A 115666-nucleotide genomic window follows, 5' to 3' on the forward strand; every position below is an offset into this window, starting at 1 on the left:
TGCAGGTTGCTGCGAGAGGGACACGCCCTCAAAGGAACATTCGGCCTCAGTCCTCTCTTGAGCTTCAAGAGGGTTTGGCAGGTGCTTTGGGCTCTTTAGGGAGCCACACGATTGCTTTTGGGAATGTGAGTCAGGATGGGTGATCCTGCAGCTTCCTGTAGGAACTTCTTGGGCGACACAGATAAACAACTACTGCAGAGGCACCCAGAGGGCCATACTAGACATTGGCTCCACATCTGTGCCCCGAAGCCCATACTGTCAGTCAATCCAGGGAGCCTGACCCATAAGGCAGGGGGTTAAGGGGCTTGAACTCTTTCCCCAATGAAGATTGCATCCCCACGCCAGCCATTGGCACAGGAAAGGCAACAGTACTATTTCTTCCAATGGGAGCCTCTTCCCCTATGCAGATTGTCAGTGTGGAGCCCCTGATCCCAACTGCACCATAGCAGAGGGGGCTTCATCTGGATGAGGCAGCACAACCCTGCACTGAGGGCACATATTGAGCTTACGTGTCACCTAGTTTGGCTCTTAAGTATCCAGCACTCACTCAGCTGAAGGAATCCCAATGCTGCAGGGCATAGATGGGGCCTGTGTGGGCCTCCACAAGTTGCCGGGCTCCTGGCCATTAGCCGTGCTGGCTGGCGCTGAGAGAAGCAGAGTCCAACCACATCTGGAAGGCACCCAATTAGAGGGAGCTAGTTTAACCCAACCATATGGCCTGTGTGGTCTGAAACAACACTGCTGGGTTCAGATCAACCCCTTCCAAGGAGGCTGGAAAGCCCAGTGGTCTCCTCCTCAGGCCACAGTTCAACCTGAGGCCCTCCAGATGTTTGGGACGGCAATTCCCATTAGGCCCAGCTGGCCGGCACACCTATATGATGCTGAGGCTGACGCGAGTTGCAGTGCAGCGCATCTGGAGGGCACCAGGGTGCTAAAGTGGGGCCATAGTGCCTCCTTAGTGCTTATGGTGGACTGTGTGGAATGCCAGCTGGGACCTCCCAGGAGCCATGGAAAGCCAATGGTTGGGAGGGCAGCGATTGCCTTTCTCAAAGCTCTGCAACGCTGAATGCCACAGCTGTGCCCAGACAAGTGCCTGTGATGCCCAGGAAGGTCTTTGCCCCAGGTGCTTGGTCCCCAGAAACCTTGGCTCATTAGTGCATCAAGGCTGATAGATGGCAACAACAGGCAAGACTGCCAGGCATGGCGTGGTGTGGCGTGGGCTCTCAGTGCAGGCAGAAACAATGGTTTGCCTCTGGCTCCATCCCAAAATAGGGGGACGAGGGCAGGGTTGCCTTGACAAGCAGCAACATAAATCAAGGCCAGGGAGTGTTCCCATTTCCTAAGCAATAGCGAGGTTGGGCGGGGGGGGAAGGGCTCTGCACACCTCAGCACTCTCGGAGGTGGGGGCAGGGGGCATTCCCAGGTGCAGCTCAAATTGCAGCTGTGTGTGTGACGAAGGTGAATGTTGCACGAGAGACCAGAGTGAAGCAAGCGCCTCATATCCTCCCCCCTTGCAAGGGCGCTTTGAAAGCCAGGGCAAACAGGACCATGTTGTTTCATCTGTCCATCCATCAGGACACCTCCCACCCCCTCCAACTTCAATGCCAATGTCTGCCACTGCACTGGCAAGGTGGCAACCTGGGCAGCTGCTGCTGTCAAGAGTTCCTCATTTCAGGGAGTTCATACAAGGTCAGGGAAGTATAGAAAAGCTTCACCCCAGACTGGTTTCTCCCTGGGTCTTTTGCACAACTGGGACTTTGCCCCATTCGGACGGTGGGAAGCCCCTGATGTTGAGCCAGTCCTCTAAGCTGCAAAATGCCCTTCTCACTCCGGACCTGAGCTCAGAGTCCGTGCTGGTGCCCTTAGGCTCACACCAGCAGGGACAACTCCAGGCCTGTGTCAGTGGAGGGCCGCCTGTGGCCCTCCAGGTGCTGCTGGACTGCGACTCCCACCATCCCTGACCACTGCGCATTCCGAAGCTGAAGTCCAACAACATCTGGAGAGCTGTTCTAAATGGAGTTGGCTGGTGCATACTCTGGACTCCCTCTGCCCAGCTCCGTCTTCAAAGGCTGTGCCCAGCACCACCCAGCCACCAGCTCCAAGTAGGAAGGGCACAGAGAGGGAGCACGAAACTTTCTTGGGAGGAGCCCTCCCACCTGCTGCATCAGCAGACTCCCCTCCTCCCTCCCCCTGGAGAGCTGCCAAAATATGAGCCTGCCAGTATGGCTGGTTAGGGCTGGCTTTTGATTGCTGGTGTTAAATGAGGGCTGGAGAGTTTTAATTCCTTCAAGTCAACAGCGCTTCATATTTTAATAACTGTTTCCCCCCTAGGATTTATCAGGTTGTTGTTCAAGGGCTGTTGCTCTCCCCAGGTTCTTAGCAGGGGGTCGTGAGGTTGAGAAATCAAATGTAAAAACTTTATTCAACTGACCGTATATAGATTTTTGTCTGTCTAATTTCCAGATATTCGCAACAGGCAATGCATGGGACAAACAGTCTGTTCTAATGCAAAGTAGGCACACAATTGGGGTTCTCCCCTCTGATAATTTTTTTTTTTTACAAAACATGATCTGCATCTGCTGGTGGCTGCAGTTTGGGGGCGGGGAGAGAAGGAGCCAGTTAACATTTTATTTGCCAGCCTTCTAGTCAAACCTAAACCTCTGGCAGCAAGACTGGATACAGCCAAAAGAGCTGGAAGATTCAGATGACCTTTCCAGTGCTGCATTTCAGTCTGGACAAAATGCTGTTATGGGGATCCCTTGTCAAGATGTCAGTGTGTATTGCTTCACTTACTTGAAAATATGGCAAGTCTGCCCAACTGCATTTGGGGCTGCCCTACTCACTCTGCCAAGTGGGGCCACCAACGTCTGCCCCAAAAGCCAGCCCCCCAACAGCACCTCTGGCTATCAACCACCATGGAACAGGACATTGTCAGAGAAACAGACAGAGGAGGATGAGGCGCCAACTGCAGGCCACTTGGCATCCCCTCAGATTGGTGAAGCTCATTTGACATCAGCGAGAAGCCGAGCCTTCAGTGTCAACAGCTGTGGGATGCTCTTCAGCAGGGGCCTTCGGGATTGTATGTGTTTATTTATTTAATATCCTGCCCTTCCTCCCAAGGGAGCCCAGGGCAGCAAACAGCAAGCAGGAATACAATAACGGCCTCTTAAAAACAGTTCCAATACAGATACAGACTGGGAAAGATTACTGCTTAAAAGGCTTGTTCTATTTCAACCTTTAAACATTGGCTGAAAACTTTTCTATGCAGACAGGCTTGTGCAGACAATTAAGAAAGCATCTTCTGTAACAATTAAGGTAATGATCTATAATTTTAAAATTTTACGTGGTTTTTATTATGTATGTATATAATGGTTGTAAACCACTGGGGTTTTTTATGACAGTGCAGTATGCAAGTACTTTTATAAATAAACAATAAATAGCTAACAGCCCTTGTGGCTATGTTCTTTCTTTCTTTCTGGCTGTCTTCCGGGCCCAAAGAGGTCCGGTGTGTCAGCTTCTCAAAGAACTGGGCTTTCCTCATAATGCTGCTCAAGGCTCCTCTGGAGGATATAAACCGAATAAATAAAATAAATGCCATCACTGCTGTGGCAGTGCCCCCTCATGCTGCTGAGTGGGGCCCAGACCTCTAGCCCAAATTCTTCCCTGGATGTATCACTGGATGTGGAGCATTGGGGTGGCCTTGGAAACCCTCTCATGACCCAAGAAGAAGCCAATGTGCTGCTGTTGTTTTTTCCTGGTAAGGGAGGCTTGAGAAGGCGCAGAGCAAGTTCTACCAGCTGCTGATGTCAAGGGTGATTTCCTGATTAGTTGATGCTCTCCTCCACCCTGGCAATTGCATTAACTGGGTCAAACCGCTGTGGCTGCTTGACTTGACCGCTTGCTCACAATGATGGGTGTGCCTTCCCGTGGCTGGCAGAAGCATCATCCTCACAGCACCATTGTCTTCCTCTTCTGATTCATCCTGATGACGCTGAGTGCAGTTGAGGTGGCTCATCTTTCAAGTCTGGCCATCCTGGAGGTGTCACCTGGGGCAGCCAACGTGGGCCAAATACATATCTCTCTGCGTGTGTATGAGAGAGAGAGAGAGAGAGAGATTTGGACATAGGTTCTGGGGCTTCCCCAGGTAGGGCTCTGAGTGTGCCTGCCCCATTTGGGGGAATCATCCAGAAGAAATCAAGGAAGAAATGTGGGTGACTCAAGAGAGAGGGATGCTTAGTTCAGCCAAAGCCGAGGAAGAAGTTGCAATGACACCAGGAGGGAGAGGTAAAAATTACAGCCAACTCCTGGTGCGTTTTTTCCCTTTTTTTGTAATGACACACAGAAATGACAGTTGGAGGCATTGGAATCTGCTGCCCAAAGAGCTTGCTTTGCGTTCAGTGCTATGAGCCACTCACGTCCCTCCTGGTGGTAAAACCAGCCAGCCACACTGCTGCTCAAAGGTGTGCACAGAACTGAAATGAGAGGTTTAAGTCTTCTCTTTGGAAGACTTTGTACTTCAAACGCTCTTGGGATTTGAAGCTCTTGGAAGCATCTCTCCCATTGGACACCTGAGACGTATGCTTTCAGGACTCACCCTATTCCTATGACTGTAATTTGTTTTAAACTGTTTTTAATATTGCATTTTAAATTATTTTAAGGTGCCCTAGGACCTGCTGGTGAAGTGCAGGCAAGAAATCAAATGATACTGATACTAATAATCTCTCCCACCACAATAATGTTTGAAAACAGCCTCACATTCAAACAAGTGGGAGATTTTTGTCACGCCTGTCACATTGGCAAGAGATATTTTTGTGGGGTTAACCCTCTCCTCCCCATGTGCTGTCACACACACACACACACACACACACACACACACACGACTCCCCAATTAGGCAATTAGACTTAGAAAAACAATCTCCAATGGCTTCAATGGGAGGCTGTTTTCAAGCCCAATTGCTAATATGTGACTTGCACAAAGGACCGCTTCCATCTGCCAAATACTGAGGGAAATGCCTGCCTTCCATGGGAAGTTACACTGGCTATCCTTGACAATGAGGCCCAGCTGAAATGGAGGTGGGGACAGAGAGCTGTCAAGCCCCTGCCTTCAGGTGTCCAGGAGAATGAAATGGGAGGTGTCCCATAAAAGTGTCCAGAGGACGGCAAGGGGCTTGTCGACGAAGGTCACTTCCAGACTGTCACTCTTTTGCCAGAGGGATTAAGGATATCAGAAGAGCCCAGTGGGCCACCTAGTCCAGTCTCCTGTTCTCACAGAGAGATGCACCAGTGGGAAGCCCCAAAGCAAGCAGGACCTGAGGGCAACAGCAGCACTCCCCCCGCCCAGCAAATCCAGAAGCATCATTCGTCTCTGACAGGGGAGGCAGAATATGGCCACCAGAGCTAGGAGCCATTCAGCCACATATTGGAAATTCAGGTTCTTGTCATTACAGTGGACTGAAATAAGGATGAAATCTGGACAAACACTTATTGTCCTATCACCACCCAGCAAACACATCAGAATGGATGTGAAATAAAGAGCAGCCCCTGTGCATATAAAAACATTTACAGCAATTCCAGGAAGTGGCAGCGGGTTAGAAAATACCTTGGGTGAGAGATGTCACAAGACATTCGTCCAATGAAACGTTAAGGGAGTCAGCATGGCAGTTAGGCCCGGGGACAGGTGGGCGTGGATGGGACCTGGACTAGCTAACCCTTGGTCCATTTCAGCAAAACGTTCCTTGAGATCCTAAGAAAGAGGGCAAGCTCAGGATTCCTCTGTGTGTGTGTGTGTGTGTGTGTGTGTGTGTGTGTGTGTGTGTGTGTGTGTGTGTGTGTGTGTGTGTGTGAGTGAGAGAGAGAGAGAGAGAACCATTTTAAAAGTCAGCACCACACAACCTTGGTTCAGAGAACAACCACTGCACCGATGAGGGGCAGGCCAGTCACCCTAGAGACAGGACAGTGGCTGCCACCTTCCGCCAGCACCCACATTCTGCTCCTTTGGTGGAGTCCATCTCACCCCCTCCCTCCTGTGCTGGGGGGCACTGAAATGTTGTCGTTGCCTGTAGGGTGGGCGACACTTCCCCAGCCAAGGTCTTGGCCTTGACGCATGTTCCGTTCCTCTAGTAATTGCAGAGGTTGGGTGGAATCGCTCACATTAATAATAATAATAATAAAATTTTATTTCTGAGTCGCCTATCTGGCCAAAGAACGGCGCTCTAGGCGACGTACAATCCATTAATAAAATGCAATATAACAATAATTAAACACAATAATTAATAGGTTAAAACCAAGAACTATAATTAACAGCAGCAGCAAAACTAACTCGCCACAGAAATCCCATAGGCCTGCCTGAAGAGCCAGGTCTTTAAGGCCCGGCGGAAAACATTCAGGGAAGGGGCATGATGAAGATCGAACGGGAGGGAGTTCCAGAGAGTGGGGGCCGCCACCGAAAATGCCCTCTCTCTAGTCCTCACCAGCCGAGCTGATTTAGCTGATGGAACTGAGAGAAGGCCCTGTGTGGCTGATCTTGTTTGGCGGCATAATTGGTGATACTGGAGGCGCTCCTTCAGATAAGCTGGGCCGAGACCGTATAGGGATTTAAAGATCATCACCAACACCTTGAATTGGGCCCAGTAAGCAACTGGCAGCCAGTGTAGATCTACCAACACTGGGGTGATGTGATCATAGCGATGGCTGTTCTTAATTAAACGTTCCGTCGCATTGTGCATTAGTTGCAGTTTCTGGACCGTTTTCAAGGGTAACCCCACATAGAGCGCATTACAGTAATCCAAGCGAGAGGAGACCAAGGCATGTACCACCGGCGGGAGCAGATGAACAGGAAGGTAAGGTCGCAGCCTTCGTATAAGATGTAATTGATACCAAGCTGCCCGGCTCACCACAGAAATTTGAGCCTCCATGGACAGCTGGGAGTCAAGAATGACCCCAAGGCTGTGAACCTGGTCTTTTAGGGGCAATCTTACCCCATTGAATACCAGGTCTATATCACCTAACCTTGCCTTGTCTCCCACCAGTAGCACCTCAGTCTTGTCAGGGTTTAGCTTCAGTCTGTTTCTTCCCATTCCAGGCAATTGGACATGGTCTTCGCAGCCAACTCTGGTAAGGACTTGAACGAGAGATAGAGCTGAGTGTCATCTGCATATTGGTGACACTGCAGCCCAAATCTCCTGATGATAGCCCCCAGCTGCTTTACATAGATATTGAATAGCATGGGGGAGAGGATAGAGCCCTGTGGCACTCCACAAGTGAGAGGCCAAGGGTCAGAGACCTCATCCCCCAATGCTACCCGTTGGTGTCTATTGGAGAGAAAGGAGCGGAACCACGGTAAAACGGTGCCCTTTATACTGAATCCCTCCAGACGATCCAACAGGATACCATGGTCAACGGTATTAAAGCCGCCGAGAGGTCCAGGAGGACAAGGAAGGTGTATTCACCCCTATCTAATGCCCTCATATCATCCACCAGAGCGACCAAGGCTGTTTCAGTTCCATGTCCAGTCCTGAAGCCCGATTGGAATGGATCTAAATAATCTGCTTCATCCAAGTGTGTCTGTAGCTGATTGGCCACCACTCGTTCAATCACCTTGCCCAGAAATGGTAAATTTGAGATTGGGCGAAAGTTGTTCAGCTCTTGGGGGTCCAAGGAGGACTTTTTTAAGATGGGTTTTATTATTGCCTCCTTGAGGGCTAATGGCATTACACCCTCTTCCAAGGATGCATTTACCACTGCCTTGACTCCCTCGCTCAACCTCTCTTTGCAGCTCGTAATGAGCCACGATGGGCAAGGATCAAGTAAACAAGTGATCGGCTTCACAGTTAAGAGCACCTTGTCCACATCCTCAGAAGGAAGAGGCTGAAATCGAACCCACAAGACTGGATTGCAATTGGCCAACTCTGGACCACTTACTGCATCCACGGTGTATGGGATTAAGCTCCTTAAATGCTCAATTTTATTGGCAAAGTGCTTTGCAAATATGTCACAGGAGGTTTTTGAATATTCCATGGGCTCCTGAGTAACTGGACCGACCAGACTTCGGACCACTTGGAATAACCTCCTGGGACAGCACTCTGCGGACGCAATAGAGGCAGCAAAGAAATCCCTCTTTGTTGCCTTTGTTGCCACATGGTAGGCTGCTATTGCTGCTCTGACCTGTGTCTGATAATCTTTGGAGCGAGATTTCCGCCACCGGCACTCTAGTCGTCTCACCTCCTGTCTCAATTTTCGCAGTCCTGGAGTGTACCACGGCGCCAATTGAGTTCTATTCATGGGGAGAGGACGTTTCGGAGCCACCCGGTCTAATGCCCCAGCGAGTTCTCTATTCCACTCCATCACCAGGGTTTCGACATTACCTGCGTCCGACTGGCCTCTGATCTCCACGCAGGGAGAAGAGAAAGACAGACCTTGCCTGTGGCAGGATTCTTCTCCTGTCAGAAGCGAAAGGCACTATGGATCCTCTGGTGACACAGGTGGCCTCCTTACACCTCGGGCAGGAGAGGGCATTCCACCTGCTGAACGTCCCGCCCCCCTCCTGCCCCCAGAGAGACCCCACCATCCCTTGCTGGACAGACGCTGCCTCTACACATCTGGACTCTCCGGATGGTCTATTGAGGTCTGCCCCAGAGTGGGGAAACCTTGGTCTCCCAGGTTCTGCTCCAACACTCTGACCTCTGCACCACGCTGTAGAGGTGACCAGGCGAATGAGCAGGAAGACAGAAGCGATCAGGGCAGGAACACAGGAAGTCAGACCATTGGGATCCAGTACTCCCTACTCTGACTGGCAGCGGCTCTCCAGGATTTCAAACAGGGAGCCTTTCCTAGCCCTACCCAGTGACACCACTGGGGCTGAACCTACGACCTTCCACATGCAAAGCAGGTGCTCCACCATTGGGCCATGCCCCTTTCCAGGCCGTGTGCTTTCAGCAGGAACGAACAGAAGGCCCAGTGGTGTTAGCAACCCTAATGACTGGGAAGCAGCCCACAGTGCAATTATCGCTTAGCATCCTATGCATTCTATTTTGATTCTTTATTGTCAGGAGAAGTTTAGTGGAGGCTGCAAGCTGCTTTGGGGAGGAAGCTCCAAAAAAGTGGGACATGCAGTTTTAAATTAATTTAAAAAATTAAGACATGGGAAGAACGGGGGGGGGGAATCCCAGGTTTGCTGTGTCGTGCATCTCTCCCTCTCTAGGCAGCCTCTCCAGCTGACCCCCCAATGTCCCCTTCTTTTATCACCTCCTTCACATGGGTGCCTGCCCGCACCCCAGCCCAACCACCCCCTTCCTTCCCAGACCCCTCTCCACCCACCCTGCAGCATCTAGCTGGGGCTCCAGCAGCCCCTGCGAGAGCCAGTGGGTGCACTGAAGAGGCGAGGGTGCGGAGGGCAGCCCACAGGTGCTTTGGAACATGCCCCCCCCCCCCCGGTAAAAGCATTTGAGTCAGGCCATATCAGGGACATTCGGGGGTGGAGCTGAACATCCATCTCATGGCCCAGTTTCACTAAGGGAAGCAATGCTTTGGCTACAAGCACAGCTGAAGGACTAACTGTTTGTCCCCAAACAATTGTGTTCATTGAAGTTTTTAAACTGGTGTTGTGGAAACATCCCCATATCGTTCTTTGCCTTTATGAAAGCATTTGTTTATCAAATTTACTGATAGCATTTTTAAAAAGGTTTTTCACCAGCTGGGCTTTTTTTTGCCATATGGGAGCAAAATTATTTATTGAAGGTAGTTACATCCCGTGAACCCACAGCCAGCTACCTGACCCAGCATAAAGCCTTCAGACAAGGCCTCAAGTATTTGACTGCATGGATAAATAAGGAAGACACTTTTGGATCCATGTTTGGATCCTCTAGGAGGAAGAGTTTGGTAGGGGAGAAGCAGCAGCAGAAGGTTGGCCCAACACAAGGAATTGTTTTCTGGAAAGAATAGCAGACTAGGGGGGGCTCCAGGTGGCAAGGAAGGAATTGCACCAGAGAGTTATCTTAAGGAAGCCTCCTGGGGCTGAAAAAGTCAAATCCGGAAAGGTGCTGGCATCCGTCTCGTCATCCTCCACCTGCCTGCTGGTCACAAGGGAGAGACAAGGAGGTCTTCAAGAAGCACACACCCTGCGGCCGGTGGGACAGGACCAAAGAGCCCCCCAGGATTCTTTGGGGGGAGGAACTGTTAGAAGTGGCATAGAACTAATATAACTTAACATGGTCTTTCTCCTGATTCTTACAGGCTGAGAAAGAAATTCACGGGAATTAGCTGACGCAAACAGCTCTAACGATCATCATGACACATTTTTAATACTAAGTTTCATGACAATGTGTGTGGGTTTAAAAACAAACAAACACCTAGGGCTACTGTTGTCTCACACTAGATCCCCAAAAGCACCAACACTGACAGAAGCAGATAATTTGTAGTAGCACTGGGGAAACATTGCAGAACAAAAGATTTTTTGTTTTAATACATTTTAAATCTGTTTTTATGATGTTTTAGAGTGTTTTTAGTGTTTTCGTTTGCCGCCCTGGGCTCCTACTGGGAGGAAGGGCGGGATATAAATCTAATAAATAAATAAACAAATCAATAGAATAAATCCACCACTATTGCACTATGATTATGTTAAGAACATGCTGTAGAATACACCCACAATACAACACCCGCACTCTGGAGGGCCCAAAATAGCTTGGCAGAAAGAGGAGCCCAAGGAAAAGCGTTTGGGTCGGTGGCCCAGAATGACTAACGAACAGCCTGCGGGCTGGGCAGAGACGCCATGACTTAAACTGCCCCTTGGAAAGGACGTGCCGCACCAGCACAGCTGCTTCCTCTGCCATGTCCAAACTTGCTCAAGTGGAGCCATCGGGAGGTGTCAGAAAGGGAGGAGCTGCAATTTCGGGGAGAGGAAATGGCAGCCCAGCAGAGGACAAGTGCAGAGGTGAGGCTTCCTTGTGATGCATCCAGGGCCAAGGTGGCTGCGGCAGAAGCAGGCCAGGTCAGAGGGACTGTGGATGGGGGTGGGAGGACGACAGGCATCTGGCAAGTCTCCTCCCGGAGTTGCTCATCCATTCAGCAGCATGGCCTGGCCTCTGGGAGGAGAAGCACGCAGCGACAGCAGAAGCAAAGTGGATCTGGGCCCCATCACCCCCTGGTGTGTAAGACCCTCTGAGGATGCAAGTATTATCCATCAACATTTGCTTACCTGGCTCCTTCTCTGAAATGGAGGGCTGGTTGTGTAGTCAAACATTGGCTCACAACTTTTCTACATTTCTGTGACTTTCTGAAGCTGAAACAAATCCAGCCGTCACTCCTGGAGCAGCAGACCCAGAGATGACACATTCAGAGCAGCGAGGCTGCTGTTGAAAATGTTCAGGCCTTTCCCTCCTCAAGGGGAGTCCCGATTGACTCCCCCCCCCCGTCATTTCACCAAGAACAGAAGAACAAGCAGAGAAATACAGGAAAGGTCCATGTAAGACCGACAACTTGCCTGAAACATGGAGGTGGCAGAGAGGACTGGCAGGGTTGCCAGTCGTCAGTTCACTGGTTTGTACACCTGTCATTTCACTTTATTCATTTGTTTTTACAAAACGTTGTCCTTCCCCCAGGGAGCTCAGGCCGATGTAACTGGTTCTCTCCCCCTCCCCTTTTCCCTCACAACAATCCTGTGAGGTTGACTAGGCTGAGAGAGAGAAAAGGAGATCACTTAAGAGCTGAGTTGGGATTTGAACCTGGGCCTCCCTGGGCCTAGTCCTACCATTAGGCCATACTGGCACCGGCTGCTCAGCTGGGAAGAATCTGAGCTCATCCCAAGGCCGAGGGTCCCGCAGCGAGGAGGCTTCTCCTTCCCTTGGTGTTTTCGCCCTTGCCTCAAGTGAGGCCTGACTGGAATGGCAAAAGAAGCCTGCGATTTCTCACGTGGCTCCCCGGAGAGGCAATTTTCCTTCAGCGTGAGAGGCAAAGGCCTGGCAGGTGAATATTTACACGTTATACTTTATTGAAAGCATGTTTATCCTCTTGGGCTGAAAACAGCTCCCAAGCTTCCAAAGCGTAATACCGGAAGAGGGAGAGGGGCTGGTTGGGGGGCTGCGCAAAGCTTGTTCTCTGGGGCAGCCTCTGCACATGGGGGGAGGGGCTCCTCGTTTGCTCCCATCTGTTTGTGATATGAAGGACAGGAGGGCTCCCTCGTCCAAAAGAAAGGGCTGTGGTAGCTCAAGGGTAGAGCCTCTGCCATGCACATGCGAAGGCCCAGGGTCAGCCCAACCATCTCCAGGTAAGGCTGGGAAAGCCTCCTTAAAAAAACAAAAACTGGAGAGCTTCTGCCAGTCAGTGCTGGTAATATTGGGTTTGGTACAGCAAGCGGCTGACTCAGTATAGCGCAGCTTCCTACAGTCCCTAGTCATTTCCCTGGAATTTCTCACTGCTAACTTAGAAAGCACCTGATGACTCTGTTAGGTCTGCCCTTCGCCCCAATTTCCTAATAGCGAAACCTTCCTTCACGCTGCTTTCCCGCCCTTTACTGTGCACGGCTCTGGTTGCCGCCTCGATATTGTAGGGGTGGAAAAGGGTTCAGAAAAGGGCAACCAGAATGATCAAGGGGATGGAGCAACTCCCCTGCGAGGAAAGGTTGCAGCATTTGGGTGTTTTTAGTTCAGAGGAAAGGTGAGTAAGAGGAGACATGATGGAGGTCTACAAAATGATGCATGGCCTGGAGAAAATGGACAGAGAAACATTTTTCTCCCTTTCTCATAGCACTAGAGCTGGTGGACATCCTGTGAAGCTGAATGCTGGAAGATTCAGACAGACAAAAGAAGGTACTTCTTCCCACAGCACATGCATAGTTAAACTCGGGAATTTGCTCCCACAAAAGGCAGTGGTGGCCACCAACTGGGAGGGCTTTGAAAGAGGGTTAGATAAATGCATGGAGGATAATCAGGCTGTCAAGGGCTCCTAGTCATTGTGGCTGCACTCTCCTCCCACTGTCCACTGGATTCCAGTTGCTGGGATTCACAAATGTGGATAGAGCTGGTGTTGCTCCTGGACCCCACTTGCGGGCTTCCTGTTGGGGCATCTGGTTGGCCACTGAGAAAAAGGTGCTAGGCTAATCTAAGCTAATGTAAGTTGATTTGGGTCACCTTGGTGAGAAAAGCGACCAACAAAGATCATACGTGCATACCTAACAGGCAAGATGGGCCTTTGGCCTGATTTATTTATTTATTTATTAAACTTATTTATTTATTAAATAAGAAGCCAGCTTCTTCTCCTGTGCTTGTTGCATATAAAGCAACTTGCATCCATTTTTGTGGGAAGGGAAGGAAGAGTATTTCTTCTTACAATGTGGAGTAAATGAAGCGGAAGGTGTGGCCCACTATTTACTGGAATGTCATCTGTATTCCAATAGGAGAGAACATTATTTATCCCCATTTCTTGACTGCATGAGAAACTGGGAGGTTGAGGACAAGATTAAGTGGCGCTAAGCAGTCTGTGACTCAGAGGTTCCCCTTTGTAGTTAAGGCAGCCAGTTTAAGGGGAAAATATCTGTTCCACTAGCCATGTAACTGCATGTAAGTCATGTGGGGCATTTATAATGTTCTTAATATTTTAATTTTTAGATTTTAGTTATCTGTTGCATAGATTCACCGATTGTTTTTTAAATATGCATTTTGTGTGTGTGTGTATTTGATATGGTCCGAAGACTTATTCAATACAATTTGATTGATTGATTGATTGATTGATTGATAAAATGTGGTCCCTAGGAAAATTATAAACCCATTTTCCACAGTTGAATACCCAGGAGAAATCCAAAGCAAAGAACCTCTGGAATTCCTGAAGAGAGTCACCGTTTCGCAGGCAGGTGCTTGCCGGTTATTCATGTCTTGAAAGAAAGACCAGCCTGGCAAAGCGGCCCTTTTGCTGCTGCTGCTGCTGCTGGTGCCGCCACACAACTCATGTGTTTACACAGCTCAGGATTTCCTGTGCCAAATCAGTGCCCTGGGCATTGTCTGTGTGAATTTTGCTTTCTCGCAGATTGTCCTCATAAAATGATGTAACTATTCTTCGAGAATCCCATTGAGAAAATTGTGGTTGCCACTGCTCTGCATAAGTCATATGCTGCAAAAGGGCCCCGTGATGTCAGTTTCGGCAGTTGCACAAGGGCCAGAACCAAACGAAGTGGCAAAGCTGGCGGAGAAATTTCAGGCTCAGAGCTGAGAAACTGTCTTGGAAGCTTTTCTGGAGGGCAGCATAAAAGTCTTCAAAATAATAATAATAATAAAAAGAAGGCAGGCAGAGAGGCAGCCCCAATGCTTGCTAACTCCAGGTGCCTCCCCTGCAGGGCCAGCAGCTGCCCTCGGGTGGGGTGTGTTGCCGTGCACCAGCAAGAAGTCTGGCAGGCACCGATCCTCCCCCTGCTCTGCCTTCCTCCTCCGGAAAGCACCCTCACAGAAGGGGCGCCGGCGGCCTTGCAGTGACTAGCGGTCCTTTCAGAGACGGTCATAGGGCTCATCGAAAAGAGGGCCTCTGCGCATGTCCAGAGTGCCCTTTCTCCTCGGCCTGCCCGTTCTTCCTTCATAACAGCATCCCGATAGGCAGAAATATGGCTGAGGCCGCGTCGCGTGTGTCAGGAAAAGCTTCACCTGCTGCATTCCCGCCTGTCGGGCGGCTGTTATAAAGGGGCAGGGGAAAAGTGGCAACCTTAGAATGGGGGCGGGCGAGCATTTGGCAAGTGGAGGGGGAGGACCGAGGGGACGCTGCGAGCTGGACTAAGTGGGGGGGAGGGGGGGAGGGGAGGGGAGGGAGGAGTCCGGCGAAGGGGCGGGAGCGCCAGGAGGAGCCGCCGCTGCGCCCGTCGGGGAAGAGGCAGCCGGAGCGCCCGGGCAGCGCGGAGCAGGGAAGCCGGCAGGCAGGTGAGAGGGCTGGGCGCGGGGAGGCGACCCGGCGGCGGGACGGGCTGCTGACGGGAAGGTCCCCTTGGAGCCGGGAGGCGTCGGTGGCGTCGAAGCACCCCTACTGCCTCTTCCATCGCCCCCCATCGGGGCGGGAGGGCAGGGTGGCCCGGATCCTGCCTGGGGGGTCGAGGGAATGAGGGACCCCGAAGAGAGAAGGAAGGGAGCCGCCCCCGACGGGCGTTTATTGCTCGGCAGCCCCGGCCGAGACGCCGAAAAGCGACCCCCCGCCCCGCTGTGGCGATTATTCCCGCGTGACGCCGCCTGGTGCCCTTGGACCCTGGGACGGCGCCCCTGGGCTGAGCTTCCTTGGCGGGGCCGGCGGGGCACGCGGCCTCCCCGGCAGAGCCCTCCACCCGCCTGGGCACTGCTGCTGCTGCACACGCCAGTCCTCGGGGGCTCTCCTGTGGCTGCCGCCGCCCGCCTTCGGGGCACCCAGGGCAGGGCGCCCCAGGATTAGGCGAAGTCACGGGGGAGGTAGCATAAGGCTACCGATGCCTCTCGCCACGGTGGCTGCTTTCTGCCTCCCAGTTGCTGGGAGTCGCAGAGCGGCTGTTGCGCTCAGGTCAGGGCCTGCTCGCGGGCTCTCCAGGAGAAGTATCCGGCTGGCCACTGACAGGACAGCAGGTTGCACCAGATGGGCCACTGGCCTGATCCGGCTACAAGGCTCTTCTTATGGATAGCAGAACCTCCATGCCCAGGGGCAGTCTACCGTTGAATACCAGATTGTGGGGAACAACCCCTGCTGTTGTGTTCTGCTGGGGGGGGTGTCTTCCCATAATGGGCATCTGGTTGGCCACTGAGACAACTGGAGGTTGTACTAGATGGGCCCCCTGTGGCTTGATCCAGCACTGCAGGGCCCTTCTGATGCTCTGTTGATTGCAATTTGTTTTAATTGATTTTAATATTCTTTTTTTAATTGTAATCCATCCGGGTACCTCATGGTAAAAGGTGGGGGGTTAAGGAATAGAATCATAGAGTTGGAAGGGGCCTTTAAGGTCATCGAGTCCAATCCCCTGCTCAACACAGGAATCCAAATTAAATGTGATGTGATGTTAAATGGGTTAAATCCAAATTAAATGCGAATGTGATGATGCATGATGGTGAAAAAATTAAATGGGCTGCCTTCAAGTCGATCCTGACTTATGGCGACCCTGTGAATGGTGTTTTCATGGTAAGCGGTATTCAGAGGGGGTTTTCCATTGCCTCCTCTGAGGCTGAGAAGCAGTGACTGGCAGTGACACAGTGAGCTTCATGGCTGAGGGGGGGTTCGAACCCGGGTCCAGCACTCTAACCACTACACCACACTCCTCTGCTATCTGTACTGCTGAGGGAGGGTGCGGGGGAGGGGGCCTTGCCCAGGACCCCTCAAATATGGCCCTGAGAGGGTGGGCTGGAGCACACGTGGGATGGAAGGCTTTAGCCCACCTCAGCCACCCTCCCCCAGGGGGCATTATTCCCCCCCAACTACCCAGAGGAAGATAACATGAGAAGGTCACCATCATGTCTGAGGTGGGCCAAAGCTTCCCATCCCGCGTGGGCTCCAGCCCACCCTCTCAGGGCCATATTTGAGGGGTCCTGGGCAAGGCCCCCTCCCCCGCACCCTCCCTCAGCAGTACAGATAGCAGAGGCAGCGCCCCCCTCCCTGTGAAAACCAGAGGGGTACATGAACCTCCAGCATGAGGGCCACCATCGCTCCTGCGGGGTTAGTTCATTTTCTTTCTATTGTTGTTGTTATTATTTCAATGTATGTCCTGCCCTTTCTCCCAAAGAGAAGCCCCCAGGCAAATGCAGCCATCGTTACCTCAGAATTACCACACTGGGGCCCAGAGGCTGCTTTGCCGTGAGGGCCGGGCAAAGGAGGGAAAACACGGAGAGCGATGAAGGTGTCGGCACCCGGTGCCCACCCGGCCGGCATCTGGGCCCGGGCCCTCCTTCTGCCGCCCTGACCGTGCAATGGGCTTGGCAGCTCTGCCCCAATAAAGGACGCTGAGGCCTGGGAGGCTTTGGCTGCAGGTCCACTGGCCGCTCTGGGCACGTGGCAGCCCCTCGCGTGGCACTGTCCCCCTGACGTGGTCTGGGGAGGGGGGAAATGAGGCACTGAAAAGAGGGTGCCGGCCAATTTCTCACCAAAGAACGAGAAGAACAGTGGTCATACACCTCCCCTCAGACCTCAGGTTCAAAAGATGGGAATCTGGGGATTATGGTGCATCAGGTGGTGGTGGTGGTGGTGGGGAGCAGCTGCCCCCCTTGCCCTTCCCCTGCAGGTGCCCATGTCCCCTGACCCTCTTGAACCTGACAGCTCCCCCCCATAAAGCGCACTGTTGCCACAGAGGACTAGGTCTCATTGCCACGCAGTGAGCTTGTGGCCAGTGGCTTCCTTCCTTCCTCGGGGAGGTTTCCTTAGGCCCTGAACACAGCTGGCCATGTCACTAGAGCATTTCTGCACACGGGAGAGACCAGGCTGGATGGAGGAGCCCTCGCAGACCCCTTTGCATGCTGCATGCCCGCAAGCCTGCTGCAAGTACCAGCTCCCTAGTAGATGCAGTTCATATACATGGTGGAACACATGCATTTGGCATGTGCACATGTTAGGGTGTTACGTGAGCACCTGCAACATATGCAATGACCTCTGGAGGACTGCTGGTTCTGGCTGTGTGGAGGGGGGTACAACAGCACAGAGACCACAATCCTGCATGTGATCATCAGAGGCCACCATGTACTCACTGAGGAGACCCACCGTTCCCAATTTTCAACTAAAGACCAAATCCAGAACCTGATCTTTTTGGTTCAGGAAATACTCAGTTGAATATTGATTTAAGCCAGCCAGCCAGCCTTTCTTCCACCTGCTGCCTCCAGATGTTTGGGGCTACACCTCCCATCAGCCCCAGCACCCTGCAGCCAGGCACCAGGTTGGGGAAGGCTGACTTAAGCCCAGGTAAGAGCATGAGGCAGGTATCCACCCATTTGAAAAACAGAGGTTGCTGGCACCACTCACCTAATTTTCTCTCCCCTACTTTGCTCCAGTAAGCCCCTAAGCGGAAGGGCTGAAACCATTCTTAACCAGCCTGTCAGAAATCTTTGCTTGTTTAAATGGCAGCCATTCTAGTTTCCAAGGCAGGAATCAAAGTTCAAGAAGCTCAGTGAGTGATCTCAAGTGCCTCAAACTATTTGTTCTTCCCAAATTGAAGGCTTTGGGCTCTGAACTGCGAGCAGCCTGGGTGATGGAGAAGGGACCTTGCGCTGCCTGTGTTTCAGGAGTGTTGTGCACCCAAAGTCCAGTTCCTGCCTTTTTTAAGTGAACTCCTTTGCTGGGCTAACAAAAGCCTTTCTCTTCTGCCTCATGGCTCAACCTCCCTATAAAAGGCCAGCCTTTGCAATCACAGACACTGCGTGGTGGAAAAGGCATCCAGAAAACAATGCCAAGGGGTGTTTTTCCACAGGTTGGTGTGGCAAAATGTGTCCTGTTTGCCAGGCTAGCTAGAAAGCCTCCTTAGTGCTCTGCCAGTCGAAATGTGACCCGCTGAGCTTGGTGAGTGGGCACAACCTCCAGGCTGCTGTGCAGGGAGGGGTTTCAAGGGTCAGAGATGCAGATCCCATGCTCCTGCCTGACACTTGCAAGCCACACCTTAGTTTCCACAGCACAGGTGGAACAGCCCGCTGAAGGGCTCCCCGCCTAGTCAAGCACGTTTCCCGTCTCGGTCTCAGTCACACAGCAAGGCGGCTTTCACAGCTGTGGACCAGCCTTGCCCCCTTGCATGCTGGACTTCTTCCCTCGTTCTCCTCCTCTTCCTTTCTTGTTTCCCTGCCCTCTGCTCCTTTCTCATCTTGCAGCTCTGCTGAGCCACCAGCCCATGCCCTCTGCAGCGTCAGGGAGTCAAAGCAGTGAGGACTTCTGGGGGCATCCCGTAGATTCAAGGGCCAGAGGTGACTGGCAGGCCCAGGAGACTATTGGGCCACAGAACCTGCTTTCATCGCGCCCTCTTAGATGCATCTTAATCTGTACTGAGACAGACTGAGAGGGGAACCATTTTCTCCCTATAAATGCCAAACTGTTGAAACCTGTGTCCATCCCTTCAGATGCCGAGATCTTCACATTTCAGTGTTGAAATCTGATTCTGAGGGATGAGTTTTAAGCTGCTCTACTTTCAAGGCAACAAGGTCTCCCGTCTCTCTCTGTAATGCAAGGTAAAAGCACAGAAAACTCCTAAACAATATATTTTCTGCCTGAAAAGTGATGTGGCACCTTAAAGACTAACAAATCTATTGCGACATGAGCTTTTGTGGACTGCAGTCCACTTCATCGGATGCCTGAAGCGTTATCCTGAGTTGTATATTTTCACATGGAGTTTTTTTGGGGGGGAGGGGATTGTATACAGTGAGATCAGGAAATGCAGAAAAGCAAAGGCAGTTGTAGTTATGTTTTCAGTAGCGGCCATTTATAATTTGCCTCTCTCCATTGCAGGAGACATCGATCCCGTGTCCAGGGTTTGTGGTCCGGTAGCTGTGGCTGGCTGCTCTCTTGAGGGGACTCTCTCTGTTGCACACGGGTGTGACCCAAGACTTGTTCCGTTCCTGAGAGACACCCATTGGGTGCAACATCTGAGGAGTTCTGCCCCAGAAGGGGCTGTTGGCTGGAGCCCCCCTTGCTCTGCCTGGGACTCGAGGGGGTCTTGGAATGCACTTGACTTCCCTTGGTGAATGGAGGACCACTCCCCCTGCCCTTCGCTGTCCCTGTGGCATCTTTTGAGCTGAAGCTGTTCTAGATGACTATGGATCCTCAAGCTCTTACTGGAGAGGCTGGGAGTGTGCCAGGTAAGTCAAGATGTTTGGCAGCTGATATCTGCCAAGGACACCCCCCCAAAAAAAAGGCTTTTCATGGTCATGCAAAAGGAGCCATCAGGGCTGGGATGGTCTTCCAGTGTTGGTGTAGACCCAACAGGGTGGGCCGCCTCCTACGTCCTCCTCACCTCGTTTTTCATGTTGGGGAGACGTGTGAGGCAGAACTTGATCCTCCAGAATTTTTCCACAACTGGCTTCTAATGTGAGCCTCTGGGTAAATCTTCCCAGGGTGGATGGGAGCTGCAAGTGTGCGCACGCACGCACGCACACACACACACACAGAGCAGTTGGCAGAAATTAAAAAGTAGAAAGATTTGTCAATGGGGGACTGAACCCTGCAGGTGGGCAGCTCCAAGTCAGAGTTAGCCAATCACATGCAATTATTCCTGGCTCTGTTTGTACTCCCAATGAAGCAAAACCACAGCTGATCATATTACAGATCCTGTGTGCGTTCAGCAAATGTTTCCCGGCCTGGTCGCAGCGCATCACTTCTCACTACCATTGCTCTTTCCCTGCTGCGCAGTTGACCTGCACGGTTTGTGACGAGTGGCAACCACCTCCCTGTAGACAGTCTGTGCTCTGTCTGCAAATACATGCTCCAGTCACTTCGCCAGCACTGGTGGGGCTTTGGTCCCGCCCTCTGCAAACCCGTCGTGGGCTTCAGCAAGCCGCAGGCCAACCAAGGCTATCATTGGCCAGCCAGAACTTCTTGCCACCGCCTCCTCCTCGACCTGGACCTCAGGCTCAGCATCCTCCCTGCACATTTTCTCCTGCAGCTGTAGCAGGTGAGGACTGCAGGAAGGGAAGGGAATGAGGAGGAGAGAGCAGGCCCAGGCAGCCGGGCAGGAGAAGCCCAGAAGGCCTGGGGCTGCCACTGCGTCAGTGCTGGGCTGTGGCTCCGTGACAGAGCACCTGCTTTGAATGCAGAAGCCCAAGCCAATCCCCAGGGGCATCTCCAGACAGGGCTGGGAAAGACTCCCTGCCTGGGACCCTTGGAGAGCTGCTGCCAGCCAGTGTAGACAACACTGAGCTCAATGGGCCAGGTATAAGGCAGCCTTCTAGGTTCCTGTTGCTATTTGGGCCTTTATAGTTGAGGCAAGGGGGGCAGGGGAGTTCTTCTGGGATGGTCCAGGGCCCTCCAGCTCCAGGCCTTTTTGTGCATGCCCTCTTCCGCCTTTTAGAAAGACTTCTCTTTTTTCACTTTGCTCAGAGGACTGCTGAGCAAGGCACAGGTGAGCCCTCACCTCCCCCACCAGGCACCTGCCTTGATATAGTCAGAGAGTTACATTTGTGGCTACACACACATAAATCAGTATATGCAAAAGCATGTCGTGGGCCTGGAGTCTTTGAAGAACCCGGCAAGGCCCCTGGAAAGGGAGACTGATAGAGGCTAAAGTGTGTGGAGAGAAATGTCGGTGCAGCCCCTGTGAAATTGTCTGAGGAGCACGGGGGAAAGGAAGGCAGCACAGCCGGGCAGGAGAGGACCCACAAGCGGTGGGCTGGCCATGAGCTTAGCTGGCGGAGGCAGGAGCAGAGAGACCACAGAGAAATCCGTGGAGGAGGGAGGAGTAGAGGCAGGTGCAGCAGCCAAGCGGAAGGGCTGCGTCCAGAAGCACCAGGCCTCCAGTTGCTGTGGCAAAAGGCTGCCGTTGCCCCGAGAGCCTGCGCAGGAGCTTCCTGAAGACAACTGGCTGCCTGGCTGCAGTTTAAATGCGGGACAAGATGGCCTTTGGCCCCATCAAGAAGGACAGTCCCTGTGGTGATGGCGTGGCTATTCTTGCTTTGCGCTTCACAAGCAAGCTTGTATTTTCTTTATGTGTTTAGGACTTGAGCAACACTGTTATCAAGTTTGCTCTCTCTCTCTCTCTCTCTCTCTGTGTGTGTGTGTGTGTGTGTAAAAATCAAAAACGCCAAGGAAGTCAACTGGCACTTTGCCAGGGGCAGCGTGGGCTCCTCACCACCGTCAACGCTCTCGTTTGCGAGTCAGTAGCAAAACAAACACCCACGTCCAGAGCACCCAGCGGGGCTGGATTTGCCTAGCAAAGCTTAAGTGTGCTTGCTTCAGTCTAAGCCCCTTCTTCCAATGGACTTCTTGTGTCAGAAAAACCCACGACTCCAGGGTGGTGGGGATGGGGGAGAAATCTCCATCTGGATCTGTGAAGCAGCAATGGGGGGGGGGGAGAGACCAAGCTCTACCGGCAGTTTGCAGAAGACAAAGAAAGGGATTCCAGCTCCCGACTGTTTAGCAGCGAAGATAGTCAGGGGCGTGGAAAGCAAGACCTATGGGGAAAAGGTAAAGAAACTGGGTATGTTCAGTCAGGAGGAAACAAGACTTTTGGGGGCAGGGGCAGTGGCAGGAACATGATAGCCCTCTTCAAAGCCCAGAAGAGGGAAAAGGCTTATTTGCTGCTGCTCCACAACAAGATTAAATAGGCTTGCACGAGGGTAGAATTCAGCCAAATATTAGGAGAAATTTCTTAACAGTCAGAGCAATTGGGCAATGAAACCAATTACCTAGAGGGGTAGGTGAGCTTTCCCCCTCCCTGGAGGTCTTCAAGCAGAGGCTGGGTTGGCAACCACGTGCTGGGGATGTTCTAGCTCTGGATTTCATGCACTGATCAGGGGGCTGGAATAGACAGCAAAGGAGGCCCTGCCAACTGCAGGATTCTAACAAGAGCAACGACCCTGGTTTGCAATCGTTCCAGTGCAAATTTGTCCTTCTGTGTCCAGGTTGTCCCGGCTTGTGCCTCATGGAGCAGAATAGGCAATGAGCCACCATTTTGGATCAGGCTCCACCCATCCAGCCACTATTTTGCACCTGGCTCTGGATGGTGGCTGTTGGGGTTCCAGCAAAGACGGAGCAGATACTGGAAGACAGAAGTCTGCACACAGCTGCTGTTGGCAGGGCAATAGCCATGGAGGGGACTGGGAGGCTCTGGGGTCTTTTAGACCCCTTCCCTGAATTTTCCACCATAAAAAAAAAGAGCAGGACCCTGACTTTTCGCTTGTGGTGAGATCTGTTATAAGGGGAAATGTGCAGGTAGCATTCTAGCCAATCTGTATGCAGAACGGTAGCATCTCCAGCTAGGGCTGGGAAGGATCCCTGCCTGACACCAGGGAGAGCCTCTGCCCGCTGATGTAAACAGTACTGGGCTAGATGGACCCCAGTGGTCTGATTCTGTATATAAGGCAGCTTCCTTTATTGAAGCAAGCGGTACCCTCCTTCTACTGTTCTGGCGAAAGGGTGCAGCGGAACTGAGACAACTGACAAGCATGAGGAGGCGCTTATGTTTGGAGCAGTGACATTCAATGTGATTGGGGAATGTTCTTGGGCATCTGGGTTGCTTTGTGCTGACTCCTGGCCTCCTCCCGCCGTGCCCCTCTCAGCCCCACCCCCACAGGAGTCCCAGCGGTGGTTTTCTCGAGGCTTGGTCTGTGGGGCAAGTTTGTCTTGCAAAGCCCTTTAGCTGGGCAAGCGTAACGTCCAAAGTGCTGGAAGGAAGCCAGCTTTTGAAAGGCACAGGACTTTTCTTCAGACCTTTTCATGCCAAGAGAAAAAATGAAATTATGATGCCACTGGAGATAGGAACGTGGAAAGCTGCCCCTAATGCAGAGTTAGACCCTTGGTCCATCTAGCCCAGCATTGTATACACGGACTGGCAGCCGCTCTCCTGGCTTTCAGCAGGCAGGGGCTTCTCCCCGCCCCCCCTGGAGACGATGGTGGGGATTGAACTTGGGACTGCTGAGCTGTGGCTTCTTACGCCTCATGAGCCGTTGTGGGGAACCTTTGGCCCTCCAGCGGTTGCTGAACTACAGCTCCCATCAGCCCCCGCAAGCGTGCCCAATGGCCAGGGATAACAATGGGAGTTGTAGTGCAGCAACATCTGGAGGGCCAAAGGCTCCCCACGCTTGGACTCAAAAGACCTGCTGGGTTTGTCTTTTCTTTCTGTCGTTTTGAAATTCCACCTCAAGATAGAAAGATTCTGAAACACACATCTTTGCTTTGCTAGTGAAGTACAAGGTGTACCTTTTTGGACTTGTGAGGCCAATGCAAACTATGCCACAACCCTCCATCGCCAGAACAAAATGTACCGATGGTATCTTAAAGACAAAAGCATTTGAAAAACATAACCTCTGGTCCTGCCCCTGCCATGCGGCTCCTGCCTCTGTGGGATCTTCCCCCTTCAGCCTGCAGGGGTGGGGGAGGGCAGGGGGCTCCTTCCCCTGGGCAGGAGGGAGAGTTGCTTGACCTGTCTCAAGAGACAATAAAGCCACATCCCTGACAAACCGCTTGAGGCCACCTGCAGAGAATTCTTGGGAAGGGCCCCCAAAGTTGCGCAGAGCCACTTTTATGCTCACACAGCTTCTGCTGTGGCCGGTCGCCAAACACGGGTGCAAGTCAGTCTGGGAGTGCACAGGCATCTGCTCAGTCTGCTCTTCCTTTTGTTCCAGTCCATCATTGCCCCGCTTCTGAGGTCGCTTCCAGACAACCTGTTTTACTGAGCGTGCATCCTGATTTGTTTGCACAAGGTTTCTGGGGAGGCAGCAGTCTGCTTCAGCAGGTGCACGGAATGGTGGAAAGAGTCTGCACCTGTCTGCATGGGTTGACGGAGATGGAACGAGGCATGCCAATGTCTCTCAGTTGCCAAAGAGCAAAACAGAAACCACCTCTGCAAAATCATAGTTTAGGGCTGATCCCAAACATTTGGTGCCTTGCGTGGAAAATCCAAATAGCACCTTCCCCTCCCACCAATGAATCCACCAGGGCCACAATCCACTGGGCTTGGTGCTTTTACCCAGCCTCCCATTCATTTCAACGAGGCTTGCAGAGAATAAATTCCTGGTAGATTTTGTACCCCACCCCCATTCTCAAACCCACCACGCTCTTTGTCAGCAGCCACTCATTTCTTTAGACAATTTAAACTTCAAAGCAGTCTAAGTGGTTTATATCACAAAATCAACACAAAAAGTACAAATTAAAATTCCACATTGTAAAGCTGCACAAAACAATTAGATAAGACCCACACACACACACACACACATCAATATAAACAAAAACAGCTAACCTGTTGGGACCACAGTAACAACTAGGAGACTAAATCGATCCTTTGCCCTAAAGCGGGAACCCTGAACAGTCTCTGTGGTGCCAGGTGGAAGGTGGCAGCTTTTCGCAGAGAGGCAGCCACGGATTGCTTATTCTGAGCCCTGGGAAATGGTGTAAGGCTTCTCCCTCCGGCTGACGTTCCTGTTTTCCCCAGACTCTCAGATGACCCTGAAGAAGTACTTTGTGAAGGCTCTCCATCGACTCCAGAAAGGTCCCGGCTACACGTACCGGGAGCTGCTCGTCTGGTACTGCGACAACACGAACACCCACGGGCCAAAGCGCATCATCCGGGAGGGACCCAAGAAGAAAGTCATCTGGTTCTTCCTGACTCTGCTCTTTGCCTCCCTGGTCTTTTGGCAGTGGGGGATACTCATCAACACATACCTGAACTACAAGGTCACGGCCTCCCTCGCCATTGGCTTCAAGACCATGACCTTTCCTGCTGTCACCATCTGCAATGCAAGCCCGCTCAGGTGAGCCTCTTGAAGAGGGGTTCAGGCCAACAGTCTTTGCGGCCACTGCAAGGTGGGCATCCCAATATCACAATCCAGCACCAGAAGGGCCTCCGGTGCTCACGGGACAACCTAGGTCAGGGTGGGGACATCTCTACCCTGCAGATGCCGTGGGACTCCCAGCTCCCATCCAACATGACCAGTGGTTGGGGCGGAGGAGGGGAGTTGTAACCCAGCACCGTCCTGGGGGGGGGATCTGCTTCCCTGCCCCCGAGCTGGACGCTTGCAGCTTGCCTGGCGATCCTGGCCTGAAGCGCCTGCTAACTGGCCTGGTGTCCTCCCTGAGACTAGCCTGGCCATACTGGGACTCACCAGGGCTGATGCTAGATCCTTTCCCCCTTCTTATTTTAAAATAATATTTTGTAGTCAGGGCCAGGCAGCTGAGCAGGTGTACAGGTTTGTAGAGGCTCATTTATATATTTTTTTTTACTTTGAACATATGTTAACATTTTCTGCAATAAAATTGTTCCCACATCAATGTGTTTAGCAACAGTGCAGTAAAAGCAAGCTCTCTTTTAATCCTGTAGTTCAGCTAAGCGGGGGTGGGGGTGAGGGAATCCCCAGAAGATGATGGGGATGTCTAAAAGCACCTCATGGCAAGGGAGGGGGCAGCAGCAGCGTGCAAGGCAGACAGATCCAGGCCAGCAGGGTGTCCTGTGGGAGACTCCTCGGAGGGAACAGGAGCCGATCAGAACGGCCCGTTGGGTTGCAGTCCGTATGGATTATTTGGGTGCCTGTCTGTGTGGGCTCAGAGTTGTTCCATTTGGACATTCCACCTCTAGCACCAAAATCTCCCGCCAAGCCCCAAGCGCCCCCTTGTTAACAGCTGCTGTGTCTCTTCCCAGATATTCCAAAGTGAAGCCCATCTTGAAGGACCTGGATAACCTCATTGGTGCAGCCCTGGACCGCATCCTGCAGCAGCCAGGCCAAGGGGGCGGCAATGTGTCTGCCTCTGAGAACTCCAGCAAGGAGCTGAATATGACGCTGTGGAACCAGATCCCCTTGGTGCTGATAGATGAGAGCGATGAGGCTCACCCGGTGATCCGCGACATTCTGGAGAACAGCCCGGCCGGCTTGCAGGAGCTCCACAACTCCTCTTTCACCACCCCAGATGGAAGGAGATGCAAGCTGGCCGTGAAGCTGGTAAGTGGCTACTGGTGGTCCCCACAGAGGGGCCTTGCAAGAACGTGCGTGGGGCACCGGTGGGAGGGAAGGGCATAGGCACCATGGAGTCACACTGCTGTGCCCCAGGTAGAGACAGAAGTGCTGCTGTGTGAGTACGTCCCCAATGTGGTAGCTGAATCCTGGAGAGAGAAGCAGCAGCAGCCACCTTTGGCCTTTTCTGCAGCTGTGTTTGGTCTTCCCTGATGGAAGGGTTTTGCTGGATGACCTTGCGAGGCTCCTGAGCAGAGCTTGGAAAAGTTACTTTTTTTGAACCACAGCTCCCATCAGCCCCAGCCAGCATGGCCACTGGATGGGAGTTGTAGTTCAAAAAAGTAACTTTTCCAAGCTGTGCTCCTGAGCAAGCAAGAGATTTGTCCAGGGCTGGTCCTAAGTAAGGGCCGAGCAGACAGAGTCCGCAGCAAAGAGTCAGGCAAGAGGCAAGCTGAGAGCAGTGGGGCAGGTTTGGCGTCAGCAGGAGACCAGCTGACGGGACAAGTCCAGCAGCCCTTCTGGGCTAGCACTGGGTTTTTGAGCTGGAGCTGCTGGAACCATGCCCCCAACCCCAGCTGACTCCTGTCAACCACCTTCAGCCACCTTCAACTGGCATTAAGAGGCAAGTTGCCTCCGAGAGCGGAGGGAGAGCATAGCCATCATGGCCGGTAGCCGTTCATAGCCATCCCTCCATTCATTTGTCTAAAACCCCATTGGAAGCAGCCTTGCACGGAGTCAGGTCGCGGCTGAATGGCAATGGCTTCCCAGGGCGCCAGCAGGGCTGTCTCCCAACCCTGCATGGAGGTGACAGGACTGGAACTGGGACCTTCTACATGCAAAGCCGGTGCTCTGCCCCTGAGCTGTGGTGTTTCCCAGGTGATTTGTCTCCAGTCGCCCCTCATAGAAACATAGAATAGTAGAGTTGGAAGGGGCCTATAAGGCCATCCAGTCCAACCCCCTGCTCAATGCAGGAATCCAAATCTAAGCATTCCTGACAGATGGCTGTCCAGCTGCCTCTTGAATGCCTCCAGTGTCTTGAGAGCCCACTACCTCTCGAGGTAATTGATTCCATTGTCGTATGGCTCTAAGACTTAGGAAGTTTTTCCTGATGTCCAGTCGAAATCTGGCTTCCTGCAACTTGAGCCCATTATTCCGTGTCCTGCACTCTGGGACGATTGAGAAGAGATCCCGGCCCTCCTCTGTGTGGCAACCTTTCAAGTACTTGAACAGCACTATCATATCTCCCCTCAGTCTTCTCTTCTCCAGGCTAAACATACCCTGAACATGAGGTTCCATTTTGGTTAGCCGGGCTAGACCTCTTCTCCAGGAAAGTGCCCTCTCCGGCTAACGCTCCTCACCACTCTCTAATTGTACCCTCAGTGCACTGATAACGGCTCCAATTGCACCTACCGGAACTTCACCAGCGCAGCCCAGGCGGTGACCGAGTGGTATGTCTTGCAGTCCACTAGCATCTTGTCTCAAGTACCGGTGAGCAAAAGGATCCAGATGGGCTACAAGGCAAAGGACATGATCCTGGCTTGCCTGTATGGGGCAGAACCTTGCAACCACAAGTACGTAAAAAGGTTTAGCTCTTTCTTTAACGGAAAGAGTATGGCAACGTAACATGGGTGAACAGGGTAAACTAGGGAGGATGCAGGACTGTAGTGCAGGAAGGGAGAACCTTTGGCCCTCCTGATGTTGCTGAACTACAACTCCCTTCAGTCCTAGCAATGGCCAGGCAGCAACTTTTGGAGGTCCAAAGGTTCCCACATCTGCTCTAATGCATGAGGTTGCAGCAGGAATGGCTGCTGGGTCAGGCCAACGGGGGCCTATCCGGTCCACCCTCCTGTTCTCACAGCGGCCAATGAGATGCCCATTTGGGGAAGCCCCCAGCCTGGACCTGAGCGCAGCAGCGACTCTGCTCCCTTGTGATCCCCATCAGCTGGTGCTCAGAGGCATACTTGCCTCCATCACGGGGGGCAGTATATAGCCATTGTGGCTAATAGCCATTGATAGCCTTATCCTCAGTGAATTTGTCTAGCTGGATCTGCAAAAAAATTCAGCTGAATCTGCAAAATATATGATGACAAGTTCAAGCTATGATGTGTGCAAGATCTGCAGGACGACTGTATTCTCTCCATGCATCCCTTGGCTCAAACTTTGCTCCAAATCCGGGGGTAAGACAGTGACTGTGCAGTAAATCTGTGGAAGCCTTTGGCAACCCAGCGCTCTACCGCACAGGCTGATGGGAGTTGTAGTCCAAAGCTACAGCCATTCCCTAGTTGAGAGAAGATGGATGGGGGATGGGCTGTTTAAGGAGCTGTGCCAGCCTGCTGCCTCCCCCGCCTGCCCGCCTGAGCACTTTCTTACTGGTACTGATAGCTTGATTTGATTTAATTAAATTTCTAGCCCAGCCCAGCCTCAAGGTTTGGGGTGGATTATAGTCTGAAAAATAACACCCAGTGTCCTGGAATGGGATTTTAATTGACTGAAATCCCAGATCCTCAGAAGCTTAAAGCTCGGAACAAATAAGTCGGGTTTGCAGTATCCCTGAAAGGAATCTGAGCTTTGGTCAGCTTCCAGGGCACGGAGCATCTGCTGCCATCTTGCCTAGCAGGGGACACAAATTCTGCCCCACATTTCAACTGCTGTGTCTGCCCCTCCCAGCAGGAAAGGCAAAATCTCTCTCCGTCAGATCGGCTAACAGACAAAACGCTCAATGTGGGGCCTTTCAGATTGTACAGACGATGTCTTCAGACACAGATGGTCAATTTATGTTATTTGTTTATTCAACAAAATTTATACACTGCTTGATTATAAATAGAACCTCTACGCGGCTTACAGTTGTTTTTAAAAATTATAATAGGAACATAGGGATCTGCCTCGTTGGTCCATCTAGCTCAGTATTGCCCACTCTGACTGGCAACAGCTCTCCCAGGTTTCAAGCAGGGAGTCTTTTTCCCAGCCCTACCTGGAGATGCCGTTGGGGGTTGAACCTGCGACCTTCTGCATGCATGGCAGGGGCTCTCACGCTGAGCTGTGGCCCTTCCCCAAACATCAATATTAATAAAAGACAAAGTTAAAAACAGGAACTAAAAAAAAGTAAAAAGTAGTTAAAATCTGTAATAAGCCAAACACAGATTAAAACACACGCTGACTTCCACATGTCTGAATAGGCTTGCCTGAACAACAATCTTTCTAGCAGGCACCAATATTTTATTTTATTCAGTGCAAGCAAAACAATAATAAAATTAAAGGGTGGTGTTACACATTCAGGCTGATGTCAACCTGGTAAAGCTGACAAATGAGAGGATGCAAGATTTGACAGGAATTGTGCTTTGTTATATGTGCTAAGTATTCTAAACTGTCTGGCCTTGCTTTGGCCACTGAGCTGTCGGTGCCTGAAGGAGAGCTCTGTGGGGCGACAGCGTTTGCTGCCTGCATTTGGAAGGTTGTGTGGCCCAGTCAAGGCATTGCTTGTTTTCTTCTGTGGAGCAAAACACAGCAGCCAAGAGTTTTCTTTCTCTGCTGCTGACTCACTCTCGTCCGGTACATTGCAGCTAATTATCAGACAACAAACACAGGGGTTATTTAATTAAACTGGGAACAGATTGGTTATCACAGCTCTAGGCTAAGCAGGCTGACCTGGGCTTGCTGCAGGCAAGTTCTCCTGGCTACTAGCCAAATTTCTGGAGCCCACAGAAGCCCTGCGCTCTTTTCCTCTCTCTGTGCGCCCAAATGCGAAATGCCCCATGCTGCCCCACTGCAGGTTTGATGGCTGTTGCTGTGGCCTTCCCAGGTTGGCTGTGCCTGCAGCAACAGCAGCTCCTGCCACATACAGAGTAATGCAGGGAGGATCAGGGCCATCTCAGCCATTGGCCTCGTCACCAAGATTAGACTATGCCCAGTCTTAATATTGAGCATCTGTTCCAATTTGTTTATGGATTGGTTATAAGACATGGAGCATTCATCCTGATTGGCTTGCAGGGTGTTTATGCATCTTCCCATTAATCATTCATTCATCCCATGTCACCCTGGGGGTGACAGAGTGCTTTGATCCCTTTAATTGCAGAAACCTAAAGTTTTGGAATGTCCTTGAATCCCGCCTGCAAAAAAAGTGGTAGCCTGGAGGCACCTGAAGCGTCTGCTGAGGTCCTCCTGAAGCAAGGTTTTGCCCTCTTCTGTGTGATAAAAGCCTGAAGAGGATTGTCATGCACTCCCCCCACCCTTGTCCCAGTCTTTCTTCTTCAGGCTAAATATGTGCCACGTCCTTCACCTGTTCCTTACAGGGCTAGTTTTCCATCCTGCCTACCATCTTTCTTGTACTTCCCTACTTCTTGGTATTTCCTTGAAGTGCATTGCCCAGAACTGGAACCAGGACTCCAGATGAGGTCACGCTAGTGCGAAATAAGAATGGAACTCTTCCTCTTCATGACTTGGAAATCATGGTTCTGCTAATGCAGCCTACAGTGGCTTTTGCCTTTGCCCTGTTGCTGGCCACACACCCATAACTTACTGCTGCTTTCCGTTCTTCTGCCTGTGAATGACTCTCATATGGGGTGACATTTGGGACTTAGTTGAGAGCCCTCCCCAAGTGATGAGAGCCATCTAACATATTCCTGGCTTTTCCTCTTCTCCACCTGGCCCTTACTCTCTCATCTTGCATTTGCTTTCCATCCCAACACAACAGCCTTCTGTCACCAAGCCTCTTGTGTTCTGTTTGCAAGGACCAGAAATCTGGTGAGCAAATAAAGCAAAGTTTTGCTTTATGACATGCGTCTGACGTGCAGGGTAGTCCCCACACCTTCTGCTTGTGAGTTTTTCCAAGAGGCTCCTCCTGGCCTCTCCCTTTTGGCTGCCCTCCACTCTCAACAGTCTTTGCTCTTCTGCCAACTATCACTTGAAGAATCTCAGACCACAAATGACGTTAAGCTTTAGGCAGAACAGGGCCCAGTTGGAGTTGCAAACTTGGTGCTGGACCCAGGACAGTTGTGGGGAAATGGGGGCAACCACCAGCAGTCCCTCACTCCACCGCCTGCCGTGCCCTGCCCATCTGGAAGCCCAATGGAGATTTAGGGGAGGAAGAAGAGGCTCTTCTGCAGAGGCCCATGGAGACGGCAATTAGATTTTTTTCTCGCAGAGGATGCTTTGATGGAGCATGTTTTGCTTGTGAGGAGGGAGGGAAGGATCGTCGGTTTGGGCTTCCCTCCATCTCTCGTTTTTCCAGTCTTAAAATCTCTACATTTCTACAGCAATTTGTGGGGGTTTTCTTTTTAAAAATCCCCAGAAAATTCAGCATTTTAGTGAGAATTGCTCCTAATAAACACATTTTTGCAAGCAGTTTCTGCTAATATAATGCATTTTTGGATGTTATTTTCACCAACGTATTTATTTTTATGCACATTTTCTTCTAATTACATGCATTTTTGTAAACATTGGTTGGAAAACTCCATTGCAAAATTTGGATATGTGTGAATTTTGAGGGATAGCTGTGTTTCAGGGGTTTTTTTTAAGTTCAAATTTGATGGATTCAGTTTTAAATGCAAACTGAATCGAATCTCTCCCCCAGCCTTAGGGACTCATTTTGGGCTCAACTGACCAGTGAGCTTTGGGGGAGGGGTGGGGTTGCCTTCTTCTGCAGTGTGTACTTTGGGTCGCTGGGTCATTTGGAGCTTTCCTCCCTGCCCCTGCAGCCCCAATTTGTGCCTTTCCACAGCCCTTCCTGCTCTCTGCTTCTGGCATAGACTGTGTGTTGGTCTGATGGGGGCGGGCAGGCAGAGGTGGGGAGTGAATGGTCCCTGCCAGCTCTGATCCTTTACAACAAGCTCTTAGCATTTGGTAAACACAGACTGTTATTTGGGCCCAGAATGCTACAGGGGATGCGGGGGATTAGCTGTGGGAGACCCAAGGCCAAATGCTGCTTTGTTGCATCATGTCATTGTGATCTCTTTGCCCTAATTTGTCCTGACAGATAGGTAAGAATTTTTTAAGGCATTTTGGGCACTCAGTGAAGTCTGGTGCCTCTGATGTCAGCAGGGCAGTGAATCTGCTCCAGCTTTTAGTCCAAACTTTCAGCACCTTGGAGAGCCCCTTGAAAGTTTGGACTAAAACCCGGGGCAGATTCACTGCCCCACTGAGATCAGTGGCACCAGCGTCCAGTCTGTGGGCACTGAAAAAGTACTAAAGTAAAACTAACACGTTTTTATGTTGATTATGTGTGGCAGAGTGTTGACGGCCCTCCCTAGGAGGTTTTGCAAGTGCAGAGCCCCACTAAGGTGCCTTCCTATGCCCCCCCCTTTCCTCCTGCTGAGGGTGATTTGTTTCTCACATTGGCTTCTTCCAGGAACTTCACTCACCTGTATCACCCAGACCATGGCAACTGCTACATCTTCAACTGGGGCATGGACAAGAACCCACTCATCTCTTCCAATCCTGGGGCAGAGTTTGGTAGGTAGGAGGGAAGAGGCAAAGGGGGCTGGAGCAGCAGCAGCACTGAAGCCAGCCTAGATTAGTTCTCCCTCTCCAAATACGGGCACACTTGCAGGATGCCCTGGTTCCTCCGGGTATGAGAGGAGGTGGGTCGGCAGGCAGCGCTCTGGGATCTGATTATGGTGCCATTATGAAAAGGTGCTATCTTTATTTCCGAGTCCCCTGGAGGAGAGAGCTATGAGGAAAGCAGCAGCCTCTTGGTTGGGTGTTGCTAGTCCTTCCAGGGCAGCATCCATGCAGGCTCCAGAGGCCAAGCCATGGGTGTCATTTCCCAGCCCTCGTGCTTTTTGGAGAGGCTAGACAGGGACCTTCCCAGATGGAACGCGTGCTCTGCCACAAGCTCTGCAGCCTTCCCTAAGCCTGTGCATCGCATGCAACCTGCCACCCCGACAGCAGGGCCGGCCCAAGGTATGTTGCTGCTTGAGGCAGAAGAGCAAGAAGTATCTCCTTCCAGATGTGAAGGTACATCGTATCCAAAGCTGGCCAAGTTACGCTGGCACCTGAGAGGGGAAATCCCACAACATTGTCTCTCTAGGTCCAAAACAGCTGCCTGGAATTTAGCCTCCTCCCTCTGCCTAATGGTAGGGCCAGCCCTGCCCCCCAGACTAGAGGAGAATGTGGAGCTCTCTTCTCTGCCCACTCCCTCCAACCGTCACATCTTTTCTCCTCTCTGACGCTGCCCATTGCAGCCAGAACAGCTGTCACCACTGCCTGTGGCAGCTTCGCCTTCTCTTTGCCCTCCTCTGTGGCAGACTGCAGCACTCATGCCTCTTGCACGGGGCCAAGGGCTGACGCTTGATCTTTGCATGCACAGGGCTGAAGCTCATCCTGGACATCAGCCAAGATGACTACATCCCCTACCTCACCTTGACTGCTGGGGCCCGGCTGATGTTGCACGAGCAGAAGAGTTTCCCTTTCCTGAAGGATCAGGGCATCTATGCCATGTCTGGGACAGAGACCTCCATTGGCGTCCTGGTGGTGGGTGTATGGCGTCCGTTCCAGTTGGCCACAGCACTGTGGGGGAGGGTTGGGCAAAGAGGCTCTCTTGTGCCAAGCAGTTTGCTTGGTCCTGTTCAGTCCTGTGGACCAGTGGTGAGGAGATGGGCTTCTGGAAGAATCAGATAGTCAGCTGAAACTCCCCCCCCCCGCACCCTAATGCCAAACTTTATGCAGCAAGGCAGAAAAGCAGGGCTCCTTTTTCAGAAAATACCATCTTATCCAGAGGTGTGGTGCCCATTCTTCTTACTCTCCTGCAGACTTCGGTTGCTGTAAGCTTGTAAGATGTCAGCAAATGGCATGGATGTGCCCTGGTGTCTTTTTAATACGTTGATGCAACCGACGGAAACTTCTGTGTGCAGTCAGGAAGCAAACCTCTCCTGCTCTTTATTTTAGGGCAGTATTCAGGGATCTGGTGCTTCTTCAAGGGAAAGCAGCAGAAGAGAATAATCAACTGCTGTGGAGTTAAAAACCTGCCCTCAAATTTCTGTTTCTTCTTTCATCCTAGGATGAACTCAAGAGGCTCGGCTCCCCGTACAGTGACTGCACAGTGAATGGGTCAGACATCCAGAATCTGTATGAAGACTACCCTGCATACCAGGTGATGCCGGGAGGGGGGACCTTTCCCCACCCAGCACTCCGTTCCTGTCGCATCCACCAATGGCCCCCACTGTGTCCATTCACAATGTGTGAGCCGACATGGGCTGCACCCAACTAACTTTTCCTCAGAGTAGACCCATTGAATTGAATAGATCAAAGTGAGCCATGCCCATTCATTTCAATGGGCTTACTCTGAGTAGGACTAATCATGGATATAAGCACATGCTTTCTGAATTCTTCTATATCAGTCACCCTAACTTGGATAGGATATAGCTCAGTGGTCAAGCACTTGCTTTGCATGCAGGAGGCTGGAGGTGTAAGCCTCTGACCCTCACCATCTGCAGGCAGAGCTGGGAATGTCCCTGCCTGAAACCCTGGAGAGCCGCTGCAGGTCCATGTGGACAGGACTGAGGTGGACAGAGCAATGGTTTGACTTGGTGTCAGACCAGCTTCCCTCGTTCTGGTTTGCCCAGAGTGGTGGCCACCCTGTGCTCCCTGACAGCACAGCCAGGGTGAGACCTTAGGGATGATGGAGCCCTCTGGCACCTCGCCTGCCATGGGGTGCTGCAAGGCCTGGCATCCGGGCATTGCTTTGGCCCCCAGTGACTCTTGGCCCCATGCCAGAGCTGCGCGCCAGCTTTACACGCCAGGACGCTGGGCGGGATGTGCTGTGTGGCACTTTCCCCAGACAATTCCCCTCCCCAAAAAGAAAAAGAATAGTGGGGGAAAGCACCAGTGGGAGGTCGGCATCTTGAGCAGAGGACTGGCCGGAAGGGGGAGGTGAAGGAAAGGGGTTGCCTGCTCAAAATCACGCTCCGAGAGGTGTCTTCTCCTGCTGGGAACCCAAACCTTTCCTTCTGTGGGTGGGAGAGAAAGGCTCCTCAGGCCTCTCTCTTGTCACTCTCTTCCCCCCCACCGCCACCCCTGTGTAGGAGTACAGCTGGTGGGGCCCTTGCGGAGGAAGGGACGGCAGGAAAAGGCTCCTGCAATGACGCTCAGTGGGTAGGGCAGCTCTGTGGAGCCATGCATCCTGAACCTGCCCCCCCTTCTGTTCATAGAGAGGGGACTCCAAGTTCAGTTCCTGCTCAGGAGAGGGACTCTTGATTTTAAAGGCAGCCCAAGCTTGTTCCTCAGGAGATGCCAAGGCTTACTCCAAGGTGGGCTTGGCGCCTGGAATCGGCTTAGGAACCTGTGGAGTAAAGAAAAGAAAAGAAAACGCTGTGTCCTTGCGCATGTGCAGAGTACCTTTCTGCCTTCACTGAGGGATCCTAGGCTGCCCTTGCATTGGGGATTGCAAGGCCATTTTGCCTCCTGGCCAGAGGCTCCCAAGCTTGTGGAGTGTGTGTGTGCTTGGAAGTGACCTGTTCTCTTCCATTCCCCACACACAGAGAGGTGCTGCTGTGGGGGAGGCTGTGACTCCCGTTGCTGGAGGCCTCCATTTCTTCTTGCCACGCACTTTACTCGGCTGAGTTCTGCAAAGCAAGTCAAAGAGCAGGTTTCCCAGCATTCCTCACAGTTGCACAAAGTTTCAACAACTGTCTCTTAAAAGCACTCCCCACCCCCAGCCTGCGTGGTTTGCAAACTGAAAAGCCAGCAGTTGCTTCAGCCCAGTTCCCGAGGGCAGAGTCAGCTAAGTCTCTCCGGCCCAAATCAGCCAGGGCACCTGAGCATGACCTGCCCCCCTTTGTGCGTTCAAACATAACCTTTGCCTCGAGTCAGGCCACTGCCCCATCGAGGCCAGCAGTGCATCCTCTGGCTGGCAGCTGCTCGTCGAGGGCTTCCTCCTTGGCAGGCAGGAAGTCCCATGCTCAGTCCTGGGCAGCTCTCTGGCTCAAGGTGGGTCTCTGGGCCCCTCCAAAGGTTTTGCTGCCGCGGCTGCCAGCAGGCATCTCCAGAACAGGCTCCAGTGTTGCTTGGATGCCTCCGTGCCTTACTGAGCCCAGCCCAGCTTAGCTTAATTTACCACTCTTGCGGGCTTCTCCAAAAGGAAGCGGCTTAGAAGCATGGGGAGAACAGGCGAGGAATCTGGGGTTTGAACAGGCCTGGACATGGATCCGAGGGGCTCTTGCGGGCACGATGGTGCCCCTGCAGCTGCCCAGTGGCTGAGAAGGATAGTGGCCTGGGTGTGCAAAAACCAACAAATGCTTCAAACCTGCAATCTTGAAATCTGACCTTAAAAATGACCTTTTTAAACAGCATACCCCTAAAACCCTTTAAGTTTCATTGAGTAGCAATTATTGAGACAATGCTGAGTATGAACCTGCCCAAATGAATGTTGCATGCCCCCCCCCTTTAATGCCTCTAAATCCAACAGCTTCTGTCATTGCAGAGTGTTGCAAAATAATTGAATAGGGGCTAGACTCTAATGGGAGGGGGGAATCTCTGGGAAGCCCTGGGACAATGGGCAAAAGGGGGTGGCAATAAGGGTTACGTGCATTTTGCCCAACTCGCTGAGACGCCACTCGCAACAGTCGCGACAGTGTGGATTCCTTTTGAAAAGCCGAGAGTGGCAGTGGAAGCTTCCTTCCAGAGTAAAGAGCAGGTTCCAGCTGCCCCAATCTAGGTTGGGAACACAGAAGAAGTCAAAAGGTTAAAGCTCCCCCCCTTTCCCTTCCTCACCCACTATTTACCTTTGTAAAGTCATTCACACAGTTTCTGTTGGCACATTTTCTCACAATCAGGTGATGATGTCCATTTTAAAAATGAGTAAATTCCTAGTCTGGAGATAAGCTTTGAAAACAATAAGTGGCCAATGCCTGCTTCCTTCTCAAATTCAAAGGGTGGCTGAGGGGTGAGGCTGGCCCACAGTTGACTGAAGCAGAATAAATGCTATGCAAATTTATGCCAATTTGCACTAAGTAGAGCCACTGATGGATTGTACAGCCTCAGGCACAAGAAGACAATGGGACCTCATGTTGGGCCAATTCCTTTCTCTTGGCCTGCCTTTCTGTTATTGAGAAGGAGATGTCTCTACTCCAAATGTGACTCCAAGAAGCAGAGCAGAGGTTGATGGCCACCTCCTTCCTTTCCTTTGACTGCTGCTCACACAACAAACTTCCTGAAGAAGATGTGAGGTGCTCCACCATAGCCAAAGGCAACTTGTCTTACTGTGCCTTGGCTCCTCCACTTTCTGCTAGTTTTCTAGAGAACATCAAATGTCTTTTGTGGAAGAATGGCTGCTAAATCATACCTGTCTGATGTGTTGACTCTTATGGGGTAGCCTTTGCCACCTTGGTGTTCTCTGCGTGTTTTGGACTACAACTGCTGTCAGCCCCAGCATCATATGGCCTTGCTGGCCTGGACCTAGTCAGGAGCTGGTCACAACCATTTTGAAATCCTGGTTCTTGTGACGGCAGTGGGTAGATTCCAATCAATGGAACTTTTCAATGGGGTGGTGGTGTTCCTGGTGATTGCATTGAGAATTAAGTGGAATCAGTTTATCTGAATGGTGGAAATCTCACTGGTCTCAGTTGCCCTCTTTCTCAGGGATGAGCATTTGGGGACTGGGACTGGGAGCGAGGGGGGGGTCCTGGCACAGCAAATCCATGGGCGTTTTCGTCTTCCCACAGGCTGGCACAGGGCTGGCTGAGCCCTGTCCAAATTGCACCACTGATGGCAGCAACGAAGGCCCCACAGGAAACCAGTACAGGACAACGTATTCCATCCAGGTGAGTCACACAGGCCAGGTGTCTCTCCGCAGACTCCTTTCCCTGTACCATTTCAAGGAGGTCTGGAAGTGGCAAGTTGCTGAAGTCATCCTCAGAACTGATCCAAGGGGAAGACCTGCTGCAACCGAAACTGCTTCTGGCTGGAAATCCACATGCCCATGTCCAGTTGGTCTTCCTCCTCGCATGGGGGATGGAGACAGAGAGAGAGAAACTTGGCCAAGGCTGTACGCTTCCCAGATCCAAGGCCAGCTCTTTGGAACCCAGTGGCTCTCTCAGGATCTCTGCCTCTAAGCAGGACCCTCTCCTCCTCCTCCAGGCCTGCCTGCGTTCCTGCTTCCAAGCTCAAATGGTGGAAAACTGCAAGTGTGGCCACTACTCCTTTCCTCTGCCCCATGGGGTGAGCTATTGCAACAATGAAGACTTTCCAGACTGGGGTGAGAATGGGCACAAGATGGGCACTACCAGGGAGGGAAGCTGTGGGGGCTCCTCCCCTCCGTTCTTGGGGGAAGCACATTTACCTTGCAAACAGTTTCTGAGCAGTCAAGCTTCCTTGTTTAGTTATGGCTATTTGTTTTGTTTTGTGGGTGTTGAATATTGTGTGTTTCCAGTCTGTGTAAATGGGTCATTGACGGTAATAAATTATTCGAGTAATCAAGGGATGCTGGGAACTGGGCACTACTTTGAAAGGGCCAGGAGGAGTTGGTGTTTGTTTTGTTTCGAATGTCCTTCCATCAGGTTCTAACAGAGAAATGTCAAACTTGTAATTTTAGATTCAAATTGTGAAAATATTGCTAAACGTGGGGGCATTCAGTTCAGCTTCAGCCAGTGGCTGATAAGCAATGGGCAGCTTGACTTGGGGGTTGGGGTGGGAGCAGACATTTTACAGGAACAAACATATTTCTCTTCTTCACATACTCCTGGACTTTTAAGCTCCTCAGATCAGCAGCAAGTCAGTGTAGCAAATTTCCCACTTGGACAGATTGTGTTTTGTTTTCACCAAACAGCGTATTGCTATTCCACTGTGCGTGTGAGTCTGGAACGCCGTCAGTTTTGCATCAAGTCTTGCAAGGAGACCTGCAAGTAAGTATAGGTGGGATCTTGGGTGGCTCTTCAGGCCCTGCGTCTTGCACTGCCTCTCGGTGAGAGGGCAGCCTGAATCACCCAGCTGGGCTCTGCCGTGCAGGGAGATTGGGGGGAAAGGACCTTGGGAATGATAATCCTTCCCTTTTCTCCAGCAACACCCACTACAAGATGACCATCTCCATGGCTGACTGGCCTTCCGAAGCTTCTGAGGTGGGTCCTGCCTTTTGTCTGGCGTTTGGAGATGCGCAGGGGGCAGCTGCTTCCCCCCACCCCCGCTCACCCACACTACGCAATGGAGTGGGGCAGATTCTTAGGTGGCTGGTTTTTTTTTAAACCCACTCAGTCCCAGAGGCTCTGGGTGGGTAAGATTAAATTTAAAAACAAGCAGAGGTGACTAAATATAACTCTTACGCATTATAGTTCTAAAATTGTACAGCACATTAGAATGGCAGTTTAATACATTTTAAGTTAGTTATTTGCAAAGCACCCAATATTGCATGAGGTGCTCTACAAGTAAGCAAAAAAAAAAGTTCCTGCCAACAAGTTAGTCAGAGGGGCCCCTCCAGACATCCTTTTTATTGTATATTTATGATCCTTATAACAACCAATAAAGCAGGAATAAATCTACCGCTCAAGCACTCTTGCAGAATACAGCTGGAGGGCCCATAAGAACAGCCACTCTCCTCCCCCAAATGACTGCCTGCCACTCAATAAGGTCCTAGGAAGCTCCAAAAGAGACAGAACTCTGGGACGCCCCCTGGAAACACCCCTTTGCCTGCCTGCAAAGGCCCAGAATTCCAGCTCCACTGACCTGCAAAATCCTGAGAGTGGCTGGGATTTGCATGGTGCCTGATGTGCAAGCAGGCCTTTGTTCCCACCAGGGCCCACGTGGACCTGCACTGAGGAGCCAGCAGGATGTCCCTCTCAGTATCACCTGCGTAGGCTAACGTCTCTGAGCCAGAGAGCATCCCACAGGGGGAGCACTGCCCCCCCGCCCCAGCCTTTGGCTCACCTACAGTTTGCCCAACTGCGGACTCTCGCTTTCCTGCTTTGCCCAAGCCACAGTGTTGCTTTGTTTCTTCTTGCTAGGACTGGATATTCCATATTTTATCCTATGAAAGGGACCAGTCAACTAACGTGACTCTGAACAGGTAAGAGCCAGTTGCTGCCTGGGCCAAACAGAGCAGGAGATAAAAGAGGAGTGCTCGGGGAAGGCAGAGGGAGGCAGGAGAATGGAAGACGCGTCTGCTTTCATTGGGGACCAGGGAAAGACAGCTGGAAGCTCCCTCGCTCGCAGCATGTCAGGCAGCCACGGCAGTCGTGCCCAACGTGGCGCAGTTCGTGTCGGCTGTAGGGCTTGGGGGTGGCCACATGGCCTCCGCAGACTGCCCTCCTTCAGCGAGTCTGCCTCTGCCATCGGCTGCTGGGGCTCCTCCTCTTCCTCATTGCCAAGCAGGCCGTGGCAGCTCCTGCTCCTCTTCCTCACCCCCAGGGTTCCCTGGGCCAGAGGGAGGCGGGTGAGCAAGAAAAGAGGGCGCCGTGGGGGAACCTTGTCAGTGCCCCCCTTGCCGGGGTGAGGGCCCTCAGCAGATGCCCGGCCATGCCGACCTTTGATGGTGGCCCTGGGTGGTTAGAGTGCCAGATGAGGCCTGGGCAGACCCAGCTTCAACTCCTCGCTGAGGCCATGAAAATCACTGGTGACTATTGGCCAATCTCTCTTTGTCTCTCAGCCTAACCTACCTCATGGGGCTGTTGTGAGGATAAATGAGGCAGGGGGTGCAGATGAGTCGTGAGCTCCTTGGAGGAAAGGATATCCATGTAGTAAAGGAAATAAATGCCCCCAGGATTGGGAGGGCACTGGCAGAAGCTTTTAAAGAAGTTGAGATGAATGTATGGAGTTGAGGTGGGTTGATCACTACCTGGTGCAACCTCGGCATGAAGTCCCCTGTTCAGAGGAAGTTCTGGCACTTCTCAGGTGCTGGGGGCAAGGCGCAGGGCACTGTGCTGTCTCCCACATCATGGACTCTTGGGAGGTATGCCACTCCTTTTGCAAGAGTTTTCTTTATTACGCTGCTCTGGCCCCAGAGCATGGCAAGGGCCGCCAAAGCCCCCCTAGCTTCCAGGACTTGCCCATCCTAAGAGCTCTCACTACTTCCAAGGCAGTGGCTCTAACCCCTCAGCTCCAAAACATGGTCTGGAAGCCTTCCTGTGGAGGGCAAATTCTGGCACAGTGAGCTCCAGCCAGCCCCAGCTGTTCAAGGCGGCTCAGGGCGAGTCCCCTGCAGCTGCCGCATCATTTACCTTTTGCCTCCACTGATTGTGAAATGCAGCTCTGCAAAGCAGCCCAGCCCAGCCCGTTTCCTCTTGGCTGCTGCTGCGGAGCACCAGGAAACTGGCATGCTGGCAGCTGGGCAACAGCCTGTAATTTTGATAGAGCCCCTTCGCGCCAGCCTTGTTTGCTTGTCCTTCATGTGGGCCACTGACGCCAGGGCCATCAAGTGCTTTACACAGTCCCACGGAGGTCCTCAGCAATATGAGAAGATGTAAGCCAGCCTTTGTGGGCATTATGTGGACAGCTGGAGTCCTTAATGGGGCTGCATAAAGCAGGTGTGAGGAACCTTTGGCCCTCCGGATGTTGCTGAACTAAGCTCCCAATAGCCCCAGCAAGCGTGGCCAACGGCCAGGGATGAGGGGACTTGTAGTTCAGCAACATCTGGAGGACCAAAGGTTTCCCACCCTTGGAAGAAAGATTCACGCAGAAATGGGCCATTCCGTCTATGGCAGCCTTTCCCAACCAGTGTGCCTCCAGATGTTGTTGGACCACAATTCCCATCTTTCCTGACCATTGGCAATGCTGGCTGAGGCTGATGGGAGTTGTGGGCCAACAACATCTGGAGGCACACTGGTTGGGAAAGGCTGGTCTATGGGCTGGATAGCCCAGCAGCATGTAAACAGGGCCACACAGCAGAAAGATCTGCTAATTCCATAATGTCAGACGGAGCAGTCTTCCTCACCGTGGGGCCCTCCAGATGACGTGGGGCTCCAGCTCCCAGCAGCCAGCACAGCCAATGGCCAAGATTGTGGGAGTTATAATAGAGCAACAGCTGGAGGGCACTCTGTTGGGGAAGGCTTGAGAGAGTGGTGTGTAGTGGTTAGAGCAGCTTTCCCCAGCTTGGTACTCATCAGCCCCAGCTAACATAGTCAATGTTTATGAATGATGGGAATTTATGGGTTGCATTCCACACTAGTCCTACTCAGAGTAGACCCATTGAAGTGACTGAAGCTATGTTAGTCACGTCCATTAACTTCATTGGGTCTACTCTGAGCAGGACTGGCACTGAATACCACCCCAAGTCCCAAAACATCTGGAGGGCACCACGTTGGGGGAGCCCAAGTTCAAATTCCCAACCGGGCATGAAGCTCAGTGGGCAAGACTTGGGCTGCCAGCCTGACTCCCTCACAGGCTTATTGTGAGGCTAAAGTGGAGGGTGGGAAGGGCAACATGAAGCACATGGCAGTGTGTGATGTGCCCTTAAACTATAGAGCAGGCGTGGGGCAACTGGTGCCCTCCACGCAGGTTGTTAGGATTAAGTCCCCATCACCCTTTTTAATTCTCTCCTGGCTTCCTGCCTGCAGGAGTGGGATCATCAAGCTGAATATCTATTTTCAAGAGTACAACTACCGAACTGTCTCTGAGTCAGCAGCAACAACTGTAAGTGGCACATCCAGTTTTCATTATTTATTTATTAAATTTATACCCCACCCTTCCTGCCAAAGGACCCTAGGGTGGCAAATGACAGAACAGTGTAAGCATCTTAAAAGCAGTTCTAACGCAGCCTGGGATAGAGGTCTGTACTGAACAGGCTTGTCAGAAGAGGAAGGGCACCTGTCTGGTATTGAAGAGGAGGGAATTCCAAAGATGTCCGCTTGTGGGGCCAGCATGGTGCCATCTGGTCCTGGCCAAGGCAAAGGCCCAACCTGTGCCCTGGAACTCTTCCCATCCTCTCACATTCCTACAGGGCTGGCTTTTGCTCTCAGGGACATTATTTTGTACATGTTGCTGGGAGGAGTCCTGGCCTTTGGGGAAATCCTGATTTTGGGAGGGAGGGAGGACTAAAACATGGGGGACATGAGAGATCCCAGACGCTATGACAAGATGGGGAAGACTGTCACAAAAATCCCTCAAAGCTCATTCCAACTTCAGAACAAAGGATTGCGTTCAGTGCTAGTCCTGCTTGGAGTTGACCCATTGAAGCTGAGGGACATGGCTGTCTGAGCGTCCATTAACTTCTGTGGGATTTAGTGGCATGCAACCCAAACTTCTGCACATGCTAAAAATACATACTTCAAATGTTCACACTTCCACTTTTAAATCTCCATTTTCAACATCACTGTTAGATTCTTTAAAGGCCAACCTCTTCTTCAGTTGGCATCGAGTCCTTACCCGCCTTTCACCCCAAGGTTCCAGGTGACAGCAGTTTAAAATTCAATATTAAAAACAAATTGTGGGTATTGTCCCTCGGATTGAGTGGTATCCTTACTTAGGAATGTTGCAGCAAAAAAATAACATCCAGTCAAATATGGATTTTTTCCCAAGAAAATTCCAGTGGGGATGACTTTTATGCAAATTCCGCATCACTCTCAAAACCTGTTCACTGGAAAGCCACCCTTAAAGCAAGCATTTTCCCCACTGGGGTTGGGCATATATTCGGAGGGGGGAGGGAGGTGGCTCTTTTACCTATTCTCCCTGCATTCTCACACTGTGATTCTCCTCATTGCAGATTGTCTGGCTTCTCTCAAATGTCGGGGGCCAGTTTGGCTTCTGGATGGGCGGCTCAGTGCTGTGCCTCATTGAGTTTGGAGAGATCCTCATTGACTTTGTCTGGATCACCATCCTGAAGCTCATTGGCTGGGGCAAGGGGTTGAAGCAGAAGCGCCCCCTGCAGGCCCCAAAGGCTGATGCTCTACCCTCCATTTCCGAGAGAGTAGAGGCTCACACAAACCTGGGCTTCCAAGAGGGGGAGGAGGAGGAGGAGGAGAAACCTGGGAACGAAGACTTGACCTTGGGCACAGCTGTATCAGAACCGGGCACCCCACCTCCCAAGTATGACTCCCTTCGCATGTCATGCACGGACCTTGTAGAGACAGAGAGTGACGGAGAAGCATCTGCAGCAGATCTGCCTATAGCTTAATGTCCAGCTAAGGCCAAACAAAAGCGGGAAACCTCTCTCTCCACCATGTACCCCCACCCCTGCTCCCCACTCTTGTCTGCGGCGTTTCGCCCCCACTGGGACAGTGCAAGTTTCATCTCCATCAGCTCTTTGAAGTGTGGAACACTCGGGGATCAAATAATTGCTGCTAAAGTAAAGCACTTTCCTCCAGACAACCTGTTTATTCAACGTTTATCCTGATTTGCTTGCACAAAGCTTATGTGGAGGTTAGACTCTCCCTGGTCTTCAGTGAGCTTTTGTTCCGAATTGTGCATTCATTGTGATTTGCTTGCTGGGTGTTTATGAATCTCCCCATTAATCATTCACCTTTAAGTACATTTCCCTGTCACTTTACTAACTGCCCAAAGTCTATTTGTTTTTTGTGTTTTTTTAAAAAGTGGCTTTGTTGGGCTAAGATGGCAGAGCATTAAAAGTGGATTAAAGTGCTCAAATGCCAAGTTCCAATATGCACTTGAATCTCTCCTGCAAAATATGGACAGTCTGGAGGTGGTCCTTGCTTGTCTACTTAGTTGGATGAAAATAGGTGGCTAGAGGAATGCGTAAGCAGCGTTCACGGAACTCTTCAGTGGGCAGCGACTGAGGTCTGGGAAGTGGGGCTGCCTTGCAGAGATTCATGCAGCAGCCTCAGTTGACCCCAGCTGAGGACAACGTATGAAGGACGCTGGGGCCCTTTCGTCTGCCTGAGCAGCCTGGCTCTGCATACCTGACTGTCCCCATGCAGGTCACCACCCTCAACAAACTATGGGAAGGGTTTTAAGGGCGGAGCAGATTTTTGCTTAGGGGGAGGGCAAGAGCCCTTTGTGGAAGAAGAGCAAGCCAGTGGTGGAAACCCTGGAATGAGCTGGACTTGCAGAAGGGGCTCGGGCGAATTTTACAGGGGAGGAAACAGCAGACAGTCCTCCTGCGTCTATCTACCTGTGCCTGTTTCTTTGGCATTCAGCAGCAAGGGGAGCAACCGCCATTTCCTGCCCCTCAGGCCTTCCTGTGGGAGCAAGGAAAGGGGCGGACAAGGAACGCTGGCTGGCCTGCCTCCGCAAACCGGCTCCTCTTCCTCGGCTCGTTTCTCTGCTTGACAGGAACTGGTACCTTTGCTCACACGTTCTAGGAAAAGGACCCCTTGCCTTGCCCAGGATGGTTGGAAGCAGGCTCCCTTTTTTCCTCTGGGCAGGCTTTTACTGGCTGTAGCCACCTCTGCCCCAGACAAGTGAGACATCCTGCCTTCCAGTGAGGAAGAAGTCACGAGAGCCGCGGGGTTACAGTGTGCCTGCCTTTACAAACATTTATTGATAGGCGTTGAGCAGTCCAGACAAACAGGAGAAAGTCCTTGCAGCCAGCCTCTTCCTGGCGTGGGGGTCAATTAGGGGCAGAGACAGCACCAAAGAGCTGGAAAGGGTCCACTAGTGTTGCATCTGGCAATGCCCCCAGGGCTGACATCCCAATGGTCGGATGGAGACGGCATTGTGCGTGCTTCTGACATGAATGTATCACACCTGACAGTGAGGACCAAGGCTGTTTGCACTTCAAATATTAGAACGGGGGGGGGGGAGTCATTGTGGTTCTCTAGCTGTTGCTGTACTCCCAACTTCCATCTGCCCAAACCACTGGCTGTGCTTGTCTGGGGCTGTGGGGAGGGCCACAGAGGTCCGTAATCCCTGTCCCAGCCCACCCTTCGTTCATCAACGTGTGCGAGCAAAACTCCAGCAAAGAAACTCACTGGGCTACAAATATAAATACACATACACCCCCCTCCCTCCCTCTGGGAGGCCCTGCAGGCTCTACCATGGGGAGCAGCTGCCTCTCCCATCGTGGCAGTTGCCACCTTTGCATGAGGCAATATTTCAGCCCCCAAGAGACACCTCCTGAGTTTGGGGGCAGGGAGAGAAGAGCCACTTTAGGGGTAGCAAAATGTCTTGACCAGGAAGGTGGAAGTCCAGTACGGACAGCACGTGTGTGTTTTGGGGGGGGGCTTCCTTCCCCCAATCAACTAGCCCACTCCCCCCCCCGCTCCAACCCCACGACAAAAACACTCCCCCTCTGGAGCTACAGAGATGGGGCTGCCCTTCACAGCAGGGTGAGGGCCCCTTGAGCTTTGCACAGGAGCCTTGTGGCACGAAGCGGCCCTTCCCTATTCCCCGCCCTGCCCTGGGTGAATCGAGAGCTAAGCCATGAGGAAGCACATAAAAACGGGCAGAACACTCAAGAAGGCCTACAGAGGCTGCCCGTTCTGGACAGCTGGATCCGGTTTGGGCTGCCCTCCTTCCCAGGCTGTAGAAAAGAGCCAGCCTTGCAGGCAAGCCCAGGAGCAAAGCCCACACGGCGGCCCTTCCCACCCACTACCTCCCACTAGCCAGAACACATGCCAAGGCCACCTTGAGACGATGCTGTGCCAGGCAAGGACTAGCCTCACACTGTTCCTGCCCCCCCCCCGTCCCGCCGGCTCCTCCTCAGCAAAGAGCGGAACAAGCACATTCAGTGCCTGACCTGGGAAAGAGTACACTCCCCCCTCCCCCCCATGCTGCCTGGTTTACAAAGTCAGTAAAAGGGAAGCCACAAGAGGACCCTTGAAGCAGGCCCTTGAGCCTGGCGGCTTATGTAACACATGTGGCCAGGCCAAACATGCCCACCTCACAGTCCGGGAGGAGAAGGCAGCATTTTAGGTTCAGGCTACACTGGATTGGGCCAACTGGGATGGGCATAAAGTTGTAGGCAAGTTTGGAATTATACAGGACTCTAGCTGCCAAGGAATTCTGTGAAATGCAAAAGGCTGCCTTCCCCAGAAAAGTTGGTTCAAGAGAAGAAAACGCGTTGCTTGCTTTTCTCTCTCCCGTCCTTTGAGTTCAAAGATCTGCTGCTCGGAAAGGCCACCCCAAAATGCACAGCCCATGCAGGCCCCGCGAGGAACACCAGAAGAGCCTGGGCTGCTGGATCAGGCCACGCCCACTTTGTGCAGCATCCTAACTTCACAGTGGTCACCAGGGCTATGGAGTCGGAAGCAATTTTGGGTGGAGTCGGAGTCAGTAGAAATGTACTCCTGAATTTGGAGGCAGGGAGAGAAGAGCCACTTTAGGGGTAGCAAAATGTCTTGAACAGGAAGGTGGAAGTCCAGTACGGACAGCACGTCAAATGACGTCAAAATAAAATTAATATTTTAATATTAATTTATTAATAATACATTAATATACATTTGCCATTTATGAAAGAGTTGGAGTCAGACAGTAGAAAATAGAGGAGTCGGAGTCGAAGGTTTGACATACTGACTCCACAGCCCTGGTGGTCTCTGCCCAGTGACCGGCATGCCAGAAACAACATGTAGGCCATTTTAACTAGTTGCCATTGTCAATGACGGCCACCGATTTGGATGCCTTTAAAACACGAATTCGTGAAGCTGGGTTACCAACAGCTGCTCGTCATGATAGCTGCATACTCAATGCACCATGCCTCGGAATACCAGCTGCTGCAAACTGCTCTTGCACTCAGGCCCCGCTTGTCGGCTTCCCTTTGGGGCATCTGGCTGGCCTTTGTGAGCACAGGGTGCTGGCCTAGAGGGGGCCCCGTTGGCCTGGCTCTTCTGGTGACCCACACGCAGCTGAGGCACGAACTAATTATGGGTTTTTGAATCTGGCCTCTCCAATGCGGCTGGATTTCCCCAGGAAGGAACAAGAGTGTTACATCCCAATTTCAGAGAATGAGCGCAGGCCTCACACGGCAGGGAGAACATTAATCTCATTACTGCAACCCACAGAACTGGTTTCTTTGCCTGGGCTCGGCACAGAGAGGCCCGTTCCTGGCAACGCTCTGCCTGCTGTGCAGGGACAGCCTTGAGCAAGAGGCGCTTGCAAGCATCCCTGGCAGATGCTCTTCCCCAACATGCCCAAGCCAGCACAGGATTAGCAGGCCTGACCCCTTTGCAGCAACAACATTGTCCCGGCCACACCTGAATGTTAAGAAACGTGATTACAAAGCCGGGACTGCAGAAGGAATTGCAGGGGGTGGTGTAGGGCTGCAGCTGAACCACCACTCGCCACTTGGAAACAGCACTATTTTTGGTCTGTCACACCTCTGGCCTCACCACAGCCAGCCCATCTTCAGCTAGCGGCCAGATTTGCAGAGATACCTGGGTTCTGCCTGGAGAAATGTTAGTTGGGTCTCAGAGTCCCTCCCTCTCATTTCTGGCAGGTTGGGAGTTCACTGGTGGTGCAACTACCACAGCAGCTGGATATCAGCTGAGCACCTTCTGCCCTGCACCCCCACCCACCTATTTGATTCTAGCAACCAGTTTCCCACGTCACAGCATGACAATGGGTCTGCCACCCCAAATGCAGGAGACAGCGCTGCTTGCAGAAGTGCGCGCACGCACACAGAGAGCCCAGCCTCTACAAGCCTCACCAGGCGACAGCTGACTGTTTAAGAAATTTATAGAGCTACTGACAAATAGACCATCTGCCTACATCTCAACTGCACTCCAACAGAGTCCCTCAGAGCACCTGGGAAGGAGCACACCACGAAGGCCTCGGCACACCTGACGATGTTTCCGCATGAAGGTGCCCGTTGAAGATGCCAAACTCCGGCCCAGAAGTTCAAGAACTCAGTAATCCAGGCTCCTCATGGCCGCAATGCTGCTGGCCAAGCGCCGGGGGTAGTTTTTGGCCGCCTGCTTGTAGTCCTCTGCTTTGGTCTTCAGGAGGGCAACGATGTTCTGCAGAGCCTTGGAAGGCTGGAGGCCCAGAGCATCCATCACGTTGACCAGGTAATCTGCAAGGCCAAGTGCCTGTCAGAGGGAGGGGAGCAGCCAGGCTGCCCCCCACCCCGGCTGCTGATAGTGTGGAATGTGTCAGTGCCAGGCCTGGGGAAGGACACCCGAGGTGGCCCCCAGAATGCCCAGAGGAGCTTCAGGGATCACCACATTGGAAGGCCAAGGAGAGCTCTTGTCCATTAAGGCACCCCACCGTCCTTACCAATATCGGTGGCCAGCTGCTTAGTGGAGTGAGGAGTGAGCTCAGGGATCTGGAGGATGACCTCGCAGTACGTCTGCATTGTGGCCCTGGCGAGGGAGCCCAGCCAATAGTCTGCCATGTTGTCCAACTCGGGAAGCTCATCGCCTGTGGGAGGGAAAGCCAGGTGGTGAACGCCATCTGACTGCAGGTGCTGCAGCTCTCGTGGGCCTGTTGCCCGGAGGGAAGGAGCGGCACCAGTCAGTCGGGGGGGGGGGGCCAAATGCCCCCCAGCACCAAGCCCAGAGTCCCTGGGCCACCACACTCTCTGGGGCTGTTATGGAAAGAGGCGGAGCAAGGACTTTGCATGCAAAAGGCCCCGAGTTCAACCCCCTGCCTGAAATCCTGGACAGCTGCTGCCAGTCAGTGTAGACAACACTAAGCTAGGAGGACCAACCATCTTACTCAGTATAAGGCCGTTTGTTCCAATCGTCACCTTCAGCTAACAAATGCCTGAAGGGGAGGAAAGCAGACCCACTCCTGGTGCCCCAGATTCCCTGGGACATAGTGGAGTGGACTGCTTGCCTGCCTGCCTGCACCCTCCCGCCCCGACTGATGCCTTCCTCTTTTGTGGAGGGTTCAGGGCAGAAAATGTATTTTAAGAAATATACTGAACCTCTAGGACTTCAATATTTGCCCTGTCCTTCTTTGTCCTTGTACGGTTTCCAGAAGGCTTGCACCACCACCACCACCCCACACACACATTCCATTCACTCTGTGCAACCCCCAAGTGAATGTGCTCCACCCCTAACCCTTCCCCAAAGGGAAGACCCTAGAGGCCTCCAGAGGCAGCCCTCCCCCCCCCCGTTGGCATATCATTACAGTCATCCAATTGAGGGGTCAGAGGCTGGAATGAGGCAAAGACCAGCAGCAGCGCTGAGCAAGAGTTCCCGCCGGCCCCTTTGGGTGCCCAGGAACACAGGGCAAGCCAATGGGGGGGGATGCTCCAGACCCTGCAGACTTCCCCTCCCATCAGGCCCAGCCAGCGTGGCCAGTGGTCATGGGCAATGGGAGCTGTAGTCTCCAACATCTGGAGGGTCCCCATTGGCTACCTCTGTAGGAACTGATCCAGGAGTGCTTCTCTGTGCAAAAGGGAGGGCGGAGCCACCAAGGGCCAGAGACACAACCCCAGGGGCCGGCCATTTAGTGTCACCTGAAGCTCACCTCCCTGCCTTCAGCCCTCCCTCCCACGAGCCAGCCCCATACGCCTGCCAGGCAGATCTGGGGCAAGGAGACCACGAGCCCCGTCAGACAGGCACACTGCTGCCTTTGTACAAGGGAACAAGCGCCAACAGGGGATTAGCATATGACGGCTGGGCCACAGCCAGCCAGCCAGCCTGACAGGATCAGTGAAGCTCTGCCAATGCTTCCCCAGGGCCCATCAGAGCTCTTCAGAGAGCAAGCAGAGAGCCCCGGGCAGGGCTCTGCCCCCGTCACAGCCTCTGGTGCCCAAGGAGGACTGAGGGGCAGGAGGAGAGAGCGTCAAGAGTACATGCAAGGAGAAGACCCTCTTCTTGGAGGGAGAGTGGGTGGGTGGGAATCCTGATCCCCGCCAGGGGGAGAGTGATGGGGGATTTCACTGTTCCGGGCACAGGTCTCCAGCTCCGGACAAAAGATCCCCACTGGGCTTGCCTCAGGATCCATGGAGATCCAACTCTGGTCCATTTGCAGGGGTGGCTGCGGGAAACCCCAAGAGTTGCTTCTTCTCACACACACACACACACACACACACCCCGCCCTCCCCCAGGCTGCCTTTCCCCACCTTGCTCTGGAGGAAAGGGCAGCTTCCCAGCATGCAAGGCCAACTCCAGCGCAGAGTCTTCCTGGGTGACAAAGGGCTCCAGGTGCAGAGGGAGGGACATGATGTACTGGCCGGTCTAGGAGGAAGCGGGGGGGGGGGTTAGAATCCTTTTTTATTCCTTTGGAGACGGGGGCTCATCACACCACAACAGGAAGATAACAAACCACATAACGGAATATCCATAAAATACAAAAAATGCAGAGTTGCATACAATCCATAATAATAAGCAGCACCAAACTACTGACAAGGTCAACCCAGCAACAAGGTCCACAACTCAACGAATGCAAAAAGAAGAGTTTGGTAACATAAAATTATCTGCTCATCTGAGGTGCAGCTGTAAGACCTACTTAGCAGCAGCAGCAGCAGCAGCAGCAGCGGCCTTTTTTTAAAAAAAGTATTTCTGAATGGAGCCAAAAGCAGCCCACTGAGTCCAGCCTCCTCTTCCCAGCGTGGCCGACCCGATGTCCCTGTGGGAAGCCCACAAGCAGGACTGGCTCACACACTCACACACACGCTTACGTTGCTGATGTACTCCAGCGGGGTGAGGCTGAAGGTGGGCAGGTCGTCTGTGAGCATCTCACCGGTGCCACTCGTGCTCCAGCTCTGGATGGAAGCAAAGCAGAGGGGGCTGCTGAAGCCACAGGTGCCCAGGGGCTGGAGGGGGAGGGCTCCCCCAGGACACAGCAACCTTCTTGGGAAGATGCTCACGCTTGCCAAACCTGCCACTCCCCCGTCACAGGCGCCTACAGGGAGGCCCTACCCCCAAAAAACTGGTGGGGGGCAGCACCCACGTGGGCTTCACTTACAAGGCGCTCACCTCCATCTTGGCGACTAGCAAAAGCTGTTGCTTGATGCGAAGGAAAACGGAATCAAAGGCCAGCTGGTGGGCAATCTGGTTGAGGCGCATGAGGGCCGACCGCGATGCTGAGAGCAGGTTGTGGCTGGTCCCTTTCTCCTGCGATGGGGAGGGGAGTCGGGGAGGGGAGTCAGGGAGACGTCAGGACGGCCAGAGGACAGAAGCCAGCCTGGAGACACAGCCCTGCCCGCCCCCAACACTCAATCTTGTGATCCTCACGCAGCGGGAATGAAACGGAGCCACTTTGTGCGTTACACCCACGCAGACAAAGATTGACAAGAACATCTGCAGCAGCCTCAGACCAAGTCAGATCCCTGGCCCACCTTGCTCAGTATTGTCTGCACTGACCGGCAGCAGATCTCCAGGGTTTCAGAAATGTTCTCACACACACACACAATGAACCTGCAATGGCACCTGGGATCTCCTGCATGCCGAGCAGGTGCTGTGCCCTTCCTTGACCTTTCCATATCCAACATGGGCCAGCAGGCGAGAGAGTCCATTTGCCTGCTCAGGCAGAGCTACGGAGCCCATCATACACTGGAGCCCGCTGGGGAAGTGGGGGAGAGTAGAGAGAGCAGCTCCACAGCCGGGCACTAGAAAGGCCTCTGGAAGAGGGCTAGCAAAGACCTCCCCCTTCCTTCCCGAGTTCCTGAAGAGCTGCTTTGCATTTAGGAGACGTTGGCCAGATGGCCCAAGAATGGGTCTCAGTGTAAAGGTGGCCTCCTAACGGCACGGCAGAAGGGGAGAAAGACAAACTCTCTTTGCAGCTGCCCCCCTTCCCCTCCACCACCAGCTTATGCACCAATGCTGCCCCCCCCAAGCAGCTCATAAGCCCCCCCGGCAGGAACAGCGTCTGTGTCCCATGTACGGCATCCTACCCTATCCTAAAAAACGGCTGCATAGCCGAAGAGGGCCAGTCTGTCAACAGCAGCCCAAGCAGGGCACAGTTGTCCCCAAACGCAGAGCTGGCCCCGGGGCCTGGCACACATCGGCAGGCACACGGCACAGCCAGTGACACATCGGCAGGGTGTGGTTTCGGTAGCAAAAGGTCCCAAGCATGCTAAAAAAACAAGGGGGCAGGAATGCCACCAAGAGGCCCTGGAAAAGCAAATGCACTGCAGGGAGAGAGCTGCAACCAGAGCCGCTCTCGTCCCCTCTCATGGAGCAGGGCTGGAGCGGCCATCAGAAGGGTGACCGTAAGGAGAGGAATGCCAGCCCTGCACAGCAGGAAAGGAAGCCTCAAGTGGTCGGGGAGACACGGTTTCCGGAAGCCACGTGCCCTCTCTCTTCTCGAGCTTGAGGCAGATGGCTGAGACCTAGGAGGAGCCCAGCCAGCCTCGCCCTGCCCCACCTTGAGAGTGTAGAGGGTCTCCAGGAGGGCGGCGTACTCAGCGGGGCTTTCTTGCTGCAGGTAGTTGTTCTCCTGCCAGGGGTTCTTGATGGGACTCTGCTTCTCCGAGCCAGAGTCCTGCAAGCCGCTCAGACTGCAGGGGCAGTAGGAATCTGAAAGATACTTCCCTGCGGCAGAGAGGATCCTGCAAACAGAACAAGGGAAGCCCAGCTGTTGGCCTCGGGGGAAAAGAGGTCCCCCCTGCCAGCCTGTCACTATCCCCAACAGTCAGTGCCCAAATTTAACTTCAAATCATTAATCCTGTACAGAACCTGATGTGTTATTTGCATGACAAACAGCTAACGGCAGCCACAAGATGCCACACACACACACCCAGACTTTGTATGGTGAGTCTCACCTGTTTGCCAGCTGCTGCTCAAAGTCCCCACACTGGCGCAGGAGCTCCCCACAGGTGGCGATTATCCTGGGGGAGGAAGAAAAGTGCCCGTGACATCCCAGCATCTGTAAGGCCCCAGAACAATGGCAGGAGAGGCAGGCACACCACACATCCCAAGAGCGGCAGAAGAGCCCCATGGCCAAAGGGGGCCCCTCCAGCCCAGCCGCCCGTTCCCCCAAGTGGCCAGCCAGATGCCCCAGTGGGAAGAGGCCCGCAAGCGGGAGGTCAGAACAAGAGCAACTCTCCTACTCGAGATTCCCAGCCACTGGTAAGCAGAGGCAGACCGCTGCTTACAGTGGAAGCAGGGCAGAGCCATTGTGGCTAGTAGCCACCAACATCCTTATCCTCCAAGAATCTGTCCCATCCTCTTTCAAAGCCGTGCTGCAATTTAGTGGCCATCATTTGCCAGGCTGCAGCTAGAAACCACACCTTGGGCTATGAGGCGCCCCCAAGATTCAGTGGAAGGGTTTTCATGTCAGCTGTGCCCAGCTACCTCAGTGGGGATTGGAAAGACTCCGAAGGCTCTTCCTCTTCCCCTGCGGCATCTAGCTTGGCTCACTTGCTTGAGTAATCCACAACCCTCTGTGCCACAGACACTTTCTGCAGTGCTCCTGGCTATCTTCCTTGCAGCATGTGCTGGGCTGGCCTGAACTGCTTGGGTAATTCCAGGGGGTTGGGGGGAGAGAGGAAGAAAGGAAGGGGGCTAATGGGTAGGTGGAGCACAACAGAGGTGGCCTCCACGTTATGTTAACATCTGCTCCCCGGCTTGTATAAAACTGTGCAATAATATTGATGGACGGCAAGCGAGGGAAAGGCTGCTGGACCCTCCAAGACGCACTTGCCTCCGCCCCCCCTGATGGAACCAGAAGCCACTACATCCCCTGCACCCAGCCCCACCCTCACCGGATCGCGTTCTGGAAGGCGGTCCAGTCTTCTTGGAAGAGCGAATCCGAAGGGATGTCCTCCAACCTGCACTTCTTCCTGATAGACTGCAGGGCGTTGCTGAAGTCTGAGGCATATCTACAGACAGAGGCAGAGATGCACCAGCCAGGAAACACAGACAGAGGCCCAAAGGGGGTACGGCAACTCTGCTGAGTGAGTATCATGCCAGTTTGTGATCCTTGGGACAATGCGGCTTCAGTATGGTGGGCTGAAACTATTGGCATGCTTTAATTCTTGGCATGTTCTTATATCTGTTTGTAGAAGGCACCTAAGAAATCACCGTCACCAGCATCATCAGGGACAGGGTGGAGTTGAGCACCAGCTCTCCAGGAAGGGCAGCCATCAAGGGAGGGGAAGGCCGGCTGGGGCTGCAGGAGGCCACTTACCTGCACTAAAGCTCCTTTCCTGAAAGCAAGACTCAGTGGCTGTATATATTGTCCAGTCTGAGCAGATTTACACATACTGGGTTGTATCCAGCAAAGCTCTACTCAGAGTAGACCCAATGAGTTAGACATGTCTTAATTCTGGTGGGTCTACTCTGAGTATGACTGGTTGTGGAATACAGCCATTCATTAATGAGGCGCCACTGAGTGTCCTTGTGGCAGGGAGCAGCCAGGACTGCAAGGGGCGCTTCAATCCCCAAAGCTCCAGCAACCAGGGGTTCTTCCGAAGGCTGAATCCTTCACCCGTGACCACATCTGGGGGAGCGTGTGTGTGTGTATCCTTCCCAAGAACTGCAAACACCATTTGACCTTGCCAATTCCCGAGAAAGCTCCAAACCACCGATGGGGGGGGGGGGGAGGACCAGGCCTGACTTGTTAACCAGACCCCAGGACTTACTTGCTGAAAAGGGCTCGTAAGGCCTTGAGGAGGCCACCCACGCCCAGCCCATCCGTCAGCTTGAGGCAGTTGTCCACAGCTGCCAAGGCCAGCCTGAACAGCTTGTTCACCGAGTGGCTGAGCTCCTGGACGCAGTCGAGGACCTCTCCGTGCTCCTGCAGGACCACACAAGGTCACAGGATGCAATAATCATCTAGCAGAAAGGACTCTCTCTCCCGTCAGCCACTCATCAGGATGGGACGGGCCTCAGCCTCCAAACAGCAGCATTGTCACAAGTGAGCAGCAGAGCCCCAAGGCAAAGTTCCGGAAGGTGTACACATCCAGATGCCTCAGCCACCAACACAAGGGGGGCTCTCCGAAGCCCAGCCCCACAGAAAGAGTGGGCTCTCCTAGGAGCCTTCCTGGTCTGGAACAGCGAGGGATTTCAGAGTCCCCTCATTTTCACCTTGCACGTGCCACTGTAGTCTGTGGAGGGCACCTCCCCCTTGGTGGCTTGGTGGCTTTATCTGCTGAAACCAGCCTTCCCCAACCTGGTGCCCTCCAGATGCTTTGGTCCACAACTGTCATCAATTATTGCAACTGTAACGAGTCTGGATACTTCCCTATTAGATCGTTGCTCACCGCTTGCGACGTTAAGGAAATGGCTTGTGTAATAAGCCAATAATATAATAAGTAAACACCACCCACAGCAGTGGCAGCCAAGTTCCAGATGGCGCTGGACTCCCAACTCCTGCCATCATCATCACCCCTGACCACTGGTCATGCTGGCTGCGGCTGCTGGGAGACCAACGCATCCGGAGAGCGCCCCGCCGGCTCCCCCTAGAGGGTCAACCTCTGGGGAGGTGGGAGGACTGCCTTACCAAAGGGACGGCGCTCATCTGGATGAGGAGGTCTCCCTCCTCCAGAGCCCCGTATTGCAGCTGGAAGGGCTTGTAGGGGCTGTAGACAGCTTCCACCAGCTCCGTCACTTTCACCAAGTCGCACTCCCCTGAAAGTCACAGAAAAGGACGTCACAGCAGGGCGGCTCCTGAGGCTGCCCACCCTCTGACCTCCCACACCCTGATGCCACAAAACTCCTATGCCAAGTCTTTAAACCCCACCCCCACCCCAAATCTAATAGTCAAGGCAGGGCTGGAAGAGTTTGCTCTCTCTCTCTCTCATTCACACACACACGCCAGGCAAGACCACAGGAGGGTCCAACCTCCACACCATGTGTTCAAAGCGCACCGTTTCCCCCAAAGAATCCCGGGAACTGTTGTTTACCTTTCATGGAGCTACAGTTCCCAGGATCCTTCCCAGGGGGTGGGGGAACCCTCTCCATCCCTCCGTTCTGCCTGGGTCTTGCAGTGACTCCCCCTGTGCGCCTCACTGCTGCTCCCCCCCCTTTGTCCTGGGGGTGAAGGGAGCTTAGGACACTTTGCAACTTTCCCGGCACAGCCAGATGCACTCCCTGCTTCCCCCGTCTGAAAAGCTCTGCACATGTGGGACATGCAGAGTCACACACTGCCCTGGCACAGGACAAAGCCAGGTTTTAAAAGACATTTGTTTTATTTTTTGGCTGTTATGTGATGCAAGCTGCCTCGTGGGGATCGATAAACGTTGTAAATAAACACGCCGAACACCCAACTTGACACAGCAGCCCCAGCAGGAGGCAAAGCAAGGCAACCCCGTTGCCTGGGCTCCGCGTCCCGAGCCTTCCTCATTTCTGGCTCCTCCGAGTTCCCCACAGACGCCAGGACCAGCTGCGGTGGCTGCCTCCAGCGAGGGCAGGGCGATGCAGAGGCACCTCCTCAGAGACCCAGAGCTTGGGGCCAAACGCAGCAGTCCTCCTGGCCTCACTAAGGGTCACATCCAAGGCCCAGCTCACCCCTGGCCCCTGGAGCACAGTTCATGAGGGAATGCGGCCCTCAGGCTGAGAGGTGTCCTCCACCCCTAACCTCGGGGCAGGCAACCTCAGGCAGGCAGTTTGGAGACGGCTCAAAGGCTGCATTTCCCCCACCACAGGGCTGGATGGGAGCAGAGCGGCCGCCTGGCCCAGTGGGGCTGGGATAGGAGGGCTTGAAAAAAGCAAAAGTGCTAAGTGGTATTTACTGAAGGGAGTATCAGAAATGTTCAGCTTCAGCAAACACTCTTTAAGAACTGTGTCAATACTGCTCAAGTAAGTTAAACAAAGTTTGGTACAAATGTTATGTAACCTGTAAATGCCATCAACGCAACGCTAACAAATTGCGTTCCTGTAAGAATCTCCCATGTACAGAAAGAAGAAAATGAAACCCATGCCCCCAGGGGATCGGCGCAGGAACGTTATCGAGCCATGCGCAAGGAGGACCGGCGCAAGAGGCCACTTACTCAAGCTGGGCAACATGGCAGCTTCCAGGCCATGCGCAAAGTAGGTGGTGGCATCATACAGCCCCAGGAGGCGGCTCAGCTTGCTTTCGGGGCCAGCACGCTCCATGGTGGTGCTCAGGCAGATGGGTATCGAGGGCACCAAAGCGCCCAGCGCCTGGATCAGCAGAACAACCACAACCTGGTGGGGGTTCTTGAAAACCTGCAGGGTGAGGGGGAAAAGATAGGGGGTGTTTGGAGGCTGCAATCAGTGGGCCCTTCTCTGCGGAAGAACATAGGAAGCTGCCTCAATCAGAATCAGGCCCCTGGTCCATCAAGCTCAGCACTGCTGACACTGACTGGCAGCAGCTCTCTGGGGGTTCAGACAGGAGTCTTTTTCCAGCTCTGCCCTGCCATTGAGCTATGGCCCTTCCCAAGGAAGAACACAGGAATCTGTGTTGCACTGTGTCAGGCCACTAGTCCACCTAGCTCAGTATTGCCTACACTGACTGGCAGAGGCTCTCCACCGTTTCAGACAAAGGAGATGCCGTCGGGGATTGCACCTGGGGCCTTCTGCATGCCAGGCAGCTGCTCCGCCACTGAGCTACAGCCCTTCCCAAAAGCTAGTTCCCAACATCATGGCATTGTCCATCACAGCCCAGAGACAGACTCACTACAGGACGTTGGAAGCCAATTGGTCCATCTAGTCCCACCCTGTCAACACTGACTGGCAGCAGCTCTCCAGGTTTTCAAGCCAGAGTCTTCTCCAAGCCTTCCCTGAAGATGCCAGAGTTTGAACCACTGACCTTCTGCATGCTCTGCGACTATTGGTTCCTGTAACTGCAAGCATTTCCCCGGCTGACACACATTGGGGACAGTTATGAGTGAAAACTTATTTCAGAAAGCTAGGAAGGAAATCAGTTTGCAGGGGCTGAGTCCTTCCACAAGGACGTGCCAGTTCAACACCGGCCTCAAAGGCCAACAAACTCAAAAGGTGCTGTTAAAAAGAAAATGGGTGGCGGTTGCTGTGACACACATTCAGTTGCACAACCTACAGCTTCTCTTTGGAGAGTATCTTTATAGATCACTGCACTCCGTGTGGTGTGCACAAGAGGAGCAGGGCGGCAAACATTTTCCACAGCCAAAGTTTTGAGATACCACCCTGTACATCTGTGCCCAGCATCACACTTGGCCAGTTCGGACGTGACTCGGGAATCCCTGGTCCGTGAGAGCAGCAGCAGAACTCAGCAACATCCAACGAAGCTGAACGCTGGAAGTTTCAAGACAGGCAAAAGAAAGGACGGCTCCACACAGCACATAATTCAGCTATGGAATTCGCTCCCACAAGAGGCAGTGACAGCCACCAACTTGGATGGCGTCAAAAGAGGATGAGACAAACTCATGGGAGATAAGGCCATCAATAGCTACTAGCCACAATGGCTGTGTCCTAAATCTATGGTCGGAGGCAGGACACTTCTGAATGGCAGTTGCTGGAACCTACAGGAGGGGAGAGTCCTCTTGTGCTCATGTAGTACTTATTGGGCTCCCATTGAGACATCTGGTTGGCCACTGTGAGAACAGGATGCTGGACTAGATGAGCCCCTTTGCCCTGATCCAGCAGGCTCTTCTTGCATTATGTTCTTACATTCAGTGGGTCCAATTATGTGCCCATTTTGGGCACCCTCTTATCCACACAATCCATCTCAAATCAAGTGTTTGGAGGGCTCTCTTGCCTTCCCGAAAGTGTCAGCCACCACCAGACTATCCTTGAGTGTGTGTGTGGGGGGGAGAGGGGGTGCAATGGCTACATCTCAGATCTCATTTCTTCATGGGCCGACTCTGCCACTTCTCTGGGCGAGGGGATGAGGATGGAGATAGTAACGGACAGCAGGATCAGCTTTGGACCCAGAGAAAGGAGCGCACACCAAGCCAGCTCTCTGGGGAAACACCAGCACATGAGCATGTCTAGCTGCAAACTGGCCAAGATGATCCCAACCCAGAGAGGGAGGGAGGGAGGGAGGGAGGGAGGGAGGGGTGAGAACACCTTCTGGGCTTCTTGCTGAAGAGGTCTCCAATGTGCCTCTAGCAGCGGCGAGAGATAAGCATCATTTTTCTCCTTCATGGGTGAAAGGCCGGCTCCAGCGGCTTAATCTGATAAAGCTGGCAGCAGTCTCCTGAAACTCCAGCCACACTAAGACCACTGTGCCTCCCAGGTGCCACCCAGGGCCCTTGCTGCTGCCTTTCTGCCGCTGCTACAGATTTCAGGCTGAATTAAGAAACAGGTCCTGCTGCAAGGGGCTGCGCCTGCCTTATTTCTCTAAGCACAACCCTCCCCAGTACAGACATATTTGTCCCCCTGAGATCGTGCTCAATGGGGTTACGCAGGGCTCTCTCACAGTTCATGTCTCCTTGGCCTTTCTAGAGAGGAAGAAGCTTCTCTCTCCAAGTCGGACAGAAGCAAGGAGCAAAGCCCTGCTCTTGGGTACACTCAGTGTTAAAAAGAGCAGAAAAGCAGGGTAGTATTCTGTTCCTAAGCAACTTTTCTCAAAGCAGAGATTGTGCCTTTGGCATGCACAGCCAATAGAGATCTAAGCATGGTTTAGTGTCATGTGCAAGCCCGGCCCAGTGGGTTAGCCATGGTTTGCTTACTGCCAACAAACCACAATCCAAAACTATGGTTTGTTGTTGGCTTACAAACCTTGGTTTGGTTTAAATATGGTTTGGCATTACTTGTGAAACCAGCACCTTTCCTTAACTATGGTCTGTTTGATCACCCCACCTAGATGCACACTAGGCTACAAAGGAAAGAACCAGAGCAGCTGGAAAACAAACCAAGCTTTGGAGAAACAAGCCATGGTTTATTTGACTGTCCGCAGGACAACTCGTGGTTTGTTAAACAAACCATGGCTTAAACAAACCATGGCTTAGCGTTACATGTGAACCAAGCCCACGTATGCAACCTTTGAGCGGTCCAGAGATACAGGGACTCCAGAGGGATAATCGCATGTGATCTGAAGCATGAAGAGGGGTGACTGCACCCTCCCATTGTCCCTAATCTATACCCTACTTTTCAACCAAGATTAGCTTCAAGTGAGGCTTACAATTACAAATGCTGCATCTCCTGCCTCCACTCAGATTTATACATAGGCAGGACTACCTACACTCTGCATTTAAAAGTTATCAGTATAATTTAAAACAAGCCTGCATGACATACGTGGTGTGACTTGCCTCAGAGAAGGGAAAGGAGCCATATAGAAAAGCCAACCAGAACATCTAACTAGGCACCCTTCCTTAGATACTTTCTTTAAGTAGTACATGTGTTTTTAACCAAGTCTCTGCAGCCATTAGGAGTAGAAAACTGTTTTTTAAAATACCCCCCCCCACACACACACACACTCTTCAGACACAGACACACACAGAGGGAGGGCCAACAGGATGCTGAATTCCGCATCACACATCAAAATCCCACACTTATGCAATGTGATAACAGATGCACAGAAAACACTGGCAGCACCTTTTTGGAGAATCAGGCTTGAAATAGGGAGAGACTGAAAGAACTGGGCATGTTTAGCCTTTAGAAGAGAAGACTGAGGGGAGACATGACAGCACTCTTCAAGTGCTTGTAAGGTTGCCACACAGAGGAGGGCTGGGATCTCTTCTCGATCGTCCCAGAGTGCAGGACACGGAATATTGGGCTCAAGTTGCAGGAAGCCAGATTTTGGCTGAACATCAGGAAAAGCTTCCTAACTGTTAGAGCCATACGACAATAGAACCAGTGGCCTAGGGAGGTGTTGGGCTCTCCAACACTGGAGGCCTTCAAGAGGCAACTAGAGAGCTGCCTGTTGGGTATGCTTTAAGTTGGATTCCTGCACTGAGCAGGGCGTTGGACTTGATGACCTTATAGGACCCTTCCAACTCATGATTCTATGATTCTATGGATGACTGCAGTGGCCAATTTACATTCAAGGCCTCCTTCTTTAGCAAGGTAAACGGCTAAGAATTTTGCAAAGAAAGTCTCCATGGAACTAAAATCCAGCCAAGCTACATAAGCTGGTTAGGAAAACCCTGGAGGTAACAAACACGTTTTGCAAGGGCTCCAACTGCTCAGCTGACCAAATTGCCTGCATTTCAAAGAGATGAAGGAGATAGAGCAGCTTCAGAAGCCACAGTGGCTCTCCAATTCCAAGCTTACCCCCCAACCAGTTTCTAGCCAGCTCCTTAAGCCCTCCTGCAATCAGCAGGCGACCATTCCACTGCTTGGCCCACCAGCCCCATAGCCATACCTGTGTGGCCCATTGCAGCTGCGAGTGCCATGTTCCAAGCAGCAGATCATAGAGCTCCGCCAACTGCCGATCCAAGGGGAGGTCAGATTGGCAGAGATCCTGCCATACGGCTACCAGCTGCACCTGAGGGCAAGGATGAGGGTCAGGGCTACATCCACACAAGGGGTCACTTCTGTGATGTGCCTGACTAACAATGCTCAGCCAGCTGCATCACCAAGGGGGCTTAGAGCTTGGGAAAGTTACTTTTTTGAACTACAACTCCCATTAGCCCAATCCACTGGCCATGCTAGCTGGGACTGATGGGAGTTGTAGTTCAAAAAAGTAACTTTTCCAAGCTCACTTCTCCCAGATTCACATGGAAAACGAGGGTAGCGCTAGAAGCAGGAGCTTTTCATGATTTCATAACCTCCCCACCCCCCTCGACAGCAGCTGATTGACAACTTCTCCAGGATCATATCTGATCAACGGAGTGTGAAAATCAGATGAGCTGGAGGCAAGTGTGAGGTAACAGCAGAATGCCAGACGTGGATCAGAGTTCAAATCTGCACTCTGTTGCCCACTGGGTGGCCTTGGGCCTATCCGGGCTGCTTAACAGGGCTGTCAGGTGGATATAATGAGATAAGCCCACGTCAGCCAGCCTGTGGTCAGTGGAAGAAACCTAATATAATAGCAACCACTGGAAGGCCCTGCAGTCAAATGGAGTTCGTTGTTAGCATTGCACATACGCATACACACACAACCCCAAAAAGCTGGGAGACTAAGGAGCATTCCTAGAGCCACCTGTGAAAACACTGCTGGGCAAAAAACATTTGCACATACTCAGAGCACCCGCAGGAGGCACAAGGAGTGCAGACACAGACGCAGGGGCTCCCTCGCTCCCTCCATCAATTTAATTAACATTGGTATGTTGCTGGTAAAGGTGGATGAAAGCAACACCAGTCAGCACAGTCCCATCCTGGCTGCTGATCCAACTATGTCCCAGGGAAGGACAAGAATCCTGGAGAGAGGATTATTAGGCTGGGGCCAGCCCTGCTGCCCAGGATGCCTCCCTCCCCCTGCAAAGAGCGTTGCGTAACTCGCCCAGCGGACGACAACTATGTGGGTGGGGAGAATCAAGTCACGAAGAAAGGCGCAGGAAAGGCTCTTTGAAGGCACACACTGAAAACAGGACGGCAGGGAGGAGGAGGAGCGCCACCCTCCTCTGCCCCCCCCCAGTGTTTTTCCAAACTGCTGCTTGTGCAATTTTCGCACTAAAAACGGAAGGGCAGGAAACAGCACCTGGCAGGAAACGAGACAAAGCAACAGCCATTTGGGCTAGTGGGGATCACCACAGTGGACAGGCATGATCCTGATTTGTTTCTACCACAAGGAAAAGGATTTCACATGCCATTCATGGTAGCACAGCAGGAGAGCAGCAGATCTGACCGGAGGGACCCGATCCTAGGGCTGTTTTCCTGAGGGGGCCCATCAGAACTGAATGGGGGTATTGTTTATCTCAGTGGGGCTCATGCAAGGAGGCATCCTGCCAGGCCCCAGGTGAATTAGCAAGAGGTGCCATAGGGTTGTATCTAACATTAGCTCTACCCAGAGTAGACCCACTGAAATTAACAGGCATGACTAACTTAGGGTGCATTAATTTAAATGAGCCTCAGTAGGATACAGTCCCCATCCACCAAAATGCCACGAGTGGACCTGGATTCTGAGGGCAGGAAGCAGCACCCACCAACACCACCGGGTGACCTGCTGCCTTTCCAGGCTGGCCAAGCAACCAGGCCGAAAGCACTCAGGTCTGCAAGGGCAAGGAACGTGCCGTCCTCCTCACCGCACCCAGACAAAGGAGGTGGGAGTTAAATCAACAGCACCCTGCATCCTGTTTCAGTGGGGACAGCACACCTTGTGGCACTTGTAGTAGTAAGCCAGAAGCTGCGGCATCCGGTCAATTTCAGTGAAGACTTTGACAAACACTCGGGCCTGATCTGGAAAAGAAGAGAGGGGCTGTCAGAAGGCCTGCGGGGGGGGGGGGGAGGGGGGGAGAGGAGGGCTCTGAGAAAGGCAGCCAAGTCAGCCTCTTGTCCTGGCAGAACCCAGCTGGTTCCACAGCATCCAGGGTCAGCATCCTGGTCCGGGATTTGGAGAGGTCGTGCAGATTGCTGGAGAGAGGATGGGGACTTGGATCTGGCATTGTCCCACCCTTGGCACGACCACATTGCAAAATGAGACTCAGTTGCAGCCCAATTCTCTGCCTGTAAATTGGGGAAAGAAGCAATCCCTACCTTACAGGGCCGTTGTCAGGACAAGATCAAAAAGACTGGGAAGTGCTGGGCAATAAATGTAGGGTTGTAATCAACTAAGCCTTACTCAGAGTAAACCCAAGTTAGTCATGTCTATGAACTTCAATTGTTCATGGGTCCATTCTGAGTAGTTCTGAATACCACTCTTAGTATTTATATATTATTTCCCGAATGTTCAAAGCATTTTGCCAGAATTGTTATTTCCATGTGAGGGAGGCGTGAGTGGGTGTGGGGGAGGATAACCGCTTCTCCCTGTCCTCCCAGCAAGATTTTGGCAGAGGTGAGAGGTAAGCCAGGCACTTCAGGGCTTATACTCTTAGACACTCACAAAATTAAAGAAAGAGAGTCCAAGATAAATGGCAGCGGCGGCAGCAGCAGCAGCTGTTTTCCTGTCCCAAAGTCTCCCTGAGAATCGGAGCAAGTTAGAAGGGAACCTCCCTCCATAGGCTGTCCCTGGCCATACCATCCCTGCTTGCTCTCCCCATGTGGGGGCTTCTGTGCTGGGGCTGAGGGAAAGGAGGGCAGGCAGGCAGCCTCTGGCTCTTATGGAGAGGGATCTGTACAAAGCACATGGGCACCACTGGATCGGATCAAAAGAGAAAGAGGCTCAGTCTCCCGTTTCTCCAAGCAAACTCCCATGCTCAGCTCAAGGGTGCCTCCCTGTGGCAGCTTCCACTCAAAGCTCTGAGTGATCCCTTGGCAGCTGGAGAGTATGCTAAGGGTCCACAACACATAAACACCTTTATTTAATGTACAGTGTTCCCCCATGTAGAACACTTGGAGCAAATTAACAGAATTAAAACAAGAACTTCAAACACACCCACGCTAAACCTGATAACGTATCATTAATGTCAGGCTTCCACCTTGATAAAACTTGAGCCTGAAGAATGGTGCAGAATGGAACTCTGAGAAAATATATGATAGCAAAGCTCAAGCGTGAACCACAGTCAAGACCCATAAGCAACCCCACATGACATAATCCCTGAGCCAGCTTTGTGGCAAGAGACCGGCATTCAGCGGAGGAGCATCTACACACACAAAGCTTGTACGACACAGCCAAGAGCAAAACTGCCCACTCACCAACAGACTGAGCATTGAAAGCAGCCACAATCTGGGGGCTGGCCAGCGCCTCCAGGCGGTTCTTGAGCGCCTCCAGGTGCACACACTTTTCCGAATAGTCTGGGGTGTCCACCAGCACAGCCAGGCTGCTTTGCATGCTGGTCAACTTGGCTGAGATCACAGACACGTCCTGGACCCAGGAAACAGCAGCACAACCCTGGTCAGCATCATTACTCTACAGGCACATATTCACACACACACACAGGCTGCAATCCTGGGAGTAAGTTTGAACCCAATGGAACTTACTTCTGAGTAGACATGTATTGGATTGCCGCCTAAGGCATATTTCTGTACCCCTTTCATACAAAGTTCAGGACAACCTTGAAGACCCATTTTACTCTAAAGGGAAAAAAAACCCCTAAAAAAATAGACACCGTCTTTTACAAACAAAGAATACTGCACACTCCCAGGTCGAAAAGAAGCCACGGAGACACCTGGCCAGCAGGATCAGGATCAGTGCAGAGTTCCAACCCTTATCTGCATTAAAAGCGCATGAGATTCTTCTGCCAGGCCAGCACCCGTCACAAACGTCAATGGCAGAGAACCACAAAAGGCGAACACAAATGCCGGGTGCTCTTCAAGGGCTTTTAAAATAAAAGCCAACTATTTCGGAGGCCACAGCTCAAAGGTGCCCTACAGGCAGGAAGGCCCCTCTTGTGGCTACTGGCCCCTCTTGCTGCTGCTGCCATTTGCTGCAGCCATTTCCAGCATCAAACACAGCCAGTCCCCAGTCACTAATTTCCCCACGGCCTGGCCTTTGGCCTCCTAGGAAACCCCTTGGCAGCCCCACGTGGCTGGCGAGAGGCTCCCTGCTCACGTGAAAACAGCCACGTCATGAGCCCGAGAGGCCTCCAGCAGCCAATGAGTCCAGCTGGGAAGGGCCAGAGCTGCAGTGGAGGGGGGGCTCCAAAACCCTCCCATGGCCAAATTTACTCTGGCTCTCCTTACCACGCCCCCAGGCAACCTCTGGAAAACAAGGGGGGTCCATGCTTCTGTCCATCCCAAATATCTTCCTTTAGGACACCCTCTATTAACCTGTGGCCCTTCAGATGCACTGGAGTCCAACTCCCATGAGCCTTAGCTCTAACAGCCAAATGAAGCTAGGGCTGATGGGAGTTGTAGTTCAAAACACCGGGAGAGCAACGGGTTGGCTAATGCTTGGAAATGAAACACATTTTGCAGTTGTGTTGACTATATATATATCTATGCACCTGCGTTTTAAATGTCTCTTCGATATCAGCGCCAAGGGTGCTCCACTTGTCTGCTTCCTGGAGCGAGTCAGCCGCCAGCTGCATCCTGGATTTCACATGATCCAGCTTGACCAACACCTGAGAAAAAGGCAGCACTGCAGCAAGAGCCACACAAGGTGTGAATGAAGATGCCGCCCTGCGTCGCACCTTCATTCGGCAAGAGATTTTTCTCACTTTCGTAACAGAAAAGCTCCCTGTTCCTTTGGAGTGTTTTTAAAGAACAGTTGCTGAAAACGTACCCACCTAGAAACCAAGTCATTGGGTTGCATAACAAAGCACTAGCACAACGCTGGCATCTTCGGCGCTTTGTCCACCTTTAAAGATTCTAAGAAGAGCCCTGCTTGGGGGGCGGTATGAAGTCCAGCATCCTGTTCGCCACAATGGGCCAACCAGATGCCTCTCAGGAACCCTCAAGCAGAACATGAAGCCAATCACCCCTTTCTTGCAGTCACTGCCCAATGCCTGCTATTCAGAGGCATATCCTGACTTTGGATCGGAGGCACCTTGATGGGTTTTCAAGGGGGTTAGAGAAAGTCACAGAGGACACGGCTACTGGTGGCTACTAGTCGTGATGGGTGCATACCACCTCCACCATCAGAGGCAGCAAAGCTCTGAATGTCCCTCTCTGGCAATCACACGTGGGGAGACAGCGGTGGCATTCACATTCTGCTTCTGATTGGCCACTGTCAGAACAGGATGTGGGACTAGATGGGCCCCCTTTGGCCTGATCCAGCAGGCAGAGAGGCACGGTCTTCTAACGTTCTCATATTCTTAGTGCTTTGTGACACAATCCACAGCAACAGGGAGCCAGAACCGGGGAACGGGGGCACGTGGGGCCTTCAAGGTGTCAGGTCAGGAAATGGACTGGCCTGCCCCATGGTTTAATGCAAGGGCGGGGGCCTGCGGCCCTCCAGATGTTGTTGGACTCTAGTTCCCATCAGCCCTGGCCAATGGTCAAGGAGTTGAAGCCCAGCAATAAATACCCGGTAGGCCACTGGCTCCCCACACCTGGCTTGATGGGACCAACACTTCTGCCAAGCCTCTCCGCAGCCACAGCAGAGGCCAAGTACCTGCATCGACTGGGCCGTATCCTGTTCCAGCTTCTTAATATCTTCCCTCACTAGGACCATTTGCTCCTTCAGGAAAGTTGCCTCCTGCTTCAAGGCCTCCACCTCCCGGAGAACTCTGGGCATGCTCTGGAGCGCCTGGTGGCTCGTCTCTGCAGAGTGGAAAGGCAACCATCAGGAAGCTAGTGGCTCAGTGTACAAAGGAGGAGCTGCATTTCATTGGGATTCCCTCTTGAGTGTTCAGAAGGAGGGTGACGGGGGAGAGAAGCTATGCCACAAGAGGGGGGAAGGGAGGGGCCACAGGTGGAGAGCAGAGCAGGGGGGGGACACTGCAGCAACACAGCAGCACCAGGGGAGGCTAGGAACACAAAGAGATGAACAGAAACGACATTCACGGCCTCCTTAGATCCCCAGACTTTGCAAGGCCCCAGAGCTCCCTGCCCTGCTCACAGGCTTTCCAGGGTAAGGTTTTCCTTCCAGGTAACCCGACACTCCCCTTCACACTCCCCTCTCGTGCACACACAGAGCTGTTGCAGCCAGCACCTTCAGTGCAACTAGCGAGAATATATTGCGATCTTTCCATGACATGACAGAGGCTCAGCCACTGACTAGGAAGGCATCCCCACTGCCAAGTCAGTTAGAGCAGCCACTACAGAGTAGCCTCCCCTAACTTGGTGTCCTCCAGCTGATTTGGACTACAACTCCCATCAGCCTCAGCCAGCACAGCCACAAGAAGCTAGAGTTAATAGCAGCAATTCTGTGCAGATGGGAGCTGATGGGAATTGTAGTCCAAAACAGCTGGAGAGCACCAGCTTGGGGGAGGCTGCTGCAGACTATCCTCCCTGGCTGTCTCGTTCGTTGCAGGCCACAACATCTTCCACTGTGGCTATGGTAGGATGTTGCTGGAACCCCTTCTTAAAAGAAGGACTCGCTTTGTTCTACCCTCCCACAAAAAGAGCGTACATTTTAAAACTTTAAAGTAAACAAACTGCTTTCCACTTCTGAAGGGAAAGTAGCCTTCAAAGAATCCTCAAAACTCTTCTCTCTCCCATTTACATCAGGGTCTCCCACCCCACTTTCCTCTTTCAACAAGCCTTTTAAGCTGAGACCTATCCCAGTCTGCACCTGTGTTGGAATTGCTTTTTAATATGTTTTTCTAAGTATGTTTTTTTAACCCTTTTTATTTAAGATGTTTTTAAAGCTTTTTAAAAAAATGTTTTTAAAGTTGTTTTGTTTTAATGTATTTTAAGGTCTGTTTTTATAATGTTTTAAAGTGTTGTTAGTGCTTTGTTTGCCGTCCTGGGCTCCTGCTGGGAGGAAGGATGGGATATAAATCAAATAATTAATAAATAAATAACACACAGGGTGCTGAAGAATCACTGCCTTTGAAATATTGCACTATGGCTCACTGCGCGCAAAGCCAGGCTTCAGCAAATCCACTAGCCAAGTTAATTATGGTAACAGGGAAATAGAAATATAAGAGCGAGGAAAAGGTTAAGACAAGAAGGAGCAATGATTCTCTTTTTTAACTGAAAGGCTTCTGACCAGCAGTTTAAAAGGCAAAACATATTTGCAAGTTTATTTGCAGTTCTCATTAAAAGCTAAAGATTGCATTTCAGCCCAGCCTTTGTTAAAGAAATGTTCAATATGTTTTACAAGTTGAAGCCATGCATATTTACTCAAAAGTAAGCTCTACTAAGTTCAGTGGAGCTTGCTCTCAAGTCAGTATACATAGGATTTCAGTCTTAAAATCACAATGTGCAATCAGGAACAGTTGTTAAGTTAAGCAGGGTTTTACAGCTGGAATACAGACTTTTCTCCCTTCTTCCCCTGTTCCAAACAGAGACTTTTACTCATTATTTCAGAAAAATACAACCTTTTGGTCTTATTAAAGTGGTAAAACTCTTGATGTGCAAATCAGTTTTGCATTTTGCTAAACTGTGGGTTTTCTGACTAGGGATTAAAAACAATCTGTTTGTAACAGCATGATTCGATTACATAAAAAGCAATCAAATAAAAGGAGGAATTTAACATGGCAAAAATTTACTTTTATGATGGAAAATATATAAAAAAACCTAGTACAGGTTTTCCAAACCTCATGGATAGAGAGTTCTAGTGATTCAACCTGGACAGTGACGATCTCGCCTCTGTTGTTCACGCTCTGGTAACTTCTAGATTGGACTACTGTAATGCGCTCTACGTAGGGCTGCCCTTGAAGACCGTTCGGAAACTTCAGCTAGTGCAAAACGCGGCAGCCAGGTTGTTGACGGGGACCCATTGGTCCGTGCATATAACACCTGTCCCGGCCCGCTTGCACTGGCTACCTATTTGTTTCCGAGCCAGATTCAAGGTGCTGGTTTTGACCTATAAAGCCTTACACGGTGTGGGACCGCAATATCTGATGGAACGCCTCTCCCGCTATGAACCTACCCGTTCACTTCGTTCAGTATCTAAGGCCCTCCTCCGGGTACCAACCCATCAGGATGCCCGGAGGATTGTTATTAGATCCAGGGCCTTTTCTGTGGTGGCCCCCGAACTATGGAACAGCTTACCTGAGGAGATACGCCTGGCGCCTACGGTACTTTCTTTTAGGCGCCAGGTTAAGACCTGGTTATACTCCCAGGCATTTTAACATTCATGTTTTATATTCAATGTTTTTTACTCTACCTTGTTGTGACCTTGTATGTTTTATTGTAACTTTGTATTTTAACTCTGCTGTTCACCGCCCAGAGAGCTATTCGCTATGGGCGGTCTATAAATAAAATAAAATAAATAAATAAAATAATAAAAAATGCACCTGAGAAGTGGACTCTAGACTATGAAAAATCATACCACAAAACAGTTTTCTCTTGATGAAGGTGCCACAGAAATTCCTCTTAAAGAAGCTGGACATTCTTCCTTAATTTTTACAATAAAGTCTCTTAAAACAAACATCTTAACTGGCCAACTTCAACTTCTCCACATTTTGTGGTTGTACCAAAATGGCCACAAAAATGTGGCTTATTTCAAGTTATACAAAACATATATATTTAGAATGCGACAGTTTTCAAACTTTGAAAAGGAGAAAAACCTGTCAAAAACTATAGGACAAGACTAGAAGTTTTTTTCCTAAGTCAACTTATGTAAAGTCTAAGTTACATAACTTCATTAGATGACATCCGTACTGATAAATTTATTATTATTATTATTGATTAAATTTATTAGTCGCCCATCTGGCTGGCTGTCCAGCCACTCTGGGCGACATGCAAAGTAAAAACATACAAATACATTAAAACATTAAAAATCTCAACAATAATAATAAAACCTAACCCACCCCAAAAGCCTGCCTGAAGAGCCAGGTCTTCAAGGCCCGGCAGAAGCTCATCATAGAGGGGGCATGGCGGAGAACATTTGGGAGGGAATTCCATAAAGTGGGGGCATATTATTGCGCTATCATGCTGCCACTGGACTTATCATAGGAGTTGAAAGGGCCTATAAGGCCATTGAGTCCAACCCCCTGCTCAATGCAGGAATCCAACTTAAAAAACCCCTGACAGGTGGCTGTCCAGCTGCCTCTTGAATGCCTCCAGGATTAGAGAGCCATAAGACCTCCCTAGGTAGACTTCACAGCTGCCTTGTAGAAACAGCCAATGTTTGGCTACTTAGTATAGGCACAACTGGCCCCTGCACCACCCTGGGCAGCTTCTGATCCCCCCCCCAATAACCCCCTGCCCTGTAACCCCAAGGCGACTCTCGCCTAATTAAAGAGTATCACCTTCAACAGCATTGTTGACTTCTTGGATAAAGAGCTGCAGCTTCATCACCAGCGTGGCTGCATGGGCATCCACCTTGCCTGGGGCTTCCTGCTGTACTGCCCGGAAAGCCCCGTTCACCCAGGCCTTCACCTCAAAATCATCGGCCAGGAACTTGGAGAAATCCATGCTGGCTGCCACGCTCCCTCCTTGCGCGGGACAGGATCAGTAGCAGCAATGCCTGGAAGGACACAAAGTAGACAGGTGCGAGCGAAGGAAGGGCCAGCATAGCTCAGTGGGAGAGCATCCGCTCTGCATGCAGAAGGCCCCAGGTTCATTCTCCAATGGCCTCTCCAAGCAGGACTGCAAAAGACTCCTGTTGAGAGCCTGCAGAGCCACTGCTGCCAGTCAGTGCAGGCTAGGGGTTGCTTACCTTCACACAGAGCCTGATAGGTGATCGCTTCAGATTTCTGACAAGAGCAATCTGTCTACTGGCCAGCAGCCCACCAGGTGGGGCAGAAGGACAGGGGGAAACAGAGAGAGACAATGTGGTGTAGTGGTCAGATTAGAACTGAGAGACACTCAGCCATGAAGCTCACAGAGTGTCCTTGGGGCAAGTGCCATCTCTCAGCCCAACCTACTCTACAGGGCTGTTGTGAGCTTAAAATTGATGGGGAGGATTATTTATTTATTGAATTTATATCCCGCCCTTCCTCCCAATGGAGCCCAGAGCGGCAAACATAAACAAAATAAACAAACAACAGCTCCCCCTCCCAAAGCTAAAAAGTACTGTTAAAAACATTCTAGCACAGTCATCTTTGGGTTGTCAGGAAAACACGCTGGCAAGTTTCTTAGATGAATAGCGGTATATAAAGGTAAAAAGTAAGTCCATGTATGTGAAACGAGAAAGGGTTTTTTTTGGGGGGGGGGGTATCGCATTGGCATACTTATTCCATTTATTTAAAGAGAAAGCATCGCCCACCCTCGTCCATAACGGGGGGAAGGAAGGGCTGGAAAAACCCCAGGTGGAGGGGGGATGCAGAAAGGGGGGGTGCCCACTCACCCATCACCCCACCCCGGGCAGGAGACCCCCGCTCTCGCTCTCCCCCTAGGACACAGGAGGGGCTCAGCAGAATGGACGGCCATCCCCTCACAAGGTAGACTGCCTTTGCCCATGGGGCGTCCACTGCCTCACCTGCTCGCCCCGAGCCCACCTGCGCGCAAGCGCAAAGCGCCGCCTGCCCCGTCACCGTTCAGCCCCAGTAGCCGCCATGTTGACGACGGGCCTGGCTCAGCAGAAGCCCCGCCTACCCCGGCTTCAAACCGGGCCCCGCCCCCCTTCCCGAGGATTGGCTCCCCGCCGGCCACTGTGCCCCAGGAGGGGCATCCGCTCAGGCAGACCCCGCCCACGCCCAGCGCGCCCTGGGAAGGGGCGGGGAAGCCCTTACCTGCGCCTTTAAGCAAGGTGCAGGCAGGCAGACAGGCAACCGGTGAAGCCTTTTCTTGCTCCTCCTGCGTTCCTGCCTTTCTTAGAAGCAGAAGCTACGTGGACACACTGTGGGCGGACAAAAATTACAGATGGCATCCAATGTTATTCCTACTCAGGAGTAGGTTCATTGAAGTTAATGGACATGACTTAGTTGGACACAACCAATAGCGGTGACCACTACTAATGATGGCAGACCACTCAAAGACACGCGCAAGGCTGCTGAAGGCACCCCCCTGCACCCCCTTACAGGACAAAAAAACCCTACGCCCCACAGCTGCCCTAGGATTAGAGAGAAGGGGGCTGTTTGGGACCTTTGGAACACCAGGAGGCCATGCACGCTCCCTGCGGGTGCTCTTAAATGCAAAAGGAGTCACTCACCCAGCACCCCCGCGGGTACAAGGGTGCTGCTGTCTGGCTACTAGTTCAAGGGATCAAGCATGCAAACATGTACCCCCCCTCCCTGGGGAAGAGGCAGCCACCTCAGACATCAGGTTTTGGTTGAGTCACTAAGGATGTCCATCGATCCAGTCTATGGAGCACCGTTTCAGCCAGCAGCTCTTCAGGTGAAGCCTCTTTATGGCGGCGGCGGCAGCAGAACAGGCAGGTGCAAAGATTCGCTTAAGGAGCAGCCTTTGCCCCAACCAGACACACTCAGAAGGGCCCCATTCCCTCCCATCATCCTTGCAATAGCAAACCAGTCCACATGAAAATTTTTCTGCTCTGCAGAAAAACAAAAACAAATACCGGCTGCGGTGATGAGTTTGTCACACGTGACAACATTTGGACCATGAAGGTCTCTTGCACTTTCTGAATTAGGAAGTGATCATCACAGCCTGATCCAGCTGGACTCCCCTCTACTGGACCATCTACCCTCTCAGAAGGATCCTGGAAACTTGAAAAAAATGGAAATGGACTGCCTTTAAATCGATCCCGACTTATGGTGACCCTGTGAATGGTGTTTTCATGGTAAGTGGTATCCAGAGGGGGTTTCCCATGGCCTCCCTCTGGGGCTGAGAGGCAGCGACTGGCCCAAGGTCACCCAGTGAGCTTCATGGCTGTGGGGGGATTCGAACCCTGGTCTCCCAGGTCGCAGTCCAGCACTTACTATATGATTGTTAATACCGTGCAGTGTGTGTGTTTTAAAATGCTTATTAATGTAATATATAAGCCACCTTGAAAGGATTTGTATCCTGAAAGGTGGAATATGAGCAACTGTAATACATAAAAATTGGCTCCAATTGCTAATACCATCACATTAAGTTTCTGCAAGGCCAGGGCATCCTAACTTGAAAAGTAGAGTTCCTGCAAGCACTATTGTGGCTCAAGCAAAGTTCTAAACCAGATTCTGCATTAGTTGACTGATGCACCAGATCATCATCTATTTAGAGCTGAGAGATGTGAAAGGTCATCACATGCACGCTCAGCTGTTTTTGTTCCTAATTTGGGTGGTTCCAGAATCTCTGAGAAGTTACTTCCATTTAATTGTGTATCATTGCCTTATGCATTGCATTCTGTTGGTCACCCTGCCCCCTTACTAGTTCTGGGCTCTCTTCCATCTCAGCTTTTCAGCTTCCCCCATCTCCCACAACCCTCCCCCCAACCCGGCCACGTTTATCTCTCACTTGCTTCTTAGAAACAGCAAAACTTTATTGTCCGTATTCTGTGGAACATTGGGTTGCACACATTCCATAATATCACAGATCCTCAGCCAATAGGAAAGAGGATACATTTTATGCAGAGGGTTACACCCAGTCCTTAAATTATGTAAGACAAGATACATTAAAAGTGGCATTTCTAGCTTTGGAAAAACTGTTCTCAAGACAGAAATGAATTGGTCCCTTCCAAGATTATTGGGGGGAAAGTATCCAGTGTTGATAATAAAGTCCAAATGAATCAACAGCTACTTCCCCCCCACAAAAAATGTATTGATTGGTTTATAAGAAGAGGAAGCAGCCTTGCTCCAAAGCGTCACAAAAACAAAACTGACATTAATGGCCCTGGAAAGGGCCCGGTGCTGGTATCCCAGGGCCACGGAGATGGTGCTTTGGGGTATCTCCTGAAGTCACCAGGCAAGCTGTCACCAGCTCCCACCCCACAGCTCTGCATGGGGGATATCGGACACCTCCCCGGTTTCTACGTGGGCTGTTTCGTTTTGGGTGAATGACAACCTGTACCTCAGCCGGAGTGGAGCCTGGGGGTGGACAGAAAAAAACAGATACAACGGAAGGACAGGCAGGCAGGCATGTGATGCTCTGCTCTTTGAGGCAGGCCGCTTTAGGCAAGGTTTTCCCTCTTATGAAGGGGGACCTACCCACCCCCTTGTGCTCCGCCTCGTGGAGACCAGACGGCAGTTGCTCAGCAACCAAGGCCCAGCAACCAAGGCCCAGTCCCACCACTGAGATACCAGCCTGGCTCAAATTAAACCCTGAGAACAACCAACGATCCAACCCTGCCCGCTATTTCTGGTTTAAAGAAAACGCAGCTGAGGAAAGGGTCAAAGCTCTGCCTGCTAAAATCACAAGGGCTTTTTCTACATTACGGGTGGCTCCCCTGTGGCCCTTCAGATGCGGCTGGACTCCCAGTTCCCATCAGCCAGCATGGCCAATGACGGGAGTCGGAGTCCAGCCACATCTGGAGGGCCACAAACTCCCTTGCCCTGCCCTACATTGTGAACTGGGAGTCCAAGAACCGACACCAGTGCCTGGCGGGGGGCGCACCACTTAGCCCCTGCCTGCTGCCCAGATGGGCCCACAAGGCACACATTGGCCATCACACACACACACCCTGTCCCAGCCACATACCTTCTGAGGGTTGGCCAGAAGCAAGACTTGGGAAATGACAGACGGGGGCAGGAGGGGGTTGAAGGCCGGCAGCTCAGACCCTGTGGCCAGTTGCAGCTTAAGGGCCATCGACTAGTGTTCATCGGGGAGAGAGAGAGAGAGAGAGAGAGAGAGAGAGAAGCAACACAAATAAGGTGCCAGGCAAGGTCAGGGCAAAGGCTGCAAGAGAAAGGTCTTTGGCTCCTCTCGTCCATGCAGACGCCTGACATCCTCATGACACCATGTGACAGACAGGTGGGCAGCCCCACTCTTTTGCCAAAAGGCAGGCTATACATTTCTTAGCAAAATAAAATAAAAGGTTTAATATTTATGCTGCCCTAATTAACACAGAACCATAGCAAGCTGCCTTATATTGAGTCAGACCATTGGCCCATCCAGCTTAGTACTGTCTACACTGACTGGCAGCAGCTCTCCAGCATTTAGGGCAGAGGTGTCTCCCAGCCCTACACGGAGTTGCCCTCAGGGACTGAACTTGAGACCTTCTGCATGTGCTACCATTGAGCGATGGCCCTTTCTCAGCTAAATAACCATCTGGATCTTGGCACTGCAAGATCCCAGAGTTCTGGATGCATTTAGAGGAAGTGTGAAACCCCCAGTTCAGCGCATCGGAAGCCTGGAGGGAAGTCATTTGGGCAGCCCCCGTCTCTCACCTTGGGCACAGCAGCCTGGAACACAATCTCCCGGACTGGGTGAGGGCATGTGCTAAGCAGCGAGAGGACCAGCACCCTGGCGGCTGGCTGGCCAGGAACTGGGTCCCTGGAGAAGTGAAGCATCCCCTTCAGGCCGTCCCGCTCGTAGACAGTGACAGGTGGAATCGGACCTGTTGCGGGCAAGAAAAGTGACAACCACGTGACGGTAAGGAATAATGAACATCGGGAGCTGCCTTATACCGAGTCAAACCGCGGGTCTATCAAGCGCAGCACTGTCTACACAGACGGCAGCAGCTCGAGGGGCATTTCCAGCCTGGCTTCTGGAATGTGAACTTCTCTCAGGCCCAGTTTGTGCAACCATGCTGGCTGGCGCTGATGGGAGCTGGACAGTCCAAAACAGCTGGAGGGCACCCAGTTGGGGAAGGCTGTTCTATGGCAGTGACAGGCAAGTGACAACACACAGAGGCTCAGCGGACCAGCTAGCCAGGCTCGGTGGGGCCAGTGGAGCTTGCAGCTGCCCTGCAGCAGCCCCAGTAAGAAAACGAAAAGCCCCAGAGCCTTGCACTTACTCAGAGTAATGGAACTCAGCGGGATGCAAAGCTTGGCCAAGGAGCCGTCCCAGGGTGCAGGGCTAGGAGGCAACTGCGGCATCGCTTCAGGGGTCCTACTGGAGAATGGAGAACCGGCCGCCGTCAGGCTGTCGGGGAGTCCTGGGAAAAGAGAGGCACACACAGGTGAAGGGAACGGACCCGTTCCTTCCCACCAAGACTGCTGCTGCCTCAGCAACACCCTTGCAGGCTCTTCCCTCTTGCTCTCGTCACTCTTGACACTCCTGCTCAAAGGCTCAGAGAGATCTGGAGCTCAGTTCAGCCCACCACCTTCCCAATTCCATCCCGTGGGGGGCAGGGACTGGGCAAGGGGAACCAGAACGGCTCCAAGGCCCCTGGCAGGATTGACTCTCAGAGGTGGGCTCAAAAGCCCCAACCAAAATTAACTGGGTGTGGCCTGGATCAAACAAGTGCAGGACTCTCTCACACACACAGGCTCAGTTCATCCATCAAACCTTATTTATTTCAGAATTCATATGAACTGCTCTACATTCAACCAATACTTGAGCAGTGTGCAAATGTTGAACAGAAAACCCAACTGTAATCACACCATCACTTTTCTCAGACATTCGTCTCCTGCAAACCCTTTCCAGAACCAGGAAGCTGGAAAACCGCACCATGTCCTCAAAGAAGAGGCATGAACCCTCCCTCTGCAGCCCCTGAGCTCCAGCCCTTCGCACTCACCTAGTGGCATCAGCTCCTCATCCAGTGAGGAGGGGAGCTTGCCACGGGAAGACCCTGCCTTTGCACTCTCTGGAGCCTGCAGCCCAGAGTCCAGCTCGGAGAAGTCAATGAGCGTGACACTGCTTGCACTGTCCGGAAGGGACCGAGGGGCAGCTGAAAAGAAAGCAAGACTTAAACAATGTCCGTTCGCAGGGTGGAGGTGGCTGTTCCAAGGAGGCGCATGTTCCGGGGAACGCTCTGGGAGGGGAAGATCTACCCACTACAATTCAATGCACAGGGATTGTTGCACGTGGGCTCCCAATTTTAAAGGCTGGCCCCCCTTCCTCACAACCCCAGCTTGGCCGGTGTTCAGCTGCATTTCACTTTTCTAGCAAAGTTATGTCTGGGCTGAGCTGGCTCAGCCAATAAAAGTACTTTAGGACACAGTTGAGCTCCCTTTGGGAGCAACCAGAGCTGCCAAACCAACCAGAAATCAGGCAAACCTTGCCAGGCTTTAAAACAAACGCTAGCTCTGCTCAGGTTTAGCAATGCTTCTTAACATGCTCCCTGACTAGCCAGCTACCTGGCCAGCTCAATAAGCAGGACATGCGGAATTCAGTACATAAGGGTGCTTTCCTTTCCTGTGTAAAGGCAGAGATTTAAGGCAGAGACATCCTGCAGCTTGGTTCACTAAAGAGATTCAGTTTTCTGCTCACCCTTCAGATCCTCCCCCCCCCTTTAACCCCTTCCCAATAACTCTGAAGAACCAACAGGTCCTGTTGGGCCCTTTGTCTCATTTCCCCCCCCCGGGCTGAATCCACCCGGGGCCTCCCTGGCATTTTACAGAACGGGACCGCCTTGGCAGCTTACTCACCGCCGGTATCAGCAGGGCTGGTCACAGAACCCCCAGCGGAGCCCACAACCTCCCTGTAGAGGCACAGCCCTTGCGTGAGGCTTTCAGTTGCCTGCAGAACCTCCCCTACAGGAACAGCAGGAGACAGAATATGCACCGTGGATTTCCCAATGCTCCACCCTTAAAAGGCAACGGGGGGGGGGGGGACAGGGACTCAGGCCTTCTTGGACCTCAATGCCCACCCACCCCAGAAATCCTGCTCTCGGAGCCTCTGTCACAGTCACTTCACATTCCACAGAAGGCTCAGCCTCAGAGCACCTGCTTTGTATGCAGAATGTGCCACATTCAATTCTGTCCGTCTGCTGCTCAAAGGATCTCCGGTCCAGGCCCTGGTGAGCGTCTGTCAATTGACAGCCCACGGCAGCCGATCAGATGGGCCAGCAGTCGCAGTCATTAAAGGCAGCTTCATAGGAAGTCTTCTAACGCTGGAGGTTCAAGCCACACGACATGCAAGCAGAAGGCCTCACAGTCAGCCTCCTGCGTCCCCAGACCTAACTACTTGGCCCCACCCTCGTGCGCCACGGCTAGCATAGGGGGCCTGAGCCTGGCTCAACATAAAGCAGCGTCAAGTGACTCTACGTTCTTTGGGTTAGCACAACTTCCCACAATCATGATGCCGCCTGGGTCTCTACAGGGCCCAAGGGCAGCTATGAAGGGTCAGGCAGACGCAGGAGAGGGTGGCCCATGCCAAGGAGGATGGCCCTCCTGGGCTGCTCCACGAGGCTTCCTCCACTGGACACTAGACACTGCTGCCTGCAGGAAACCTGGAATTCTGTGCAGCTCAAACAAGCTAGAAACCTCACACGCCACTAATATTCAGCCTAACAAGAAGAGCACATTTTCTTCTCTCTCGTTCTCCCCCTCCACCCACAGGTACCTACAGATGGGAAGAAGCTGCCTTTTGTCCATCTAGCTCAGTACTGTCTACACTGACAGGCAGCAGCTCTCCAGGGTTTCAGGCAGGTGTGCGCAGCTTAAATAATATGGCCTCGTGGGCCAATGTCGGGCCTGTTAGGGGATGCTTTACAAACATAGGAACCTGCCTCATCCCAAGTCACACCAGCAGTCTGTTTAGCTCAGTGCTGTCTACACTGACAGGCAGCAGCTCTCCAGGGTTTCAGACCAGGAGACCTTCCCAGCCTTCGCTGGAGATGCTGCCGGAGATTGAACCTGGGAACTTCTGCATGCAAATCAGGTGCTCTACCACTGACCTACCACGTGTGCATGTGTGTGATGGGATGGACCACTAAGACCACATTGGTCATCGTAGTTTTCTTTTGGACAGCGGCCTACATCGCAAGGAGGTGAACAGGGAGGGGACGTCGGACATAACTAAAATGGTAAAACTTCACTACGAAACTACAAATACTTTAGAAAATGCAATACAATTAAAAAACTTTTCATATGTGCATCTTAGTAACTAAAATTCTAAAGAGGGAGAAAATGGATTATTTTATGGAAGATTGGTGGCCAGTAATCACATATTTAGGAAGTGAACCTGTGAACTGTTGTTGTTATGTGCTTTCAAGTCGATTACGACTTATGGAGACCCTATTAGCAACCTCCAATAGCATGTTATTAGCCACGAAAAAAATCAGTAAAACAATGTTACACACACACACAAATCAAATTCCAACATTCTAATGACAAAAAAATCTAACAAAATAGCTTTCAGACTGATTAATTCCCATTTTGCGGGGAAGGGGCGGTGTTTGTCCCATTTTCAGTCTGGGCAAATCTGTGTTTCTGGGGCCGGGGCTGGGTCCAACACACATACACATTCTGGGGATCCCCTGCAGCCTCCCTCTCTTCCCCTAAGCGCCTCCAGTCCCTCAGCCCCGCTTCATTCTTACCTAAAGCCTCCTCGTCCTCCACCGTCTCGCTGGCCACTCGGAACAGCAGAGGTCTCCGCCTCTCACACTTTGTGGCTGTGTCCTGTGGAAGGGTGCAGCTGGGCAGAAATTTCACTGGCTCAGCCCCAGTGCCCCAGTTTACCAAGCCACAGCCTCACCCCTGGCTGTGGCTCAAGGAGAGGGAAAAGCAGACCACACATGCGCAGAGGAATTTTATTGTTATCACTCTTCCACATGTTTCAGGGCAGAGTCCGAGCACTCGAAATTAATCTGGGGCTGAGCCCGAGAACCGAGTTAAGCCCAGCCCACATTCTGGATGGAGCAGCACGTATGCAGCCTCAGGAGCTCAGCCAGCCTCCTCTTTCCCCAGTGGCCAACCAGATGTCCCCATGGGAAGCCCACAAGCAGGGCCTGAGCGCAGCAGAGCAGCTCTCTCCCTACTTGTGCCCCTCCCCAGCAAGCAGCATTTGGAGGCAGAGCGCCTCTGACCCGGGAAGCAGGACACAGCCGGTGCTACTACTTGTCATGGGTAATCTTGTGTCCTCCATGAATTTGTCTAATCCTTGTAAGAACGTGAGAGGAGCCTGGTGGTGCTGGACACACCTTACCACAAGAGACTTGAAGAGGCCCCACAGCTGTCCCTGGGAGCCCCCACCCATGGCCAGGCAGGTGAGGGGTCCTGCAGCATGAGAGGCTCCCCAGAGAAAGGCCCTGCAGAGCATCCTGGCTGCGGCGATGCCTTCCACGCCCGGCCATCCAAGTTGCTCTCAGAGTGCCAGGAGGGAGGCAGAGGGCAGGACCCACCTGCAGGAGCTCCAGGGACTCGGGCATCCCTGCGCCCGCCCTTGCTTGGCGGCTGCTCAGCATCTCCTCCAGGGCCTCCACGCTGCTGTGAGCTTCCTTGATGGCGTTCGTTCGCCTGGACACCTTCGCCGATTTCTCCTGCTCCTGCAAAGGACACAACTCCCTCGGATTACATGGGATTTTCTTTGAGGAACCCGCTCACGGGTCCCCCCCGCCCAGATGCATGCACTAAGGCTTACGAACAAACCACCCCAGGAGAGCAAACCAGAGGGGGGGGGAGAGAGACCACCGGAGCATCTTTCTGAGCACAGATCTCCCCAACACCAGCGAGACCCCGACTGGGGGGGGCAGGCCTACCTCTCTGATTATCTCTTTGATCAGCTTATTGGCTGCCTGCAGGTCCTCCAGGTTTTTGCTTTTTAGGAGCCTTGTTAAAAGCTGCGGGGAGGAGAGGGAGAAGGTGAGGACGGGGCCCAGAAGCCTTGCATCACAGTCCATGACACACTTTGGCTCAGGCATTTACAGGCAAAAGAGAAGAAAAAAGTTCCTAAGCACCAAATGCCAAAAGAATAAAGATGCTTTGAACATTTACCAACAAGATTCTCAGGCCTGGTTTTGCACACTAGAAGCAGCATCTCTCAGAATTAAGCTTTTAAACCAAGATATTAAAGAACGGGGCGGAGGTCTGTGGCTCAGTGGGTAGAGCACCAGCCTTGCATGCAGGACGTCCCAAGTTCAGTCCCCAATGGCAGCACCTGCAGGTAGGGCTGGGAGCGAGACTCCTGCCTGCTGAGACCCTGGACAGCCACTGCCAATCAGTGTAGACAAAACCAAGCTGGATGGACCAACAGTCTGACTGGGTATAGGGCCACTTCCTATGTTCTTAAAAACAATGGTCAAGTTGCCAAATGTTTTGCTCCTGTGGCCTTTACTTCAACGCTGTTCGGCAGGCCACAGACCAACTGAGACTGAGCTGCCCCTTCTGGTGTGGCAGAAAGAAATACTGCGGCCAAATCTGAAGTGCAGGCGGGGGCGGCTCAACCCTTTCCTGCTCTGCATCAAAGAGTTTAGGGTGGGTGACTGGCTAAAAGGAAGACACCTGGCGCCTTAGAGTCCACGGCTGCATGACGGGGCAGGGGAGAGGGGGATTTGGAGAGGGTCATTCCCCCAGCCCCAACTCCCCCCTCCCATTTCAAGATTCCTTGAGCTCTGGATGGATCTGTCCTCTTCACAACCGAAGGGATTCTTCTGGGCTGGCAAAGGAATATTATCCCCCTACGCCCCACCCTTCCCCCAAAGCTATTTAAGCTACTACGGGACCAGAGCCCCTCAAAGCTTAAGATGTCCTGGAATGGGGAGGCGATGGGGGTCAGGGTCTGCCCCCAACAACCCACATCCCCTGATCCCCAGTTACATAAGAAGCAATCAGACCACTGGAGTCTACCTAGCTCAGTACTGTCTACGCTGACTGGCAGCAGATTTCAGACGGGGGCATTCCAAGCCCTGCCTGGGAACACTGCCCTTGGGGATTGATCCTGGGCCTTCTGCATGCAAGGCTGGTGCTCTGCCACTGCGCAACGGCGGCCCTTCCGGCTCAGAAGTCTCCCATATGGTGCAAGGAAGGGAGGTTGAATACTGGCTGCAGAGACGACCTCTGACCTTCAGATACAGACCCCTTTCCCAGTGTTGGCACGCAGCATGCTCAGTCACCATCTGACTGAGAGAGGGAGCAGCTGAGTTTTTCTGTTTAGTTTTTAAGGAAGACCTTTTGCACTTCTGCAAACCTCAGGGTTCCCAGGCAAGCCACTACTTCCCTCGGGTTTGTCACCCTCTGTCAGAACTTACACTCGCACACACAACCCCCCCACCCACACATTTGCTCTTTGAAGGAAAGGGGGGCTGCTGTCGCTCTCCCCTGCAGCGTGAGGCTTGACCACAAGGGGGGAGGGCAGGTTACCTTGGATTTTTCATCATCTCCGTCAAAAATAGAACTGGCTGGTCTTGGAGAAGGTGGGGGCAAAATTTTGTCTTCCGGTAGTTTGGGATCTTGTTTCACAATTCCTGAAATTAAAGTTGCAGTGTTGGCACGCTCACAGTTCAAGGATGTTTAGGGCAAATCTAGCTCAAGCTGGCTGGCTGGGCCTAGAATTGAGAGATTCAGAACATGCCTTGCATGTTTTACTTTCTCTGGTCCTCCACAGTTAAAAGGAATGTAAAAATTGAAAGCAAAAAGAGAAAATCTTGAGCTTTAAGCACATGCAGCTAAACTGCACATATTCACAGCAGTTCATCATCTGCTGGGCTTCCATTCTGTAATTTATGGAACAAATTACTACAAGAAACGGCAAGCGCCACCAGCCTAAGTAGCTTTTTTATAGGAGTGTGTGGGGGAGAGACAGAGAGAAATAGCAGCTTCACAAACCCCTTTCTTCCAGGAAGAAAAGCACTTTCTTCTGCCTCCCCTTTCTCTCCCCCCACCCCAAAGAGCCCAAAAGCCTTATGAGGAAAGGGCGCATCAGAACCATTTTGGTCAGCAGGCTCAAGGCCTTGTGACTTTGAGATGAGGAGATACAACCAAATGGAAACCTTGTTTCTTCAGCATTTGATAAGCGTCCCGGATTTTCACTTCCTGAGGAAACCACACGGTCCAACTGAAGAGTGCCTTGATGATGCGAGATTTGACTCTGTCCGTTGACCATGCCCCAAGGTACTGAAAGCCCAAAGCAAAGGTGGACAGGACCAGAGAGAGAGAGACCAGCATGGACCACCACCACCCCGCAAAGATAGCAATAGTCCTCAGTGCAGGACTGGGCCTGCTGCACCCAGCACCTGCCACTCTCCATTCCCCCACCCAAAATAAACCCTGTCAGACATTTCAGATGCTTTCTGTCCTCAAGGAGTGCATCTGCACCTTTAAGCCAAGGATGGCTCACCTGTGGTCCTGCCAGACGCTGCTGGACTACAACTCCCATCATGGCTGGACACTGGGCATGGAGTCCAGCACCACCTGGAGGGCCACAGGTGAGCCACCCTGCTTTAACACCTTTGCCGTGCGGGTGGGCAGGTGGCCCCTCCCTATCCTGCCTTTTGCTTTTGAGATCCTCACAATATCCCTCTTTCAGGGCTCAGTTTGTGCCTCAGAATACATGAAGGCACAAGGGCCCTAAGAGCAGCCTGGCTGCTAGATCAGGCCAAAGGGGGCCCACCTAGTCCAGGCCTTGTGCGCAAGAGCAAGAGCAACTGCCCCTCCCCATTTGCAGTTCCCAAAAACTGGCATTCAGGGACAGACTGCGGAGGAACTACCCTGCCACCGTGGCTTGTAGCCATTGGTAGCCATTGGTAGCCTTAAAATGGAAGAGAGTGCCACTGAGCTTACAAAAAGGGCCTTTTCTTCAGTATTAAGGCTCCACATTTTAGCAGCGAGTGAACAGGCCCTCCCATGAACAGGCAGGCTCGAGGCACAGACCAGCCCCCTCCTTTTCATATGTACACAAGTAAACTCCTAACCTTCTCCTGACTGTCAGGATGTGAAGGAGGCACTTCCAAAGGGACCCATTTCCTGATAAGGGCCTCCCTCCCAGCCCCCCTTTCCCTGCCTGGGCACCTACCTTGGGAGACAGGACTTTGATGAGCCCATTCAAAAACCGGAACTTCCCCATTTCGTGATGAAAAGTCTCGCCACAGTTATTCACGCACGTCTCCAGGACCTGGCAGGAAAAACAGGCAAGTGCAGCTTTAATCCCTCGAAGGGCAAATCCACAGAGGAGCTCCGGGGGTCAGCCTTGTACTGAGGTGCTGGCCACCCCCAGCTGGTGCCCCCAGAAATTCAGGGACGGTCAAAAGTGGAGAAAGGAGAGCCTGGGAAAGCACCCCAGGAAAAGGGGGGGGCAAGAGGTCTGACCCTTCCTAACTCCAACTATATGGCTACCTTCTAAAAGAGGCGGCAATGGGCAGCCGTAGCCAACTTGGCACTCTCCAGATGTTCTGGACGACAACCCCCATCAGCTCCAGTCAGGACAGGTGATGGGAGTTTAGTTCAAAACGTCGGGGGGGGGGTCACCAGGTTGGTGATGGCTGGCACAGATGCTCCAGGTTGGCTGAAAACCACTCCGACCTGGAACCTGTCCTTGCTCACCCAGATCTGGGAATTTAGGATTAGCCACTGCAGAAGGAAAAAAACCCTGCACGTGCCCATAGACACTTTGTATTTTCAGTTCACCTGTGCCAGAGCTGAGCCCTGGCACGGAGAACTGATTCCAAGTCACCTTGGCCACACAGTTCAGAATGAGCCTTAAGGAGGAAAAGCGGTCTGGGGGGGAGCAGGAGTCAGACATGGCTGAGTGCACGTATAGGGTGGGAGGAGATGGACTCAACCAGGCTGCAGTTGACTGGGATGATGGAAATGGGGGTCGTATAAAACAGCCACAGCCAGGGCGAGTCAAGTGACAGGAGCAGGCAGTTCCCTCCACCCCCCAAAAAGAGAAGAGAGTTAAGTCCCCAATTCATGACACGCGTTCTCAGAGTATCAGCACCTACTGTCCACACAACAAAAAGTCAAACAGGGAGGGGCAACGCAAGGCTCCATGGGGACACCCCCCCCCCGGAAGCTGCACCCAGGATACTGCAGGACAGACGCGCCAGCACAAGGTCCGCACTTACGGTCAGCGCATGTAGAGCCTCGGCCTCCTGTGGTGACTGGATCTTATGTTCCAGCAACGTCAGAGCTACGCCGGGGCTGAAAGACAGGGAAAAAGTGAACGCACTGAAACCGTTCTTACACTCACCTTCGCAGCAACCGCAGGAGACGGTGCAATGCTCCTCTTGGGAAGGCCCAGCTGCTCTGCATGCACAAAACCTCCAGTGCAACCCCCAGTGGCACCTGGGGGGCTGGAAAGGACTCCCTGCCTGGAACCCTGTAGAGCTGCTGCCAGTCAGTGTACACAATACTAAGCTAGCCAGACCAACGGCCTGACTTGGCGTAAGGCAGCCTCCTGTTTTCCCAGTGGGGAACTGGCACTGGGAGAGGGAGCAGTTTGTCCAGTGATGGGCAAGAGAGGTGCACCCGTGCACCCAAGTTAGGCTTTCCGCTTTTGCCACACAAGTTCCAGGATATAATTCCCTGACACCTTCCATATTCCCAGAGACATTCATTACCAATTGCGTTGAACCATTTTCTTCCAAAAGGGCTCAGACTTTGTGGGGAACCAGCTGATGAACGGAGGCAAACCGTTGGGGATTACTTTCCGCAGGTGGTGGAAGGTGGTTTAAAAGAGGGATCGTGGCTGCTGGTGATGTATATATATGTGCTGCTTTGGCATCTCGCCAACAGGTTGTGCAGATTTTCGAAACAATATAAAAGTCTACTGCACCTGTTTGACCAGAGCCAACAGCAAGATAAAAGAAATGTGCGCATGAGCCACGAAAAGTGAAACCGCTCCCAAAAAATGAGTGCCCATCTCCACCAAGGAAGCTGAAGGGCCCTCTTGGCACTACATAAAATGCAGGAAAAGGACCCGTGAGCAGCTAAGTGGCAGAAAGAGAGCCGGGTTTCTTCCAAATCCATTCCCGGTCAAGGAACGTTGCCAGCCATTCAGGACCTGCCCCATGGCTACATTTCACGAGATACAAGAACTCCCATAAGTCATTTGCTTTCAGCAAACATGGCCCAAGGTTCATCTATAAAATTCAGCTGATTCCTGGGGACAGGCAGATCCACAGCATGGGAACACAAGCAACGCACACACAACAACAGAACCGCAGGCCAAAATCTGGCCACACAAGTGGGAAGACACAGACGCCTCTCTCTTCTCCTGACCAGCCGGGGAACACACTCACTCCCAAACTCTCTCCCAGAACAGCCCCAGTGGAAAGGTCAACTCGTGCGGCAGTCTTACCCGCTGGCATCCACGTTGACCTGGTTGCTAAACCTCTGGATGCACTCCCAGTTTTCCTCAGGGTCACTGGGGTCAGTGGCCTTGTCTGTCGAGGAAGACAATTGGGAACAGTCACCACAGTGTTGCAGAGAGAGGGCACCAGTGCAAGCAAGCACAGTCAGACCAGCCCCAAACGTCACCTGTGTCTCCTCCCCCCATCTGTTTGCCATGAAGAAAAATGTTATATATAAATAAAAGCAGAAAGTGAAACCGCTTAAACTGGGGAGGCAGTCTAGGCACCCGCTGGGGCATCCATATCTAACAGGTCCACAATTCATTTGGAAAATAAACTAGGAATGATAGGGAGGCATCATTAGTTGATACAGACAGGAGATTTGTCTGCTTTAAAGGGCTCAAGCGGGAGAAGGAAGACCACCGTTGGAAAGTAAATGGCCCACGTGAAACCCCAGAAGGCTTCTGGCAGAAATCCTTTAATCATCGCTAGAGATTTTGAAGAAGATGAGACAATATCGGGTGGAGATTTTAATACCATTACAGATGTGTCTACTGAGAAAACATAATTAAACAGGTTTTTGCTTTTTTAGCTTCGTTGGCAGTTATAAAAACAAAATATCCATTCACTCAGCAAGAAAAAGAAATGTGATCACATCTGCTATGACAGAAAGAGACAGGGGAAATTGTATCTTCATAAACCTTTACTTCTGAGAATGTCACAGACTGCAGATTTTTAAGGGAAACTAAAAATTGTTAAAATATGTTTGGAAGAGAAAATGGTGCTTAATTAATCTATTCAGAGAATGGAAACCAAATTATTAAACAGTTATAGCAAAATAAAACTACTGCACTTATAATGGCATCTTAAGATATTTAGGCTGCAGTCCTAAAACTCACCTGGGGGTAATCCCACTGAACTCAATGGGACTTCTGAGCAGACATGTATAGGATTGCACTGTTAGCAGAAGAATTGTCAGGGTCTTTAACTAGGAAGGGAATTCCACACGCTAGAAACAAGCCCATGATAATAAGTCATATATACAGAGAGCCTCCTTTATGTTTCCTGCACCAGCTCTCTCCATCAGGATTTTATTTTTATTTATTTATTTTATTATTACATTTATAACCCGCTTTTTTTCTCCAAGGAGCTCAAGGTGGTGTACATGATTCTCCCCCTCCTCATTTAATTCCCACAACAACCCTGTGAGGTGGGTTAGGCTGAAAGGTAGTGATGGGCCCAAGGCTATCCAGTGAGTTTCACAGCCTAGCAGGGATTTGACCCCTGGTCTCCTAGGTCCTACCACAGCAGTCTAACCACTACACTCTTCTACTGTATTAGCAAATTGTTACCGTTTGTTTAGGTAACTAGGGAAAGATGGATTGACCTCTGAATGAGTCTGGGACAGAGTGCCTGTAAATCATGGGTTATACTGTGTCTAACATTAGCTCTACTGAACGGTAAAACTATTGAAATTAATGGATGTGGATACCTTAGGGCCATTATTTTCAATGGGTCTACTCCTAGTTGGATACAATCTCCCCCCCCCCGATTCTAGTGCCGCATCCTACCGGGCCAAGTTCAAGGTTCTAGTTTTGGTGTACAAAGCCCTATACAGTACTGCTTGGGACCAGGATACCTGAAAGACCGTCTTGCCCCTTAGATACCCAGTCGATCACTGTGCTCTGCAGGTGAGGGCCTCCTGCAGATACCAGCTTATCAGGAGGTCCGTTCTGCACAATACAGGAAATGGACCTTTAGTGTGGCGGCACCGACCCTGTGGAATTCCCTCCCTTTGAATATTGGGCAGGCACCATCTCTGCTGTCTTTTCGGCAGAGCTTGGAAGATTACTTTAAAAAAGTAATAAATTACAGTTACAGTTACATGGCCCCCAAAAGTAGTAATCACCGTTACAATTACAATTGCTCTGAAAGTAACTGATTACTTTACTTTTACTCAAAAGTAATTGCTACAATTACATTTTAGTTACTTTTTAAAATAAAATTGCCTACAAGGTGCTGGCCTTGGCTGCTGCACATCCAAGTAGCCTAAACAACATTAAAAATAAGCACACACACACAGAGGGTAGTAGTATATATTTTTTTATCCATAAGATTAACAGAATGGCATAACAGAATCTCACATCCCCTCACCCCACCCCCAGCAATGATACCCCAACACACATATTTTTGTATATTTATATTGCCTTCAGCTCTTTTCTCCTTCCACTCCTGTCAATTTTTAAACAATTGTTTTCTCCACGCTGTCTCGCTCTCCACCTCCTCCCTTGTCACCTCCTAAGCACCCATAGAGCATGAAGGAAGAACAACGCTGCACAGAAGCCCAATTTGAAGCACATTATTGTTATTCACAAATCAGAGGAGCAGAAGACTTCCCCTGCTCACCCCCAAGTAATGCGCAAAAGTAATGCTGGAAACATTACAATTACTCATCAAAAGTAATGAAGTTACTACTCGTTCTATTACCAGCAAAATGTAATGAAGTTACCCACTCGTTACTCAAAAAAGTAATAAATTACAAGTAATTCGTTACTTGTAACTAGTTACTTCCAAGCTCTGCTTTTCGGTGCCTTTTGAAGACTTTCCTCTTTCAACAGGCCTTTTAGGTTGAGACCTATCCCAGTCTGCTTCTGTCTTAGAATTGTTTAATATGTTTTTAAATGTTTTTAACACTGTTTTGTTTTAATGTATTTTAAGATCTGTTTTTATGGTGTTTTAAAGTGTTTTTAGTGCTTTGTTTGCTACCCTGGGCTCCTGCTGGAAGGGTGGGATATAAATTAAATAATAAATAATAAATAAAAAGTTATACTGTAATAATCTGCCTTGAAGAGGTTTAGTCAGGTTGTGCTGAAACTGGCCGGGCTTTTGCAAGAGAGAATGTCTGAACGGGTGCTTATTAAACAGCAGCATAAAATGAGCGAGGAGCCTCTTTGGATTAACCTACCAGGCCCTTCCCTGGAACGCGGGAGCAGCCGTGCACAGCTTAAAGAGGTTATGCTGCTGCATGAAAGGGATGAATATGCCATCCATCCATGGGTGCTGGGGCAGCGTCCACAACATATACTTTCTTGGGACACAAAAGTCAGTAACAGGATGGCTCTTGGGTCATTAGGCTCCCCGAATACTGTATAGGAAAGATTTAATTCAGTATTTCTTTGTGGAGAACGTACCTACCACCAATTCAAGTCTGGTTTAATTAGAAGTAAATTTGTGACACGGAAGGAAGAGAAAGAGATGCAGAGAGAAATGGTGCTTTGTCAGAAGGAAAGCCAGAATCTCCAGAGGCGCTTTTGAAGCACAGTGTCAAGGCATTTCGGAGAGATCCTGGCACAGACCGGGCTTTAAATGCCAACAAAAGATGCCAAAACCGGAGTTTGGGCTCCTAAACCAGAAGCGCGGACTGAAGCGCGGAGCGTTGCTGTAAGCGCACGCCGAAGACTCTGGCGATGCGCTCCCTGGAGATCGCGCTCCCCTTCTCCGTCCGCGAATTCAAAAATATACGGGGGGGGGGGAATAACCTGCGGGACTTTCCAGTCGCCCAGCGGGGAACCGCCCGGAAGGCTCCCTCCCCTATTCCCCCTTCGATTCCCACGCACAGCACGTGCAGACGGCACTTCCCCCCACCCCGGGGAGAACCAAGCCCAGCCTAGCCCGCTCCAGGCCCCGATCCCGCGAAAGGCAGGCGCTGCGGCCTCTGCGCGCGTGCAGAGCGCCCTGCCCTCCGCACCGCGGAGCCTCACTCCCCTCCCTAGGCCCGCACTCACGCAGCAAGAGCTCCAGCGCGCCGGGGGGAGCCGCTCGAGCCATGGCCGCCCGCCCCGGGACGCCAGCAGCAGCCGCCGCCTTCTTCCTCTTCGTCCGGCCCACCCGAAAGGAGGAGGAGGAAGACGCCTCTCTTCCCTCCCCACCCCGGCAGCGCGTGACCCTCCGGAGCAAAGCCCCCGCCTCGGCGCTGCAGGGGAGGGGAAAGGCGAACCGCGGGGGCGCTGCGGAGGGGCAGGAGAAGGGGGGGCGTGTGAGGGGCGATGGGGCGACCCGGCACCGCTGGAGGGCACCACGTTGGCGGCTCCTGGATGAGCAAAACGCCTAACAGGAACAGGCAGGATAGGAGGAGAGTGGTAGATCAATCAATCAAGAGGAGACATTTAGAAATAAAAGTTTCAAGGGAGGGCGGCTGGTGGCCCACAGAAGCCAGCACCGAAGCCGCTCTTGCAGCCCCTGGCTTGGAATGCTACAATGCTGGCAGCTTGCTTTGGTTGGCCTCGCAGGGAAGTTGTGGCGCTCACAAGGAGGCGAGTTTCTCATTTGGGCATGTAACGCTAGACTGGGCAGAGAGCCCATGGATCCCTGCAGGGAGATAAGAGGGAGCTACCCAGCTCTTAAAGCACAAAGGGCGTCATTCCCCACCCAGCAGGCAAGAGGCAGGACTCTGCCTGGTCAAGGTGACTTCCATGCCCGACTTGGGAGAGGCACAGATTCTGCCACCGCTGAGAGGCCCAGTCCAGGGCCGTTCACGGTTGCTGAGCGCCGGATATGAACACAGCGCCTGGGAGCCAATAGGGAGGCACCAGCCTAGTTCTGGAAAATGGGGCTCAATAGGAGGAGGCCAGTCTGCCAGCTGCCCAACATCTCCTGTGCCCTCTCCAGCGGGAGGGTCAGACTTTCAGAGAGGAGATTGGCCCACGCCCCGTGGCCAGCCCACCAGTCCTGAAGAAATGGCCGGCGGGAGGACGGTGACATGGCCACATGGGAAACGCTGACAGCAGTACTTAAGATCACGCCAATGTCTCACTTTCTTTATTGATGCCACATCAGACTCAAGAAGAACCAGCAGCCCCTGTTGTGCTACTGCGGCTCCTTCCACCATAAAACCCTGGGAGACTTTTGTTTTACAAAGAGACTTCTCCAGGCAGTTGCTGCTTCCCGTGGGCTGCGCCACAGACCCCGCGAGGCTGTGCAAGCTTCACCACAGTCAAGCCAGGCTCCTCCAAAAGCTGCGTGGGGCATTCACTGTGTCGCTTTCCTCCAGAGGGTTAGCCGCACAGAGCCCTTTGTATCCGCATGCTGGCCTCTCGGGGGCCCAACGAGACCATCATTTCGGCAACGCTGGGTCCTTCCTGAAACAGAGAGGGAGGTTACTGCACAAGGGGAGGGGAGCCGTTGCTTACTGGGAGGGGCACCAAGCAGGGGCTCCGGACCCTTTGCAGAAAAGCCAGAGTCTGGCAGGCGGACATTCCAGCTACCCCTTTGGAACAGATACATTGCTCCCAACAAAAGGGCCGCAGCTCAGTCCTAGGGCATCTCCATGCACGAGGTTCCCTCTTCAATTCCTGGCACCTGCAGGTGTCTTGGGGGGAGGCAACTGCCCCCATCCCTGAATGAACCATTATCCTCCGATGCCCAGCTCTGTTCTTCTGAGTAGGTGGCTAATATTTGTAGAGCCTGGGATGCAAAGCAAAAGCTAAAGGCACTATTCTGCATCCCCAGAGATGCCGGTCTCTGGGGGCTGTTGGTTTTGTTTTTGCTGTTGCTTGACTTGCAGGATTTTACCTGTTCTTCTCAATTAATTGTGGTCAGGGATGGTCGGTGTTACTGATTTCACATGCATTATGTTTTGTAAGCTGTTTTGGACTCATTTCTGGGGATCGGGGAGGAATAGGGTATAAATATTTTAATTCAGCTTTCGCCAACCTGCTCCCTTCTGGATGTTTTGGACTACAACTGCCATCAGCCCCAGCATCATGCTGCCATGCTGGCTGGGCCAGACGCCCAAAATTGCAGTGGTGGCTAGGGCTGATGGGAGTTGTAGTCCAAAACATCTGCTTGGTGAAGGCTGTTTTATTTGAAATAGGTAATACAACTACCCCCAAGGCCCCTTTGCAGAGCCCAGCCAGCTGTTGGTTCCCAGATGATGAGAGGGGTTTGGGGAGGGGATTTACCGGCTGGCCGCTGAGGGCCAAGCGGAGGAGCTTCATCATGCCACTGTACGGGGTCCCGCTGATCTGCTCCTGCAGCCGCCTCAGGTCTTTGCTGAGCTCCTCTGTGGTCAGGGCAGCCACCTGCCGTTCCAGCAGCCTTTAGGAGGAAAAAGGCACCATCCACACAAGTCAGGGAGGAACAGCAAGTAGACAGATCAGCGGCTTCCCCCAAGGAAGCCTTAGGAAACACTCTGCGAGGGGTGGACAACTCCCCACAGAGATTCCTTGGCACCTTTATGGAGCTCCCTTGTCCCATATGATGAAGCCTTGGGCACGAGAAGGGTTTTTGGCTCGGGGGATTCACGCCACTTAAATCTGCCACCAGCTTCGTCCAAGCTTACACCCAGGAAAAATGTGATACAAACTCAGACTATCCCGGCTGCCCAAAGGAGACTCTGGGAACGTCAACTGTAAGTGCTCAGATAGAGAGAAAGAGATCGTTCCCTGTGTGGCCCTCATCACTGCAGTTCTTGGGATCAGGTGGAGAAAGAGGGACTATACCAGTTAAGCCAGTTTATTTTCGTGATGGAGACATATCCTGCCTCTGCCAGCTCAGCAATACTGCAATGTGGGCCAAAGGGGGTTCTTTAGACGTTTCTGTCAACTGCTAACACCCTACAGGCACCACAGAGACATTGCGCAACACCAACAGCAACCTTATTTCTCTGTTTCCCACTTCCAGAAATGTCTGTATTTTTAATTCCAATTTCATGTTCATTTCTGTTTTGGAACATGGAAGAGGAAAGTTTGGTTTGCAGGATATGGGATGTTCCACAGATAACGTGCCATGCAGATGTCGCCACTTTAGAGACGGTTTTTCTACACTGTGGCTCACTTTTCACTCAGTTAAAACTACCACAAAGAGATTTGATCACATTTATTTTGAGGGACAGATTATCCCATTTGTATGAACCCTCATGTGCAATAGTCAGTTGGCGATCTGACTTAATTTGTGTGTATAGTTTATTGTAATTGTTGTAAACCGCTGATATTTATGATATTTTTGATGCAGTAGGCAAATATTTTATAAATAAATGCAGCTATTTGTTTTTTAGGCTGTACACTGCTTAGAGATTTTTGAAATGCTAGGTGGTTTATAAATGCTTTTAATAAGTAAAATAGATTTACTATTTCAGGAAGACCGACAGAAAGCATTTACCCTAGGAGAGAAATTGCTTTCACTCATGTGAGGAGGCCCACAAAGAGAGGCTGACACACTGGAATAATCTCTGGGTGCCTGTACTATTCCAAAGAATAAAAACCAAGGCAAAACTCCTGTCCCAGCGTCAAGGCAAGGGTAAGCCAACTTACCCAAGGACCAGCCTTCCTATCCTGTCTGCCTCGGCTGAAATGGTTTGCAGTTCCTCATGAGGCACAGAGGGCCGGATCCACAAGAAAGCGTATTTAGCCGACACCAAGTCCTTCAGACGGCTTATGTGACCCTGGGGAGGATGGAAAGAAAGTCCTGTTGCTGAAGCCCCCTCCTCTGACACCGCATCTCCCTCCTTTTGGTTTTACTGTCAAACTGAAGCGTTCTGCATGCTGCTGACCCGCCCACATGAACTGCTCGATGCTGCTGTTTAATAAATGATTTGGAAAGGCTATAGCGATAAAAAAAACACTATAGGAAATTTGCTAATAATGGGTTAAAGTCTTTATAGCCATGTCACCCCACAGAAGCCCAGATGTGAGATGGATAGTGCTATGGTTACTCAGTGGTGAAGAAAGGACACTCTGTGCATGCTCAAGTGCATAGCAGTGTAACAGCAGCCCTGCAGCTGGATCAGGCCAAAGGGGGCCCACCTAGTCCAGGGTCCTATTCTCACCGTGGCCAACCAGATGCCCCAAAGGGAAGCCCACAAGGAGGACCTGAGAGCCAGAGCATCCCCCCCTTTGTGATCCCCAGCAAGTGAGATTCAGAAGCATTCCGCCTCCATCAGTGGAAAGAGAACAGAGCCGTCGCCTCCATGAACTTGTCTAACCCTCTTTTAAAGCCATCGAAACTGGTGGCCATCACTGCATCAGAGCAGAGGAGAGAAAGGCAACTTGATCTAGATGGCACACACTCTTGGAATCAGGCAATCCACAGAGACTCCACTTTGTGAGCCACACACACATAAGCACAACTGTTGTTCGGGGCAACTGACTGCCAGCTGGAGGGGACCCAGAGCAGGCCTCCTCCCCAGAAGCAAAGTGCACCCCAGGCACCTGTGCTAACTTGCAGGACATGGAGAACTCCAGCTGGGACACGCAAGTCCCTGCAAAGCGCTCAGCGTGCGCACACAGAGCGCCTTCCCCAGCCATGCCCAGCCTGACTCACTTTTCTCAGCAGCAACACCTGCTGCACATAGCTCTTCTCAAGGACCTCTCTGTCCGCAAGTTGGCCCCCATAGGCTTGCTCTACAGCGGTTTGCAGCTCTGCCACCAGCTCTTCCCGCAGCAGCTCATCCTCAACCCGCCGCATCAGGTGGATCCTGTGTAGAAAAATGAAAATCAAACTCATGAGCATACAATCAACAGAGTTGGCTGCATTCAAGGAGCAAGACTAACAAAGACAGATGTCACAGCCAGCGCAAGCAGGCATCACTCGGAAACTGAGGAGGCACCATATACCCAAAAGGCCGTCTAATCCCATATATACCAAACCAATCGCTGCACCTCCTGTAAATACTATCTCAGCAGGAGGCCCTTTCTGTGCGATGTCAGAATCAGGCCTTTAGCGTCAGAGGTAGTGCCTCTGATGCCTTCTGAGGGCCTACTTTTTTTTAACAAGCCTTGTAAGGAGAGAATTTCATCCCCGTCTGTATCTGCTTCGGATTTGAAATTGCTTTAATTGTTCTTGTATATTAAATTTGTTTTACATATGTTTTATTGTTGATGTTTTAATGTGAAACCACTCCATGATGTTTCGCAAGGAGCAATTATATAAATGAAAGAAATAATACAAGAACAGCCTGCTGGATCAGACCAGTGGCCCAACTAGTCTAGCATCCTGTTTTCAGAGTGGCCAACAGATATCCATAGGAAGGCCACAAGTAGGACCTGAGTGCAAGAGCACCCTCCCCTCCTGCGGTTTCCAGCAACTGATTTTTGGAAGCATGCTGATTCCAACACTGGAGGAACATAACCACTGATAGCCTTATCCTCTATGAATTTGTCTAATCTTTTAAAGCCATCCATGTTGGTGGCCATCGCTGCTTCTTGTGGGAGCCAATGTTCCGCAAGGAGTCTTTATTCCAATGGATCCCCCTTCGCCAGAGCCCCGAGCAGACCGAGGCCCAGTTCAGCAACTGGCACGTACCCCTGCTGAGCTCGGAGAGTGAAGCTGCTTTTCCCTCCTCCGCTCTCCCTGCAGGGAAAGGGAAAGGCACCAGCTCCAAGCGGGTGGGAAATAGACAAGGTTTCAGAAGCCTGAAGAGACTCCAAGCCGGAGAGGGAGGAGGGGACTAGGCTCCAAGGCACCAAACGGTGAGGGGGACCAGAAGGCGATACTGAGCATATGGAGACCCACGGAGAATAAGAAGGGCCTGCAAGTCAACAGCGCACCAGGAAGGGCAAGGAAGTGCACTCTCCCCACCCGCATGCCTTCGTTCCATCACCTGTTGAACTCAGAGAACTTCTCAAGATCCAGCAGGGCAGAGTGCCTTTCAATCCTGCTCACATCAAACTCCTTGATCAGCTCCTTCAATGTCCTCCCCATCCGATTATCTGCAAAAGAGATAAAAGAGCTTGTCCTTCATGGCTGCCCATCTGCCAAGCACCTGACATCATTATAACGTCCTGTGGCATCTTGAAAAGGGCTTGCCTTTGAAGCTCAGCCAGCAGCTTTAATGCACGGATTGCACAGGCGATGCCTCTGAGCACCCTGCAGCTGATCAGCACCGAGAAACCCTGACGTCCCTTTGCAAGCAACTTCAAACCATGCAAAGGGACATAAGAGGAGCCTGATGGATCAGGCCAAAGCGGTCCATCCACTCCAGCATCCTGTACTCACGGTGGCCAACCAGTTGCCCATGGGAAACCTGCAAGCAGGACCCGAGAGCAAGCACACTCCCCTCCTGCGGCTTCCAGCAACCGGTATTTGGAAGCAGGCTGCCTCCACCCACGGAAGCAGAGCATGATCGCCTTCAAAGTGGTGGCAGCCACGCCTCACACCTGAAGTCAAGGGTGGGGCAGGTGTGCGTGGCTTGAGGAAAATGGTCTCACAGGCCAAGCCGGGGCCCTGTTAGGGGATGCTTTAGAAACATAGGAATCTAACATCCCAAGTCACATCCCTCATCTGTTTAGCTCAGTATTGTCTACACTGACTGACAGCAGCTCTCCAGCATTTCAGACAAGGAGTCCTTCCCAGCCTTACCTGCAGGTGCTGCCGGAGACTGAACCTGTGGCCTTCTGCATGCAAAGCAGATATTCTACCACTGAGCTATGGCCCTTTCTGGTCTGAGGCCCCTGCAGTGAGCAAGGGGCTGGACTAGATAACCCATAACTAGGATTCCATGCAGGGCAATGGTGATTTGCACGGGGCAGAAAGGTCCCGGCAGGTCTCAGGCGGCCCGTGGACTACCTACTGAAGGACCAGGCCATATAGAGGCCTCCCTGAACACAAGCTCCTTTGCCTTGGCCAGGCAGGCTCCCCCACTTGCCAGGCCAAATAATTCTAGGAACAGAGTGCAAATGTAAGCCGAGAATTCATAGCGACTGAAGCAGCTGGCTGGGGAGTCATGGGCTGTGTTCTACGGCCTTGTTACCTGCAAACCCAGAGCCGCAGTTTGTGACGCTGTCCAGCAGGACTTCAGGCAAATAGCCATCCTGTGCAAGCCGCTCCACAAAAATGTCCCCTTGCCGCTTGGACAGCTTGCTGCCGTCTCTGTTCAGGAGCAAGGGGAGGTGGCCAAACTGAGGTGGCTCCCAGTCAAAGGCCCTGTAGAGGAGGAGGTGCTTGGAGGTGGAGACGAGCCACTCCATCCCACGCAGGACGTGGCTTATCCCCATGAGATGGTCGTCTACCACATTCGCCAGGTGGTATGTGGGGAATCCATCGCTCTTCAGGATCACTGGATCCCCTTCGATGCTGGCCACCACGTGCCTGTTCCAGCCGTAGATCAGGTCGCAAAAAGGCTCCACACTCTCCTCCAGGCGGAAACGCACCACAGAGTCAGCACCTTGAGACACCTTCTCGGCCACCTGCTTGGGGCTCAGATGGCGGCACCTGTTGTCATACCTTTAGGAGAGAAACGGGGTTAGGAAGCCCCCTGAAAGAGTAGCAGAATGCTTCAACTCTAGCCTAAGCTGCAGGTTCTAATTTATTTCTATCAAACTCTGTGGCAATGTTTAAGCTTTGGAACTCCCTGCCTCTTGACATTAGGGAGGCGCCCTCACTATATTTTTTTAGACACCTGCCGAAAACTTTATTTCGGCAAGCCTACCCAGATAATTCTGAGTTTTAGCAAGAATTGTATATATTTTTAAAAACATTCTTTATGGATTTTTAGCTGCATTTGTCTACAATTTGATTATGTATAGTACTTAGAGGGCTTTGTGATTAAGTAGTTTATAAATCCAAGTAAACTATGTTAGCAGCCACACAGCAAGCAGGCCTGGCCCCAATCCCACACCAATCCTTACCGTGGAGTCTGCTGGCTCTGCAGCGCTTCCTTCTTCAATAGCTCTAGGCGCTGGGAGGTGCAGAAGCAGCGATAAGCAGCCCCCTTCTCAAGAAGCAATTCCACGGCTTCCCAGTATAGGTCAAGCCGCTGAGACTGCTGGTAGGGGGCAGCAGGTCCACCCTGCCGAGGGCTCTCCTCAGGTGGGATGCCTGCAAGAGGAGGCGAGGGGAGTTCTTAAGCAGCGGTTAAGAGCAAAGGACCAAACACGCTAGTCCAACCTCCTGGCAGAAGAGGACCACACACCTTCCCGCCCACATACAGGCTCTGCAAACACAAGGCGAGCTCCAGCGGGTGAAGCATCTCAGCCCCAGTGAGAGAGAATCAAGGCAAACTGTCAAGCAGCCAGGCAAGCTCAACACCCGTGCAAGGCAATTGCAAGCCAATGATTTACATTTATTCATCATCGCCTGATGCTAAAACAAGGCCACAGCCAAAACGGCGCTGCATGCCAGAAGCTAAGTCCTAAAAGAGACAATCCTGAGCAGCAGGAACTTCCATCTCTGCTCTGGCACAGTGAAGTCCCACGTGGCTGCAGCAAACCGCAAGCCAAAACGTAGACTGAACCCAATTTCCGAAGGAGTAAGAATTAATCCTGCTGCTATAGCAACCAAGGCCAAGACACAGATCTTGCTAGTCGAAAAGTCAGGTCAGCTCAAGAACAGTAAGCATTCACTTGGGAAGACAGGAAGCTGCCGTATATTTTGTTTATTTAGTGTATTTGCATGCTCCATCACCAGGTGACCTCAAAGTAGCTTCCGCAGCAAGAACAATACAATATCGTAAAAACAATTCAGAACATACTAATAATAAACTTCAATAGTATTGATAAGCAACACTACAAACTATCACAAAACAGGCTCAAATCTCAAGTCAATCTAGTCTGCAGAAGGTGGAGTTAGGCAGTTGGACCATGTAGCTCTGTATTGTCCACACTGACTGGCAGCAGCTCTCCTGGGTTCCGGGTAGGAGTTATTCCCACCCCTACCTGGAGATACCAGGGACTGAACTTGGGACTTTCTGCATGCAAGGCAGATGCTCTACGACTGACCTCCGGCCTTGCTCTGATGACACTGACTGCTCTGCCCAGACTGTGACACTTCCTGATGCTCTAGCGATGCAGCGAGAGGAGACCGATGCATTACCTGCCCACTCCAGCATATCTTCTATGCCTTCAGCGGCTCCTGGCACCACCCTGCTTTGGTCTGTGTCTTCCAGTCTCAGAATGAAGGTGCCTTGGTGTTTCTTGGCAAAAAGGTAGTTGTACAAGGCAGTCCGCAGGCCACCCAGGTGCAGGAATCCTGTGCAGCACAGGGAAAAGGAGCCAGAGAATACAATGCATTAGGTACAGCTCTGGCATTTGTAGAATTAAAGAAGTGTCCTCTGAACACGCACTCAGCCCAGGGATTTGTTTTCACCACCTGAACTGAGCTCACCAAAAAAACCCACTCCTGCTGCCCATTCCTTCACCTCAGCAGCTTAACTTGGAAGAAATGTAGCTTGCTGTTATCATGAAAAAATTGAGAGCCAGAATCCCTGCTGATCGACTGCAGAAATCTACCAACAGATCCCAATCTACTTTGTATCCACCACTGCTTTAGATGCATCAACTAGCTTTTAGAACACAAGGATGCAAGCTTTCAAGTCATACAGGATTCTTCCGGGGGGGGGGGGAATCCACTAGTTGGTTGATTTGTTTGGTGAGTGTGAACGCTCAGTCAGCTTTAGGGTATTTGTTAGTGCCTAAATCGGTTTTGTTCTTTGCTGCTGTTCCTTCTTTGTGGTAGCCATACTGCCGGCGGTGACATTCGCGGAGGGAACGGGAGGGGGGGTCCCATATTGCAAATTGCTTTTAAAAAATCTGCGCGATGACACAACTCAGGAACCCCTAAATAAGCGAAACTCGGGCTGCTTGTGTCCGGCAGGGACTCGAAGTTGCCCCAGAGTCCTCCGAAACTGGACGAAGAGCTCTGTGTGGCTCCGAAGGTGAGCCGAGCCAAGATGGGCCGCCCTGCGGTTACCTGTGGGGCTGGGTGCGAATCTCACCCTCACCGGGCGCGGCCACAAACTGGGCAGGGACCCTCGCGCTGCGCCCCGCAGGATGCCTCCCGCCGCCGCGCCCAACCCCATCGCGGCCTCGGTGCTCCAGCTCCAGCAGTAGCAGCAGCAACCCACGTGGCCTTCCGCAAAGCCCCGCCCCCCAAGCCTGACGGGCTGTATCCCCGCCGGCCGATCAGCTGCCGGCTGGAGCCAGGGATGGAGCCAAGTTTAAAGGCGCCACGTTCTCCCAGGCTCTGCTCTTGGAACCGGCAGCCGGAACGGGGACCCTCCGGGAGCACCGGCTGACTTACCTGGGAGAAGCCCCAACTAGAATATCAGGTGTGTGTGGAGGGGGAACCTGCAGGTGCTGCTGGACTACAACTCCCATCAGCCCCAGCAAGCCTGGCCAATGGCCACGCATCATGGGAGTTGTAGTTCAGCAGCACCTGGAGGGGCAACGGTTCCCCACGCCCGCTGTTGAGGAAACACACTGAAGGACTTAATAATAATAATGATAATGATAATGATAATGATAATAATATACTTTGGCTATTTTATACTGTTTGTTTATTTCCCAGTCTTCACCATGGCAGGTTACAACAATTTAATTTTAAAAAAAGGTATTTAAGGATTTATAGGCATTTCCACTCCGACTTTCAAGCTTGGGCGACCTACAAAGCGAAAATCTCTCTCAGGCATGCTCAAAGGCCCTTTTTCGGACTACAGAACCCATCAGTCCCAGCGATTTCCGCCCGCGCAGATGGGAGTTGTAGTCCAAAACATCCGCACGGGAGAGGAGGACTGTCGGAAGCAACAAAAAAAAAGCGGAAGGGGCGGGCTACGGCGGCCGGTGGGGGCCAATCGCGGCCGCCCGGCGCTTTTCCCGGCACCCCCCGCGGGCGGGTTGTACACAATCATCATGGCTGCCGCCTCTCCCTCTCCCGGTGCGCGCGAGACCGGGGTCCGCGGGGGGCGGGGGCGGAGGGCTGGGCCGTACATATGGGGGGAGGGAAGGGAATGACCCCCAGGCTTGCCTCCCCCCCAAAAAACAAACACTTTTCTCTCTCAAGGCAGCTGCTGAGCTGGGCTGGGGGTTTCCCACCACCGGCCTCTCCTTGCTCGGCCTCCTTCCTCTGCTCGGGCCTTGAGTCTCGGTGGTGTGTTGGAAAAGCGGCTCCCCCCCCCCCGGGAAGAAAGCTCAGAAGTGCCTTTCCCCACAAGGGGTTGGGGGGCGTGAGGAGGGCAGCTTCCCGTCGTCGTCATCCCCCCAGTCTGGCTGGGCAGGTTTTGCTGGCCTCAGGCCTGAGGAGAGGCCACCTCGGAGTAGGGTCTGCTGAACTCTGGCGGGGCTTCCAGCCGAGTGTTGGGAGTAGCGCTGTAGGGTCTTGGGAGCCATAGGGTGGTGCTCTGCTCATCAGATGGGGGTGGTTGGGGAGGCATTCCTGTGTGAGGCCGGGCACCAGGTAAACAGAAGAACCGCAGGAAGGGAAAGTAAGGCTGTGGGGCTCAGGCCCTGATTGTGGGCTTCCCCTTGGGGCATCTGGTTGGCCATTGGGAGAAGAGGGTGTTGGACTAGATGGGTCCCCCTTGGGCTTATTTATGTTCACATGAGAAAGTAATTCCTGTTGGTTACTACTGAAGGCTTTTGTACTGATTCTGGCGCTGCCAGTGACATGATTCAGTGCTGACTGAGTCTTAATCTGGAGTGGTAACGCATAAGGAATATCTGTGTACAGAGTCCACCTCTGGTCTTGGAGGCTATTCTCATTTGTTTCCCTTCTTCACAGATTCGGATGACACCAGCATGGATGCAGAAGGCCAGGATCCAGCCCTAGGCTGCAGGGATGACTGTGATTCCCCTTCTGCTGAGAAACCTTTGGAGACAGATGATCCACCTGAACCCCAGCCTTCTGTCAGCAACGGTGGAGATTCTGAGATAGAGAAAGAGCTGGTTGAGCTAAAAATTATCTGGAACAAAAATAAGTATGACTTGAAGTTCCCTCTTGATAGCACAGGGGCTGACCTGAAGCAAAAAATCCACTCACTCACAGGTGAGGCTTTCTGTGTTTTATGGAGAGGTAATTCTACTGTCTGAGATTCCCAACACATCTGGAAGAAATTCCTGCGTTAAAGTTTTCCCTGTTGATTCCTCCTTTCCTAGGCCTTCCACCTGCAATGCAAAAGGTCATGTTCAAAGGACTTCTACCAGAGGAGAAAACTTTACGGGAAATCAAAGTGATCAATGGAGCAAAAATAATGGTGGTTGGCTCAACCATCAATGATGTCTTGGCAGTAAACACACCAAAAGATGCTGCTCAGCAGGAAGTGAAGTCAGAAGAGACCAAAAAGGAGCCCCTGTGCAGACAAAAGGTTAGTTGCAGCTGCCGGCCCTATGTGGCTTATTTGGGCTAAAGGTGTACTGGGTCTCCCAGGTAAAATGGGAGAGTTTCTGTTGAAGGAAAGGAACTTGAAGCTCATGTGATGCAATGGCGGGTTAACCTGAAGGCCCTTAATCTTGATTAGACCTGCAGCAACCCTGTTGTATAGATCACTTTTCCAATTGGAAAAGTACATTGCCTCAAGATTTTTTTAATTTGAGCAGAATTCACAATGTAGTGACCGCAACTGAACAATAAATGTTTTGTAGTGTAATTACTGTTCTTTGAGTAGATCTGTTGAATGTGCCCTATATTGACATGAGCCAATATAGCCACTTCTAACAACTGGCCAGTTCTGGGGAGGGTTTTCTGTGAAATATTCTCATGCTTAGCTTTAATTTGCAATGTTGTTTGTGTTCTAGCCTTTACCAAAGCTGCTCTGTGTAGTATTGCATTTTAAACATTTGTTTTCCTACTTATTTGGGCTTTGTTGCCATTGCCTTGACTATTTCTATCTTGTATCTTTAGATGACTGTTTCTAAGGTTATATTCCACAGTTTTTATATAGGTAGAACCAAAACAATTGTGGCAGTTTCTGAATTTAGAAGAATTTGTACTGATAGGCTGAATATATTTTATGCATCTCTTGAATTGCTGCATATTTATGCTTTGGATTGTGTGGCTGAGAGAAGAGATGTAACAAGCAGCCTTCTGACTAAGGAGTGCATCTTTTTGAAAACGTTAAACATTTCAGTTTCGTGCTGGCAAGTGGGTAGGGGGAAATCTTTCTAGGTTGCTCTCTTCTTTCAGCCAGTTCTGATTTCTCCTTTGTTACAGCAACACAGGAAAGTGTTGGATAAAGGAAAACCTGAAGATGTGATGCCTTCTGTCAAGGGTGTCCAGGTGAGTGAGTAGGTAGCATCATTCTCAAGGTCTTTAAGAGCCAGTGGTAGTTTGTGGGCATTTTTCTTCTTATACTAAGCACTGTAGAGGAAGGTAGTTTTTCTAATCTTGTACTGTAAAGCTAACAGAAGATTCCCTTGTTCACCTCAACCTCTTAGGAGCGTCTGCCAACTGTTCCTTTATCGGGCATGTACAACAAGTCAGGTGGAAAAGTGCGGCTCACCTTTAAACTCGAACAAGATCAGCTTTGGATTGGCACAAAAGGTAGGTGCTCAAAAGCTTGTATTACTTGGGATGCCCAGGGGCTTATCTCTGCGGGAGAACTGATGCTTCACAGTTGACCCTTTGCAGGCTGCTGAGGGTTTCTGAGCTTTCACCTTTCTTGTGAATAACTCTGTCCAAGGATGTGATTTAGGAGCAATGAGTAGAAATATGTAGAAATTCATGGGAAGCCTGGAGATCTAAAGCCTGGGTGATTTGAGCATTCTAGAGTGTCTTTGGCTCATCAATGCTTTGGCCTAAGTATCAGCTACTCAGTGTTTGAGTATGAGGGTGTTTCAGTGTTCAGTGCTCTTCCTGTGCCCCTTGTGTCTGTTGTGCAGGGAGTCCTTTTTGTTGTAGGGAGTTGAGCTGCCTATCTGTGTCCAAGAACTGCCCAGGAGAGAGGCTCTTAAAGTGATGGAGCATCTGTTTCAAGTGAGAGAGCTTGAAACCCCACAACACTTTGCTTATTTATTTGTTTATGTACCCTCCCTTCATAAAGTCAGGATCATTCAGACCATGGTATTTCCAATCTCTACGTGTGGATGTGAAAGTTGGACAGTGAAAATAGCGGATAAGAGAAAAATTAACTCATTTGAAATGTGGTGTCGGAGGAGAGCTTTGCGGATACCATGGACTGCGAAAAAGACAAATAATTGGGTGTTAGCACAAATTAAACCAGAACTGTCACTAGAAGCTAAAATGATGAAAGTGAGGTTATCATACTTTGGACACATAATGAGAAGACATAATTCATTAGAAAAGATAATAATGCTGGGTAAAACAGAAGGGAGTAGAAAAACAGGAAGGCCAAACAAGAGGTAGATTAATTCCACAAAGGAAGCCACAGACCTGACCTTACAAGATCTGAACAGGGTGGTTCATGACAGATGCTCTTGGAGGTCACTGATTCATAGGGTCGCCATAAGTAGTAGTCGACTTGGAGGCACATAACAACAACAACAACTTCATAAAGTATCAGGGCGGTGTGCAGCAATATCAAAACCATGAAAAGCAGCACTTACAGACCAGAGGCTCTGAGAAAAAAGTTTTGTTGAGCTGGCTGGCTGCTTGCCTTACAGGGTTCAACTCTGGATAGCATTTTAGTGGCTGTGCAAGTCGTACTTCCTGTTCATTCCCAGTTCCAGGCTTTCTTTACATGCAGAACTGGATTGAGCAGTATAGGGATGACCTGAGGAGTTGGAAGGACTAAAGAGCCTGTGGAAAATGAGAGCATTTCTGAGTTTCATTTACCAAGGCTTATACAGTAGTAGCCTATCTTTGCTATATTCTGGTTTCAAATGATCAAAGTTTGTGTCAGAAAAAAAATGATTTATCAAATGGATAGGAAGCAGGATTTGCGCGGTGGGCTATGTTGAGTCAGAGGGAGAAAGTGTGAAGGTGCCACCACACAGACCTTTTCTTTCAATATGGTCAACAGTATTGCTGGTTCTGTTTTTTTTCGCCTTTGAAAGATGGGCCCCGTTAGTAGTGTGTTACGATGTTCATGACCTTCACCTGAAGTCATGGACCCAGTTAAGCTATTTTATGGTTTTAGTGGGAGTGCTAAGCACATACTTAATTTTCTCATAATCAAGGCAATGGGTATAAGTTGCTTGATTTTTGGCTAAGTAACAACTACTCTTGTGTATATATTTTATTTTTCATTATGATTTATACTGAATAATGCTCTAATGCAGTGATGGTCAATTTCTGTACCTGGAGTCTGAGCAGCAGCCAGAACCCCTTCGGCCATCATTCGCCTTCACAGCAGTTTAGAGTCGGGCCCTACAACCTAAGGCACCTGGTAGTCCGCATTTCCTCTGCAAAGCAAATAGCTCTACCATTGGGAAAAGAGGGGTGGGGCATCCAAGGGCCTCAGCATCCTTTAGGGTGATCCTTCCATTTTGCACATCTGGTGCCAGGGAAAGTAGTGACAGGTGACACAGGCTGAACAGATTCACCTTAAAACAGAGGCTTGAAAGTTCATCCATAGCAAAGCAAAAACAGTCAGTTTCACCTTAAAATATGCCTTTGTTAAAAGGAGTTTTGTTCCTGGTGGATTCCTTAACTGAGGTATTATTGTATTAAGAATTAAGCTGTCAATTAAGGTTACTAATTTCTTCTGTCTCAGTGGTAGAAAGTTCTTTTCTTTTTTAAAATCCATCTTGTGAGTTGTGTGGGGCAGAAAGAGCATTGGGAGCAGATCTGCCGTGGAAGGGGAAAGGTTATTGGGGTCAGGTAATGAGTTAGGGCTGGTGCAGTTTTGAGAGAACCTTTCCCTTCTTGTGTTTTCTGCTGGCAAGGAGAAGAGCAGAGGAAAGTGTGAAGTGTCAGTCTGCCCTAATTTGACATGTTTTATTTTAATGCAGAGAGAACAGAAAAGTTGCCCATGGGCTCCATCAAGAACGTGGTGAGTGAACCTATCGAAGGACATGAGGATTATCACATGATGGTAAGGAACTTTCCTCTGCAGCTGCTGCAGTTGGCACCTGCAAATGTTGGAATCAAGGCTACATTCCCATGAACAAAGGCAGTCAGTAAAAGGGGCTTCCAGAGGGTAGCCTTCCTTCCTTCCATACCCTTTACACAGCTCTCTCCATAGGCAGGAGTGTATCCCCTGCTTTTCACCCTACAAGGAGGAGACTCAGCGGTCAGTGGAATACTGTGACGGGACCCCCCATTCCCACTTCTTCTACAGAAGCAGCAGCCCTCCTCCCTTCCGTGGGCAGAAGCACATGTAGGCCCCGTCCTTCTGCTTGTGAAACAGTGACATCAACAGCTTAGGTTGTGTCCAACTTACTCAGTGTAAACCCATTGAAATGAATGGATCCAGGTTTGCCCTGTCCATTCATGTCGGTGGGTCTATTCAGAGTCGAACTAAGTGGATACAGGCCTCTGGTTTGCTCACCTCTTTAAAGCAAAGTCTCATTGCTGCGCCTCCTCTTTCCCCTTTTCTTGAATTCTTCTCACAAAGAGACCTGAAGTAGCTCTTGAGTATGTGCCAGGGCTGGAGAGCATCTGTGGCCCCCCAGATGTTGCTGAACGACTACTGCATCCATCAGCCCCAGCCAGCATGCCCAGTGGTCATGGGTGACGATGATGGTGGGAGTTTGTAGTTCAGTTCAGGGGCAGCAGCAGATTGTGGTATGCGCTAGCACTGGAGGATGTGATTGGAGCAGAACACCCAAGGGGGAGAAAGGAGTGTGAGCCCAAGGCTCATTCTTCTAGCACCAAACCGTGGTTCAGCTTGTATATCTGAACTGTTCCGAAGCCCGGGCAGAGGTGGCATGGTGAGTAACAGCCAAGAGTGTGAGCAAGGACATCTCTGGCTGAGAGTTCCCCTCTGCTGTGAATTGACCAGGTGGCCCGAGGGTAGCCATTATTCTGTTGGCCTCAACTGCCTTGTCTGTAATATGGAGATGTTGATGACAATGGCAATGGCCTGGATCACTGGGCTGATGTAAGGATTTCCAAGATAATGCCTGTGAAATGCTTTGAAAACTCTGAAATGCTGTGTAAATGTAGAATTGCTGCCCCAATGAACCTGCTGAATCTGAGTTGGTCCCAGTGTTGAATGAGCTGGCTGTAGTTTGAGGGCTTTTTCTTATCCTAAGCCTCCTGTTCTTCTCCTGCATCTTCCAGGCCTTCCAGCTTGGTCCTACTGAAGCCTCTTACTACTGGGTCTATTGGGTACCTACTCAATACGTTGATGCGATCAAGGACACAGTGCTGGGGAAGTGGCAGTATTTTTGAAGGCACGCTCACCTCTGGCACTGGAGACTGACATGAACCTAAGGACACTGCTAGGGAGAGGCCTGCACAGGGGTCGTCCTGGAACTTCTTAATCAACACGATCTCAAAGAGGCCTGGGAGGACGCCAGAGGTGGGGATCTCTCGCCATTAGTTTATTTTTAATTTTAAAAAGTGCAGCAGCCGCAGCAGCCCTTGTTCTGCAGCCAGCTTCAACCATATTTAAAAAAAAGCAAATATGATGGAAATCAATAAATCTTAATTCACAAACCACTGTGTGTAATACACTTTAAGTATGCCAGGCGTAAGGTCTTCTGGTTTTTCGATTCTGCAAGGAAAAAGCTGACACACCGCTGAGGATTTTCTACCTGATTTGGACAAGAGACACATATTTTCATAATTCTTCATTAATAAGCATTATGGTTTATTTGAGGTATGTGCTTGTGACTGGGAGCTTGAGAAGTAAGTTTCTCTCTCCTTTTTAATATTGAAAGAAAACTTTTAAATAGTATGCAAAACCTGGGGTTTCAGAAGCCATATCTTCTTCCTGGTCCTTAAGTTTCCTGCTAGCAAGATGGGACAGTTTTTACTCTTAACCCAAAGACACTTGACTCTTTTTTAAAATAGTAGCAGTAAATCTTTAGTGAAGCTTTTCATGTCTGTCGCTGAAAGGAAGGAGGCTTAATAACAGGAGATTTGCAGCCAAGTTGGCCTGTTGCTTACTCCGTTCTGTGTTCTGCTATTTTCTCTCTTCCTCCTTTCTCCATTATTAGGGGGATCTAGACTGCCTTAAGAAGCATCTGTGGGCTATCTGTCATTACCCAGCATCACTTTGCAGCTAGCTTGTGGGTTTGGTGTCTGGTGTTTTGCCTAGAAGATACTCTGCATATAGACCTCATCCCAGCATTTAGGGGGCCTCGGAATGCATATGCAGTTGCACACCCAGCACCATTCTAGTTTCTCTGCTGTCCCCTGAGAACTGCAGAATTACCCACGTGCTGAGAGAGAGGTCAGTCCTTCCCTGTGTTCAGAGAAGAGGCAAGACAGGCCTGCATGAGCATTTGTGGCCCCGTGTGTTTCAGATCCTGGCTGCTGTCTGTAGCAAAAGAGGGCATCCTTCATTCCCTTTAACATGAGTTAGTTGCTTTGTCTAATGTTTTTTACTCATCCCTTGAAAACATGAAATGGAGGTTGAAATTGAATGAAGTGGCAGCTGGTTTCTTTCTGTTCATTTAAGCCAGCCCTCTTCTCCATTCTGACCTGTGGTGGTTGAGGAAGACATGGGTTTGCTTAGAGTGCCATATGTTCTGTGCGCTGTTTCCACCCTGTTCAGCTGAGCAAATGCCTGGCCATCACTCTGCTCTTTGGCCCACTGGGTGGAAGTGACCTTAAGTATTCTTCTACAGGGAGTACCCTCTTCTCCAAACAAGTGTTCTTTGAGTCTTTGCCTACTTACAACATAAGGCCATCCTTAGTCAATGATCTTGACGTCTAATTTAAAATCATGAATTGTATTGATACTAGTAGAAACTGAGCCAGAGTGACTATCATTCCAAATTTGTTAATTCAGGAAAAGCACGCTGTTGCTGCTGTTTTGTCTTTTAAGAACAGCTCAGGTGAATTGCATCCAGAGACCTTCCTTGTTGAGCTGAGTTGGGCATTTTACTTTCTGCTGAGCTGTTGTATCAATGTTGTGTGCCCTGCTAGGAGCAAATTTAAAGAACCCTTTAGGAGTCAGTTTGACTTCGATGCCATCTAGTTTTTTGCAAGTGATCGATCTGGTTCTGGTGGGTGGGGTGGAGGGGTTGTTTGCCAGGAAAAAAAGAAGCATTTGGAGGAATTGAAATATATGCAATATTTTCTTATCAAACCTGAACTTGCTTTACTAATTTAAGACACAATTTCTTATGTGTAACTTAGCACTGACTGACAGATGAAATTATGCTTTGTGGTGTATTTATGACAATTAAAAGTATTAATATCTTAATTTTATCCAAGCATACCCAGAATTACAAATGATCTGCGAGTTGCTTGATCTGAGGCTGCAATTCTATTCAGCCTCACCTGACTTGCTGCTTTCTGAGTATGCAAGCATAGGATTGCACTGCAAGTATATCTTAGTTTTTGCCAGTTAGAAAAATAAGAGGGAGGAGCAAAATATATCTAAGTTTTTTACTTCTATCAGCCTGGTAATAAACAATGGGAAGTTTTAGTGTTTGTTCAGAGAAACCATATGGAGATCTAAGCATTCATGAAACTTATATTTTTAGAGAAAAGGCTCAGAAAACAAACATTAAACGATTAAGGAGCGGCCATAAACCTGGATATTCAGTCGAACTATATTTTTGTCCTCCCCTCTTCCACTGAGGAGCCTAAAATCCTTTCTTTTATTTTAAATGACCCTGTGAGGTAGATCAGACTGAAAAAATGATGAATAGCTCAAGTTCAGCAAGTTATCTCTGTGGTCCAGCAATTCAATCCTATGCATACTCAGAAGTCAGTCCCTTGTGCTGAATCAGACTTGTTCCCAGGTTGGTGTGGATTGGGTTACAGCCTAAATAGATAGGCTGCTATCTTATGCACATGTAACTGAAGTCTCTTGCTAGGCTTATGTGGGACTTGATTCTAAATATATATGTTTAGGAGTAGGCTGCAAGTGTCCATAATATCTACAGAAAATTAGCTATCCAGAGCCCAATTGTTTGGTTGGTGACATGTGCCTTCTCAGCCTGTAATATACCCCTGAAAACACTAGCATAACTCATCATATCAGCTTTCCCCAGCCTGGTGCCCTCCAAGTGTTTTGGACTACAACTGCCATCAGCCGCAGCCAGCATGACTTGGTAGTTTAGAAGATGGAGGACTCTGAGGCAAATAGGAGCCAAGAGAGGCTGAGTCTATGTTGTACAAGGGCTCTATGTTTGGGCGGACTCCTAGTTTGCCAGCATCAAGTCACAAGAATGACACTTGTTTACTAATCCAGTCCAATGCAGTTGCAAGGCTGTCACTATGGTCACTATTGGGTCTAGGGCACCCTTTCCCACCCTTTGGGCCCTCAGATGTCACTGAACTACAGCTCCCATCAGCCCCAGCCAGCATGGCCAATGGTCAGGAATTATGGGAACTGTAGTCCAGCAGCAACTGGGGACCCAAAGAGTGGGTCGGGCTGGTCTAGGGAGTTTTGCGGCAGTGAATTGGCCGTAACAATATCTTAAAATGTTACTTTCTATAGTGTTTTATTCATCATCCCAATAGAGAAAATATTGCATAAAGGTTTTTTCAGTCCTTCCTCAAATGCCCAGTTTCTCCAGTAATTGTTATACATCTCTATTAGTAACAAATAACTCCTGCTGGTAACTAGTAAATACCTATGGAATAAGGTTTGGCTCAATATTAGCATTAGGAACATGGAAACTGCTTTATACAAAGTCAGATAGTTGGTCCATGTGGTTCAGCGTTATCTACACGGACCAGCAGCCGCTTTCCAGGATTCCAGGCAGAAATCTGTTTCTGCCCCTACCTGGAGGTGCTGAGGATTGAACTGGGGACCTTGTGCATGCAAGACAGTTGCCCTTCCAATTGCTTTCCTTCCCCCCTTTGTGTTTGCTCCACCCAGGCTCCTTTCAAGGAGGGCCGCCTCTTCACCACGCCTCATGGCATTTTACTTCTTAGCCTCGCAGGTCCATTCAGGGGCCGCTCACTTCAGGCTCATTGTGACCTTCCTGTGTTGCACAAGGAGGCTGAACCAGCCTCGCTCTGAGCCTTCCTTGTGCCTGACGCATCTGTGTCCTGGAATAGAATGGATGTGAGGACCATCTCCGTAGAACAGAGCTCTCTAATGTAGGTGTCATCTGCCTCCTGAAAACATGTGTTCCTGTGTGCCCCATTGACCTTACCAGATGCGTTGTCCACACAAATAATTGCAAATGGTGCTAGGGTCCTCTGCGTTGGTGCTTTGGGGATGGGGGAGAGGCTGTAAGGAGATGTCCTTTACTTCTGTGTCGTTGGAAGCTGTGAATTGCAGTTTCATGTGAGAACCCTCCCCCCCACCACCAAGGAGGACTATATTGAGTGACATTTGGTGGGGGGGAGATCTCACTTCCCAGTGTTCTCCTTTGCTGTGCTTTCTAGAGAGGAAACGGCCCCTTTGCTATCTGAGGGCTCAGTGGGAGTTTTATTCCTCCTTTAAGCACTTAACGAGATTTAGTGGTTGCATTCTACTTCCAGTGTCAGAGGCAGTAAATGCCTCTGAATGCCATTCGCTGGGGATCACAAGCAGAGAGAGCTGGAGTTGCACTCAGGTCCTGCTTGCAACCCCCCCCCCATTGGGGCATCTAGATGAGCCCTCTTTGGCCTGATTTCTGGCAGCAAGTCTGTTCTCACATTGTTACAGATTCTTACACTGAAGGAACTGAATAACTGAAGTGACAACTTGCAGTGAGTTTGATGTGTACGACACCAAACTGTTTGGCTGTTAACCAGAGGAGGCCCCCTCCAGTTCCTTCTCGGAGTGCTTCACCCCACAATCAGAAGGAGTGCAGTTTCTCTCTAGAAGGCAGAGCAGGAAACCTGGAGTAGTCTCGCACAATGTGACCCTCGGAGGCAGGGAGAAAGGTTAGGAACAAACCAAGGGCAGGTAAAGGGCACGGGAGTGTTGACAGTGGCTTGCCTGCTTCACGTGTGCAAGTGCAGTTGCAGGTGCCCTGGTGAGTGTTCCTAAAGGTAGGCCTCTGGAAGTGGGCCTGTGCTTGGAGCATGACTCTAAAAAGGCAGGTTGAGTCTTCTGATTCTACAGCAGTGAGATCAGGTAGACCGGTTTCCCCCCAATATGAAAGTGGAGTTGGCTGAAGTCTTTCCCAAAAACATCAACTGAGAAGAGATGATGTTAGCAATTCCCCTTGTCTGAGGGAAGGCGCTGTCCGTTTCCAAATGCTTCCTATTTGTTACAGCAGACGGCACCGTTTGTCAGTCTGTAGGTGCAGAGAACATGGCTGGTGTCATCTCTTCTGCAAGATGATGTGCTGATGCTTAGGGTTGCCTTTCAGCCTCTGTACTGTATGTGAAGGACATGACTGCATTATTGGGCAGGACTACATTACCTGGGCCTAGGATGGGAAAACAATTTTTAGGTTCCAGCATCAGTTGTCTTCTCTCTTTCTTTAGGAGCCAGCAACAAATTCTTAGTCTGCAATTGTCCTCAAAGGTCAGTAATATTTCAAAAACTCCTCTTTGCCACCAGCTAACTCTTGAGGGCTCAGGGGTTTGCTCAGCTGAAGTCTAGAGATCCATCTCAACTAGTAACACATGCATTGCTGTTTCATTTGAGCTATGGCCTCATTGAACTTAGTCCCAGAACCTGTTTTTAGTTCCAAGACAAAATCTTTGGGAGCTGGGAAGTAGAAAAGTATAAATTATTGCCTCTGAGTATAAGCAGAGTGCCTTTCCCTTAACTTAGCAAGCTCCTCTTCTCCTCCCCATAACACACCTGGGGTTGTATCCCACATTAGGCATACTCAGAGTAGACTCATTAATTTCAGTGGGTCTTCTCCGAGTGTGGTTAATACTGGATACATCCCCTGGAGCTCTTGGGCAGGATTTCCTAGTGAGAGAGGTGAAGCTTCAGGTAGGATTTTTATTCTGTTCTTGAGAATTTGAACTATAACTCCAGCCTCCTTTCAGTTTCTATAAGATATTCTTTCTCTGCTCCTTGAAGACAGATCTTTGAAAAGGTCTGCCTGTCAGCTCCAGTTCTGAGGAAGTAGCATCATCCTGCTTCATGTACTGACCTTATTTAAGAAGTGGCTTTTCAAACTAGCTGCCTGCTCAGAGAATCGTGGCACCACTGTTCAGCTGCCTCCTTTTCAGGCTGCCTGGGTACCCTCTAGGGCCACTTCACTGTACTCATTTCTATAGCGACGTGACCAGCCCCTGCAGCATTGTGGGGACCTCTGTTGCGCTTAGGTGAGAGGTGACTGTTAAACAGAGTTAATCAACAAAAAACCTTCCACAGGTGGTGGAGACACTCAGTGGCTGATGTCAAACAAGCTCATTCCTCCTTGAGTGGCCCACATCTGTTAGTGTTTGGGGCTGCTGCTTTTCATTCTAATGCCTGGGGTTGTCGTTCTCTTGTTGTTTATAACTCTGGATAGTAGTGAAAACATACCTGGCTACCAGGATGCTGAGCGCCTGTGCCGCTGTGTTTTCCTAATGCAGCTTTCCCCAGCTGGGCATCCTTCAGGCGTCTTTGACTACAACTCCCATCAAGCCCAAGCAACATAGCCAGACTACAACTGCCCCTCTACCCTGGCACAATACAGTTGAGCTGGCCTGATGGGAGTTGTAGTTGAATTATCTGGAGGGTGCCAGGTTGGGAAAGGCTGGATGCTTTTTCTGGGCAGGGCAGCCTTCCCCAACCTTGTCCTCCTTGATGCTTTGGACTGCAACTCCCATCAGCCCCAGCATCATACAACCATGCTGGCCGGGGCTGATTGGGGTTGTAGTCCAAAACATCTGGGAAGCTCCAGGTGGAGGGAGGATGTCTAATCTCACAGCTCATTGTTATTGTGCCTCACCTTGGGAGAGGGACCCAAATTTCCTCCAATGTGTTAATATTAATTGGGGTTCTGTGCAAGACTGTAGTTTTCACATTGAAGCAGAAGGTTCTGCTGGCTGCTGTCAATAGAACTGGCCACCAATGCTGGTGTTTTGCTCTGTTTTTCCACTTACTGCCCTGCTCCCTAAAGATATAGTTGTTTGCCTCTGCTTCTTCCAAACTGAAATACTTTCTGCGTGATGGTGTCTTTCTCTAGCTTGTCGGCATCCCATCTTAAAAGCCTCCCTGATACAGGGTTTACATAGAGGGTATGTTGAGATCAAGCTTGTTGAACAACATCTGCTTGTGTGCACCCTCTTAAAGTATCCTTTCCTGCAAAAGAGGTGCCTTTTTCCCTAGGGGGAGGTGACATCCCAAGGCTTGTCATTAGGTTGCTGTTTTGGAGTCCTTCGTAGGGCAAAATGGCAGCAGGCACAAAGTGGGGGGAGGTCCTCCTGACCATTTTTTTGAAAAGGAA

General features: G+C 51.3%; 5 protein-coding genes across 17 annotated transcripts; 2 read left to right on the forward strand and 3 right to left on the reverse strand.

Moving 5' to 3' along the window:
• The first annotated feature begins 12579 nt into the window (after positions 1–12579).
• SCNN1B (sodium channel epithelial 1 subunit beta) lies at positions 12580–45017 on the forward strand. 4 transcript variants are annotated; one of them, XM_061600202.1, is made up of 17 exons: positions 12580–12648; positions 12739–12800; positions 19011–19118; positions 19396–19745; positions 25031–25349; positions 26234–26531; positions 27924–28114; positions 32887–32990; positions 33847–34010; positions 34537–34629; positions 38198–38296; positions 38613–38730; positions 39301–39376; positions 39532–39589; positions 40469–40530; positions 43016–43091; positions 44161–45017. In XM_061600202.1, exons 4-17 carry the CDS (start codon positions 19697–19699, stop codon positions 44569–44571), a joined length of 2118 nt encoding a protein of 705 aa, XP_061456186.1. In that variant the 5' UTR covers positions 12580–12648; positions 12739–12800; positions 19011–19118; positions 19396–19696; the 3' UTR covers positions 44572–45017. The 4 variants fall into 4 exon arrangements, with proteins under 4 accessions (XP_061456186.1, XP_061456189.1, XP_061456185.1 ...); XM_061600205.1 differs by lacking the exon at positions 19011–19118; XM_061600201.1 differs by lacking the exons at positions 12580–12648; positions 12739–12800 and adding an exon at positions 14820–14891.
• Positions 45018–49007: 3990 nt separating this feature from the next.
• COG7 (component of oligomeric golgi complex 7) lies at positions 49008–73212 on the reverse strand. Of its 6 annotated transcripts, none has more exons than XM_061600198.1 (19): positions 73089–73211; positions 72327–72381; positions 71917–72134; positions 68166–68314; positions 67057–67173; positions 65807–65975; positions 64329–64411; positions 62436–62558; positions 58177–58375; positions 56688–56815; positions 55828–55982; positions 54949–55065; positions 54007–54072; positions 53610–53793; positions 52220–52357; positions 51922–52005; positions 51364–51478; positions 49566–49709; positions 49008–49362 (listed from the first exon to the last, which is right to left on the reverse strand). In XM_061600198.1, the coding sequence occupies exons 3-19, from the start codon at positions 72080–72082 to the stop codon at positions 49196–49198; spliced, it is 2304 nt and encodes a 767-aa protein (XP_061456182.1). In that variant the 5' UTR covers positions 72083–72134; positions 72327–72381; positions 73089–73211; the 3' UTR covers positions 49008–49195. The 6 variants fall into 6 exon arrangements, with proteins under 6 accessions (XP_061456182.1, XP_061456180.1, XP_061456179.1 ...); XM_061600196.1 differs by having other exon boundaries at positions 72327–72384; XM_061600195.1 differs by lacking the exon at positions 72327–72381.
• A 1796-nt stretch (positions 73213–75008) lies between these two features.
• On the reverse strand, positions 75009–92286 carry GGA2 (golgi associated, gamma adaptin ear containing, ARF binding protein 2). Its single transcript, XM_061600207.1, has 15 exons — positions 91385–92286; positions 87608–87692; positions 86373–86448; positions 85322–85420; positions 84300–84423; positions 83671–83774; positions 82071–82151; positions 81714–81857; positions 80910–80991; positions 79018–79122; positions 78165–78317; positions 77442–77582; positions 76873–77042; positions 76184–76294; positions 75009–75573 (listed from the first exon to the last, which is right to left on the reverse strand). Exons 1-15 carry the CDS (start codon positions 91425–91427, stop codon positions 75460–75462), a joined length of 1632 nt encoding a protein of 543 aa, XP_061456191.1. The 5' UTR covers positions 91428–92286; the 3' UTR covers positions 75009–75459.
• A 103-nt stretch (positions 92287–92389) lies between these two features.
• On the reverse strand, positions 92390–101691 carry EARS2 (glutamyl-tRNA synthetase 2, mitochondrial). Of its 2 annotated transcripts, none has more exons than XM_061600209.1 (9): positions 101613–101691; positions 100407–100562; positions 99224–99413; positions 98347–98819; positions 97198–97306; positions 95919–96072; positions 94910–95040; positions 93560–93695; positions 92390–92737 (listed from the first exon to the last, which is right to left on the reverse strand). In XM_061600209.1, the coding sequence occupies exons 2-9, from the start codon at positions 100420–100422 to the stop codon at positions 92654–92656; spliced, it is 1293 nt and encodes a 430-aa protein (XP_061456193.1). In that variant the 5' UTR covers positions 100423–100562; positions 101613–101691; the 3' UTR covers positions 92390–92653. The 2 variants fall into 2 exon arrangements, with proteins under 2 accessions (XP_061456193.1, XP_061456192.1); XM_061600208.1 differs by lacking the exon at positions 101613–101691 and adding an exon at positions 101283–101501.
• On the forward strand, positions 101519–108866 carry UBFD1 (ubiquitin family domain containing 1). Of its 4 annotated transcripts, none has more exons than XM_061600212.1 (7): positions 101519–101640; positions 103089–103352; positions 103463–103671; positions 104517–104582; positions 104741–104846; positions 107216–107298; positions 108489–108866. In XM_061600212.1, exons 2-7 carry the CDS (start codon positions 103106–103108, stop codon positions 108597–108599), a joined length of 822 nt encoding a protein of 273 aa, XP_061456196.1. In that variant the 5' UTR covers positions 101519–101640; positions 103089–103105; the 3' UTR covers positions 108600–108866. The 4 variants fall into 4 exon arrangements, with proteins under 4 accessions (XP_061456196.1, XP_061456194.1, XP_061456198.1 ...); XM_061600210.1 differs by lacking the exon at positions 101519–101640 and adding an exon at positions 102137–102245; XM_061600214.1 differs by lacking the exon at positions 101519–101640 and adding an exon at positions 102328–102458.
• Positions 108867–115666: the final 6800 nt, after the last annotated feature.

The sequence above is a fragment of the Rhineura floridana genome, chromosome 17, assembly GCF_030035675.1.
Source record: "Rhineura floridana isolate rRhiFlo1 chromosome 17, rRhiFlo1.hap2, whole genome shotgun sequence".
In the NCBI taxonomy this organism is placed as follows: domain Eukaryota; kingdom Metazoa; phylum Chordata; class Lepidosauria; order Squamata; family Rhineuridae; genus Rhineura; species Rhineura floridana.

Bases quoted from the DNA above. Each gene is read 5' to 3' on its own strand.
- SCNN1B (XM_061600202.1), top strand. From the start codon at position 19,697: ATGACTATGGATCCTCAAGCTCTTACTGGAGAGGCTGGGAGTGTGCCA. The intron at 19,746-25,030 runs GTAAGTCAAGAT...TGTTTTCCCCAG, and splicing joins AGAGGCTGGGAGTGTGCCAG to ACTCTCAGATGACCCTGAAG. The intron at 25,350-26,233 runs GTGAGCCTCTTG...GTCTCTTCCCAG, and splicing joins TGCAATGCAAGCCCGCTCAG to ATATTCCAAAGTGAAGCCCA.
- COG7 (XM_061600195.1), bottom strand. From the start codon at position 72,082: ATGGATTTCTCCAAGTTCCTGGCCGATGATTTTGAGGTGAAGGCCTGG. The intron at 68,315-71,916 runs GTGATACTCTTT...TCCACTCTGCAG, and splicing joins AGTCAACAATGCTGTTGAAG to AGACGAGCCACCAGGCGCTC. The intron at 54,073-54,948 runs GTGAGGGTGGGG...TTCCTCCCCCAG, and splicing joins GCCTTCCAGAACGCGATCCG to GATAATCGCCACCTGTGGGG.
- GGA2 (XM_061600207.1), bottom strand. From the start codon at position 91,427: ATGGCTCGAGCGGCTCCCCCCGGCGCGCTGGAGCTCTTGCTGC. The intron at 87,693-91,384 runs GTGAGTGCGGGC...CTTCCTCGACAG, and splicing joins CGCGCTGGAGCTCTTGCTGC to ACAAGGCCACTGACCCCAGT. The intron at 82,152-83,670 runs GTAACCTGCCCT...TCCTCCCCGCAG, and splicing joins GAGATGATGAAAAATCCAAG to CTTTTAACAAGGCTCCTAAA.
- EARS2 (XM_061600208.1), bottom strand. From the start codon at position 101,391: ATGGGGTTGGGCGCGGCGGCGGGAGGCATCCTGCGGGGCGCAGCGCGA. The intron at 98,820-99,223 runs GTAAGGATTGGT...TCTCTCCTAAAG, and splicing joins CAGAGCCAGCAGACTCCACG to GTATGACAACAGGTGCCGCC. The intron at 95,041-95,918 runs GTGAGTCAGGCT...CATCCTCCCCAG, and splicing joins AGGTGTTGCTGCTGAGAAAA to GGTCACATAAGCCGTCTGAA.
- UBFD1 (XM_061600211.1), top strand. From the start codon at position 102,720: ATGGGGGTGGTTGGGGAGGCATTCCTGTGTGAGGCCGGGCACCAGGTA. The intron at 103,672-104,516 runs GTTAGTTGCAGC...CCTTTGTTACAG, and splicing joins AGCCCCTGTGCAGACAAAAG to CAACACAGGAAAGTGTTGGA. The intron at 107,299-108,488 runs GTAAGGAACTTT...TGCATCTTCCAG, and splicing joins ATGAGGATTATCACATGATG to GCCTTCCAGCTTGGTCCTAC.